Below are 144,179 nucleotides of genomic sequence, written 5' to 3' on the forward strand. Positions count from 1 at the left end.
TTTTTCTGATTTGGTCAAGTTTTTAGTTTTACTGCAAATGGCTCATTTGTCCAATTGCTTTTTCCAGTATAGCTGTTGTCCTAGAAAGGACTTTACATCGATGTTTCGTTTTCACTTACTGTTTTGAACTTTTGTTTTTTTCTATGTAGAATGTACGTTAATTGAAATAAGTGAGAGAGTGCTTTTTTCTGCTCCATTGTTCATGTACTATTTATCTTTTCATTATTTATGTATGTATGCATTTATTTTTAGCTGTGCTACGTCTTCATTTCTGCACACAGGCTTTCTCTAGTTGCGGCAAATGGGGGCTACTCTGTAGTTGCAGTGTGCAGGCATCTCATTGCGTTGGTTTCTCCTTGTGGTGGCTTCTCTCATAGCAGAGCACAGGCTCTAGGCACACTAGCTTCAGTAGTTGTGGCTCACAGCCTTAGTTGCTCCACAGCATGGGCTCTTCCTAGACCAGGGACCGAACCTGTGTCCACTGCATTGCAAGGCAGATTCTTAAACTCTGGGCCAGCAAGTACGCCCATATACTATTTCCCTTGTCATCTATTTATTACACTGGGCAGAGCTCAGTTGGTAAAGACTCCACCTGCAATGCAGGAGACCCCAGTTCAATTCCTGGTTCTGAAAGATCTGCTGGAGAAGGTATAGGGTACCCACCCCATTATTCTTACGCTTCCCCTGTGGTAAAGAATCCTCCTACAATGCCGGAGACCTGGGTTCGATCCCTGATTTGGGAAGATCTCCTGGAGAAGGGAAAGGCTACCCACTCCAGTATTCTGGCCTGGAGAATTCTGTGGACTATATAGTCCAAGGGGTCCCAAAGAGTCAGACATGACTGAGCAACTTTCACTATTTATTACACACTCCATTCTCATGTTTAAAAAATATATTTGTGGTAGGTCTTTCCTTTCTCCCTCCTTATTTGATTTTGGTCAGAATAAATAAAATATTTTAAAATTTTGTTTCACTAGGTTTCTAGTAGAAAATCTTTGTACTATTAAGATATATAACTTGCTTCTATTTTTAGCTAATGTAATAAATTTTATCTACAAACGTCGAATGTTTTACTACTTTTGGCATCTGATTGAGTTGCATCCGTTAATCTCGAAACTCTCAAAGTATTAGAATAGCTTAATACTTGCTGAAATTGAACTACCTCTGCCTTCCTAGAATAAAGCCTGTTTGGTGTGATAATCTCTTAATACACTTATAGATTTGTTGATTAGAAGTCTATTTTGATTTTTAATTCTGTTTATATCAGTGTCTTGCTTATACATTTGAGTTTTTTTACTACCAGTATATTGATTTGGCATCAGGTTATGATAAACATAAAGAACACAATTAGAGACTTTCATCATCTTCTATGATGTGTGACACTTTATAAAAGTTGAAGTATTATATGTTTAGGCATCCAGTTGGAAAACAGTGCATAATGTGTTATATTCAACTCAGGCATCAGGTTGAGCTTTGACTGAATGGATTATCTTAAAAGAAAAATACTTGATGTTATTATTATCTTCCATATTTGAGTTAAGGATAAAGGGAACCAGGGAGGCTATACTACTTTTACATAATGCCCTTGTTGGTGCATGAAGTAACAATGCTATGTTGCTATAACTTCCCTGGTGGTCCAGTAGTTAGGACATTAACTTCCACTGCAGTGGGCATGGGTTTCATCCCTGATTGAGAACTAAGATCCCTTATGCCATGCCTCATGGCCAAAGATAGAAGAAAACAATAAAAAAGAAAGAAATTTACATTGCTACCTGAAGCAATCTTGATTCCAATTTATAACTATCCAAAAGAGTAAGAACCTGTATGCTAAACAGTACAGGAAAAAAAGAAAAAAAGAACTGTGCAGAATAATAATATATAAGGAATATGTTTATTACATCTAGAGAGATGAAAACTATGTCTAGTGTGATTTTCTGTTTCTGGAGAAATGGCAGAATTAATTGTGATATGGTTCCATACTAGTTGTAGAGTTAGAGACGTGTTAGTAATATGATCCTAACTAAACAATGAGGAAGGCCCTATGCATATTGGCATATGATGATATAAGTTTGGAAAAACTAATAAATGGGCATACGCCAGCTTGTTGCCATTAAGTATAGGCAGAAGAGCCCATATGGGTGGAGGGGGAAGGTTAGACCCTCTTACAAAAAAATTAAAATAAGATCTCTTATTCATAAGTAATTATAAATGTGTCTACCTTGACAGTATCATACAGAATAGTGTCACTCACCTAAAAATTCCCCATGTTCCCACCTATTCATTTTCCCCCTATTCCCACCTTAAGTCTTAATAAGCACTCATTTTTAAATTGTCTCATGTTTTTACCTTTTCTAGAATGTCATTTAGTTGGAATCTTCCCAACACAGGGATTGAACCTGTGTCTCTTATGTCTCCTGAATTGGCAGGTGGGTTCTTTACCACCAGCACCATCTGGGAAGCCCTTTTAATAGTCTCATATATTTACCTTTTCCAGAAATGTCATTTAGTTGGAATCATACAGTATTTCGTGTTTCAGACCTTTGATTCATGTACTCACTTAAACCTATTCATTCACCTAGCATTACATATTGATGTTTCTTCTGTGTCTTTTCATGGCTTGGTACTGAGTTTATTATTGCCAAATAATATCCCATTGTATTGGTGTTTCCTGTTTGTTTATTGAGTCAGCTATAGAAGACATTTTGGCTACTTCCAATTTTTGGCAATTATAAATAAAGCTTCTCTAAAAATTCATATATAGGTTTGTGAACCAAGGGATAAAATACTCCTAGAGAGACAAGTTTGGGAGCATCTGCACCATAACTGGGTCCCCTGCCTTCATTTTATCCTGCTTCAGTGTAGCCAGTGTGATCCTTCAAAGGTAATATCTGCAGATATAGTACCAAGTAGAATTCTAAACACAGAAAGGATTCCTAAAATTCAGTAACAAAAGACCAGCAAACCAATGTAAAATATCACAAGAAGGTTTTCATAAACACCTTAAAAAAAACAAAAAGATTATTCAAATAGTCAAAAATAGAAAAAAAGGTTCTCAATTTTAATTTTTAAAAGGAAGACTTTAAATAAAAATGAGAAGATGCTATCACATATCTAGCAGAAAGTCTAAAATGAAAAACGTTGACAACACCAAGAATTTATGAGGAAATGGAACATCAGAACCCTTATGTACTACTAGCAGGATTGAAAAATATGTGCACCTACTTTAACCAATGTTTTGGCAATATCTATTAAATTTGGACACAATCAAACCCTGTGAGTCAGTGTTTCCGCATCCTCATCTATCCCTAGGAAATTTTATGTTCTGTGTATGCATCAAAATATCTATGAAAGAATACTGATAGTAGCAAAGTAGTACACTGACATGCATTCATTCTATAGAATACTATACAACAATGAGAAAGAATGGGCCAGTCAGATACAATAGCATGGATAGACATGTTCACTGTAATATTAAGCAAATGAATCTACAAACAACATAATATATTTGCTCTATTTCCATTGTTTGGATGTTCAAGAACAGGCAAAACTCATTTATGGGGTACTGATGGGAGACAGGAGAAACAAGGTAGAAATTGGAAGGAATATGGAGGAGGCTTCTGGGGTACCAGTCATGTTCTTGTTGTTCTTTGAGGTGATGGTTTGCTGCTGTGTTCATTTTTTGATAATGTGTCAATCTTTACAGTTATGATTTCATGTACTTTCCTGTAGATAGATATGGATGGATGGATGGATGGATTGATGGATCGATAGATAGATGGCTACATGGATAGAAGCCATTGGTATGGTCAGGCCCCTCCAGGTGGCTGTTTTCTTGCTCTCTGTAAACCCGCTGCCTGACAAGCACCCTCTTTACCCCTCCCTCCCCACCTGACTGACCCTGTTACACTCTTGCCCCTACCCCAGCTAAGTGATTGTTTTTATCAAGGGGGAGATGATGGGCGTGCTCCTCTTGGTTTCCCTGGTAGCCAGTGAGCCAACCTGAAGTGTTAATAATTCCCTTTATAACTGGTGACCTTCCCCAGCCCCCAAGAGACTGTTGCCCTGTCCTGCTGTTTGCTACACAGTGTGGGGTGTCTCTCCAGCACCTTGCTTCAGACATATAATACCTCCCTTCCATTAAACCACTGAGGTCTCTGTTGTTGACTCCAGGCTCTTACTTCAGGCTTGAAGCTGGGAAAATCCAGGGCTTGTAGGACTGCAGGGTACAGCCCAACAGCATTAAAAATACAAAATAATTAATTAGAAGGGCTTGCAGCCAAAGATGGAGAAGCTCTATACAGTCAACAAAAACAAGACCAGGAGCTGACTGTGGCTCAGATCATGAACTCCTTATTACCAAATTCACACTTAAATTGAAGAAAGTAGGGAAAACCGCTAGACCATTCAAGTATGACCTAAATCAAATCCCTTATGATTATACAGTGGAAGTGAGAAATAGATTTAACGGCCTAGATCTGACAGATAGAATGCCTGATGAACTATGAAATGAGGTTAGTGACATTGTATAGGAGACAGGGATCAAGACCATCCCCATGGAAAAGAAATGCAAAAAAGCAAAATGGCTGTCTGGGGAGGCCTTACAAATAGCTGTGAAAAGAAGAGAAACGAAAAGCGAAGGAGAAAAGAAAAGATATAAGCATCTGAATGCAGAGTTCCAAAGAATAGCAAGGAGAGATAAGAAAGCCTTCTTCAGCAATCAGTGCAAAGAAGTAGAGGAAAAGAACAGAATGGGAAAGACTAGAGATCTCTTCAAGAAAATTAGAGATACCAAGGGAATATTTCATGCAAAGATGGGCTCAATAAAGGACAGAAATGGTATGGACCTAACAGAAGCAGAAGATATTAAGAAGAGGCAAGAATACACAGAAGAACTGTACAAAAAAGATCTTCATGACCCGGATAATCACAATGGTGTGATCACTCATCTAGAGCCAGACATCCTGGAATGTGAAGTCAAGTGGGCCTTAGAAAGCATCACTATGAACAAAGCTAGTGGAGGTGATGGAATATCAGTTGAGTTGTTTCAAATCCTGAAAGAGGATGCTGTGAAAGTGCTGTACTCAGTATGCCAGCAAATTTGGAAAACTCAGCAGTGGCCACAGGACTGAGAAGGTCGGTTTTTATTCCAGTCCCAAAGAAGGGCAATGCCGAAGAATGCTCAAACTACCCCACAGTTGCACTCATCTCACATGCTAGTAAAGTAATGCTCAAAATTCTCCAAGCCAGGCTTCAGCAATACGTGAACCGAGAACTTCCTGATGTTCAAGCTGGTTTTAGAAAAGGCAGAGGAAGCAGAGATCAAATTGCCAACATCCGCTGGATCATCGAAAAAAGCAAGGGAGTTCCAGAAAAATATCTATTTCTGCTTTATTGACTATGCCAAAGCCTTTGAACAGTATGGATCCCAATAAACTGTGGAAAATTCTGAGAGAGATGGGAATACCAGACCACCTAACCTGCCTCTTGAGAAATCTGTATGTAGGTCAGGAAGCAACAGTTAGAACTGGACATGGAACCACAGACTGGTTCCAAATAGGAAAAGGAGTACATCAAGGCTGTATATTGTCACCCTGCCTATTTAACTTCTATGCAGAGTACATCATGAGGAACGCTGGACTGGAAGAAGCACAAGCTGAAATCAAGATTGCCGGGAGAAATCTCAATAACCTCAGATATGCAGATGACACCACCCTTATGGCAGAAAGTGAAGAGGAACTCAAAAGCCTCTTGATGAAAGTGAAAGAGGAGAGTGAAAAAGTTGGCTTAAAGCTCAACATTCAGAAAACGAAGATCATGGCATCTGGTCCCATCACTTCATGGGAAATAGATGGGGAAACAGTGGAAACAGTGTCAGACTTTATTTTTGGGGGGGCTCCAAAATCACTGCAGATGGTGACTGAAGCCATGAAATTAAGAGACAGTTACTCCTTGGAAGAAAAGTTATGACCAACCTAGATAGCATATTCAAAAGCAGAGACATTACTTTACCGACTAAGTCCATCTAGTCAAGGCTAAGGTTTTTCCAGTGGTCATGTATGGATGTGAGAGTTGGACTGTGAAGAAAGCTGAGCACTGAGGAATTGATGCTTTTGAACTGTGCTGTTGGAGAGGACTCTTGAGAGTCCTTTGGACTGCAAGGAGATCCAACCAGTCCATTCTGAAGGAGATCAGCCCTGGGTATTCTTTGGAAGGAATGATGCTAAAGCTGAAACTCCAATTCTTTGGCCACCTTATGTGAAGAGTTGACTCACTGGAAAAGACTCTGATGCTGGGAGGGATTAGCGGCAGGAGGAGAAGGGGACAACAGAGGATGAGACGGCTGGATGGCATCACTGACTCGATGGACGTGAGTCTGAGTGAAGTCCGGGAGTTGGTGATGGACAGGGAGGCCTGGCGTGCTGCGATTCATGGGGTCGCAAAGAGTTGGATACGACTGACTGTGCGACTGAACTGACTGAACTGAACTGTACCCATCTCCCAGAATATTGGAAATAAAAGCAAAAATAAACAAATAGGGCATAACTAAAATCAAAAGCTTCTGCACAGCAAAGGAAACTCTAAGCAAGGTGAAAAGACAGCCGTCAGAATGGGGGAATATAATAGCAAATGAAGCAACTGACAAAGAACTAATCTCAAAAATATACAAGCAACTCCTGCAGCTCAATTCCAGATAAATAAATGACCCAATCAAAAAATGGGCCAAAGAGCTAAACAGATATTTCTCCAGAGAAGACATACAGATGGCTAACAAACACATGAAAAATGCTCAACATCACTCATTATCAGAGAAACCTAAATCAAAACCACAATGAGGTACCATTTCACGCCAGTCAGAATGGCTGCAGTCCAAAAGTCTACAAGCAATAAATACTGGAGAGGGTGTGGAGAAAAGAGAACCCTCTTACACTGTTGTTGGGAAGGCAAACTAGTACAGCCATTATAGAGAACAGTGTGGAGATTCTTTAAAAAACTGGAAATAGAACTGCCTTATGACCCAGCAATCCCTCTGCTGGGCATACACACCGAGGAAACCAGAATTGAAAGAGACATGTGTACCCCAATGTTCATCGCAGCACTGTTTATAATAGCCAGGACATGGAAGCAACCTAGATGTCCTTCAGCAGACAAATGGATAAGAAAGCTGTGGTACATATACACAATGGAGTATTACTCAGCCATTAGAAAGAATACATCTGAATCAGTTCTAATGAGGTGGATGAAACTGGAGCCGATTATACAGAGTGAAGTAAGGCAGAAAGAAAAACACCAATACAGTATACTAACGCATATATATGGAATTTAGAAAGATGGTAACGATAACCCTGTATGTGAGACAGCAAAAGAGACACAGATGTATAGAACAGTCTTTTGGACTCTGTGGGAGAGGGAGAGGGTTGCATGATTTGGGAGAATGGCATTGAAACATGTATAATATCATATATGAAATGAACCTCCAGTCCAGGTTTGATGCATGATACAGGATGCTTGGGGCTGGTGGACTGGGATGACCCAGAGGGATGGTATGGGGAGGGAGGTGGGAGGAGGGTTCAGGATGGGGAACATGTGTACACCTGTGGCAGATTCATGTTGATGTATGGCAAAAACAATACAATATTGTAAAGTAATTATCTTCCAGTTAAAATAAATAAATTTATATTTTTTAAAAAGTTAAAAAAAAATTAGAAGAGAGTGATCACAGAGAGGTGTGCGTGAATTAGAGTTGGTAGACATTATTGCAATATCAACCACATAGTGCCCTTGCTTTGTTTCATGGATAATAAATTAAGATCTCAAATTCTACACCATTTGGAAGATATAGTTGCACAATACTTTGGCTATCTCTTTTCACCCCTGTCCTGGTTTGTTGCTCAGTCCCTGTACAGCTTTAAAAATCTTGTATTTCCTTTATAGCATTGTTTATATGTTTGCCTTCCCTATAAGACTCTTAGTTCATTGAGGAAAAGGATATTAATTAAGCACATAATAAGTTTAACATCAAGTAAATGAATAAATAGATGAATAAACAGATGAGCAATTAAGGAGCTAGTTGGTAGTCAATTTTCTCAAAGGGGTTTCTGTATGGTGAAAAGACAAATACATTATCACTCAGTTTGTAGAGCACCTGTGTAGTAAAGAATTAACCTTATTCCCTCCCATTTCTGGTTTTTGTCCTTGGCTCCTAGGAAGTCATGTTTAGATTTGTGCAATGTTCTACCTGATAAAAGGGGGCCTTGGGCCACTGGCAGCCAACTGTTTATAGTGGAATTTGCTCTACTTCTGGAAGAGTTGGAGACTTAGCCACTTGGAAGGTTAACTGAGTTTATATGATCAAGCTCCAGTAAAAATTCTGAATATCAAGATGAGAGTGAACTCCTTGGTCAACAATACCCCATGTATGCTGATCTGTATCTTTGTTGGGAGGAATCAGTGCTGTCTATAAGTCATGGAAAAGGAATAACTGGAATAACTCCATATTTGGAATGTCCCTGGACTCTGTCCTAGGCACTTTTCCTCCTGGCTGATTTTTTTTTCTTTCTTTTCTTTCTTTCTTTCTTTCTTTCTTTTTTTTTTTTTTTTTTTGCTGTACTGCAGGGCTTGAGGGATCTTAGTTCCCTGACCAGGGATCAAACCTGTGCCCCTGCAGTGGAAGCACAGAGTCCCCACCACTGGACTGCCAGGGAATATCCCTCTTGGCTGGTTTTAATCTGTATCTTTTCAATGAGACAAAGCATAACTGTTAGTATAACAGCTTTCAATGTGTTTTTCAAGTCCTTAGCAAACCATCTAATGTGAGGGTGGTCTTGGGGACCTCCGAATTCTATAGTGGATGATGGTGATTTTTTGGACTATGCCCTACATTTGCAGTTACATATCTTAAGCTGAAGCACTATTTTCCCAACAAAGATAGTCAACAATTCCCAAACTCTTTTCTAAAGGACGTATCTCCTGCAATCTGCTAATAAATGTACTTTGAAAATAAGGGTCTATGTCCAAGTTAAGCCTTAAAGGCATAGCAGAGAGATGAAGTTTCTGCTGTCACAGGAATTATATTGTAGTGAGATTGACAAGAATATAGAACATCAGAAAGGGTTACAAATGCTATAAACTTAATAAAACAGGATGATATGAAAAGATCAACTGCTCCTGGCTCTGACAGGAAAGAGTATTTAGAAGAGGAGTCAGGAAATGTGTGTCTGAAGATCTGATATTCTTCTTGCAATTTGAAGACAGGGACAAGCCATGCTGAGATTTCAGGAGGCAAGAGATTTCAGGAGGAAATGTTGCTGAAAGGTCACTATGGCTGGAGTCTAATGACAGGGGGGTAGACTTCAGGAGGCCAGGTCAGAGACGTGAAGAGGGACTTGATCACTAGGAAAAGCAGTTCTCAAAGTGTGGGCCTATGTCATCAGAATCACCAGGGAGCTTCCCAGAAACACAAATTCCCAGTCTGATATGGACCCAACAGGTGAGATACTCTGGTCATGCAGCCCAACTGAGGTAGGTTCTTGAAGTGCTAGTAAAAATATAGTTTTATCTGAAATACAAGCAATAGAACCACTGGATGGCTTTAAGCATGAACATAGAAAGATTTGATTTGTATTTTTAAATGGCACATTATTGGCTGTGTGATAGCAGGGGGCCTGGACAGAGTGGGGAAATCAGTGTTGGGGTTGCTGCCACCATCCAGGTGGAACGAGATACGAGGTAAAGTGCTGCTAGAAAATAGTGAAGGGGTATGGGATATAGTTTTGTGATTAAATAAAATTGACTAGCCTTTTTTTATTTGGCTGCACCAGGACTTATTTGCATTACATAGGATCTAGTTCCCTGACCAGGGATTGAACCCAGACTCTGTGCATTGAGAGTTGGAGTCTTAGCCAATGGACCACCAAGGAAGTCCCCTGATTAGCCTTTAAGTGAAGGACTTATCAGAGCTTCTTTAACCCTCAGTGCAATGTGAATCTCTAAAAGAATAGTGTAACATGGGATTGCTCACCATTTGTATTTCATTATGGGATGGTTTTTCTTCTAATCATGATACATTTATAGAAAATCTCCTAAGATGCTAGCTTCCATGGAAAAGAAACGAAGCATTTGGGAAGCAATGCATTAGAGCTAAGAGAGAAAAAAGTTAAATACCTTTTAACTAAGTAAGTCAGAGCTATATAAATTATCTTAAAAACAAATGTAGTTTTCAAGAATATTCATCCGCTACCATCAGGCTAACCACATGGTTGGGTTTTTTGTTTGTTTGTTTGTTTTGGTTTTGGTTTTTGTGTTGTTGTTGTTTTTTTTTCTGTTTTCTGGTGTCACTGTGCAGCATGTAGTATCTTAGTTCCCTGACCAGGAATTGAATCCGTGCCCCCTGCAGGGGAAGCGTGGTATCTTAACCACTGGATGGCCAGGGAAGTCCCACCAAGTGGTTTTCTAATTAAAGTCCCACTTTAGTGAATAGATAAGAGTTTAGCCTTTTAAAGACTGTCTCCAAGAGCGCTGCCCTCTCTGTAGGTCATAACTACAGTTATTCTCTGCCCAAGTGGTCATTTTAAAATACGTGTGCTTTTTATACAGTTCATGGGGTTCTCTCAGCCAGAATATTGGAGTGGTTTGCCATTTCCTCCTCCAGTGAACCACATTTTGTCAGAACTCTCTGCTGTGACCCATCTATCTTGGGAGGCTCTGCATGGCATGGCCCATAGCTTCATTGAGTTACACAAACCCCTATGCCATGACAAGGCAGTGATCCAGGAAGGGGATATGCAAAACCATTATAATCAAATTAGAAGGAGCTATATCTACTTTGCATATATATTTTCATAATTTATCTAGCAAATTCTTCAAAAAATAGGAGGTGGAATTTGGTGCAAATTATAATTTTTTATTTAATCAAGTATGGCTTTGAAAGTCTTTATTAAAGAAATGGTCAATCTACTCTGAGATTTTAAGGGATAAAGTCCCATTCTGATGAATGGTGTTAGCAAAGCAATACTCTGTATGCTCCAAAATTAGCTGGAACTCATTCTTTTTCAAATGGCAGTGAATATAATTCAGTAGTGTCAAATTCATAAAGTTCACACTCTCATGAAAGTTCCCTATGGAAAAAAAAGATACGTCCACTCAGGACTCTTCTGGCAGAAGGCCTGAGGCATCACCATTTTTATTACCTTGTATAAAAGTTTTTCTTTTTTTAATCTGTGAGTAACTTCCAGTATTGAGGTCTTTTCTGATGCTTACACTTTCACATTGTCAATAGTTTCATCTTTCCTCCATTCAACAGAATTTTCTTTTCTCTTTGTGAATTTCCTTTTGAAAATGCTGGACTATTATCAAGGTACAGTAAACAGACCTCTTCTATGAAGAATGCCTATCTCAAGTAGGCCCCTAGGCCTTCCAACAGGACAATGGGACAAAATCCATTAATTATCTTTTCTCAGACTGAATGGGGTGAACTTTGACAAAGCTCACTTGTGGAGAAGCTGTCTGCACCAAGCACTTCTCTCCACGGGTAGGGTATTTGACCCCTCGGAACAACACAAACACTGAAGGTATTTTTTCCTCTTTTGCTTATATTTAGAGAGTAATTTAAAAATAGACTACAGAAAGGTTGAACACTCTAGAGTGGCTGGCTTTCCTAGCTGAGCTCTTAAAAGCACTCCAGATTGTTAACAATTATAATTATGCCTTCACTCCTGGATACCAGAAATAATAGCACTGTTACTACAATGATATCCTTTTAGTTCAGATTGACACTTGTACAAAAATGTAGGAGGTTAAACTGGGACTTTAAAACACCCATGGCTGTTGTGTTGACATTAACATAGATAATATCGAACATGTGTATAAGAAGATATTGTTTTAATGCAGAAAAATTTAAGAATCAACTGCAGACAAGCTGACCACTCATGAATAGTTGTTTGATGATGCAGTTAATAACAAAATAAACTAAAATTTTGGGGAAACCTTAAAAAAATTCAGACATAAATGGTGATTTTTGTTACTTGACTGAGATAAGTATTTCAATTCCTCTTCACAAAAATCTCTGTGTACTCAAGATTTAAGTTTTAAAAGAAAAAAATCATGAATATTTAAGTTTCATTAGTTCAAAATGTATACTTGTCTTGGTATATAGATACCTGAAACTGAAAAAGACATGTTTTCAATGATAAAGATCCTTTGACCATGAATTAGACTTAGAAGTGGTTGTGGTATGTGTCTGCTAAAGTGAAGTGGAAGTCACTCAGTCATGTCCAACTCTTTGGGACTCCACAGGCTATACAGTCCATGGAATTCTCCAGGCCAGAATACTGGAGTAGGTAGCCGTTCCCTTCTCTAGGGTATCTTCCCAATCCAGGGATCAAACCCAGGTCTCCTGCATTGCAGATGGATCCTTTACCATCTAAGCCACCAGGGAAGCCCGTTGTGCGTCTGCTATCTGACCTTTAATTCCTCGCATTCTCTGTGTCCCTCCCACACATTCTTTCTTTGGATTTACTCTTACCTCTCAATGACTTGATGGACGTGAATCTGAGTGAACTCCGGGAGTAGGTGATGGACAGGGAGAGGCCTGGCATGCTGCGATTCATGGGGTCGCAAAGAGTCGGACACGACTGAGCAACTGAACTGAACAGAACTCCCATAATAGTTGCACCCATCTAATCCACCACTGTTGATTGGTACAAAAGAGGGTACAGGATCAAACAGGGTCATGGACTTCCCTGGTGGCCCAGTGCTTAAGATTCTGAGCTCCTAATACAGGTGGTGCCAGTTCGATCTCTGGTCAGGAAACCAGGACCCTCCTGCCACAACTTAAAACAAAACAAAACAAAACAAAATCTTACCTGCTGCAACTAAGACTGCCTGGCTCAGCCAAAATAAAAAAAAATTCAAGTGTAGTCAGAAATCTTCCCCAGAATGTTTTATTTCTCAGATTTGGACTGGAGCAAGAGATGCTATTCCTCTATAGTGATAAAGCCTGAGGCATGAGATTAATAAGTTGTTTTTATTTTCATTTGTAAGAAACAATTCCAATCTGTATAAGTGGGCCTGCAGAGAAGAGAAGAGATGAGAGAGAGAGAAGGAATGAGACCTCCCCACCCCGCACTGACTGCTTGTGGTTATAAAAAAAAAATCACAGTATGTTTTCAATAATTCCCAGTATTTGCTTATCCCAGCTAAATTTGGCTTTCTGTGTATTCCAACCCAAAGAGTGCTGGCTAATCCAGTAAAAAAGATACTTATTTCTGAATGGAGGGAAAAATCTATTTTGGCATCTGATGGACCTTAAATACCATCAGTATTGAATAATTTGATTGGCCGTATCTTTGGGGGAAAGCTACTATTCCCTTTGAACATCAGGTTGATCTTTTGATTAATGAAAAAAATAGATATAGTAGTACCTACCTCACTGTAAAGACTAATAATATCACAATGTATGAAAATTAGAAATGTGGCTACCTTTTCATTTCTTATCAAGGCATTTCTAAAACAAACTGTAGCAAAAAACAAAAGACATTTGTGGTATAAGAAAAATAGAAGTTATAATTTTACATCTATTTCTTATTGATTTTAATAATAGGGCATTTGCCTTATAAGTTGACAAGCACCTATTAGTAGACTTCCAATGATAACAGTATTGTTTACTTAAATTAAATGACACTGAGTGCAAGTTTCAATAAAAGTTTGTAAGTATCATATTTAGATAAACAGAAGGCTATGGAATGACTTGCCAAATGAATCACCAAAGGCGATGTAAGAAAATAACCCAGCAAAAAATACATATCTATCTTATTTTGGAAATGGAAAATCCCAAGGCTAAAATGAATGGCCATGCTTGGGAACTTTCTTTCACATTCAGCTCCAGCTTTCAAGCTTGTGCAGCAACCTCTCAGATTAGTATTTTCTGCAAGCTATGACTTGCAGGGTGACCTTGTGTATTTCACTAAATCTCTCCTTTACCTCCCCGGACTTTCTCTATAGAACAGAGGTAGAAAACTGGCCACTACCCAGAGAAGATGAATGAGCAGTGGGATTTGTGAAAAGATGGGGAAGAAAGCTAGAAGCAGGCACTTGACTTAATTGTGATGGGGAGTGGACTGTTAGAACTTTTTTTTTTTTTTGGTGACAGAAAAACCTTATTTTGAGACAATCAGACACCATCTGTGAGCGTGATGGAGAATGGGGACCTTGATAAACTGATACCTACTATAAACTGTAGTTGACATTGATATAATGTCAGATATATCAACTTACTCCAGCACTTTACCTTATAGTGTGTAAAATACTTTCTTATATATGAATTGAGTTCATCTCTAGTAGCCTGGGATAATAAGTAATCAAAAGTCAAGAATTAAAGCCTCAGTTGTCTCAGAGGGCTTGCATGTTTTGCCCAAAGTCATAGCCAGTGAGTGTTGGGGCGGGCTTCTTTGTTTGTTTTTAATTAATTTTACTGGAGAATTAGTTGCTTTACAATTGTTAGTTTCTACCATGCAGCTAAATGACTCAACTGTACATATACATATATCTCCTCCCTGTTGGGTTTTCTTCCCATTCAGGTCACCACAGTGGATGAAGTAGAATCTGGGGCAGGTTTTAAAGGCAGGCCTTTCAGATGCAGCCAGATTTTGTTGTCATCTCCCCATGCAGTTCATGCACTCGTGCACCTGTGAGTCAGGTCATCCAAGAAACCCTGGGGTGGAGAGCGGGAAAAGCTCTCTCTTCTTCCATGCTGTCTGTTTTCTCTCATAGTTTTCTGTCTTTCTTCCTCCCCCTCAATCCCCTGAATTCCTGTTTAATTTATATTCTTTCTCTGCCTTACTCCCCTTACATGCATTTTTCTCTACTTTCAAGGTATATTTTCAAAGTTTCTCTTAATAGCTATACTACCACTGGTTTTTGCAACAGTCCTGTAGTGGAAGAGCACACAGCTTTCAGCCTCATCTCTCTCTGAAAGAAGCTGATATGCAGAGATGTTCCGTGATCTTGCCTGGCACCAGGGCAGTGTCAGCACTGGGGTCCCAGATGCACTGGGACAGGCAGAGCCTTGATCCCTTTCACTGTTTAAAGCCTTGATAAGAAAACGAGTTTCACAGCCAGGAGGCAGGTTGTGAATGCGTTTATATGCATCGATCCACCCATCTATCACCATACATATCTATCTAAAAGAGATTATTACTCTTGACACTGAAACCAGAGAAGTGCAAAGATCTAACAGTCTTTGATATTGAGGAATTCACATGTTATGTGAGACACACTTTGGCAGGTCTTATGAATAAAGAAGCATGAGCTGCAAAGAAGTGCACCGCCTAGGGAGGAGGTGGGCAGATGCACTTAATGGAAGTCATTCAAGTTGAATTACCTAGACTTGAAACCAAAGGATTTGAAGTGTGTGTGACTTTGGCAAGTTATTTGCCTTGAGATTTTACGCAGAGGAAACAACATTTTGGGGAGGAGTGGTATTCGGGTCAACAACCACATTTAAGTTCTGTGAGAATTCTGGCTCTTCCATTCTTCTCTAAACAATGTTACATAATTTCTCTACCCCTACCCAGACTGCCCCAGAATATGGAAACAGACATATTTTATATTAAGTTTATATGCATGAATAATATCTGCAATAAAAGCTTTTGAGTGCCCTGAATTCAGTATTCCCAGATCATTTTTGTATTCCCCTTTCTGCTTAATTGGTACCCAAGAAAATGGATGTGACACAGAATCTGGAAAATATAGCACAAAACTAACTGCAGAAAAAAAAAATAGTGTAAACAAAAATTTAGTTACCTTACAGAGTCTTCTTCAGACATACTATACTTATTGAATTGCTAAATGAGGCCAAGATAAGTAAGAGAAATACTGATTAAGAGAACAGAACTGAATTTTAAATTCCAGTTTAAAGAAAAAAGGTAGTAAGAATTAGCAGTATAAATGGAATTGATAAGAGCTAGTAATCTATTTTTAAATAGTGTGAAATAATATGACTATGTATCAGATTGCTGTGAGAAGATAAATAGGAAATAATTTCTTGGATAATAATTTCCACATTTTCTTGGAAATTGTAAATCTTGACCGTGAATTTCAAAGAATACTTCATTTGCCAAAATGTCTTCATTTTACACTGCTATGTCCTATTGTTTGCCCTCCCTCCACCCCAAACACACCAGTCTATCCATTGTCATTTTGGTTTAGGTCATGATTAGCACCCAGATTATTTCATTTTCTAAATCCATTACAATGTAAACATTTTAACTGGGGCTTCCTGCAAGCATAAGAGGTTCTGCCTAGGCTTTTGGAACAAGTCGACTGGAGTGTGGCATATTTAGCTTGGAAAAGAGAAGAATTAGGGGAATATAGTAAGTATATTTTAAAAAGTGAAGGATTAGCCTGTGGAAGAAAGATGAGTTTTGTTATCCCAAGCATCAAAAGTAGAGTCAGCACCAGTAGTAAAGGTGGAAGAGAACAGTGTGGTTCATAAGAAGGAAGAACTGTCTAATAATTAATCCTGATTGAAGTTCAGTGGCATGGAGGTGGCCAGTTCCCTGTCCTTGGAGGCACAAATGCTCAGTATCTACTGAGTTGGGGAGTGTATGAGAAGAAATTTAGTAACAGATGGAAGGGCAAAATAAAGCAGCATTTTGAAAAGTGTGGGTCACACCTCCTTAAAGGACCTAAAATCAAATTAATGGATCTTGAACAGCATTTTTAAAGGAATGTGTTCATTGTTTTTACAAAAAGGAGTCATTCATATTTTCTGCAGAAAATACACAAATATAGATAAGTTTGTGAAATAATCCTGAAACAGTATCATAGAGAAAAATCATCTTAATCATCATGCTTTCTTTTCACACAGTTGTGTTTTATAGATATGTTTAAACATACTTATTACCTATCTATATATGTATGCGTGCATATTAAATGCATATTTGAATATATGCAGACATTTTTACTTACATGTTTTGTTTTGTTTTTTTGCTTTGGACTGCACTGTCTGGCTGTTGGAATCCTAGTCCTCCCACCAGGGATTGAATCCGAGCTCTGGCTGTGAAAACTTGGGAGTCCTAACCTGTGGACCGCCAGGGAATTTTCTGCACTTAAAATGTATTCATTTTCCTCACATGTTTGGAGGTCTAAAAAGCCCTGTAAGATGTTTTAAATTAATGCCATCCTGATAAAAATGTAGCAAGCCCTGTACTTTGTACTCTACATATATTATTTTGCAAAGTTCTTATATCCACAGTGAGGTCAATACTATTATGCCCAGTTTACAGATGAGGATAGTAAGGATTAGAAAGGTTCATTTTGTTATCTGGTCATGGTATCAAAGTCAAACCAAAAGTGTGTGGCCTGGAATTTTTTAAATTAGTTTTTACTTACTTTTGGCTGTGATAGGTCTTTGTTGCTGTGGGGTCCTTTTCTCTAATTGTGTTGAGTGGGGGCTACTCTCTAGTTGCAGTGTGGGGGCCTCTCTCTGCAGTGGCTTCTCTTATTGCTGAGCAAACGGCTTCAGGGCATACAGGCTTCAGTATTGGCCACGGGTGGGCTCAATCATTGCAGTTCCCAGGCTTTGGAGTACAGTCTCCATAATTGTGACTCACCAGCTTAGTTGCTCTGAGTCATGTGGGATTTTCCAACACCAGGGATCAAACCGGTGCCTTCTGCATTGGCAGGAGGATTCTTTACCACCAAGCCACCAGGGAAGCTCTGGCCTGGAATTTATTTAAGTGTGTTCTAGACCACTGGCGATAGTACCTGGGGTTTGCCAGAAGGAAACTGCAGTCTGCAGGCTGGAGCCTTCAGGATATATTTTGAGGCTTCAGGTCTGTGGGCCGATGGAGGGGGACGGTAAGTATAAGACCACAGGAAGGGCAGGAAGACGATGGGCTCGGATATGCTGAGCATCCAGGTGGCCCAGAAAGAGGCAGAATCAGGCCCAAAGGCTCCTCCCAAAACCCCACTTCCAGAGGAAGCCAAGACTCACAGGATTTCATTATTTTTTAGAATCCTGGAAAAAGAAACACCTGGGAGCCTCACTCAGCAAGGAGTTTGGCTCACGCTACCTCCCAAGCATACACCACTACCAGGGCTGCCTCCCCTCCTGCCATCCCCAGTGAGACTGTGCAGCGACCCGCTTGACCTGGCCGCTCCCCCAGCATTGCAGGACCAGGCTCTGGCCTGTGGCAGTGCAGAGAGGCAGGACCACCCGAGGCCCGAGTGGGAGAGTTAACTGCTAGTGCTTAGGCTGCAAGTCTATCGACTTCTGGGAGGCCAAAGGGCCGGGGCTGGAACCTGGGCTTCTGTTGTGGGCCACTGGAGCCCCCATCTAACGTCTGCCAGGTCCAAGGCTGCAACAACCTGAGCATGCCATGCCATTGCACCTGGCTTGTTTGTTCCTCTGTGCCATGCAGGGAAGCAGTGAGAGGCCTAGGAGTTGTCCTGGGAGACTGTTGCTGCCTGTTCCTGGAACCTGTCCCCTGAAGAACAGCCTCTGGCAATTGCTCTCTCTTCCTGGAAATGTAAATTCATTCAGTCCTTATGGAAAACAACACAGAGGTTTATTCAAAATTAAAAACTGAACGGCCATGTGATCCAGCAATTCCAATCCTGAGAAATGGAAGGACATGAAAACAGGATATTAAAGATACATGCATTCCCATGTTTACTGTGACATCATTCATAGCAGCCAGCATATGGTGACAGCTAAGCACCCATCAGTTCAGTACAGTCATTCAGTCATGTCCAATTCTTTGTGACCCCATCTACTGCAGCACACCAGTCTTTCTTGTCCATCATCAGCTCTCGGAACTTGCTCAAACTCATGTTCATCGAGTCAGTGATGCCATCCAACCATCTCATCCTCTGTCATCCACTTCTCTTCCTGCCCTCAATCTATCACAGCATCAGGGTTTTTCCAATGAGTCAGTTCTTCACATCAGGTGGCCAAAGTATTGGAGTTTCAGCTTCAGCATCGGTCCTTCCAATGAATATTCAGAACTGATCCCCCTTCGGATGGACTGATTCAATCTCCATATAGTCCAACGGACTCTCAAGAGTCTTCTCCAACACCACAGTTCAAAAGCATCAATTTTTCCACGCTCAGCTTTCTTTATGGTCCAACTCTCACATCCATACATGACTACTGGAAAAATCATAACCTTGACTAGATGGACGTTTGCAGGCACAGTAATGTCTCTGTTTTTTAATATGCTGTCTAGGTTGGTCATCGCTTTTCTTCCAAGGAGCAAGCGACTTTTAATTTCATATCTGCAGTGATTTTGGAGCCCCCCAAAATAAAGTCAGCCACAGTTTCCACTGTTTCCCCATCTATCTGCCATGAAGTGATGGGATCAGATGCCATGATCTTCATTTTCTGAATGTTGAGTTTTAAGCCTCCTTTTTCTCTCTTCTCTTTCATTTTAATCAAGAGGCTATTTAGTTCTTCTTTGCTTTCTGCCAAAAGGTGGTGTCATCTGCATATCTGAGGTTATTGATATTTCTCCTGGCAATCTTGATTCCAACTTGTGCTTCATCCAGCCTGGCATTTTGCATGAATGTACTCTGCATATATAAATAAGCAGAGTGACAGTATACAGCCTTGACATACTCCTTTCGCAAATTGTAATCAGTCTGTTGTTCCATGTCCAGTTCTAACTATTGCTTCTTGACCTGCATACAGATTTCTCAGGAGGCCAGTAAGATAGTCTGGTATTCCCATCTCTTGAAGAATTTTCCACAGTTTGTTATGATCCACACAGTCAAAGGCTTTGGCATAGTCAATAAAGCAGAAGTAGTTTTTCTGGAACTCTCTTGCTTGTCAGATAATCCAACAAATGTTGGCAATTTGATCTCTGGTTCCTCTGCCTTTTCTAAATCCAGCTTGAACATCTGGAAGTTCATGGTTCACGTACTGTTAAGCCTGGCTTGGAGGATTTTGAGCATTACTTTGCTAGTATTGTGAGATGAGTGCAATTGTGCAGTAGTTTGAACATTCTTTGGCACTGCCTTTCTTTGGGATTAGAATGAAAACTGACCTTTTCCTGTGGCACTGCTGAGTTTTCCAAATTTGTGGCATAGTGAGTGCAACAGTTTCACAGCATCATCTTTTAGGATTTGAAATATCTCAACTGGTATTCCATCACCTCCACTAGCTTTGTTCATGGCAATACTTCCTAAGGTCCACTTGACTTCACATTCCAGGATGTCTGGCTCTAGGTGAGTGATCATACCACTGTGGTTATCTGGGTCATGAAGATCTTTTTTGTATAGTTCTTCTCTGTATTCTTGCCACCCCTTCTTAACTTTTTCTGCTTCTGTTAGATCCATACCATTTCTGTCTTTTATTGTGCCCATCGTTGCATGAAATTTTCCCTTGGTATCTCTGATTTCCTTGAAGAGATCTCTAGTCTTTCCCATTCTATGGTTTTCCTCTATTTCTTTGCATGGATCATTGAGGAAAGCTTTGTTACCTCTCCTGGCTATTCTTTGGAGCTCTTCATTCAAGTGGTTATATCTTTCCTTTCTCCTTTCCCTTTAGCTTCTCTTCTTTTCACAGCTATTTGTAATGCCTCATCAGACAACCATTTTGCCTTTTTTTTTTTTCTTGGGGATGGTCTTGATCCCTGCCTTCTGTACAGTGTCACAAACATCCATCCATAGTTCTTCAGGCATTCTGTCTATCAGATCTAATCCCTTGAATCTATTTGTCACTTCTACTCTGTAATCATAAGGGATTTGATTTAGGTCGTACCTGGATGGTCTAGTGGTTTTCCCTACATTCTTCAATTTAAGTCTAAACTTGGCAATAAAGTGTTCTTGATCTGAGCCACAGTCAGCTCCCAGTCTTGTTTTAGTGGATGAAAAAAGAATATATATATGTATACATATAATGGAATATTATTAAGCCACAATAATGAAATAAATTCTGTCATTTGCAACAATATGAATGGACCTTTGGATTTTGATTCAAATACTTCTGGAAACCCCCTCACAGATATCCCCTGAAACAATGTTTTACCAGCCATCTAGGCATCCCTTAGCACAGGCAAGCTGATACATAAAATTAACCATCAAAGGGTTTTTTTTTGTTTTTAGATATAATATCTAATCCAGTAAAATACACCCTTTCTAGCTAGTGTGCCATGTGATATTGACAAATGTAAATAGCTGTGTGACCACCAGCATAATTAAGATGCAGAAAAGTTAACCTACCAGATTCTTACAACTGCATTTGTAGTCAACTCTTCCCCCATCCCCAGTCCCTGGAAACTGTTGAACTATTTTCTGTCCCTATAGTTCTACTTTTGCAACAATCTCATATAAATATTATACAGAATCATACTGTCAGTAATCATTTGTGTCTGGTTTCTTTCACTTAGCCTACCGCTTTGGGAATCCTCAATATTGTCTAATCTATGAATAGTTAGTTCTGTTTTACTGCTGACTGGTATTCCATTGTGCAGGTGGACCATGGTGGGTTTATCCATTGTATGCCTGAGGAACACTAGGATTAATTCCTTATGATTATACAGTGAAAGTGAGAAATAGATTTAAGGGACTAGATCTGATAGAGTGCCTGATGGACGGAGGTTCGTGACATTGTACAGGAGACAGGGATCAAGACCATCCCCATGGAAAAGAAATGCAAAAAGGCAAAATGGCTGTCTGAAGAGGCCTTTCAAATAGCTGTGAAAAGAAGAGAAGCAAAAAGCAAAGGAGAAAAGGAAAGATAAAAGCATTTGAATGCAGAGTTCCAAAGAACAGCAAGGAGAGATAAGAAAGCCTGCCTGAGTGATCAATGCAAAGAAATAGAGGAAAACAACAGAGTAGGAAAGACTAGAGATCTCGTCAAGAAAATTAGAGATACCAAGGGAATATTTCATGCAAAGATGTGCTTGATAAAGGACAGAAACGGTATGGACCTAACAGAAGCAGAAGATACTAAGAAGAGGTGGCAAGAATACACAGAAGAACTGTATGCAAAAGAACTTCATGACCCAGATAATCACAATGGTGTGATCACTCACCTAGAGCCAGACATCCTGGAATGTGAAGTCAAGTGGGCCTTAGGAAGCATCACTATGAACAAAGCTAGTGGAGGTGATGGAATTCCAGTTGAGCTCTTTCAAATCCTGAAAGATGATGCTGTCAAAGCGCCACACTCAATATGCCAGCAAATTTGGAAAACTCAGAAGTGGCCACAGGACTGCAAAAGGTCAGTTTTCATTCCAATCCCAAAGAAAGGCAATGCCAAAGAATGCTCAAACTACCGCACAATTGCACTCATCTCACATGCTAGCAAAGTAATGCTCAAAATTCTCCAAGCCAGGCTTCAGCAATACGTGAACCGTGAACTTCCTGATGTTCAAGCTGGCTTTAGAAAAGGCAGAGGAACCAGAGATCAAATTACCAACATCCACTGGATCATGGAAAAAGCAAGAGAGTTCCAGAAAAACATCTATTTCTGCTTTATCGACTATGTCAAAGCCTTTGACAGTGTGGATCACAATAAACTGTGGAAAATTCTTCAAGAGATGGGAATACCAGACCACCTGACCTGCCTCTTAGAAACCTGTATGCAGGTCAGGAAGCAACAGTTAGAACTGGACATGGAACAAAAGACTGGTTCCAAATAGGAAAAGGAGTACGTCAAGGCTGTATATTGTCACCCTGCTTATTTAACTGCTATGCAGAGTATATCATGAGAAACGCTGGGCTGGAAGAAGCACAAGCTGGAATCAAGATTGCCAAGAGAAATATCAAGAACCTGAGATATGCAGATGACACCACCCTTATGGCAGAAAGTGAAGAGAAACTAAAAAGCCTCCTGATGAAAGTGAAAGAAGAGAGTGAAAAAGTTGACTTAAAGCTCAACGTTCAGAAAAATAAGATCATGGCATCCGGTCCTGTCTTTCATGGGAAATAGATGGCGAAACAGTGGAAACAGTGTCAGACTTTATTTTGGGGGGCTCCAAAACCACTGCAGATGGTGATTGCAGCCATGAAATTAAAAGACACTTACTCCTTGGAAGAAAAGTTATGACCACCGAGATAGCATATTGAAAAGCAGAGATATTACTTTGCCAACAAAGGTCCGTCTAGTCAAGGCTATGGTTTTTCCAGTGTCATGTAAAAGTGAGTTGGACTATGAAGAAAGCTGAGCTGTGAAGAATTGATGCTTTTGACCTGTGGTGTTGGAGAAGATTCTTGAGAGTCCCTTGGACTGCAAGGAAATCCAACCAGTCCATCCTAAAGGAGATCAGTCCTAGGTGTTCATTGGAAGGACTGATGTTGAAGCTGAAACTCCAATACTTTGGCCACCTCATGTGAAGAGTTGACTCATTGGAAAAGACCCTGATGCTGGGAGGGATTGGGGTCAGGAGGAGAAGGGGACGACAGAGGATGAGATGGCTGGATTGCGTCATCAACTTGATAGACATGAGTTTGGGTGAACTCAGGGAACAGGTGATGGACATGGAGGCCTGGCATGCTGTGATTCATGGGGTCACAAATAGTTGGACACGACTGAGTGACTGAACTGAACTGAACTGCTGACTAGCATTCCATTGTACAGATGGACCATGTTTGGTTTATCCATTCTATGCTTGAGGAACACTCAAGTTGTTTCCAGTCTTTTGCATGGATAGATACCATATCTGCATTCGAATCAGGGAAATTTGAGAGTTCCTATTGCTGTGCAATTTTACCATCAGTTGGGATTATCAGTTTACTTTTTTTATCCTTTTATTTTAGTCATTCTAATAGATGTGTGGAAGTGGCTTATTCTGATTTTAATTTACATTCTCTAATGACTAATGATGTGGAACCCTTTTTCATATCCCTGTTTGTCATTCACATGTCTGCTTTCCTATGTTTTTGTATATATATTTTGCTCATCTAAAAAAATGTGTTATATTTTCTTATTGTTGTGTTTTCACAGGTCTTTATATATTAGATACAAGTCCTTTTCAGATATATTATTTGCAAACATTTTCTCCTGGTTTGTGGCCTGTTTTAATTATCTTAGCAGTGTTTTGAAGAGCAGCTCCTCTTACTTTTACTGAAATTCAGTGTATTTTGAGCACCTCTTTTTTGTACTGTATCTTAGAAGTCTTTGTTCAACTCAAGGTTAAAAAGATTTTCTCCTATGTTTTCTTCAGGAAGTTATATAGTTTCAGGTTTTATGTTTAGGTTTATGATCCACTTGGAATTAATTTTTGTATAAAGAGTGATACATGAATTGTGATTCATTCATTTGGCTTATGAATATTCATTTCTCCCAGCACCACTTGTTGAAAAGACTGTCATTTCTCCATTGAATTACCTTTGCCCTATTGCAGAAAATGAATTGATTATATATGTGGCTATATATATATCATATCACATTTCTGGACTCCTTTATTCCATTGGTCTATATGTTTACCATTTTAATGGAATAAATTTACTGGAAAAGTTAAAAAAAAAGGGAAATGAAGGAAAGGAAATAAGAAAGTGAAAGGAAAGAGATGAAGAGGAAAGGAAAGGAAAAATACAAGCATGTATCTCTCCTGATAAAGACAAATACTATTTAATGCAACTTCTTGTTCAGTTAAATATGTTTGCAAGTGTGTGTGTGTGTGTGTGTGTGTTTATTGAGTCATCATGTATAGTGCTTGTGAGGTTTCACCTCAAAACAAACACAGATTTGGGAATATTGAATTAGATGTCTTTTTCTGCCCTCATCTAAGATCTTTAAGGTTGATATCTGAGTTGTATGAACTTATTTTGGCTCTTCCCTCTCATCTATAAATACAGTACATGAAAGAAAAAAAATAGCTGAGATGATAGACTTTTAAGAGTTGGATTTATTTGAGAGAATGGAAATGGGTAATGTGCTCAGTAAGGACTGTACCCTCATTTAGAAAATACTACCCATGTTTTACATATGCCCTTAAGAAAAGTAACCCCATCCCTTTTGTTTGCTTTCTGCAATTGATTGATTGATAGACTGATCAATAGATAGATAGGTACGATAGGTAGGTAGATAATCTCCCGGGTCTAATGTTGTTCTCTGCAGTGGTTCATGAAGTTTGCAGTTCCCTCTGCCTTCCTCTTCTACAATAACTGACTTCACGGTTAGGCATATACCCATTTAGAAATATATACATATGTTATTTGTATATATACATATCTATCTATCTATCAATATGTTCTTGCGGGTCTTGCATTTGTATATGTCAATGTGATTATATTCTCACCGATGATATATCAGGTGAAGTATCACGTGACAAATTCAGAGAACTTTTTAATTTATTTTTCCCTGAATGAAGTACTGTCATGAACACTATGTTCTATTTCATTCTTTCCTTTTTAATCTTTTCTAGTGACTGGATTGAGTATGCATATTTGCAAACTTGAAGATGAAGCTCATACCCACCCGTGCTAAAAGGAGCCTGAGTTGCTGAGAATTTCATAGAGTGAAGCCATCATTCCAACCACAGGCAGCATAACATGGTTCATGTAGGTAAAGAGCACTTAAATCCTGTTTTTTTAAAAAAATTATTTTATTGAAATACAATTGGTTTTGATGTTGTATTAGTTTCTGGTATACAGCAAAGTGATTCAGTTGTTCATGTCTATATGATATATAGATATATGTATATTATTTTTCATATTCTTTCCCATTATTGTTTATTTTAGGATATTGTGTAAGTTCCCTGTGCTATGCAGTAGGATCTTGTTGTTTATCTACTCTGTACATAACAGTATGCATCTACTAATCCCAGGCTCCAGTCTATCACTCACCCCCATCCCCTCCACAGCCACAAGTTGATGCTCTATGTCTCTGAGTCTGTTTCTGTTCATAGATAAGTTCATTTGTTTCATATTCTCGACTCCACATATCAATGATGTTGTGTAGTATTTCTTTCTCTTTCTGACTTACTTCCCTTAGTATGATAATCTTTAGGTCCATCCACATAGCTGCAAATGGCATTATTTCATTTTTATGACTGAGTAATATTTCACTGTGTTCATACATATATGTATATGTATACATACATGTATGTGTGTATATATGTGTGAATATGTATGTATATATACACACATGTATATACACTATCTATATATCGCATCTTTATTCATCTGTTGATGAATATTTAGGGTGTTTCTGTGTCTTGGCTATTTTAAACAGTATTGCCATGAACACAGGGGTGCATGTATCTTTTCAAATTATAGTTTTGTCAAGATATATGTCCAGGAGTGGGATTACCAAATCAAATGGCAACTGTATTTACAGATTTTTGAAGAACCTCCATAACTGTTTTCCATGGTGGCTGTACCAATTTACATTCCCACCAGCAGTGTAGGAGGATTCTCTTTTCTCCGCATCTTCTGCAGCATTTGTTGTTACTTGTAGACATTTTAACAATGGCCATTCTGACCAGTGTGAGGTGGTACCTCGTTGTAGTTTTTATTTGCATTTCTCTAGCAATCAGCAGTGTTAAGCATCTTTTCTTGTGCTTATTGGCCATCCATGTTACTCCTTTGGAAAAATATCTATTTATGATCTTATGCCCAATTTTTGATGGATTGTTTGTTTTTTATGTTACTGAATTGCATGAGTTGTTTGCATATTTTGGAAATTAAGTCCTTGTTGGTCACATCATTTGCAAATATTTTCTCCCATTCTGTAGGTTGTCATTTAATTTCATTAATGGTTTCTTTGCTTACAAGTTTGGCAAGGTCCCCTTTATTTCTTTTTGCTTTCTTTTTTTTTTTTTTTTTGTATTGGTAGACTGACCTAAGAAAACATTGGTATGATTTATGTCAGAGAAAGTTTCCCCTAGTAAGTTAATTGAGATTTTTTTATTACTTATAATGATAGGGCCATAATCCCTTTGACAGTATCCTGATGTCCTCTCATCACTGTACATGATTCCACTGTTTTCCCCATCTTTATAAATCATCAAACCAGACAGTTCTCGGTTTAGATCAGTTTAGAACTTAGAGTCAATTTTGATTCTTGCTTTTCTCTCTCCTCATTCAATCCATTTGCAGTATCGTCTCTATTCAACCTTCATGGCGTGTCTAGAAATGACCTCTTCTCATCCTTCGCAGCTGGCGTGCACGCGTGCTCAGTTGTGTCCGACTCTGTGTGACCCCACTGACTGTAGCCCACCGCAGTCCTCTGTCCGTGGGATTTCCCAGGCAAGCCTGCTGGAGCAGGTCGCCATTTGCTCCTCAGGGCTGGCCTGAGCATTGGGTCTTCTGTGGATGACTACAGTTACTCTACAGTGGTCTCTCCTTTCATTTCTACTCCCGTGATTCAGTTCTCATCAAGACAGCCAGAGGGAGGCTGCCTGAAATATGTCATCCATCACTGTACCCTCTGCGCCAACCCCCCAAGGGCTCCGGTCCCTCTCAGGAAATCCAGAGCCCTTAGAATGGCTTATAAGATGCCAGCGTCCCCGACCCCCTTATCTCTCTACGTTTGCTCCTCTGCTTCCTGTTATTCTCTGATTTCCTCCCACCCTGGCCTGCCTTTTCTCTGCCACATACCCACTTTCCCCAGTGGGTTCATAGTTCACTCCTTTCTTCCTTTCAGGTCTCCGCTTACACGTAAACTCCTCTGAGAGTTTTTTTCACTTACATAAAATATTACCCCTTCCAACAGTTTACCTCTCGTACGTTTTTCATGTTCTTCACAACTCTTAACCTCACAGACACTATCTTTTTAAATGTATCTATCTTTTAAAATTCACCTGTTGACTCTCACAGACAGCAGGGCTTCATTTTATTCATTGGTATATCTCCAGCACTTAGAACAAGGCTTGGAATGTATGATTCGCACTCAAAACAAAACAAAACAAAACAAAAACAGCAACAACTGAACATTTGTTCACTGAATGAATAAATGGGTTATATACTTCTGAATCAAGACTACCTGAGTCATAATCATGAGTCGTTTCTACATAGAAGATCCTACATAGTCGTTTCTACCTAGAAGAGGCAAGGAATTAACTTACCTCTGACCCTCACATTCCTCCTCTCTCAAGTGGGCATAGTGATACTCCATGAGGCTATTGTGAGAATTAAGTAAGATTATCCAAGTGAAAAATGTTCAGCACAAAGCTCTTCACAAAGAGAGATTCAATAAAAATTTGATAAGTCACTGAATGTTGAAAAAAATAAAACAAAAGGCATCAAATGATTTTGAGGGGAAGTATCTTGCAAGATTTTCCAGGCTAATGACATGAGTAAATTCAGATAATCTCCAAGCATTAAATAGAATTTACAGTGTCTTAATTCAGTTCTCTATAATATTAAACATTCATGATTAAGAAGTATCTGTGTGTTTTTTTAACTTACCAAATGAACCGTATTTCTGACCAATCTAAAGCATTTGACAGGAGGCTTGGGAGCCTTTGTGGCTTTTGGCTAACCCCCTGAGAGCAGTCCTGGTAGAGAGATTGACACTTTTCAATGATTACCTTGTCCCCAGGAAAGGCTGTTATAGTTTAACATGCAGAGAGGGCCCTTTTATGGCTCTAGTCACATGGAAGGTGCCTCCCCTGGGAGGGCTCTCAGTTTAGATCTGAGCCCTTTACATCACAATAATCCTGAGATAAATTAATTTGGGCACATCCTATCATCCTCGACATCCTTGTCAGTCTTTCTGTCCTCTGCTGGGCTCTTTCCTCCCTCACCTCCTGGCCCAAACTCTTCTAAGTCTTTGTGTCTTGTGTCCCTAGCTCCTACATTCCCAAGACTTTAAATGGAGCCCAAACACACCCGCTTTTCCCCTCCGTAACAGCTTGAGATTTCTCTCCTCCTGGTATTAACATCTATGTCTTTCTCTAATGAGGGCGTTTGCCTCCTGAAGATATCCCAGGCTTGTGCTGCTCATGCATTTGTACTTCATCTTCCCCGGCTCTGGAGGCCGATTGGAATTTTTCATTGGTGTTTTCGCTGGAGGGCTTTGTGCTATGATGGACATGTTGTCTGTATTGCCATGCTGCCCACCGTGATGTGTGCACAGGCTCTCAGTTGCATCTGACTCTTTGTGACCCCATGGACTATAGCTCGCCAGGCTCCTCTGCCCATGGAACTTTCCAGGCGAGAATACTGGAGTGGGTTGCCATTTCCTACTCCATGGTCCAACATGGTAGCCACAAGCTAAATGTGACTGTGGAACACTTGTTTGGCGTAACTTAAGAAGTAATTTTTAAGTTTTACTTTATTAATAAAAATTGAATGGCCCAAAATGGCTAGTGTCCACAGTATTATACATCACAGTTCTAGATCTTTTCTCCTCCACCTTCAAGTAAAAGGATACATTGGATTCTAAAGATACCACCCTCTACCCTTTAACCTCTGACTCATTTAACCTCAGGTCATCAGCTGGATTGATCAATTCTTAGTCTCCTGGATTGCTGTCATGGATTCCATTTCAGGTCTGCCATGACTCTGGGTAATTCAACTTTTACTCATGCAACATCTGTTCAATGTCTGATGCCCCAGTTCTTAATATTCTTACATTTAATTTACTCTGCTCCTTAAGTGACTCACACCTGAAATATTAAATCCAAAACCATGCCATCTTCTGACAACCATGCTACATAACTGAGAGGAGAAAGGTTAGATAATGACCTTATTCACCTCTTAGATGGCCCCTCTAATAGAAAATGTTCCCTGATGCTTCAGCTTATATTTAAGAAATCTTCTCTGCTAAGTACCACCACCGAGCTGGTCCATAACATTGTAGCTCTTAATACTATTCAACATAATATCAGTATATTATAGCACTTAACAGCATGTGACTGTAGCTATCTCTCAGTTTCTGTATTTTCCCACTAGAACACAAAAACAACTTTTGTATTCACGTACTACTTACAGAACTATCACATGGAAGGTTCTCAATCAATGAGTGAAGTTAGGTGTTCATGAATCCATGAATGAACTTGTTTTGTTTGCTGAAGGGCTGAGACACAATAACTTATGAACAGATCCCTGAAAACCTGAGAATCAGAGGAATTACGGATGGTGATCTGAATAAAGAAATTGGGTTGTATTCTATCTCCTAGTAATCAGAGAGATCCAGGATGGATCACAGATTAATTAGGGTGGTCTCTTCCTGATGAGGAGTTTCATTTATAGCTAGAACTTTATCTACCAGATCTGTTTTTGCGTTTTGTAGGTTATCGCTAGTAATTTCATCAGATTTGGAGTTACACAGTGTTCTAAACAACTCAAGTTTCACAGCTTTTATTAGAACTTAGACTTTTGGATTTTCTTGGTTGATACTTTGTTTGATTGGTTATTTTTTAAGACCACTTTATTGAGATATCATTGACATATGAAAAGTTCGTATTTAATGTATACAGTTTTATGAGTTTGGAGGTAAGCATAGGCTGTGAAACCATCACCACAATCAAGATCATAAGCATCCACTTACTACCAGAATTTCTTCTGTCTTTATTTTTATTTGTATATGATAAGAACATAACATACTTTGCTCTATCCTTTTGGCAAATTTTACTTATACAATACTGTTTGTTAACTATAGGCGCCATGCTATGCAGAAGACCTCTAGGACTCCTTTATCTTGCATGACTGAAATTTTGTTCTGTTCGACCAGTACCTCCTCATTCCACTCCCCCATAACCACCATTCTACTCTCCACTTCCAAGAGTTTCACTTTTTAGATTCCTTGTTTAAGTGGTATCATGTAGTATTTCATCTTCTGTGACAGAATTATTTTACTTAGCATAATGTCTTCTTGTTGTTTAGTCTCTAAGTTATGTCCCACTCTTCTGTGACCGCATGCACTGTAGCCCTCCAGGATAATCCAATGGACAGAGGAGCCAGGCTCTGGTAGAGTATATGGATAACCCATATACCCTTAACCAGCTTCTCTTAATGTGAACTTCTTGCATATTCCAGGTACAATGATAGGAACTAGGAAATCTTTTGTCTGCACAAATATTGTCAACTAAAGACTTTATTTGGATTTCACCCATTATTAAGATCTGTTTTTCTGTTCCAGGATCCTGAATCGGCATTTAGTTTCTCCTTCCAATCTGTGATACTTACTTTCCATTATCTTTTATAAATTTGACATTTTTGAAGAGAACTGGACAGTACTGTTGTAAGCTATCCCTCAATTAAAGTGAACTTGGACATTTCTCATGAGTAAATGAAAATTATATCTTTAAAAAATAATACCACAGAAGCACATGTCCTTTTAAGTATATTAAATCAGGTAACACGTTGTCAATATGTTTCATTACTGGTTATATTACTACTATCACTTGGTAAAAGTGGTGCTTATTGAGTTTCTCCACTGTAAATTTTTTATTTTCCCCTTTGCAATTAATAAATATATTGAGGATATACTTTGAGACTAGCAAATATCATGTTTCTCCTCAGACTTTCACCCACTAATTTTATCATCCATCATTAAATCATGCCCCTAGCTATCATTAACATGGAGTTCTACTTATAATTTTTTATTCCATTATTCCTTCTACTTTTGGAATTCTTCTTTAAGGAAGAACTTTCTCTCTCCCCTACGTATGTATGTATTTATTCAAATACTTATTTATATCCATTGGACTCCTGATATTAATTTTATGTATGGCTTTCAATCCACTACTATTATTTATTTTCTTGGTTTCCTCATTATTGAAATAGTTTTAATAATATTCAGCCCCAAAGGTACAAATTAAGTCAGGTACTCTAACCCATCAGCACAGTGCCAGGCATGGATAAACTGCTGTGTTATTGGTGGGAATAATTGCAGGCCTTATCATCATCATGAACATTGCTGTCATTACTCATATTATTATTAATTACAGCTCCCAATGTATATGCCTGTCTCTAGTCTCAAATTTGATCTCTCTTTCCTTTGCAAAGAATATTTAGCCGAGCAGGTGCAGCTAGCCTAGAGATGCCTACAAATGCTTTGCTAAGACTTCAGCTTGGTAACTCCGGTGCTGGTCATGATTGAAGAAAGGACAAGAGCCCACTTCATTCAGCAGCATTTTATAATGCAGTTTTAGGACAGTTTCCTACCCATGACAGTTTTATTATTACATCTTTCACCTCAACAGGCAGAATAAATACAACCTTCATAAGAAGTGCATCAGATAGGCCAGAAAGTATCACACTGACTTCTGACACAGGAAACATTGCTCTTATGAATATAATATTGTCATCTTTGTTTTGCACTTTGGAAAACCAGCTTAAACATTGAATATAAAGCTGGTTTATAGAAATATTAATCATCTGTTAAACTATATTAATATGAAGCAACTCTATCTTTCCGTTCTCCAGATCTTGTTCTCTTTTCCATACAAACATTCAGATTGTGGATTATTAATAATTATTCTTTATACTAATGTACATGTGACTTCTGCATAAGATTAGAAAACATGCTGAAGTCTGCCTTAAAATATTCACCTAAAAACATTTCATTTTGAAACACTAAGGTTAGCTTTACATTGAAGAAAACATTAAAACTGGAAAAAAAAAATCAATATTGTTCTTATCCTAGCCAAGTTTGCCCATATCTTTAATTCCATACTGAGGATATAATTAAAGTTGCTGATTTTAGGGATGTGCATTATTGAAACAGATTTAACATAATGCTTATTTGGTTTATCTTTGAGCTCTGAGTTAGGGTTACTGGGTTAATATCCTGCCTTCTTACCAACCACAGGATGTAGAGGAATTATTGAGCTTCTCTGTGCTCCATTCATCCAACAGATATTCACTGAGCTTCAACTGTAGGACAGGCTCCATTCTAAGTTCTGGGTGCTCTGAGTATTATATGGAGACCTGTCAGTACTTCACACCTTGCTTTTGACCCATATGTTTATCTTGACCCAGAGAGTGTCTTGATGCTGAAAAAAAGGAATTGCATAGCATCAGAGGCCCTAGATGTCTCCCTGCCTTCCCTCTTCTTTTAAACTATTTGTATTCTTGGAATTAGTAGTACAATTTGATACTGGCTTGTTCATTTTATGTGGCAGTCTGATCCCTTGTATGATCCTAAATCCAAAAATTAATTTGGGAGAGTAAAAGGAGGGGAATAACCCATGGATTTTTTGCTTTAGAATAATTGGGGGTATTGACTATCTATGCCAGTATGAATAGAGTTTTAAATTCATTGTATGAAAATTGATAATACTGAATGAAACAAATTCAACAGAGCCAAAATTGGTATTTTAGACTACATAAAATTCAGTAACTCATGATCATAATAAATACCACTCAGAGAGCAAAAGGTCAGCCTCAGAAGGGGAGAACATATCTGCAGGACAGCATATTTTATGTGCTTGTGCTTACTGAGAAAATTAATCACTTTGGAGATTTTATTATCAAGTTTATTTTTAGTCAATGTCATATTTGATTGTATACATTTGTATGGTACACATTTATAAATCATCTTTTAAACACCAAATTAAAGAGTTACATTGAATGTATTAAGCACATTTGAAAAACATCAAATGAATTTCTTAAATAATATATGATCTTTCATTTAAAATATTTTTGATAAATCATTCACAATTGCTAAAATAACTCATGGCTATGCAGTTAAAATCTTAAAAGAAGATTTTCATTTCCCACTAGCAGCATTGAGTGTCTGTGTATTCTTTAAGGTATACTTGGTTTAACACTTCCATGCGTGTTTAGATGGTTTCCATGGAGACAATTTCTCCCTAAGCTTAGGTGAGAATGTTAATTTTTTATTTTTTAGAAAAATTTAAAATTTTCATTTTATATTGAAATTTAGTTAAACACCAATTTCGTGTTCATTTCAGGTGGACAGCAAATTGTTTGACATATATATGCATTATATATTCTTTTTCAAATTCTTTTCTCATTTAGGTTATTCAAGAGTATTGAGCAGAGTTCTTTGCACTATATAGTAGTCGTTTTTGGTTATCTGTTTTGTATATTTGTTATTGTTTAGTCATTCAGTCATATCTGACTCTTTGTGACCCCATCAATTGTAACCCACCAGGCTCCTCTGTCCATGGGATTCTTCAGGCAAGAATACTGGAGTGGTTGTCATTTCCTTCTCCAGGGGCTCTTCCCAATCCAGGGACCAAACCCACATGTCCCACACTGGCAGGCGGATTATTTACTGCTGAGCCACCTGGGAATAATAGGGTACATATGTCAATCCCAGATTCCCAACCCACCCTCCCAAACCTTTCTCCTCTTGTAGCCATAAGTTCTTTCTCCAAGCGGTTGAGTCTGTTTCTCTTTTGTAAGTTCAGTTGCATTGTGTTTTTAGGTTATTTCTGTACATTCAGTTCAGTTCAGTCACTAGGTCGTGTCCGACTCTTTGCGACCCCATGAATCGCAGCACGCCAGGACTCCCTGTCCATCACCAACTCCCTGAGTTCACCCAAACTCACGTCCATCAAGTCAGTGATGCCATCCAGCCATCTCATCCTCTGAGTCCCCTTCTCCTCCTGCCCCCAATCCCTACCAGAATCAGGGTCTTTTCCAGTGAGTCAGCTCTTTGCATCATGTGGCCAAAGTATTGGAGTTTCAGCTTCAACATTAGTCCTTCCAAAGAACACCCAGGACTGATCTCCTTTAGGATGGACTGGTTGGCTCTCCTTGCAGTCCAAGGGACTCTCAAGAGTCCTCTCCAACACCACAATTCAAAAGCATCAATTCTTTGGCGCTCAGCCTTCTTCACAGTCCAACTCTCACATCCATACATGACCACAGGAAAAACCATAGCCTTGACTAGACGGACCTTTGTTGCCAAAGTAATGTCTTTGCTTTTTAGTATGTTGGTCATAACTTTGCTTCCAAGGAATAAGCGTCTTTTAATTTAATTGCTGCAATCACCATCTGCAGGGATTTGGGGGCCCAGAAAAATAAAGTCAGCCACTGTTTCCCCATATATTTCCCATGAAATTATGGAACCAGATGCCATGATTTAGTTTTTTGAATGTTAAGCTTCAAGCCAACTTATTCACTCTCCTCTTTCACCTTCATCAAGAGGCTCTTTACTTCTTCCTCACTTTCTGCCATAAGGGTGGTGTCATCTGCATATCTGAGGTTATTGATATTTCTCCCAGAAATCTTGATTCCAGCTTGTGCTTCCTCCAGCTCAGTGTTTCTCATGATATCCTCTGCATATAAGTTTAATAAGCAGCATGAGAATATACAGCCTTAACGTACTCCTTTTCCTATTTGGAACCAGTCTGTTGTCCCACGTCCAGTTCTAACTGTTGCTTCCTGATCTGCATACAGGTTTCTCAAGAGGCAGGTCAGGTGGTCTGGTATTCCCATCTCTTTCAGAATTTTCCAGTTTGTTGTGTTCCACACAGTCAAAGGTTTTGGCATAGTCAATAAAGCAGAAATAGATGTTTTTCTGGAACTCTCTTGCTTTTTCCGTGATCCAGCAGATGTTGGCAATTTGATCTCTGGTTCCTCTGCCTTTCCTAAAACCAACTTGAACATCTGGAAATTAATGGTTCATGTACTGCTGAAGCCTGGCTTGGAGAATTTTGAGCATTACTTTACTAGCGTGTGAGATGAGTGCAATTATGCGGTAGTTTGAGCATTCTTTGGCATTGCCTTTCTTTGGGATTGGAATGAAAACTGACCTTTTCCAGTCCTGTGGCCACTGCTAAGTTTTCCAATTTTGCTAGCGTATTGAGTGCATATAAATGATATCATATATTTGTCTTTCTCTAACTTAGGTTGTGCACTTAGTATGATAATTTTCAGGTTCATTCATGTTGCTGAAAATGGCATTATTTCACTCATTTTGATGACTGAGTAATATTCCATCGTGTGTGTGTGTGTGTGTGTGTGTGTGTGTGTGTTTGTGTATACACGACATCTTCTTTACCCATTCATCTGTTAATAGCCAGTTTGCTTGCTTCCACATCTTGGCTATTGTAAAAAAAATGCTACAGTGAATGTTGGAGTGCATGTATGCTTTTGAACCATGTTTTCCTCTGGATTGCTGGCTTATATGGTAGCTCTATTGTACTATTTTAAGGAACCTACATACTGTTCTCCATAGTATCTGTACCAGTTTACATTTCCATCAACAGGGTAAGAGGGTTCCCTTTTCTCCACACCCTCTCTAGTATTTGTTATTTGTAGACTTTTTAATGACTGTTACAACCCATGTGAAGTGATACCTCATTGTAATTTTGATTTGCATTTCTCTAATAATTAGCAATATTGAACATCTTTTCATGTGCTTATTGGCCATCTGTATGTCTTCTTTGGAGAAATGTCTCTTGGGTCCTCTGTCCAATTATTTATTTTTAGTTTTTATATTGAGCTTCACAAATTGTAAGTTTTGGAAATTAATCCCTTGTTCATCTCATTGTTTGAATATATTTTCTCCCATCCTATGGGTTCTCTTTTTGTTTATGGTTTCCTTTGGTGCAAAAGCTTAATATTTTCATTTTTATTTCCTTTACTCTAGGAGATGGGTCAAAGAAGATCTTGATGCAATTTATTTCACAAAGTGCTCTGCCTGTATTTTCCTCTTAAGGGTTTTATAATATCCAGTCTCACATTTAGGTCCTTAATCCATTTTGAATTTATTTTTGTGTATGGTATTAAAAATATCCTAACTTCATTCTTTTACTGTCCAGCTTCCCCAGCACCATCTATTGAAGAAACTGTCTTTTCTCAATTGTGTAGTGTTCCCTCCTTTGTCATAGATTAACTGACCATAGGTATGTGGATTTATTTCTGGGATTTCTGTCCTGTTTCATTGATCTATATTTCTGTTTTTGTGCCTATTTCAATGACTGAAGTTTTGTAGTATAGACTGAAGTAAGGGATCCTCATTCCTCCAGGTCCATTTTTCTTAAGATTGGTTTGGCTATTTGTGGTCTTCCATGTCTCCATACTAATTTAAAGATTTTTTTAGTTTAGTTCTGTGAAAAATGTGATTGGTGATTTGATAGGGATTGCATTGAATCTGTAGATTGCCTTGGGTAGTATAGCCATCTTGATAATGTTGATTGTTTCCATCCAAGAATGTGGCTTATGTTTCCATTTGTTTATGTCATCTTCAGTTTGTTTTGTCAGTGTCTTATAGTTTTCTGGTAGAAGTCTTTTGCCTCCTTTGATAGGTTTATCCCTAGGTATTTTATTCTTCTTGATGTGATGTTAAATGAGATTGTTTCTTTAATTCTCTTTCTGATCTTTTATTACTGGTGTATATTAAGTTGATGTAAATGTAATTATGGTATTTGACTGTGAATTTTAAATTATAACTAGGCTCAAACACATCTTTATAAGTCAAAATAGAAACCATTACAATCATCACATTTTGGGCAATGAGAAATAAGTTTGATTATTGCTGTAGCATAAAAATCTGTGTTTCAAGATACAGTGAACTTTTGGAAAGCATTTTCAATATCCTGCTGGCTGTGGAAGCATTTTCCTTGCAAAAAGTTGTTGAAATGCTTGAACAAGTGGTAGTTGGTTGAGTGAATATGGCAGGTGAAGCAAAACTTTATAGCCCAATTCTTTCATCTTTTGAAGTATTAATTGTGTGACCTGCAGTCAGATGTTGTCGTGCAGAACAATTGGGCCCTTTCTGTTGACTCGTACAGGCTACAGGTGTTGCAGTTTTTGGAGCATCTCATCTGCTTGCTGAGCATACTTCTCAGATGTTATGGTATCACTGGGATTCAGAAAGCTATAGGGGATCAGATGGGCAGCAGACCACCAAACAGTGACCGTGACTTTTCTTTTGGTACAAGTTTGGATTTACAAAGTGCTTTGGAGCTTCTTCTCAGTTCAACCACTGAGCTGGTCATCACTGGTTGTTACATCACTTGTCATTGTATGTAACAATCCAATCAAAAATTGTTCGTTGGTGTTGCATAAATAAGAGAAGACGACACTTCAAAACAAGTGTTTTTGATTGACAGCCAGCTCATGAGGCACGCACTTATTAAGCTTTTTCACCTTTCTAATTTGCTTCAAATTCCAAACCACTATAGAGTATTAGACGCTGAGTTTTTTGGAAACTTCTTGTATACATGTAAGAAGTTTGGCTTCGATGATGGCTCTCAGTCATCAACTTCTGATGGCTGGTCACTCTGCTCCTTATCTTCAAGGCTCTCATACAGAACTTCTTGAACCACCACTGCACTTTTGTTAGTAGTTCCTGGGTCAAATGCATTGTTGGTGTTGTGAGTTGTCTCTGCTGCTTTACAACTCATTTTGAACAAAAATAAGAAAACTGTTTGAATTTGCTTTTTGTCTAACATAATTTCTATAGTCTAAAATAAGTATCAACAGCAAATAATGTCATTAGCAAAAAGTAATGCAAGAATTGCAGATTAAAATGTTGTATAGCATAACCTTATTTATTTAGAATGTTTTCCAATATCAAATGGCAGATTTCAACAGTGTAAAATTTGCACCAACCTGATAGAAATGCTACAGATTTCTGTGTATTTATTTTGCATCTTGCAGATTTACCAAATTCATTGATGACCTCTGACTGTTTTCTGATAGCATCTTTAGGATTTTCTATATAAAGCATCATGTCATCTTCAAACAGTGGCATTTTTACTTCTTTTCCAATTTGAATTTATTTATTTACTTATTTCCTTTTCTTCCCTGGTTGCTGTGGCTATGACTTCCAAAGCTATGTTAAAAGTGGCAAAAGTGGGCATCCTTGTCTTATCCCGATCTTAAAGAAAATGCTTTCAGCTTTTCACCATTAAGTATGATGTTAGCTGTAGGTTTATCATATATGTCCTTTATTATGTTGATGAATGTTCCCTCTGTGTCCACTTTCTGGAGAGTTTTTATAAATGGGTGTTAAATTTTTTCCTGCATCTGTTAAGATGATCATGTGGTTTTTATTCTCCAGTTTCTTGATGTGGTGTATCATACTGATTGATGGGTGAATATTGAAAAATCCTTTCATCTCTAGGGTAAATTCCACTTGATCATGGTGTATGGTTCTGTTAATGTATTACTGGATGTTAGTATTTAGTTGAGAATGTTTGCATTTATGTTCATCAGTGATATTGGCCTATAATTTTCTTTTTTGTGGTATCTTTTTCTAATTTTTGTAAAAGGCGATGATGGCCTTCTGGAATGAGTTTGGTAGTGTTCCTTCCTCTGTGATTTTTTGGGATAGTTTCAGAAGAATAGATGTTAGCTCTTCTCTAAATGTTTGGTAGAATTTGCCTGTTAAGCCATCTTGTCCTTGACTTTTCTTTGTTGGGAGTTTTTAAATCAGTTTCTATTCCAGTACTTGTGATTGATCTACTCATATTTTCTATTTCTTCCTATTTGACTCTAATGAGATTGTACCTTTCTAAGAATTTTTCCATTTCTTCGAAATATAGTAAGTAGGCTTCCCAGGTGGTGGGTAAAGAATCCACCTGCCAGTGTGGGAGATGCAAGAGATTTCGATTGAGTCTCTGGGTCAGGAAGATCCCCTGGAGTAAGAAATGGCAACCAACTCCAGAATTCCTTTCTTGGGAACTTCCATTGACAGAGGAGCCTAGTGGCTACAGTCCATGGGGTTGCAAAGAGCATGGAATGACTAAGTGACTGAGCATGTACACATGTACAAGTTACTTGTAGTAGTCTGTTATGATCCTTTGTATTTCTGTGACATCAGTTGTAACTTCTCATTTTTGATTTTATTGATTTGAGTGAGCATTTTCTTTCTTTTTCTTGATAAGTCTGGCTAAAGGTTTCTTAATTTAATCTTTTCAAAGATCCAGCCTTCAGTAGTTTCACTGATCTTTTCTATTGTTTTCTTCATCTATTTAATTTATTTCTGCTCTCATCTTTTTAATTTCTTTCCCCCTATTTTTATTATATTTTTATTTTTACTTTATTTTACTTTACAATACTGTATTGGTTTTGCCATACATTGACATGATTCCGCCACATGAGTTCCCAATCATGAACCCCTCTCCCATCTCCCACCCCATATCATCTCTCTGGATCATCCCTGTGCACCAGCGCCAAGCATCCTGTATCCTGTACTGAACATAGACAGGCAATTCGTTTCTTACATGATAGTATACATGTTTCAATGCCATTCTGCCAAATCATCCCACCCTCTCCCTCTCCCTCAGAGTCCAAAAGTCCATTCTACACATCTGTGTCTCTTTTGCTGTCTTGCATACAGGGTCATCATTACCATCTTTCTAAATTCCATATATATGTGTTGCTGCTGCTGCTACTGCTGCTGCTAAGTCGCTTCAGTCGTGTCTGACTCTGTGTGACCCCATAGACGGCAACCCACCAGGCTCCCCTGTCCCTGGGATTCTCCAGGCAAGAACACTGGAGTGGGTTGCCATTTCCTTCTCCAATGCATGAAAGTGAAAATTGAAAGAGAAGTTGCTCAGTCATGTCCGACTCTAAGCGACCCCATGGACTGCAGCCCACCAGGCTCTTCCGTCCATGGGATTTTCCAGGCAAGAGTACTGGAGTGGGGTGCCATTGCCTTCTCCATATATGTGTTAGTATACTGTATTGGTGTTTTTCTTTCTGGTTTACTTCACTCTGTATAATCGGCTCCAGTTTCATCCATCTCATTAGAACTGATTCAAATGTATTATTTTTAATGGCTGAGTAATACTCCATTGTGTATATGTACCACAGCTTTCTTATCCATTCATCTGCTGATGGACATCTAGGTTGCTGCCATGTCCTGGCTATTATAAACAGTGCTGCGATGAACATTGGGGTACACATGTCTCTTTCAATTCTGGTTTCCTCGGTATGTATGCCCAGCAGTGGGATTGCTGGGTCATAAGGCAGTTTTATTTGCAAATTTTTAAGGAATATTCACACTGTTCTCCAAAGTGGCTGTACTAGTTTGCAGTCCCACCAACAGTGTAAGAGGGTTCCCTTTTCTCCACACCCTCTCCAGCATTTATTGCTTGTGGACTTTTGGATCGCAGCCATTCTGACTGGTGTGAAATGGTACCTCATTGTGGTTTTGATTTGCATTTCTCTGATAATGAGTGATGTTGAGCATCTTTTCATGTGTTTGTTAGCCATCCATATGTCTTCTTTGGAGAAAAGTCTGTTTAGTTCTTTGGCCCATTTGTTTGTTCTTTGCTAGTTGTTTTAGCTGTAAGGTTAGGCTGTTTATTTGACATTTTTCTCTTTCCTGAGACCTGCTTTTGCTGCATCCCACAGGTGTTAGATCACCATGCTTTCATTTTCATTTGTCTCTAGGTAATTTTTTAAAATTTCCTCTTTGTTTTCTTCAGTGATCCATCTGTTGTTAAGTTGCATATTGTTTAGCCTCCCTGTGTTTGTCTGTTTTACAATTTTTTTTCTTGTGTTTGATTTCTAACCTCAAAGCATAGCATTATGTTCAGAAAAGATGCTTGATATGACTTCGGTTTTATTATATTTACCAGGGATTGCTTTGTGGTCAGCATGTGATCAGTCCTGGAGAATGTTCCATGTGCAATTAAGAAGAATGTGTATTCTGCTGTTTTGGATAGAATACTCTATAAATATCGATTAAGTCTATCTGATCTAATGTGTCATTGAAGGCCTATGTTTCCTTATCAATTTTCTCTCTGGATGATCTGTTTATTGATGAAAGTGGAGTGTTAAAGTCTACCACCATTATTGTGTTACTGTTGATTGCTCTTTTTATGGTTGTCAGTATTGGGCTTGGTCAAAGTTTTTCACATTTTCTTGTAACATCTTGGACATGGGGTAGCTCCTCTCAGCCGCGCTTCTGCGCTGCAGTCACAGCTGCCACGTTTCTGCACCGCCATCGCAGGAAACCTAAAGGAACTTTTTGGCCAACCCAATATTTACCTCATATATTGAGGTACTCCTATGTTGGATTCATATATATTTACAGTTGTATCTTCTTCTTGGATTGATCTTTTCATTACTATATAGTGACCTTCTTTGTCTCTTGTACTAGTCTTTATCTTAAGTCTATTTGTATGATATGAGTATGCTGTTCCAACTTTCTTTTGATTTACATTTGCACAGAATACCTCTTTCCATCCCATCACTTTCAGTCTTTATGTGTCCCTAAATCTGAAGTAGATCTCTTGTAGGCAGCATATACATGGGTCTTACATTTGTATCAGTTCAGCCAGTCTATGTGTTTTGATTGGAGCATTTAATCCATTTGTGTTTGAGGTAATTATTGATATGCATGTTCTTATTCCTGTTCCATTAATTGTTTTGGATTTGTTTTTGTAGTTTTCTTTTCTTTGCTTTCTTATTATTCTCTTCTTTTGTGATTTGATAACCAATTTTAAAGTTGTGGTTGGATTCCTTTTTCTTTTTGTTTATGTATTTATTGTAGGGTTTTGGTTGGTGATTACCATGAAGTTTTGATATAATAGTCTATAGGTAAATAAGATTGTTTTAAGTTTCTGGTCTTTTAGTTTGAAATGCATTTCCAATATCCTGCATTTATGCTCTTTTCTTGTCTTGCCCTTTTTTTTTTTAATGTGGATGATTTTAAAAGTTTTTATTGAATTTATTACAGTATTGCTTCTGCTGCTTATGTTTTGTGTTTGTTTTTTTTTTGGCCATTTGGTTTGTGGGATCCCAACCAGAAACTGAATGCACAACCCTTGTGTTGACAGGTGAAGTTTAAACCTCTAGACTGCCGGGGAAGCCCCACACTGCCAGTTTTGATGCCCTATTTGTGTGCAGATGATTTCCTCCCTTTACTGTATGTGTGTCTTTACCAGTGAGCTTTTTCATTTATAATGTTCTTGTTTCTAGTTGTGGCCTTCTGTTTTTTATCTAGAGAAGTTCCTCTATCATTTGTTGCAAAGCTGGTCTGGTGGTGTTGAATTCTCTTATCTTTTGCTTATCTGTGAAGCTTTTGATTGCTCTGTTAAATCTGAATGAGAGCCTTGCTGGCTAGAGTATTCTTGGTTGTAGTTTCTTCCCTTTTATTACTTCAATTACATTGTGCCACCCACTTCTGGCCTGCAAATTTTGTGCTGGAAAATTAGCTAAAATCTTATGGGAATTCCATTGTATGTTATTTGTTGCTTTTTCTTTGTTGCTTTCAATATTTTTTCTTTATCTTTAATTTTTGTCAGTTTGATTACTACGTTCCTCCTTGGGTTTATCCCTCCTGGTATTCTCTGCACTTCCTGAGTTTGGGTGACTATTTCCTTTTACATGTTAGGGAAATTTTCAGCAGTCAATATTATTTCTTCAAATATTTCTCAGGCTCTTTATCTGTTTCTTCTTCTTCTGGAACCCCTATAATGCAGATATTGGTGCATTTAATAGTCTCAAAGTTCTCTGAGACTACTTCATTTCTTTTTATTCTGTTCTATGGCAGTGATTTCCACCATTCTTTTTTCCAGCTCATTTATCCATTCTTCTGCCTCAGTTACTCTAATGATTACTTCTAGTATATTTTTCAATTCAATTATTGTATTGTTCATCTGTTTGTTCTTTAGTTCTTCTAGGTCACTGTTAAATATTTCTTGTATCTTCTTCATCTCTGCCTCTGTTCTTTTTCCAGAATCTTGGATCATCTTTAATATCATTACTCTGAATCTTTTTTCAGGTAGATTGCTCATCTCTACTTCACTGACTTGCTCTGTTGAAGTTGTCTCTTGTTCCTTTGTCTGGGACATATTCCTTTGCTGTATAGTTTTGTCTGCCTTTCTGTGATTGTGGTTTCTGTTTCACTAGCTGCTGGATTGTAGTTCTTCCTACTGCTGCTTTGTGCCCTGTGGTGGGTGAGAGTGTCTAGGAGACTTGTGCAGGCTGCCATGGCGGGAGAGGCTGGTAATTTCCCAGAGGTGGGTAGGACTAGCTCTTGTTTCTCTGGTGGGCAGGGCGGTGTCAGGGAGTGTGTTTATTGGGCAGCTATTTACTCAGGAAGACTTTAAGCTGCCTGTCTGCTGATGGATGGGGCTATGTTCCCACCCTGTTGGTTGTTTGGCTTAAGGAGTCACAGCACTGGAGCCTACAGACTGTCGGGCAGGGCCAGGACTTGATGAGAAAATTGTGACCTCAAGGAGGGCATACCCAGTGAGCACTTGCCAAGATCACCACTGCCAATACCCCCATTCCCACAGCAATCCACTTTCCAACTTTGCAGGAGACCCTCCAACACTAGCAGGTAAGTCTGGCCCAGGCTTTTATGAGGTCACTGCTTTTTTCTCTGGTTTCTGGTGTGCATGAGACCCTGTGTTTGCCCTCTAAGAGTGGCGTTTCTGTTTCCCTATGAAATTGCTGCGATAAAACACCATTGGCCTTCAAAACCACATTCTCTGCGTGCTCTTCTTCCTCCTGTTGCCAGACTCTCAGGCTGGGAAGCCTGACATGGGGCTTAGAACTTTCATTCTTGTGGGGGAACTTCTGTGGTATAATTATTTTCCAGTTTGTGGGTCACCTATCTGGCAAGTATGGGATTTGATTTTTTCATGATTGTGCCCCTCCTATCACCTCACTGTGGCTTTTCTTTTTCCTTGGACATAGAGTATCTTTTCTGGTATGTTATAGCATTTTTTATTGATGGTTTTTAAGCCATTAGCTGTAATTTTTGTGTTTCTGTAAGAAGAGGTAAGCTCATAGCCCTCTATTCTGCCATCTTGCCTCCTCTGTTAGTTAATTTTAAATGGGTTGAATAAATAGATAATTCATAAAGTAAAGGAAGCCATATCTGTCTAGCTAATCAGTTTTAAAACTTCCATTAGTGAAATCTTTTAACATTTTTTTTCCTTTTTGTGCTATGCCTATTTCCTCCCACACCATCCCTTCTCTCTTCCTATTTTTTTCTTTACTACTTTCCATTTCCTTACCTATTATCCTTTTAGCTTAACCTGCTGCTTCTTCCTTTACTTATTAATGAAAATCATTTTTAAAATTAGTAAAAGTTATAGAAAATTGCTGGAAAATTACTGTTTCTAAATTTAATATACTCTTGTATTGATTACTTGGTTGTCTGTTGCATTTTACAATGACTAATAAATACAGATGGTTATTGGGATTATGTTTTTGAGTGGGATTGTTTTCTTCTTACCTCAGCCTAGAAAGAGAGGCAACAGAGATCTACATTGTGACCTTGATACAAGTTTGTTAGGACTAGAGGTACCCAGAAGAGTCAGACTTACACCCCAGTAAGAGGAAGTTATGAGGCTGCATAGTAATAGTTTGTGTCAGTGGAGGTAAGGTCTGCCATTTGGGAAACCATTCACTTGCACCAGTGGCAGAATAAAAGTCCAAGCTTCCTATGGAGAAAAAAGCCTTGTCAAAAGGTAAAGAAATAAATAAGCTTTTGTGGACAGTAGAACCGCAAGTAAGAGAGCCTGTGAGGAGATGACACTGTAGCTTGAAAGGTGAGATTTGGGTGTACCACCAAAGAATCCCCACACTAGAGAAAGGGGGACTCTTCCAAGAATCTATAAAATCACCCTGCAGGAAACAGACTCAACTTTGAACATGAAAGCAAGAGAGATACTTTTCAAAGGGGACTAATTAAGATATTTTGTCTCCTTTATTCCCACCACCCCACCCACCTCCCCCTCTCCTGACTTCCCAGTTCAACAGTGGAGGGATCTGGAACCAAGGCTGAGTTGGGAATTTGGAGGAAGTAAAAATAGTAGTGAAAAGGTCAAACTTGTCCTCTATTCTCATCAGGTTTTCCACCATCCTTGAGCTGGAGCTGGTTGAAAAGAGAAGCTTTAATTTATTTTGGAGAACTGGACATCTGAATTATTAAATTTAGACTATTCTAATGGATAGAAGTGACCAATGCCCTTCTTCTTTAATCACTTAAGAGTAAATAGAGAAGTGATGTTTCTTGGCTAGTCACTTGGAGACAAAAAACAAACAAACAAACAAAAACTAATCTCAGAGAAAAGTTCAGAAGGAACAGTGGAGTCTGAGAGGATCAGTGAGCTACAGTTATTTCAGCATGGTATCCTACTTGTTCTGATTTTTTTTTTTAATTCACCAGGACCACTGAAGAAACATTCCACTTTAAGCTGTCAGTTTTTCAGCCACCTCTGGAAAAGTATTTATCTGTTGTTGTAGTACCCAAAGATTTATTCACTCCCTAAATTTGCAGTACAAGTAACTGTCAAGCATTATTTTTTAGCACCTCTTAAAGTTTATTTATGGTAAAAGTTGTTTGCACTTTTCAGATGGTGAAGTATCAAGTGCTACTAAAATGATAATTATCCTCACCTACTATTTCCATATATATGGGTTTCTGGATAATATTTCTTTTAAGTGTTAATTTGCTGACAGAGCAGACATGCAATCAATATAGCAGCCTGTTATGTTATACTGACAAAGTGAAATGCAATACTGGCGAAAATTCTAAATAAAATCTCTAGTCTACATAAGAAAGGCCATGTTTCCAGACTAATACTTCTAAATTAAGTGCTTGCATTATAAAAGGATTTTGCTGTTCATAAACAAACAGCAAATCATTCAGAAGTGTCTAGTAAATGTGGATACATGTCATTTTTCTAGACTATATCTAGTGAATAAATCAAGCTTTAGCTTAACAGGAAAGCAAGCAATTTGGTAAATAACAGTGGATCATCTCAGTGTTTACTAAACCCTATTGGTATGACAAATTTTCATTTATTTTAGATGGAGAATAAAAAAGAAACTAAAACTTTTAAATGTGCAAATAATGTAGGTCTTCTCCTATATTTCTGCATTTGATCTTTCCAAAACATGTCTCTAAGGGAGTTGTTATTAGTTGCCTTTGACAAATAAAGAATAATTGATCACAACAAATTCTTCAAGTCTCGTTTTGCTTAAAAACCCTACAGATCTCAAGGAGTATATAACCAGGCTCTTAAAATCCCCTTCTAACTTGGCTTTGGAAATACTGCTCTCTCCTGGTAATTCCACCTGTCAAGGGCTTCTTATTCCTTGTCTCAGTCAGCCCACTGTTAAGTACATAGTTGAAAACTTTCCTGGAGAGATAGGGAGCAAGAACAGAACAGCTATTATCACCTCTTCAACTGTTACTTTACTCAATGCTTCAGCTAGTGCAATATGGCAAGAAAAAAGTAAAAATCCATAGTAATTGATAAATAACTTGCATTTGTTCTTCTTGTTGATGGCATTTTTGTGAATATTAAGTATTGACAAGCTATTGGAATTAGTAAGTAAATGTAGCAAGTTTACTGTGTGTAACTTACTATAAAATTATAATTCCACCAGCAAAAAGAAGTCACTTAAAATAGTGTTATAATAACATCAAACAGTTCAAATAAAAGAATAAATATCATAGAAGGTGTGCAAGCCTCTGCCCTTGAAGCTACAACCATATTTTGGAAAATGAAAGAACATTTAAATAAGTAGATGGTCTTACCATGCTCGGTGTTGGACAACTCAATACTGTTTTGACGCAACACTCTTCAGATTGATGTGTGAATTTAATCAAATCTCAATCAGCATTCTAGAACTGACAAATCAATTCTCCAATGCAAAATGTAATGCAAAAGGTAAAGAACATCAAGCCAACTTGAAAGATAGCAAATTTAGGGTGATTACACTACAGTATATTACACATTAGTTTTAAGCAATGATCTTTACACTCTTTTTTGTCCAATTAATTCTGACTCAACTTTTAAATCTGACCTTAGATTCTGTTTTTTTCAGAACCCCCAAATAATTTGGTACCATTATTCAGTATTTTTCATTATGCCATTAATCACCCTTCTTATATATTCATAAATTAATGTAATATTTTAAAAAGTTATAAATATTTCAATGTCAATATGCATGCCAGAGCTCATTAATAAGACAAAACACATATTAATATATATTAATTAAACTTAATTTTTTTTTTATTTATTGACTGCTTTATTGACTATGCCATAGCCTTTGACTGTGTGGATCACAATAAACTGTGGAAAATTCTGAAAGAGATGGGAATACCAGACCACCTGACCTGCCTCTTGAGAAACCTATATGCAGGTCAGGAAGCAACAGTTAGAACTGGACATGGAACAACAGACTGTTTTCAAATAGGAAAAGGAGTACGTCAAGGCTGTATATTGTCACCCTGAATATTTAACTTATATGCAGAGTATATCATGAGAAACGCTGGGCTGGAAGAAACACAAGCTGGAATCAAGACTGCCAGGAGAAATCTCAATAACCTCAGATATGCAGATGACACCACTCTTATGACAGAAAGTGAAGAGGAACTCAAAAGCCTCTTGATGAAAGTGAAAGAGGAGAGTGAAAAAGTTGGCTTAAAGCTCAACATTCAGAAAATGAAGATCATGGCATCTAGTCCCATCACTTCATGGGAAATTGATGGGGAGACAGTGGAAACAGTGTCAGACTTTATTTTGGGGGGCTCCAAAATCACTGCAGATGGTGACTGCAGCCATGAAATTAAAAGACACTTACTCCTTGGAAGGGAAGTTATGACCCACCTTGATAGCATATTGAAAAGCAGAGACATTACTTTGCCAACAAAGGTCCATCTAGTCAAGGCTATGGTTTTTCCAGTAGTCATGTATGAATGTGAGAGTGGGACCATAAAGAAAGCTGAGTGCCAAAAAATGGATGCTTTTGAACTGTGGGTTGGAGAAGACTCTTGAGAGTCCCTTGGGCTGCAAGGAGATCCAACCAATCCATTCTAAAGGAGAATAGTCCCGGGTGTTCTTTGGAAGGAATGATGCTAAAGCTGAAACTCCAATACTTTGGCTACCTCATGCGAAGAGTTGACTCATTGGAAAAGACTCCGATGCTGGGAGGGATTGGTGACAGGAGGAGAAGGGGACGACAGAGGATGAGATGGCTGAATGGCATCACCGACTTGATGGATGAAAGTTTGAGTGAACTCCGGGAGTTAGTGATGGACAGGGAGGTCTGGCGTGCTGTGATTCATGGGGTCGCAAAGAGTCGGACACGACTGAGCGACTGAACTGAACTTGACTGAATATTAATATATTCATTCTAATACATTACATTAATGCAAGACATTCTAATAATGATTTACATGTAGTCATTTACATGTATATGTTTGTGTCTGTATATATCTAATCTCATCTAGTGAGCAGAGCCTAAAGATGATGTTAAACATTCTACAATGCACATGACTGTCCACCACACAAAGAATTATCTAACTCCAAAATTCAGTAGTGCCCTTGAGAAATCTTCACAATACACACAGAGACACATAGACACAGACACAGACACAGACACAGACACACACACACACACACACACACACACACACACACAGAGTAAACTTGATAGATTTACTTACCTGTATATGTGTGTGTATGTATGTGTATACATGTACATGTATCCTCCAGTCTTTTTCCTCCTTCCCTTACTGGACAAAAATAGCCATGTTCCTGAAGTTAATATGTTCATTTACCTATTTACAATACTTATATTCTGTGCTGAATCATTAGCCCCTAGAGGTCTGAGATTACACCTATCTTGTCTTTGGTGTACCCCAGCATCTAACATAGTCATGCATCATGCCAGTAGATAAATTAAAATGGAATACTTAAAATATTTTAAGTATACAGTCAATTAGATAACAAAATATATGAAGTATATGGGCCTGGAACTCACTATGTTAGATGCTGGGGTAGAGCAAAGACATGATAGGTATAATCTCAAACCTCTAGGGACCTATGATACAGCAAATGCCCCCTCTAGGGAAATGAACTATACATGACCTTTCACCATCTACTTAGAGCTAACACTGTAGCACTTCAAAGTAGAGAAGCCTTTTGTATTAATGGAACCACCTACATTCCTTTTGCCGTCCTCACTATAATGTAGTTTTTCATGTACATTGTATCTACGTATACCGTATCTGCATTAGATGTCGTATTCTTTACTTGATATATAGTAAGGCATAACTATTGGGAAGCAGAATTTGGGATTGACTGCCTGGTCTTGGATCTTAGTTTTATCACTTATTAGATGGATGAGCTTGCATACAGCACTTACTGCAGACAATAGGAATAATACAACTTCATGGAATGGCTGAAAAATAAAATGAATTAAAATATATAAACCACCTGGCAGGACTCAATAAATGTTAACTCTTACTATTGATCAGGCAATTTTTATTAGTTTTCGCTTAGATTGTTCCATTTTCCTCCAAAATAATATTCTGCCCTCCAGAGTTACCTACATCAATTATTCTACAGCATTTAGTTTATAAAGTTCCCATGAAATCGATCATACCCTTCTATACATTATGGTTGTCTGAATTTTCATTGTTACTATCCAATGAGAAAGTAAGCTTTTGATGAAAGACACTACATTTTAAATAACTGTTTCAAGAATTATTGCACCAAGGAGAATGTCAATACATATTTGATGAATGAACTGATATATACAAGTAGAAGCTATATTATCCTTTTAATTACACAGACATCAACTTAATATTGATTGCATCTCTCCCTAAGTAGTTTCTCTATTAATATATAAAATTGGAATAATGATACAGAAATTATATGAAAATTAAATTATGTGTGTGAACAGACAAATCACGGTACCTGGTAGATGTAGATGGTGAATACGTGTACATGTTCTCACATGTTGTTTAAATATTGGATGAATACATATAGCTTGTAAGAAGCTTTTGAACTTGGGGAATCAACTCATATATTGATACTCTGTTGTTTTTCTAGTGGTTTTTTTTTTTTTTTTTTAATTTTATTTTCTACTTTTTCTGCGCTAAGTCTTTGGTGCTGGGCCTGGGCTTTGTCTGCGGTAAGCAAGGGCTACTCTTTGTTGCTGTGTGCAGGCTTCTCATAGAAGTGTCTTCTCACAGCCTCTATGTGTGGTTTTCAGTAGTTGCAGCACATGGACTCAGTAACTGTGGCTCACAGGCTTAGTTGCCCTGCAGCATGTGGAATCTTCCAGGACCAGAGGTCAAACCTGTGTCCCCTGCATTGGCAGGGAGATTCTTAACCATGGGGCCACCAGGGAAGTCCTAGTGTGTACCGTACTGCACAATTCGCATGCTTGAAATTGTTGGTTTTTCAAAGAATTCAGGATGGCTGACAAATGTCCAAATGACTGTAATGAAGACAGAATTAGAATATGCCACCACATAGCATTAATGACCTTCAGTGAGAAAGCAGGAAATGTTCAGTGTGTTCTCAGATCTTACTAACAATTTGATAGTATCTAGATTCTTTTTCAGTTGCTTAGTTACCAGTTTCAGTAAATCTTTATATGTTGTTTGTAAGATTTTTTTGTTTTAAATAGAGTGTCCACAGTTTTCCACTTTTTCTTAAAAATAACACACACATACAGATGGAAAGAAAAAAAAATCTTTTCATAGGGAAGGCATGATTGGAGTAAAGGAATTGTAGATGATTGAAGGGAAGAACATCATCCAGGTAAAATTCTAGGGAAGGAGAAGCTGATAGTTACAGAGTATGTTGGAAGAGAGATGAAACAAAACCAAAGTGGGCATTAAACATGGATTGACACATGCTGTTATCACTGTGAACAAAACAAGTGCCCATGTATTAACAATAGAGATAAACTTCCATCTTAAAGCATCTTATTTGGACTGTGATTGTTTATTTGATGACTTTCTTTTTTTCTCATTGGCTTGTCTGGAAAATTACCAAGATTTCTATTTCCTGAGCATGAATTAAGTCACATTTGATCCAAGAGCTTTGCAAAAATACTGATTAATATATCTTACTTCATATCTTTATTCATATAAAACTGAGATTTAAATTAAATGATATTTTTATTGTGATAAAGTACACATAAAATGTTATTATCTTAACCATTTTTAAGGGCACAGGGCAGTGGTGTTGACTCCATTCATATTGGTGTGCAGCCATCACCCCACTTCATCTCCAGAACTCTTCTCATCTAGTGAAAATGAGTCTCTGTACAAATTAAATAGCAATTTTCTTCCTCCTTCCCCACCCAAGTCCCTCTACTCAACTTGTGTCTCTACGTCCTGTCTCTGTAATTTTGACAGTTCTGAATCCATCATATAAATGAAATAATGCAATATTTGCCTTTTTTATGGTTGGTATATTTCACTTAGCAGTAAGTCCTCAAAGCGCATCCATGTTGTAGCATATGTCATAATTTTATTCCTTTTTTAGCACTGAATAAACATTCCTTTGTATGCACGTACCATGTTTTTCTTACCCTTTCATCTTTGGTGGACACTTGGGTTACTTCTGCATTACCTACTGTGAATAATGCTGCTATGAACGTGAGTGTACAAATTACTATTTGAGAACCTGTTTTCAGTTCTGTGGGGTATGCATTCAGAAGTAGAGATGCTGACTTACATCAGTATTTTAGCTTTTGTGTGTTGAGGAACTATAGAGGCTGTACCATATTGCATTCCCATCAGCGGTGCATATCTCACCAACACATGTTGTTTCCTTCCTTCCTCCCTCCCTCCCCGCCGCCCCCCCACCCTGTTTGCCTTCAAATGTGTGTGAGGTGGCATCTCACTGTAGTTTTTATTTGCATCCACTGATCATTAGTGATATTGGATGTTTTTCATGTGATTGTTGGCCATGTATGTAATCTTCGGTGGACAAGTGTCTATTCAGATTCTTTGCACACTTTTGAATCATTCGCTGTTGCTGTTGTCATCGTTGAGTTTCCTCTGTATTAATATTATCAATCCCTTATCAGATATGTGATTTGAAAATATTTTCTCCCATTTGGTAGATTGCCTTTTTACTCTGTTGATAGTATCTTTTGATGCACGAAAGACACAAACTCATGTCTCCTACACCTCCTGCATTGGCAGATAGGTTCTTTACCACTAGCACCAAGAAATTACTGCCATATCCCTGTCATGAGGCTTTTCCTTATGGTTTTGTTCTAAGAGGTTATTACTTTTAGGTCCTACATTTAGGTCTTTGATTCATTTTGAGTTAATTTTTGTATATGGCATTGGGTGAAGCTTCAACTTCATTCTTTTGCATGTGGATATCCAGTTTTACCAGCACCAATTGTTGAAAAGACTGTCATTGAATTGAATCATCTTGCCCTTCTTGTTAAAAATTATTTGATCATATGCATTAGAGTTGGAGAAGGCAATGGCAACCCACTCCAGTACTCTTGCCTGGAAAACCCCATGGATGGATGAGCCTGGTAGGCTGCAGTCCATGGAGTCGTGAAGAGTCAGACACGACTGAGCATCTTCACTTTCACTTTTCACTTTCCTGCACTGGAGAAGGAAATGGCAACCCACTCCAGTGTTCTTGCCTGGAGAATCCCAGGGATGGCGGAGCCTGGTGGGCTGCCGTCTATGGGGTCGCAGAGTTGGACACGACTGAGCGTCTTCACTTTCACTTTTCACTTTCCTGCATTGGAGAAGGAAATGGCAACCCACTCCAGTGTTCTTGCCTGGAGAACCCCAGGGACGAGGGAGCCTGGTGGGCTGCCGTCTATGGGGTCGCAGAGTCGGACATGACTGAAGCGACTCAGCAGCAGCAGCAGCATGAGGGTTTAGTTATGGGCTCTTTATTCCACGTGTCTGTCTTTATGCCAGGACCCAACTATTTTGATTACTGAAACTCTGGAGTGAGTTTTGAAATCAGGACACAATGTGAGTCCTCCAGTGTTGGTTTTTCTTTGCCAAGATTGTTTGCATCATTTAGGGTTCCTCGAGATTCCATGTGAATTTTAGGATGAATTTTCCTATTGCTGCAAGACATCATGGGGATTTTGAGAGGAACTATATTGAATATGTAGCTTGTTCTGGGTAATACTGTCATCTTAACAATATTGTCATTCAGTCTATGAACAGGGAATGTCTTTTCAGTTGTTTATATAATTTCTTTCAGCAGTGTTTGGTAGTTTTATTTATACTATAAGAAATCTTTTATCTCCTTGATTAAGTTAGTTTCTAAGTGTTTTATTCTTTTTGATGCTATTATCAATGTAATTGTTATTGAATTTTCTCTTCAGATTGTCATGGTGTAGAAACGCAACTTATTTTTGCTTATTGCCTTTGTATCCTATTTGATGAATTCACTTATTCTAAAAAATGTTGCAGAATTTTTATGTTTTTCTGTATATAAGATCATATAATTTGTGAACAGAAATGATTTTACTTTTTTTCCATATATTTTTGGTGCTTTTTATTTCTTTTTCTTTCCTAATTGTTCTGGTGATTCCAGTACTGTGTTGACTAGAAGTGGTGAAAACCAGTAACCTTGCCTTGATCTTGATATTAAGGACATTTAGTAATTCACCATTGAATATGATGTTATCTGAGGGTTTTTCATATTTGCCATTTATTATGCTGAGGGAAAAGAGAAATGAAAGTCAGTCATGATTTCTTTCCAAGAATTAGATATAAGGGTATAGAGAGAAATAATACCATATTGGAGGGTAAAGAGATCTGTGTTTATTTGTTTGAGGGCTTGTTCAAATGGAGAAATAAGAATTTATTTTAATGCTGATAGGAATAACCTAATAGGGAGGAAAATCATTGCCATAGTGAACAAATAGATGTGCTGACCTTCAGTGGGAGCATGGATGGGTCATCCTGGAACGGCAGAGAAAGTAAAGCATGTGAGCCCAGATGTAGGTGGCTGGGTTTATATGATGGGACTTACAGATATGTTCCTATGATTGCTTCTGTTCCTTCAGTGCAGTATAAACAAGGGTATCAGTTGATAGCAAGATAGAGAGGAAGTAACGGTGATTTAATTTTCTTAGAATTTTGTCTTAGATTTTATTTTAAATATATTCTATATTAGAAAAGATACCAAAAGAATGCATGTAAGAATTAAAGATTTTAAAATTAAAAAATTTTTTTAAAAAATCAAATTTGTGAGATGAGACTGACACTTTTCAGGAGAGCGTCTATACTTTTCTAAAAGTCTCCTTCAGGTTCCACTATTCTTAGATTAGATTGGGAGGATGAGGACATGCCAGATTGGGAAAGTTTTCTCCTAGTACTAATGACAAAGACTGAGCATCCTGGACATTTAAGCCCAACAGTGTGTTTACCAACATACATACATCCCCTCATGTTTATAGAGGCAAAAGAAAAAATAGCAAGTCACATAGTATTTAAGAGCAGTGAACAAGAATGAGACTTTCCAGGACATAGAGTTTCCCAACTAATAACGGCATCATTCAATTTGTCAGGGATGGCTGCTCCATCTATCTCAGATAATAAAAGATTACAGAAAGATTTCCCAGCAGAGAAAGGTTTCCGTTTAAACAATAAACTCTAGACACTCTTTCTAGGTAAATGACCTAAAATCTATTCTATAATTATGACAAATAAGAGACCGCAGCACCACACATGGAGCTCATCAGCACTCCGCATCTCCACTGGAGACAGAATTCAAATGTTCATTTATCATTTCACTGTATTAGCCACCATTTGTCTGCATTATTTTAGCATGAACCTTTCTCACCTAATGTCTTTCAACAGAATTTAAATAGCTCAGAGGGGAGATGGCTAAGTTCTTTCAACTTACACATTAGGTGTGGGGTTCGAAGTACATCTCAAGTGGTACAAATTATGAAGATTATCATTGAAGCTGAAAGATAACCAAGACATACCTGAGGATAGCTTGTATCTGATTGATTTGTTTTAGGAGGGGGTAAAGGAGACAATAGTATCACATGCTGTATGTGACACTTGTATGTATGTGTATCTATGACATGACTTCCCTGGTGGCTCAGATGGTAAAGCATCTGCCTACGATGCAGGAGACCTGGGTTCAATCCCTGGGTCGGGAAGATCTCCTGGAGAAGGAAATGGCAACACACTCCAGTATTCTTGCCTGGAAAATCCCATGAATGGAGAAGCCTGGTAGACTACAGTCCATGGGGTCGCAGAGTTGGACACAACTGAGCGACTCTGGACTGGAAGATACACAAGCTGGAATCAAGATTGCCAGGAGAAATCTCAATAACCTCAGATATGCAGATGACACCACCCTTATGGCAGAAAGTGAAGAGGAACTCAAAAGCCTCTTGATGAAAGTGAAAGAGGAGAGTGAAAAAGTTGGCTTAAAGCTCAACATTCAGAAAACGAAGATCATGGCATCTGGTCCCATCACTTCATGGGAAATTGATGGGGAAACAGTGAAAACAGTGTCAGACTTTATTTTGGGGGGCTCCAAAATCACTGCAGATGGTGACTGCAGCCATGAAATTAAAAGACGCTTACTCCTTGGAAGAAAAGTTATGACCAACCTAGATAGTATATTCAAAAGCAGAGATATTATTTTGCCAACTATGGTCCATCTAGTCAAGGCTATGGTTTTTCCAGTGGTCATGTATGGATGTGAGAGTTGGACTATAAAGAAGGCTGAGCGCCAAAGAATTGATGCTTTTGAACTGTGGTGTTGGAGAAGACTCTTGAGAGTCCTTTGGACTGCAAGGAGATCCAACCAGTCCATTCTGAAGCAGATCAGCCCTGGGATTTCTTTGGAGGGAAGGATGCTGAAGCTGAAGCTCCAGTACTTTGGCCACCTGATGCGAAGAGTTGACTCATTGGAAAAGACTCTGATGTTGGGAGGGATTTGGGGCAGGAGAAGAAGGGGACGACAGAGGATGACATGGCTGGATGACATCACTGACTCGATGGACGTGAGTCTGAGTGAACTCCGGGAGTTGGTGATGGACAGGGAGGCCTGGTGTGCTGCGATTCATGGGGTCACAAAGAGTCGGACACGACTGAGTGACTTCACTTTCACTTTCATGACATACACATTGCAGTGCATAGTATAGTAAGTCCCCTACATATGAATCTTCAAGTTGTGAACTTTCAAAGATGCAAATGTGCATTCCATTTATGTCAGGAATGAGTGAAATTGCAGCCTGACGATCCTTCAGCTCTACCATCTCCCACCTCTTCTCCTTCCTCCAGCCAGTAATCCTTCTTGCCTGCTCACTTGATGCCAGCCCCTGTATGCCAGCTGTTGTACTGTCCTACTGTACTTTTCAACGTACTATACTATAAGGTTAGAAATGTTTTGTTTTTTGTGCTTGTTTTTTGTATATTGTTTGTGTGAAAAGTATTATAAACCTATTTCAGTACAATGCTACATAGCTGATCAGTTGGGTACCTAGGCCAACTTTGTTGGACTTATGAACAAGTTGGTCTTAAAAACTTGCTTTTGAAATGGAATGTATTTGAATGTTGGGGACTTGCTGTATAAAGCAGGCAAAATCATCACAAATGTGGATGCAAGGACTGGAATTAAGTTATCAATTATTTTTTTTCCCAATTGAAGATCAAATCAACTTCTTTTGCCAAAATAGGAAATTTTTAAATCCTTTACTTTTCCTTATTTGGTTAAAGAAGAAGTAACAGTGGTTGATGGAAGCATTTTCTATCTCTTAATATACTTTTAGGAAGATAGGAGTTACTGATTACACAGGTAACCAACTGATGCCTTACTCTGGGGTGGAGAACTGTCAAGAGAAATAGAAACTCTAATTGTAGTTTTTAAAGACCTAGGATTCAATCTCAGGGGTTGGCACATTTTTTTCTAAAAGGAGAAATAGTACATATTCTATGTCATTTCTAATTCAGTTCTCTGGACCATACTGTCTGTCACAACTTCTCAACTATGCCATTGTAGCTCCAAAGAAGTCATGGATGATATGTAAATGAATGAATGTGACTATGTTCCAATAAAACTTTATTTATAGAAATAGAGACTGGGCAGAATTGTGACCTATGGGTCATAGTTTGATAACCCCTGTTCTATCTTATGGCATATCACCTCTTCTCTATTTAAAAATAGTTTGTTTTATACCCCTGGAGACAAGAAACAAGGATTAAGATACATCTGGTTGGAAATACAGAGGAGCTTTATTGACACAGTTGTAGTGGTTGTCTCAGTAAAAAATATGCCCGTTACATTGACCTTAATTAATAAAATGAGTATTTGTATGAAAATATGGTTCCTTTATCAGCACCATATACAGTGTATGTCAGTGTGGCAGTGGGGAGCCTGGTAGGCTGCTGTCTATGGGGTTGCGCAGAGTCGGACAAGACTGAAGTGACTTAGCAGCGGCAGCAGTGTGGCAGAGAAGATATCGGAGAACCAAACATTGAGCATAACCCTCATCCCCTACTAAACTGACACTTACCCAGAGATTTGTGGTGGGCCTTAAGGCAGGACATACGGGACTTTAATTTTCTAGTGGACTCGTGCCTTGAAGAGAACAGGGTCCAAAGGAGAAGGTAAGTGTATAGCGTCCCCACTCTGCTGTTATTTGTGAGTTGTGAGAATGGAAAGGGTCAGAATATATGTGTCTCTGCTATAATGCCATATATGTGTGCATGAGTGTGAGTGTATACCTATATCTTTGTCTGTATGTGTACATCTCTGTCTATATTTGTGTCGTGTATATCTGTCAGTGTGCATGTTTGTGTGTATCTGTTTCTTGAAGTTGACCTTTGACCAACACAGGGTTAGGGGAGCTAGCCCCTTGCACAACAAAATATTTCAGTATAAATTTCTCAGTGTATAAAGTTCCTCAATATCCACTGTTCTGCATCTGCAGATTCAACCAACCCTGGGTCCTGTAGTACTAGGGTGTTTACTGTTGAAAAAGTGCAGTTCAAACTGTGTTGTTTAAAGGCTAACTGTATGTGTGTACATGCATACCCCACACTAAAATTTATAGAGCTTATGGGAAAGATAGAGAAAAGACAAAAAACATTAAAAAGTTATGAAACTCTGTTTCCATAACACTGGAAGAAATTTAAACATCAAAACAAAGCCTAGCAGTTTAATCTTCACTGTCATCAATATCATTGTCACAACCATCTCAACCACCTGATTCTTTGCAGCCTAAAACTGAGCTGCTTCCTTCAAAATGAGGAACTCGAGGTCATTTGCTTGGAAGAAAGTTTCTTTAAAACTAAAAATCTAATCTAGAGTGTCGATGTCAATTATTCTAATCCTGAGGGAAATATCTTTGCAGCTTCTTCATCCATATTCCCCAGTTCCTCATATAATTTAACATGATGGAAAGTATGGCAGTTTTTCAAGCCACTAAAACAATTGTGCTTGTTTTCTATTGCTGTGTAATAAATTATCACCAGCTTAGGGACTTAAGACAGGGAACATTCATTAGCTCACAATTTCTTTGGATCACACTCTGACTGGTTAAGCTGGGTCCTCTGCTCAGGGTCTCTCAAGGAGGCAACCCAGGTGTCTCCCAGGCTATTTTTCTCTGGGGATCTTGGGGTCCCCTTCCCAGCTTCCATAGTTGTTGGGAGAATCCAGTTCCTTGCTATTGCAGGACTGAGGTCTTCCTCTTCTTGCTCGCAGTGGGTGAGGGCTGCTCTCAGCCTCTCGGGCTGCCTATGTGACCCTGTCTCATGTCCTTCTTACAGACTCTCACTCACCCCCCTCTTGCAACATTGTAGCTACTTCTAGGCTAGAAGGTGACTCTCTATTCCAGTCTTCTTACCTGACATAACTTCATCACTGGAACTGCTATCCCTTCACCTTCAAGATACTCTGTTTAAAGTAGCAGGTTCCAACCATATTCAAGAGGAAGGGATTATTTAAGTGTCTGAGTCATTGGGGACCCCCTGAAAGTGTATTGGCCATATTGCCAGCTATTGCTTTCACTAAAAGTAGGCATTAATACTCTTTAGGAGTTCCACTTTTGCACATTCGTTTGTATATATTGCTTAGTCTTTCTTTTTCCATGTGAGGAAACTTACCCTTGAATGTTTCAAGTCACTACTGTGTTGAGGAAACTCTTGTAAGACCAAAGATTTTTTTTCATATTACAATCATATCCATCCTCAATTTACCAATTGGATGTTGGATCACCTGGATTAAAAAAAAAAAAATGGATTGCACATGGACAGAGGAGACAAGTGGGCTAAAGTTCATGGGGTCACAAAAAGTTGGCATTGACTTAGTGACTAAGCAACGTAGGAGTCACCTAATTAGGCAGCACTAAACACCACCAGATGGTCAACACTGAAATCAGATTGATTATATTCTTTGCAGCCAAAAATGGAGAAGCTCTATACAGTCAACAAAAACAAGACCAGGAGCTGACGGTGGCTCAGATCATGAACTCCTTATTGCCAAATTCAGACTCAAATTGAAGAAAGTAGGAAAAACCACTAGACCATTCAGGTATGACCTAAATCAAATCCCTATGATTATACAATGGAAGTGAGAAATAGATTTAAGGGCCTAGATCTGATAGATAGAGTGCCTGATGAATATGGAATGAGGTTCATGACATTGTACAAGAGACAGGGATCAAGACCATCCCCGTGGAAAAGAAATGCAAAAAAGCCAAATGGCTATCTGGGGAGGCCTTACTAATAGCTGAGAAAAGAAGAGAAGCAAAAAGCGAAGGAGAAAGGAAAGATATAAGCATCTTAATGCAGAGTTCCAAAGAATGGCAAGAAGAGATAAGAAAGCCTTCTTCAGCAATCAATGCAAAGAAATAGAGGAAAGGAACAGAATGGGAAAGAGTAGAGATCTCTTCAAGAAAATTAGGGATACCAAGGGAACATTTCATGCAAAGATGGGCTTGATAAAGGACAGAAATGGTATGGACCTAACAGAAGCAGAAGATATTAAGAGGAGGTGGCAAGAATACACAGAAAAACTGTACAAAAATCACGATGGTGTGATCACTCATCTAGAGCCAGACATCCTGGAATGTGAAATCAAGTGGGCCTTAGGAAGCATCACTACGAACAAAGCTAGTGGAGGTGATGGAATTCCAGTTGAGCTGTTTCAAATCCTAAAAGATGATGCTGTGAAAGTGTTGCACTCAATATGCCAGCAAATTTGGAAAACTCAGCAGTGGCCACAGGACTGGAAAAGGTCAGTTTTCATTCCAATCCCAAAGAAAGGCAATGCCAAAGAATGCTCAAACTACCACACAGTTGTACTCATCTCACATGCTAGTAAAGTAATGCTCAAAATTCTCCAAGCCACGCTTCAGCAATATGTGAACCGTGAACTTCCTGCTGTTCAAGCTGGTTTTAGAAAAGGCAGAGGAACCAGAGATCAAATTGCCAACATCCGCTGGATCATGGAAAAAGCAAGAGAGTTCCAGAAAAACATCTATTTCTACTTGCTTGACTATGCCAAAGCCTTTGACAATGTGGATCACAATAAACTGTGAAAAATTCTTCAAGAGATGGGAATACCAGACCACCTGACCTGCCTCTTAGAAATCTGTATGCAGGTCAGGAAGCAACAGTTAGAACTGGACATGGAACAACAGACTGGTTCCAAATAGGAAAAGGAGTACGTCAAGGCTGTATATTGTCACCCTGCTTATTTAACTTCTATGCAGAGTATATCATGAGAAACGCTGGGCTGGAAGAAACACAAGCTGGAATCAAGATTGCCAGGAGAAATCTCAATAACCTCAGATATGCAGATGACACCACCTTATGGCAGAAAGTGAAGAGGAAGTCAAAAGCCTCTTGATGAAAGTGAAAGAGGAGAGTGAAAAAGTTGGCTTAAAGCTCAACATTCAGAAAACGAAGATCATGGCACCCTGTTCCATCACTTCATGGGAAATAGATGGGGAAACAGTGTCAGACTTTATTTTGGGGGGCTCCAAAATCACTGCAGATGGTGACTGCAGCCATGAAATTAAAAGACGCTTACTCCTTGGAAGGAAGATCATGACCAACCTAGATAGCATATTCAAAAGCAGAAACATTACTTTGCTGACTAGTCAAGTCCGTCTAGTCAAGGCTATGGTTTTTCCAGTAGTCATGTATGGATGTGAGAGTTAGACTGTGAAGAAGGCTGAGTGTCAAAGAATTGATGCTTTTGAACTGTGGTGTTGGAGAAGACTCTTGAGAGTCCCTTGGACTGCAAGGAGATCCAACCAGTCCATTCTGAAGGAGATCAACCCTGGGTGTTCTTTGGAAGGAATGATGCTAAAGCTGAAACTCCAGTACTTTGGCCACCTCATGCGAAGAGTTGACTCATTGGAAAAGACTCTGATGCTGGGAGAGATTGGGGGCAGGAGGAGAAGGGGATGACAGGATGAGATGTCTAGATGGCATCACTGACTCGATGGGCGTGAGTCTGAGTGAACTCCGGGAGTTGGTGATGGACAGCGAGGCCTGGCGTGCTGCGATTCATGGGGTCGCAAAGAGTCGGAGACGACTGAGCAACTGAACTGAACTGAACTGTATAATTATAAGGGATTTGATTTAGATCATACCTGAATGGTCTAGTGGTTTTCCCTACTTTCTTCAGTTTAAGTCTGAATTTGGCAATAAGGAGTTCATGATCTCAGCCACAGTCTGCTCCCAGTCTTGTTTTTGCTGACTGTATAGATCTTCTCCATCTTTAGCTGCAACAATATAATCAATCTAATTTTGGTATTGACCATCTGGTGATGGCCATGTGTCGAGTCTTCTCTTGTGTTGTTGGAAGAGGGTGTTTGCTATGACCAGTACATTCTCTTGGCAAAACTCTATTAGCCTTTTCCCTGCTTCTTTCTGTACTCCAAGGCCAAATCTGCCTGTTATTCCAGGTATTTCTTAACTTCTGACTTTTGCATTTTGTCTTAATGGAGTCAGACTTACATTGGCCTATAGATTTGTAAAGTGCCTCTAGATTTGGAAACAGGACATTTCACTAAATAGGAAATATACTACCCAGTAAACTGCACGTAAATGCTCAAGATTAAAACAATAGAATCGTTTTGCTCTTGAATCAATTATTCAGTTCAGTTCAGTTCAGTCACTCAGTCGTGTCCGACTCTTTGTGACCCCATGAATCGCAGCACGCCAGGCCTCCCTATCCATCACCAACTCCCGGAGTTCACTCAGACTCACGTCAATCGAGTCAGTGATGCCATCCAGACATCTCATCCTCTGTCCTCCCCTTCTCCTCCTGCCCCCAATCCCTCCCAGCATCAGAGTCTTTTCCAATGAGTCAACACTTCGCATGAGGTGGCCAAAGTACTGGAGTTTCAGCTTTAGCATCATTCCTTCCGAAGAACACCCAGGGCTGATCTTCTTCAGAATGGACTGGTTGGCTCTCCTTGCAGTCCAAGGGACTCTCAAGAGTCTTCTCCAACACCACAGTTCAAAAGCATCAATTCTTCGGCGCTCAGCCTTCTTTATAGTCCAGCTCTCACATCCATACATGACCACTGGAAAAACCATAGCCTTGACTCGAGGACCTTAGTTGGCAAAGTAATGTGTCTGCTTTTGAATATTATTCAATATTTATTGATTATTCAATATTTATCAATTATTAGCATAAATTATTTTGAATTATTAATATAAAAAATAATGACTGGATTTCAGTGAAAGAGATGTATTTGCCTGCTTTATACTACAAACTGACTCTGAATCCTAATGTTATTACAATGTTACTACCCTATTGGAGAGGGTAGGTGAGAGAGACTGAATGTTTATCAGGCAATTGATATCACTGGTTTGGATGGGATGTGGTAGGATCTGTTTCAGGGGTCACATGTTTGCCGTTTTTTCCATCTCCCTTTATTGTGAATCTCCCCATAAATATGGGTGGAGTTTTGGGGGCCAAGAAGTTATGTGGCAGGTCATGTAATAGATAAAGTGCAAGAAAATTTTAGGCATAATTTGTCACTTTTCAAAATGACTATTTCTAATGCATGGCTATTGAAACTGAGGAAACAAATACATTTTATATTAATTTCTGTATTTCTGGTTCAGTTCAGTCACTCAGTCATGTCCGACTCTTTGCAGCCCCATGGACTGCAGCACACCAGGTTTCCTTGTCCATCACCAGCTCCCGGAGGGTGCTCAAATTCTTGTCCATCAAGTCCGTGATGCCATCCAACCATCTCATCCTCTGTCGTCCCCTTCTCCTCCTGCCTTCAATCTTTCCCAGCATCAGGGTCTTTTCTAATGAGTCAGTTCTTTACATCAGGTGGCCAAACTATTGGAACTTCAGCATCAGTCCTTCCAATGAGTATTCAGGACTGATCTCCTTTAGGATGGACTGGTGGGATCTGCTTGCTGTCCAAGGGACTCTCAACAGTCTTCTCCAATACCACATTTCAAAAGCATCAATTCTTTGGCTCTCAGCTTTCTTTATAGTTCAAGTCTCACATCCAAACGTGACTACTAGAAAAACCATAGCTTTGACTAGACAGACCTTTGTCAGTAAAGTGATGTCTCTGCTTCTTAATATGCTATCTAGGTTTTTCATAGCTTTTCTTCCAAGAAGCAAGCATCTTTTAATTTCATGGCTGTGGTCACCATCTGCAGTGATTTTGGAGATCACTGCAAATGATCTCCCCATCTGTCTATGGGAAAAATGATATTCCCCATCTATTTGCCATGAAGTGATGAGATCAGATGCCATGACCTTCATTTTTTGAATGTTGGGTTTTAAGTCAGCTTTTTCACTCTCCTCTTTCACTTTCGTCAAGAGGCTCTTTAGTTACTCTTCACTTTCTGCCATAAGGATAGTGTCATCTGCATATCTGAGGTTATTATTATTTTTCCTGGCAATCTTATTCCAGTTTGTGCTTCATCCAGCCTGGCATTTTGCATGATGTATTCTGCATATAAGTTAAGTAAGCAGGATGACAATATATAGCCTTGACATACTCCTTTCCTGATTTTGAACCAGGCTGTTGTTCCATGTCTGGTTCTGTTGTTTCTTGATCTGCACATAGATTAAGTAATAAATAGTTTAAGAAAATACCAGTTCTTTTAACTTTCCTTCTGTAATTCTCCATGGTATATGGTTTACTATAGAACAGACATTTCTTTCTTTCTGTTTTTAACTCTATTTTTTGATACACTGGGTCTTCATTGCTGCGTGGGCTTTCCCTAGTTACAGCGAGCAGGGGCTAATCTCTAGTTTCAGTATGCAGGCTGCTCACTGTGCTGGCATCTGTCGTTGCATAGCATGGACTCTAGGGCGCCACGGGCTTCAGTAGTTACAGTGCATGTGCTCAGTACTTGCTCACAGGCTCAGTAGTTATAGCTCACAAGCTTAGTTGCTCTGAGGCTTGCAGGATCTTCTTGGTTCAGGGCTATAACCCTTGTATCCTGTATTGGCTGATGGATTCTTTACCACTAAGCCACCAGGGAAACCCTTTATTTCTTATTTAATCTATAATTTTTATTTTATAAATTATGTTTAATTCTTTAATATTACTGAGAATTCTTGATAAATTTGCATTCATTTACACCATGTTAGGTGTTTTTCTTTTTTTCCATTTGTTTACCAGGCTTCCTATTTATTTGGTTTGCTCATTTTTTACAGGTCTCTGTTTTACTCTATTGAAAAGTTTGTGACCATTTTCATTATTATTCCTTTGAAGTAGTCTTTTCTTTTTGTCTGCTATTGAAATCATTTTTCTCTATATTTGTATGCAAGTCAGACAGTTGTAGATTTATTATTTGCCATGCTTGAGACTCATGTTTATGTCTCTTAAACACAACTTCCTCCCATTAACTTTCAAAACCCCTTCCCATTGTCTCTTGGACTATTGCCACAGCATCGTAGCTTCTCTACCCATAATCCATGTATCTTAATCTTTCTTCCATACTTTTGTCCTCTTATTTCAGTTTTAATTTTTTTCTAAAGAAATTTTATGTAATCTTCTTTAAATAAATCTGCTTCTTCCCTTTTGTCATGATGTCTTTTCATGTCATTAGTTTCAGTTATTCCTTTTATTTCTGCAGTCATTTAAAACAGTAATTTACGATGTTCCCATACAGATCCCTCCCTCAGGGTTGGATATCTCAGGAGCAACCTTTTAATCAGTTCCGCAAGAGAAATAGAGAAGACTCCATGATCCACCTGTGCTAGTAAGTTACCATTTTTTCTAGCTCCTGTGGTCCTTTCTAGTTTCCAGCTTTGTACAGTCACCTTTATTCCAACATCACACCCCAAGTAAGCCCTTTTTACCTGTCTATAAAAAGGTGCCAAAACCCAAACCCAAATGTGACAGAGGCGTGCACCCACCTGGCTTTCTTTCCCTCTCTTCAGCCTCTGGGGTAGTAATAATAAACAGATGCTTAGAATTTTGATTTTTCTTCATTTCAACAACTGGTGGTTTACTTTTTATTTGCAAGTGTGCTTTTATGCCTTTGAACTATTCTTTTGTTATATTTTACCCAGGCTTCCTAGGTTTTTGTAGGAAGAGTACTTTCAGATCAGTGTAGAGGAAACATTCTTTGTTACTTTTCTATTTAAAATATACTAAATTAAAATTATTTTTCCAATTGCTCTATTATCTGGGTTCCTGGGAGGCAGCCCTCCCATTTCTTTGTCCACTAACTTTAATATCATGGTATTTCTTCAAGTGCTTTTTATGTTTCTGCAACCTCCCCTTCAGCTGCCATTGTTTTTAGGGGTCTTATTCTGAGCCATGGGAATATTCTTAGGGCTTTGATATGAACTTTCTTCTACAGAAGCCCTATTTTACAGGAGTGATTTCAGTTAATTTCTTGGCTTAATAAACTATGAGTTTAGTAATTGAGATTAACCCTCCACATCTAGGGCTACTGCAGGTTTGTGTTCCTAGCCTTGGCCTAATGATGGTATCTCTAGACACATAACTATCTAAAGGTTTCATTGTAGTTGCTGCTGATGTTTTTGTTCTCTTTCCTGGCATTTATGGGAGAAAAGGATGATTAATAGTCTCTAATGTGTATGAGTTTCTCCTGGGATGTTCCATCACACCCAGTGAATAATCTGTTTCCAATAAACTCTCTCCCTTTTGGCTTCATCTCCCACTTAGACCTGTGTGGTAGAAGTTCATTGCTACTACTGGTACTTTGAGTTTTCCACTTGCTCCTAAGATTGTGTGTGTAGTGTAGTTCTGTTCTCAGATGCTCATATGCAAACCCATGAACTGTAGCCCACCAGGCTCCTCTGTCCATAGGATTCCCCAGGCAAGAACACTGGAGTGGGTTGCCATTTCCTTCTTAAGGGGATCTTCCCGACCAAGGCCTTGAACCTGCATGTCTTAACCTCTTTTGCATTGGCAGGTGGATTTTAACTACTAGTGCCACCTGGGAAGTCTGTATATCTTACATTTCTTGTTGTATTTTACCTGACATCTGTATGTGTGAGAAGTGCCAAGGAGGCAAAGCTTCCTATTCAACTCAGTTTGCATACTAACAAAAAGTAGATCAAAGTAGTGAAAAAGGAAAAACAAATATAGGAAGTCACAAAGGGGACCCCTGCTTCCAATAAGCTTGTTCTAGGTACTGGCAGCTCACCCATCCTCCAACAACATCTAAAAAAACCCCAGAGCTCAACACCTGAATGTATCACATTATTAAAGAAATCAAAAAAAGATGGAGAAGCAAAGCTAGGGAAACCCTTTCTGGGTGAGCTGAGACAGTTAACCATTTGCCAGCTCTGGAGATGAGTGGAGACTCTGGTTTGTCCTAGTTAGCATGTCTTTACTAGGAAAACAATAAATTGCAGATTTTGACAGCTGCACGGGCTGGTGTGGCATATTGAAATCTAAAAGATGGTTAGTTATCTCCAGAAAGTCTTGCTGGGATCAGAGGCAGAAGAGGGTGTTGGAGGCCTGGAAGAGAAATACAGTACAGAGTCTTCCTCAGGCTCCTAATGTGAACAGCACAAATCCTCAACAGAGGAGAGTCTAAACAGACATATCACAGGTATTTCTCTGAAGAGATAAAACCAGAAGTGAAACGAGTCCAAATAAACCTGCAAGCTAACCTCCATCGGTTCCATTATGGAATGAATAGAGGAGATTCATCGCTAGTCCTCTCTTGCTAATGGAGGAAAGAGTAAATCTTGTGTGTGTGTGTGTTGGGGTGGGGGTGTCATATTGAGTGTTTTTTCTGACCGCAGTGAAATGAAACTAGAAATCAGTAACTAAAAGTAAGTTTGGAAAATAAGAAACACATTTCTAAAAAAGCCTCTTTGATCAAAGAAAAAAAAATCAGAGAATTATTTTTTCTTCAGAGAATTTTTTGAAATTTTGAATGAGAAACTTTTTAAATTTATGTACCAAACTTGAGGGATGTCACCAACTATATAACAATAAATGCATATATTAGGAAAGTGGAAAACCAATTACTAAAATTCATCTTAGAAAGCTGGAAAAATAAGAGCAAACTCAATCCCAAATTTTGAAAGAAAAAAATAAGAAAGATGAGAGCAGAAAAAAAGAAAACAAATATACAATTTAGTGAGCCAAGATTAAAGTATTTAAGTAATAAAACTGAAAAGCACATGGCAAAACTAATCAGGAAAAAAGAAAGGTAACACAGATCTCCAATATCAGGAATGAAAAAGAAGCATCATACTGCAGAACATCTAAACATTAAAAATTTAGTGAAATGTATTATGCTTATTACTCAAAATTTTAATGAATTAAAAAAAAAACTTTGAAAAACTAAACTTACCATTATGGATCAGAAGTCATAGAAAATATGGCTATTCCTAAATGTCTTTACCAAAGAAATGATTTAGTATCTTCTCTGTGAAGGAATTTTCAAGGTAGGATAGCTACTCATGTAAATTTTTCTAAACATTTAAAAAAGAAATTGTACCAAATTTTTTACAAAATCTTTTAGGAAAGAGAGAACATCCTTCTCAGCTTTCTTGTAAAGCCAGACTAATGCAGAAATGAGAATTTGACAAGAATATTACAACCAAAGAAAATTGCAAGCTGATATATCAGGAAAATATGCAAAACTCCAAAATATTATCTAATTATAATGAAATTTAACCAGAAAGTAATCTATAAAAATATATCATGACTCAGTAGTTATTTCAGGAATTCCAAGATTAGCATTTGAAAAGTTATCAGTGGGATTCACTACATTAACAGAATAAAGAAAAAAGAACCATCTTAATAGAGGCAGAAAAATTATTTGATGTAATTCAAAACCAATAAATGACAGAACTCCCAGGAAGGTAGTGAAATTTAAATTGCAAAATGAAAACCTTATTCAGGTAACATTCAGACACTTAAAAATTCTCTTTGTCCTGGTGAAGTTGAAACTTGGACCTTGTGACCTTTGATCTTTACTCAGCACTTTGATAACCTCAGACCTCATTGGCTTCAGTTATCTCACAGGATCCTCATAGCAACCAAGAAGATTTGTCCAGTTCAGTTCAATTCAGTTTTATGGGCAGTCACTTATGACCAAGTTGCCAGCACTGAACTTTTAAGATAATTGTCATCAGTATAGGGAAGGAGGCAAGAAAAAAGCCAAAGAGATTAATACTTTTAAATCAAAATTTAAAATGTTATGCTTTAAAGGACAGTAAAAAGAAAATGAAAACACAGCATGCAGAAGATATTTGTAAATTATGTGTCTGATTAAGACGTATCTGGAATATACATATAAACACAACTCAGTAATAAAAAGACAAATAACTCAATTTAAAAATGAGTGAAGGATTTGAATCAACATTTCTCTAAGTAAGATATATGCATGGCCAATAAGTACATGAGAAGATGTGCACCATATTAGTCATCGGGGAAATGTAAATCAAAATCTCAGTGAGAGATATATCACTTGATACACACTAGGGTGGCTAAGATCAAAAAGTTAAATAATAACGAGTGTTGACAATGATGTGGAGAAACTGGACTTTCATATGTTGCTAGTGTGGGGGAAAAAAAAACAGTGCATTTAATTTAGAAAACAGTCTGGCAGTTCTTCAGATGATTGAACAAAGAGCTCCCTTATGACCCAATAATTCCATTCCTCACTATATACCAAAATAAATGAAAACATATGTCTACACAGAAACTTGTATATGAATGTTTATAGCATAATTACTCACAAAGTAATATCCAAAAAGTGGAAACAATCCAGATGTCTATCAACTGATAGATGTATAAACAAGATGTGTTCTACAGATAAAATAGAGTAATATTCAGCCATAAAAAGAAATGAAGTACTGATTCATGCTACAACTTGGATGGACCTTAAAAAACATTATGCTAGTGATAGAAAGCAGTTACATGCATCCACATATAAAATACGAGTTCATTCCTGTGAATGTCCAAAATTTGAAAATCTAGGACTTCCCTGGTGGCTCAGACGGTAAAGCGTCTGTCTACAATGCGGGAGAGCCGGGTTTGATCCCTGGGTTGGGAAGATCCCCTGGAGAAGGAAATGGCAACCCACTCCAGTACTATTGCCTGGAAAATCCAATGGACAGAGGAGCCTGGTAGGCTAGAGTCCATGAGGTCGCAAAGAGTCAGGCATGACTGAACCACTTCACTTTCACTTTCACTTTCATAGAGACAGAAAGTATGTTGGTGGTTACTTAGAGTTAGGAGTGGATTGGTAGGGGGCTGATAACTAAAGGGTGATAGCCAAAGTTTCTTTTAGAAATGATGAAATGTTCTAAAACTGACTTTTTTTTTTAAACATATGATGTTGATTTTCTTTCTTTCTTTCTTTTTTTTTTGGCTGACTGTGTTTTCATTGCTTCTTGCAGGCTGTCTCTAGTTGCAGTGAGTGGGGGCTACTCTTTATTGTGTCCATGAGCTTCTCATTGTGGTGGCTTCTTTTGTTGCAAAGAATGGGCTCTGGAACAAACAGGCTCAGTAGTTGTGCCCTACAGGCTTCGATGCCCCATGGCATGTGGAATCTTCCTGGACTAGCGATCTAACATGTGTCCTGGGCATTGGGGGACAATTCTTAACCACTGGCCCACCAGAGAAGTCCTGACTATGGTTTTAATTGCTCATATTTGTGAATGATTAAAAACCATTGAACCACTTAACTGAACTGTATATTATGTGAATTATACTTCACGATTAAACAGTTAAAAAGAATGCCATATAAATGGAATCTTCAGGAAAAAAAAAACACAAGGGTAATATATAGTATACTGCTAAGTCACTTCAGTTGTGTTCGACTCTGTGCAACCCCATAAACAGCAGCCCACTAGGCTCCCCCGTCCCTGGGATTCTCCAGGCAAGAACACTGGAGTGGGTTGCCATTTCCTTCTCCAATGCATGAAGGTGAAAAGTGAAAGTGAAGTCGCTCAGTCATGTCCAATTCTTCGCGACCCCATGGACTGCAGCCCTCCAGGCTCCTCCATCCATAGGATTTTCCAGGCAAGAGTACTGGAGTGGGTTGCCATTGCCTTCTCCAAATATATAATATAAAGTAAAATAATAAAGCAATACAGTGAGTGCTACTTAGCATAAAGAATACAAACCCCAGCATCATCTGAAATGGGCTCTTGTGTGAGCTCCCTGTTCCCCAGCTCTATGACTTTAACCACCAGAGGCTCTTTTCTCACTTGAGTAACAGAGATATCATCACCTCCTTTAAAAGTTGTTTTCAAAATTAACTGAGAATGTGTGACTCTCCTTTGCACAGTGCCTGGCACACAGAAAGTTCTCCAAAAGTGTGTTAATTTCCCATTCCACCTCCCTGTTCTATTATAGTAGAGTGGCATGAGATGTGTCATGGTATCGCACACAGGGAGTAACAACTTCTGTCAAAAAGAAGACAGTAATATTTCCAAGGGGAATGAATTTAGAGATGGGTTGCAAAATTCTAACAATGTTACCAGCAGAGATTGGTGGGGATGAGGAGTGGGATGAAGACAAAGCAAAAGGGCATATTTCCTCTGCAGCAACATGGTGGAAAAGCCTGTGATCGAGAATTGTTGTACTCTTCAGTTTCAAAGGCAAGGACACTGGGGCTTAGGAGGGTAAGTGACAGTTCCAAGTGCCACAATTGGTATATGACAGAAGTGTGAGGCATGATCACAGATATTTTTTACTTCAACCCAAAGCATCTTTATAGTGAAAAATGGAAATGGGTTTTACTTTTACAGTTCTCCTAGGTAGAAACAGTTGTCATTTATGACCCAGAGACTCATGATATCCGTATATTGAAGTTATCCCATTTGAATCAGGACAAGCGGTACTCACTCCACATCCTCTCCCTAACCTGCTGCCATATTCTCAGAGATATTGTGAGCCTCAGAGCTGGAACTGTGTCTAATTCAAGCTTCCCTGGTGGTTCAGACAGGAAAGAATTTGACTGCAATGCAGGAGACCTGGGTTCGATCCCTGGGTTGGGAAGATCCCCTGGAGAAGGCTACCTACTTCAGTGTTCTTGCCTAGAGAATTACATGGACAGAGGAGCCTGGCAGGCTGCAGTCCATGGGGTCGCAAAGAGTTGGACATGACTGTGCGACTAACACACTCAAGACAAAAATATTCATGATCAGGATAAAATCTGTTATTTAAATAAAATGTATTCAGTTGTCAAAGGTGCAGTAATAAATCCTGAATGTTCTTAAACTGTAAACATCCTGAAAATGTCTTAAAGAACAAGTCATTTAAAAAACATGGCTAGCTTGAGACTCTAAAAAATCAGGGTTATTTCCAAATGTTTTGGACAAAAAAGAATGTAGTTTCTGATGTATTTAGAGAGGCAAGGAATGAAAAATAAGTCTGGGAATCAAATATTCATCATGATGTGTAATGCAAAGATTTCTTTTGCAGCAGCATAATATTGTAATTCCCCTCCTGTGACTACTCAAAATATAAAATTCTGCAGCAATTTCAATAGAAGCTCCTTTATAATAAGTAGATGATACCTGTGCTTGCCTTTGTAAGAGCGCCTAATGGTAGTACTTCAGTTTTTATCCCTCTCAGCTGTCATGAAAGCATATTTCAAACATTTTGGGGCTGAAATGTTCAAAGACACCTGACATCTTGATGCTAGCATATTTAAAAATTATTCCCAATAATAATGAAATCCCAAGAACAAGGTCAAAAAAATGGTAAAAGTTTTCTGCAAGTTTATTTCACGGCTTCCATGCACATCCACAGATGAACAGAAGCTATGATTGCACCCAAGTGGAATATTCAAAGTACATTATCCTTTACACGTTTCAAACCTACCACTTCAGAGTTGCTATCTATACATATTCTTAAGAAGGTTCTGTATACACAATATAGAATGTACTTTAGGGCACCATGTATAATATAAAATTAGTGAAAATCACCTAAATATCCTTCAGTAGAAAACTAGATAAATAAATTACATTATCTGCATATTGCACAATATTCTGCAAGCTTTCATAGAAAGCCAATCTATATGAACTGTCATAAAATGGGGTTTATGGTATGTTTTAAATTAAAAACATAAGTGGCTGGAAAATGTTCAGTATACATTGTATTTACTTATAAAACTATACAATATATAATATATACATGCCCAGTAGATCTCACTAGATGCTCATAAATGATATGCTGAAAGAAAATGAAAGAAGAATAGTTTCTATACTATACATTTTGATAATTTGAGTCTTTAAAACTTATGCACATATAGTATTTTGTAAACTTGAAAGCAATAAATAATGAGGAAAGGCTGTGTTAAATAATTTAAATTTGAAGTAAAATTATTCTTTTGAGTCTCTGAAGTATCCTTATGTATGCTCTTTGGGTGCATCAACCACCCTTGATCCAAATTTTATTTTTCTCCTCTTTATGTTTTCCAAGTCTTATGTTACTCATTACAAAATTATTTTCTCTGAATAGATAGTTGGTGATATAGGAGAAAAGTTGGACGGTACGTATGCTTTTATGAACAGATTTGGGAAACGAATACTCAGAACTGCAGTTCCCCAGTTCATTTTTATTTCAAGTTAATGAGATTATACACCTGATAATTACTTTCATTCAAATCTCTCTTCACCATTACTCAAAGCTAATTTAAACATATGAATTACTTTTCCTTTCTATCTGAGGCAGTAAGAAAGGAAAGTTATGACCAACCTAGATAGCATATTCAAAAGCAGAGACATTACTTTGCCAACAAAGTTCTGTCTAGTCAAGGCTATGGATTTTCCAGTGGTCACGTATGGATGTGAGAGTTGAACTGTGAAGAAGGCTGAGCACCGAAGAATTGATGCTTTTGAACTGTGGTGTTAGAGAAGACTCTTGAGAGTCCCTTGGACTGCAAGAAGATCCAACCAGTCCATTCTAAAGGAGATCAGTCCTGGGTGTTCTTTGGAAGGAATGACGCTAAAGCTGAAACTCCAGTACTTTGGCCACCTGATGTGAAGAGTTGACTCATTGGAAAAGACTCTGATGCTGGGAGGGATTGGGGGCAGGAGGAGAAAGGGAGGACAGAGGATGAGATGGCTGGATGGCAATACCAACTCGATGGACGTGAGTCTGAGTGAACTCCGGGAGTTGGTGATGGACAGGGAGGCTTGGCGTGCTGTGATTCATGGGGTCGCAAAGAGTTGGACATGACTGAGCGACTGAAGTGAACTGAATTGAAGAAAGGTGGACCCTGTTCTTTAAAAATCACTTGAAATTTTCCTTCTAAAAGCATTTCAATTTATCTACACATGTGTTGGTGAAATTTTAATTGTTCCCATCTGCTTTGTGAAAGTGGAAAGATCACCTTTTTATTTTGTAGAATATATTTCTTAAGAGTTATTATGTGACTACCTTTTGGACGGTAGGGTAGAGTGATGAGGCTGGTGGACCTGCAACATATACTGTATGTATTTGGGAATTAAATTAACCAATAGAAACTATTACAAATAACTTTATTGGCATTTTATAAGTTGATATATACATAAAGAATAGCTTTTGCCAAAGAAACGTGTAGCTATGCTGTGAAAGTTGGCCAGTAATGTTAAATCCAGCCATCAGACTCAACATTTTGAAAATTTTAAATTTCCAAATTGTTGACTGGGTAAAACATTTTCACAGATGTCTTCACTGACTTCTTCTTCAGCCATAATGATTTGACGAATAATTTTCTTATGATCGTGGAATATATGTATTGCAACCATCCCCTCATCAATTCATATATATGTGAATGATGATTTTTAAGGTAGGACAATTAACAAACAATCAAATCAGACATTGATCAAATGTTAAACTGTGATTATTTTTTTAAATGTCTGTTTATAGCAACTGTTATGAATTATTTATGCTATCATTCCCCAAAGTAATTTACTAGGTTTTATGAAAAATTAATTATGAAAAGGAGCTTCAAAAGTCAAATTACTTTGACAAGCTCTTGGATTAATAAAGTTAAACAAGGCAAAAAGGGTCCTTGAATGCAGGAATGCACAGTCTCTAAATATTGCGATACTTTCAGTATAATTAAAGAAGGAGTTGTGCAACATTTACATTTGCCAAACTCTGTAAATGATGACATCTTCCCCTGGAGCAGCACCTGGATGCAGAATTTAGTAATCCTAAATATATAAATAGATAGATAAAAAGAGATAAGTTGGACTTGTGAATGAGGTTAAATAATACTCTATCAAACCTTTATTTTAAAGGCTTGATATAAATCAGGCAAAAATAAATAAGTAAATCAATAAAGTAAAACTGAAAAATATCTTTATTTTTAAGCATTTCACAAAATGTTATTAATCAATAGTTACTTTAAAAATTCCATATTATAGTCTTACTTTGAAATTTTGTACCAAGGGGAAGATAACTCCCTGATTGGTTACTTCACATACTCTTTCAAAAGAAAATTAAGTTTCTTTCTTTACAGTGTCTTCGAGAAGAGTTAGAACTAGCTCTCATATTCAATCATGTTAACCAGATTTGCTTAGGAGGTGACTGTATTTGACTTGTAGCATTTGAATTAGACTGTGTATGTGTGTGTGTAAAACACACTCATCACATACAGTTACATTGTAAGACACTTCAAATTCATTTTCCCCATCAATGAATATTAAAATATAAATCAGTAGTTCAAGAAGAAGGAATCTGAAATTCTGTCTCCATTGTCATGGCAGAGTTATTTTAGTCATATGTCTTTTAAGAGCTGCCACACTTCTTGGCAGCAGAAACAGTTTCTTCAAGGAGCAATCTTGGGGTAACATGTTGGGAATCCCAGCTTTAGAGATATTCAGCTGTCTATAGGGGAATGTCACCTGCAGGCAGCTGAGGGAAGAAACTGGACTAGTAGCATTATTCTCTCACCAGCCATTTCATAGAGAAGGAGAAGAAAGGAAATAACTACATTTGCACTCACTCATACCTTTGGAATTCACTGGCTTTCCATAGACCTGATCATCCCAAAGCAGCTATGCAGATTGACTGGTGGAATGGAATATTGAACTGGCTGACAGCACTTTGCAGACTGGAGATCTGTCCAATTCAGTGACATTCATTCTCAGAGGTTCTTATTAGTTTATGATTCTCCCATATTTAGAAAACAAAGGTCTTGGAATCAAAAGAGTGGATAAAAGAGAAAAAAAGCCCTGAGTCTTGGATGGTCAGAGTCTCAACTTATGCTTAGTGTAGATCAGTTACCAGCTGTTAATTATTTTAGACCTCTCTCACACAAAATTGTTACATCTGGACAATAAATATGGCCTCTACTCTCACTTTGAGAGAGTATTTGCTTACGTTTCATTCAAAGATAGTATTTACCGGACTAAATAGGATGTTCAATTTGCTTACCATGTTAATTGGTTTATTTTTACTTTTCCTGTTAAAGTAATTTTTTAAAACTGTATTGGGACTCTTCAAAATGAAGACACGTGTTGACTTTTGACATCTTATTCATTGTAAAATATTATTTGAAATGCCAATAGCATACATAGAATAAAGGAAGACAGTGGAGGCAATTAGAAAAACAAGGCTTTTTATTTTTATTTTTCCAGTAACTCTAAATGCAGATAGAAGAAAACTGAACCAGAACAGAAATAATGGTAGCTCACAGTCCATGCAGTAGAAGATGGAAATGGATTTACAAATTGGTGCATGTAATGAAACATCAAGGCCACTATCCCATGATAGGAACAGTAGACTAGTTAAAAGAAAGACAGAAAAGTTAAAAGGACATAAAGATTACACTTAAATGATGTATCCAAAAGAGTCAACTCATAGAAGCATATAGTAGTGGTTGCCTCCAACTAGGGGTTGGGAGAAACAAAGGCCTGTTGTTACATGAGTATGAAGTTTTAATTGTACTAGACAAATCAATCTAGAGATCCACCATACAACATGGTGCCCAGAGTTAAAAACACAGTCGTGTACACTTCAGAATGTATTACGGTCACGAAAACAATGGGTCACAAGGAAACTTTGGGAATTATTGGATAGATCTATACATTTGATTGTAGTAATGGCATCAGAGATGTTCACTTGTGTTCAAGCTTATCAAATTGTACCCATTAAATATGTGCATTTCTTTTCTTATCGAGTATCTATCAAGAAAGCTGTTTTAAAAATATTAAGAACTTTGCCTTTTGATGGTATGGGTTGACATCACCCTATCTGCTCCTTTGCCTCCAGCACCCTCTTGTTCAGCATCAGTGCTTGCACACAAGCTGAAACAGAATTTCCATATTAGGAATTAAAGGTTCAGAGTCAGTACCTTTAACATTTTGGTATTCAGAGAGGAGAAACTGAATAAAACAGACCCACTAATTTTAACATAAAATAAATGTTAGAGACAATAAGATAAGAATATTTTTAAATTTCTAATTTGTATTCTCAGAAAGTTAGAGAAGATATTTAGTCATTAAACAAAAAACAGGCTGCTATGGAAAGTAAACTATTGTAAAATTACAAAGAGTTCATGAGGCAGAGGTTGTCTTTAAAGTCTGGTGGTGTAATCACTTCCTAGAGAACAACCCTGCTGGTGACAGCATCTACACTTCTGGACAGAATAAAAAAAGATAGATACTTAGTAATTCTAAAAAATTTAAAAAAAATTTTTTTAATTGACAGATTTTGGAGGAGACTCAATAATCAGACAAGAAATTCCCATTCGTTTGTATTGTTACTTCAAGTGTAGGCTGTAGTTGTAGAGTGACAAGGTGGTCAGAGAGAAGGAAGGAGTCTAGTCTGTGCTAGCTGTCCACTGAGAATTGAGAAAACTAATCTAGAAGGGAGTGCTACATGAACACTGCACAGGGCTCATGCTTCTTAGTGAATCACTTATATGAGAAACAGACTAAAGCAGTGTAGAAAAGCCTTATCTAGTTACCCTGAGATTTGAACCACAAATATAGAGCTCTCAGTGTAAGTTTAAGCATATCAACTGGTTTGGGGGGGGGGGGGAATCAGAGGAATTTAATAGAATTCATATCATAACTTCCCATACAATTTTGGATCTAATCCAAAATTATTAATCATATAAAGAACAAGGACAGTGTGACCCATATTCAGGAGAAAAAGCAAGAAAGGTTGCTAACCATGAAATGAGGGGTATGTTGGAACTGGCAGACAAAACATTTAAAAAGCTATTATACATATACTCAATGATATAGAGAAAACATGCTCAAAATAATAAAACAGTACATATCAGCTTATAAATAGAAATGATAAAATTTAGAAATTAAAATTATCAGAATGAAAAATTATCCAGTGGTTTAACAGAAAAAATGTGGAGATTACAGATGAAAACATTGAGAATTTACAGATTAATCAATATAATTTATCAAATCAGAACAAAGAAAAATGAAGTTGAATAAATGTGAACAGAATCACATGGACCTATGAGACTATATCAAGAAATCTAACATAGATGTATTTAGACTTCCAAAAGGAGAAGAGGATGAAAGTAAGAAATAGAAAACATTTCCCTAATTTGGTTAAAAACAGAAATTTATCAACTCAAGGAACACAATGGACAGAACACAGGATAATGTAAAAATGCATTAGCATATAACACTCAAATTGCTGAATACAAATGATATAGAGGTCTTAAAGCAGCCAGAGAAAACCAAAATGTTATATATGTCAAATAATTATTTGAATGAATGTTGACTTGTTAGAAGAATCATGGGAATCAAAAGATGGGAAAGCAGCAGGTTTATAATGCGGAAAGAAAGAAAATAACGCAGCCAACTCCATTTAGTAAAAATATTCAAGAATGAAAATGAAACGAAAACATTTTCAAGTAAAATAAACTTAGAATTCATCACTTGCAGACCTAAAATCCAAAAATGCTGAAGGATGGTCTTAAGTTTGAAGGAACATGCTATCAGATGACAGTCGATTCTTGAAGAAGCAATGAAAAATACCATATATGATTTTAAAAACTGAGTAAATATTTTTTAAAACTACCTTTTTCTCTTAGACCCTTCTTAGTTCTAAAGCAAAATTTTATCTTGTGTGATTTATATTACGTGCTTATGTAGTACATATCACCACTCTATTCTAACAACTTCTGTTTCTTGGTAAGATGACAAAGCTTAGAGAGAACAAGTATTTCTATCGCAACAACTGGCAAAAGCTGGATACATTATCAAAAAACAAAAACATTTTCAGATCTTGTATTTTGGCTAAGGTTCTGTGTGAAGTTTATCCCTCACACAGAACCTCTTCTGGGTAAAGGAGCAAAGGCATTTGGCCAACATTAGAGCTGGCATAAAAATCTAGAAACTTGAAAGGTTTGCATGCATGACTGGTTTTCCCCAGTGAACATCTGTTACGTCAGATGACATTGGGGGAGCCTGGGGAAGTCGCCTGTAAGTTTCTAGAAGACAGAATAGATTCTCATTTAGTCCCACAGTATTTAGGAGAGCCTTGGTAGGGCTAAGGGCTTGACTCAAGCACATGTCATCTTATCCATTTAAGATTCTATACACGGGAAGGGGAGTGAGCTGCAGGTATGTTCTTGGCTGTGGTCAACTTCAGCCTCATCTCACAGGAGCACTGGACTAGGAATTGTACCAGAATTGTCCCTCCTTGAGGTGGGGTGTCTTTTTTGCCCCTTGCATCAGTCATTTGTTGGTTGCTATCTATCCCCCTGCAGAAGTGAAGGAGAGCACCTTCCGTCTTCCATTCCTCAGGGAAATCTTTAAAATGGAGGATGGCTCTGAGGCAGCACATAGGAGTCAGTACTCTCCACAGCAGGGGGATGAATGTGATACTCACCAGGGTTCTTGGCCTTTCCCAGTCAATAGACATTGACTACAGGCCAGACAGGAAGTCCAGGTGAGGCTTTACTGGGACCCCGGTTGCAGCAGTAGGGAGCAAGAACAAACAGCAGGTTCCCTTGCTTGCTTGCTCCCTGGGTGGCGGCAAGCTTATCCCCTTCTCATTTGGCACGCGGGCAGGAGTGTGTCCAGGGATTGGGCTCAAGGGGTGGCTTGGGTAGCTCCGCCCACCCCTCTGGTGATGCTGACTGCAGAGGGGCATGTGCAGTACCCAGCTTTTACTGCCAACACCCAGTTTTTGCTCCAGGCTCTTCAAAAGCAGCAGTTGGGCTTTTTCGGTCTTTTTGTATCTTTCGCTTCAGGGTTTGCCCCAACTGCAGCATACAGTGTTACTTTCAGTCCCATATAGTTTCTTTGTATTTTGTTACTCGGGGAGATGTTTGTCTAGCTACAAGCAGTGCAGCAAAGGGTCCTAGACCCCAGCCTGTATCGGATGCCCCAGTCTTGTAGAGGGCATCTGTATGGGGCACAGTGTGGGCCATGGTAGCATCCACTAGAAATAATCATTAGCTTTTCTATGTGTGCCCTTCTCTGTGAAGATAATTCTCTGTGTAAACACTCTGTTTCCTTGTTCTAAACCGTAGGTGACCTTGCAGAAGCACTCAGACTATCAGTGCACCTTCTAAATATCAAACACCATCAAGGAGATTGAACGGATGATTATGAAATGATAGCCACTGAAGTGGAGGAAGAGTTTATATTCCAGGCTAATTCCATGTGAAACTGCTCTCCTTTCTTGAGAATGTGTGTGGGGGTGGGGGGAGGGAGGGGAGTGGATATATACAAAATCACAAGTGAACTACGTTTTGTAGTGAATTAATCACAATCACACCCAGTTTTCAACACATCAGAGAGTATAAACATTCTGATTATATGAGACAGTTGACTGGGTGTATGTATTTCTGTGAGCAACTGAAAAGAAAAGGTTTTACTCACTTGTTTCACTGCTCTTAGTTTTCAATAATATCTTGATTTTGCTGACAGAAGTTGATTGCTGAATTGATTGAAGTGTCATGGTTTACACATTTTTATGGACATGTAAAATTGTTTCATACCCTTTTCAACCCTATAATCCCATTATGAATTACTTTATATTTTTCTGCTATGTAATGTATTTTTCTAAGCATTCTTCAACAGCCACTTCCTCCCCCATGTAACCTTCTGGTGGTATAGCTTCAGAAGAATTGTGTTTAAATAGTGATTTATGAATATAAAGAGTTGATAAGCATATTTGAATCCTCACAGTGTAGAAATGTCTATATGTTCATTTTAGTATAAGAAGATTGCTAATTTTCACGGTGATCCTGAGGAGAAAAAGGGGACCAAGTTCAGCTCTTAGGGGCAAATACATTTTTTTCTTTCCTCTTCTTTAAAAATTGGCCTCAACACAACAGCAGGATTTTATGTCATTCTTGCATTTATGTATTCTGTTTTAGCTCTCCAAAGTTCAACAAATATAATTCTGCTTGCATTCTAATTACTATTTAATATCTTAGAGCCTCTGAATTATGCTTTTTGCTTAATAACTGTTTAACTCAATTTGTTTTCCATAATGACTCAAAGAATTTGCCACTGGAGTTTGCCATGTATGGAGTCTGTTCTCTCCATTTTGGAATTGTTTCATTTAGTAAAACATGGTGATATTTGTGTCTAACAAAACTGCTAAATTAATCTTTTGTTTATAGAGTTATGTTTCCATTTTATATTTATTAACAGCAGAATTAAAGCTTCCATTCTCATTAGAATTTTACCTAGAACTGCTAGGAGTACCAGCCTCTGATTGGATGAGATATCTTTTGACTGAAATTTGTAGTCCCAACTCTGAGACTTTCAGAAAACTCCTTATATGGTCTGACCATCATTCTCTGTATAAAGGACTGTTGGACTGGATGAAAATTATTGTCTATAATAGTTTTAATACTATTTGTCAGTGTTCTTCACAGACTAGAATGAACCTAGTTTTTTTAATGGATATGTTTAAATGCAATGAACCTTGTTTTTTTTAATGGACAATTATTAATTTTTTAATATATTAATTTATCTGGCTGTGCCAGTTCCTAGTTGTGGCATGTGGGATCTTTGATCTTAGTTGAGGCATATAGGATCTAGTTCCCTGAGCAGGGAGTGCACCCAGCCCCCTGCATTGGGAGCACAGAGTCTTAGCCACTGGACCACCAGGGAAGTCCCTGAACTTTGTGTTAGTGAATAAAATAGATACATCCACATATAAAGCTGGGAATTTAAACTCCCTTGGAGTGACTCAGTGTATCAGTCAATGATATTTTTTCATTTGTCTCTCTTCTCTGCCCAAACTTCTGGGTTAATATATTTCTAATCTTTGTCTCGGCCTTAGGTTTCCTAAGTGCAAGGGCTTTGTTTTATTTATATCTATATTCCCGTCTACCCAACCTAATTTATACAAAAAGTTCATTTAGCTTTCAAGATGATGATGTCTATGATTAGTTTAACCTAAAAAAAAAATCACAGTAAATTTGCTTTCTTATGAAGTTGTCCACTCTGAACTTGGGAACACAATCATATTAAAAGTGACTTTGAGTTAGCTTTACTAGCATTAGAAAAGGAAAATACACAACAGGAAGGAATCTAACCACTGGGAAAAATCCGAAAAACCAATGAAAGAAAGCAGAGTAAATTGATATTGGTATGAATAGTTTCACTCTGACACTTGAGAGGGAGATTAGGCAGCTGATTAGCCTCTGATATGATGGCAGTATTTCTTATGTATTCACAATATGTCCTATATTTTACTAAATGCTTACACTTACAAATTGCCAGATTGTTTTTCGTTTGAAGTACTTGAGTTTTTAAATTACTTAGATAAGGATTCTCAAAGAAAAGTGGCATAAGGAGAAAAAAATAGGTCTGATATTCTAATATTTTTGTTCATAAATTAAAATGTTTATACCCTTTATAATGGATATTGCTTTCCCTTATTTCAGCCTTTTCAGGTACAGTTCTCTAGTTTTGTTGGTTAATGCTATAAAATGGTATTCTAACAATTACGGCCAGAGGACTTCTCTGGCTTAAATATATTTCATGCTTTCTCTTTCTTCCATGTCTTATTAGTTTGGGCAAAGGTGAAATCCAAAATATGACGCCTAGAATTAGTCATATTTGTATGACCATAGGGAGCTTATGTTGAAACATGGTGATTGCTCACCAAAATATTACACAGCATAAACAAAAATATATTGTCTGGGCAGATGTGATTTTGGCTGAGCATGGTCAGGCTTGTGACCTAAAGATACATGGGAGTCTAATGGAAACAGGTTAGGGTGGATCAAGAGGAGCCAGAAAACAAGAGGCAGAGTAGGGAGAAAACCCAGTTGGGTGGTGGGAAAGTAGGAACAAGGTTCCAATCTAAGGGCCAGCAGTAGAGAACAGACAAAAGGGAGAAGGTTCAAGAGGTTTACCCTGGATGCAGGAAGAGGGAGATGCTTACATAGGACCTTACGGCAGTAGGGAAGGTTTCAGTTACACACAGGATCTCCTTCTTGAGTAGCAAGGGGTGGTAATATCCCCCTTTTTTACTTCTACTCTGTGGACTTTCTGGAGGTTGAAGGAAAACGCTCCCACATACTTCTTCAGGGTGTGTCACTGAACAGATATGAATATTTTTCATGTGCCAGGTTCACTAATCATCATCGTATCAGCAAGAGTTTAGCCATTCCCTCGAAACTTTCTCAGCTGCACAGCCCAAGTTACCCAAGTCTGTATTAAGGAGGTATATGCAAGCCACTAAGCTGTTGCTGGAAATAGAACTGTGAAGGATGTCTCAAACAGCACAAGGTTTACTTGGGTATCAAGTTCAAGCATTATGTCTTGGTCCATATTGAGTCTGTTCATTAAGTACTGACCATGATGAAAAGATGTTGTTGTCATTCCCTATCTCTGGGGTGACTACATATGTGAGATAGCATGGACAAGTCCAGCTTTACAACCGGTCCTGGTATCTTTATTAGGGATATCCATTTTGTTTTGGAAAGTGTCCTGCTTTCCATAATAAACTGTGCGGTCATCCTACCTACTCCAAGCGTCACTCTGCTTACTCTCTTCACATAAACACATACATCGTTTTAATGACTATCATGTGATATTGAAGTATACTTCTTTTCTGTCTTCCCATCAGTGATATTTCATCTTTGTTAACCTACTCTGTGTTCAGCTGAGTATTGACTGAATGGATATGTGACTCATTGATAAAAAATCATTTTTTTTTCCTGTACTTTGGTGAAGTGTGAAGGAAGCACGGACAACCGTAAAGGAGAAGGATTGCCTCGAAACACCATGAAGCTGACTGGGGAGAGCAAAGTAGGAGAGTAGTCCAAAGGTGCAAAACACAGATGACCACCATGAACATTCAGAAGAAGCGTTCATTAGCTAAATACCATTCTCATTCAGTTCAGTTCAGTTCAGTTCAGTTCAGTCACTCAGTCATGTCCAGCTCTGTGACCCCATGAGTCGCAGCACGCCAGGCCTCCCTGTTCATCACCATCTCCCGCAGTTCACTCAGACTCACGTCCATCGAGTCGGTGATGCCATCCAGCCCTCTCATCCTCGGTCGTTCCCTTCTCCTCCTGCCCCCAATCCCTCGCAGCATCAGAGTCTTTTCCAATGAGTCAACTCTTCGCATCAGGTGGCCAAAGTACTGGGGTTTCAGCTTTAGCATCATTCCTTCCAAAGAAATCCCAGGGCTGATCTCCTTCAGAATGGACTGGTTGGATCTCCTTGCAGTCCAAGGGACTCTCAAGAGCCTTCTCCAACAGCACAGTTCAAAAGCATCAATTCTTCAGCGCTCAGCCTTCTTCACAGTCCAACTCTCACATCCATACATGACCACTGGAAAAACCTTAGCCTTGACTAGACGGACCTTAGTCGGCAAAGTAATATCTCTGCTTTTGAATATACTATCTAGGTTGGTCATAACTTATCTTCCAAGGAGTAAGCGTCTTTTAATTTCATGGCTGCAGTCACCATCTGCAGTGATTTTGGAGCCCAAGAAAATAAAGTCTGACGCTGTTTCCACTGTTTCCCCATCTATTTCCCATGAAGTGATGTGACCGGATGCCATGATCTTCGTTTTCTGAATGTTGAGTAGGAAGTTAAATCTCTCTTGGATACTTCAGGTTATGCTGAGTGAAATTAGTGACCCATTTGTAGCCATTCATCTATCTCTTTTCAAAAACAGCTAGTTATATCATCCAATTCAGGTCAAATAGCTTGTTAAGTAGAGTTTATCTTGGATGGAAGTATTGAAAAGGGGGAAATTACCCATCGCTTAAATCTATATTAAGAAAGTCAGGCCCTTACTGCAAGTGGTGCTTCATCAGCATGACTGCATACTTTTCTTACCATTTTTAGCTTCACAGACTCTTTTAATTGAAACCCAATATGTATTTTTTGCTGACACATGGTAAAAATCTTGCTTATACTGTACATAGATCTGTCTCTAAAGCCAATAGTCTTACATCGTTTGTTTCCTAATTAGCACAGATACTATATGAAAAATGCAAGAGACATCTGTTCGGTGGAGATGCCTATCATTTCTAATTGATTTTTTTTTATTGCCTGGATAACCCAGAGATATTGGTGGTTTTGACGTGTCTTGGAGATTCCTTTAATGAGCACAATGTCTTTGTGCATTTAACACTAATTTAGAAGTATTTTTAGTAAGTTCTCCATTCACCTCACATAGAGCATGGTGGCAGGACTGAGTAGCAGCAATCATATGTTTTTGTCTGTCATGATCTAGAGTTTGAAATTATCATGGGTGTCAGGATATCAGAAGTGTGTAAGCTACCTGGTACAGAGAACTAGTTGCAAAATATATAACTGACTGTGAAGTCTTTTAAAAAATCATTAACTGTTCTATAGCAGAGCTTAAAGAGTAGACTTCAGATCATGTACAGAATCTTGTTAAAAGTAAGATACATTGTTTCTGTGTTTTAGCCACAAAAGTTACTGGCCTATGCACTGTATTTGTAGTTCTGTGCAATGCCCTCCCTAGCATCTCCCCTGTACAGGCAAGCTTTACGTACACTGGCCTTACATCCATAATGAACTTTATGGCCCTGTGCTAGCATCACACGCTAACTAGTCATTTGCTTTCTCTTTGACCTACCGGGAAGTCTACCCTCTGAAATCAAGGCTTTCCTGAATTCATCTTTGTATTTCTAATGCTTGGTGTATTATCTGGCATATCAAAGGAGCTCACTCAGTAATTTACAAATGAATAAAATCCTGGGCAAGCTATGATAAGGTTGTATCCTCATCTATAAAATGAAGCTAACAGTATCTAACCCACATTGCTTTTGTGAAACAAATACTTCACACAAAATATTTAGCTCCATATCTAAAATACAGTAAGAACATCAGAGAATTAAGAGCTGTCTTTTTAGCATGAATCTGCATAATTTTCTTTTTTGGTACTTGTATATACCTATCCCTGGATTTAGCCATTGGCTTCCCTTGTGGCTTAGCAGTAAAGAATCCGCCTGCCAATGCAGGAGACCCAGGTTCAATTCCTGGGTCAGAAAAATCCCTTGGAGAAAGAAATGGCAACCCATTCCAGTATTCTTGCCTGGGAAATCCCATAGATAGAGGGCCCTGGTGGGCTACAGTTGATGGGGTTCCAAAGAGTTGGGCATGACTTAGTGACTGAACAACAAACAAAACAACAGCCTACGGCCTCAGAAAGGATTAGTGTTATTTTAACAGGAAAGCAAAGAGGAAGGATTTGATTCTCTATGACTGCTGTCAATTAGAGGGAGATGCTGATATGTGTATTCAGAGTCAACTCTGTTCCACGTGCAACATCCTTTGATTTACAGACAACTTGTCAACTAGTCATCACAACATACTCTGAATTCAGAATTATCTGCATTTTTTTTCTGCTTTTTATTTTATTTTATTTTATTTTATTTTAAAATCTTTAATTCTTACATGTGTTCCCAAACATGAACCCCCCTCCCACCTCCCTCCCACATCTCTGTGGGTCATCCCCATGCACCAGCCCCAAGCATGCTGTATCCTGCGTCAGACATGGACTGGCGATTCAATTCTTACATGATAGTATACATGATAGAACGCCATTCTCCCAAATCATCCCACCCTCTCCCTCTCCCTCTGAGTCCAAAAGTCTGTTATACACCACTGTGTCTTTTTTCCTGTCTTGCATACAGGGTCGTCATTGCCATCTTTCTAAATTCCATATATATGTGTTAGTATACTGTATTGGTGTTTTTCTTTCTGGCTTACTTCACTCTGTATAATCGGCTCCAGTTTCATCCATCTCATCAGAACTGATTCAAATGAATTCTTTCTAACGGCTGAGTAATACTCCATTGTGTACATGTACCAAAGCTTTCTTATCCATTCCTCTGCTGATGGACATCTAGGTTGTTTCCATGTCCTGGCTATTATAAACAGTGCTGCAATGAACATTGGGGTACATGTGTCTCTTTCAATTCTGGTTTCCTCAGTGTGTATGCCCAGCAGTGGGATTGCTGGGTCATAAGGCAGTTCTATTTGCAATTTTTAAAGGAATCTCCACACTGTTCTCCATAGTGGCTGTACTAGTTTGCATTCCCACCAACAGTGTAGGAGGGTTCCCTTTTCTCCACACCCTCTCCAGCATTTATTGCTTGCAGATTTTTGGATCGCAGCCATTCTGACTGGTGTGAAGTGGTACCTCATTGTGGTTTTGATTTGCATTTCTCTGATAATGAGTGATGTTGAGCATCTTTTCATGTGTTTGTTAGCCATCCGTATGTCTTCTTTAGACAAATGTCTATTTAGTTCTTTGGCCCACTTTTTGATTGGGTTGTTTATTTTTCTGGAATTGAGCTGCATAAGTTGCTTGTATATTTTTGAGATTAGTTGTTTGTCAGTTGCTTCATTTGCTATTATTTTCTCCCATTCAGAAGGCTGTCTTTTCACCTTGCTTATATTTTCCTTTGTTGTGCAGAAGCTTTTAATTTTAATTAGATCCCATTTGTTTATTTTTGCTTTTATTTCCAGAATTCTGGGAGGTGGATCATAGAGGATCCTGCTGTGATTTATGTCGGAAAGTGTTTTGCCTATGTTCTCCTCTAGGAGTTTTATAGTTTCTGGTCTTACATTTAGATCTTTAATCCATTTTGAGTTTATTTTCGTGTGCGGTGTTAGAAAGTGATCTAGTTTCATTCTTTTACAAGTGGTTGACCAGTTTTCCCAGCACCACTTGTTAAAGAGATTGTCTTTACTCCATTGTATATTCTTGCCTCCTTTGTCGAAGATAAGGTGTCCATATGTGTGTGGATTTATCTCTGGGCTTTCTATTTTGTTCCATTGATCTATATGTCTGTCTTTGTGCCAGTACCATACTGTTTTGATGACTGTGGCTTTGTAGTAGAGCCTGAAGTCAGGCAAGTTGATTCCTCCAGTTCCATTCTTCTTTCTCAAGATTGCTTTGGCAATTCGAGGTTTTTTGTATTTCCATACAAATTATTTGCATTTGACAAAGCAGGATACCATCCGAGAGATGAGCTCAAGTGTTGATGAGAGATTGATACCTGAAAACCACTTTTCCCAGAATCATGTTCCTTAGGGTCCAGCCAGAAGAAATACTGTGTTCCAGGCAAGGAGAAGACCTGAGAGAGGCCACTGTGACTCCAAAGAAATATCTTTTTGAGTTTATGTTCTATATAATCTTGAAATCAAACCTAAAGAGAATTAGATGGGATTTTGTTAAATTTAATCTAATTCCCTGACCTCATTCATGTCAATGATGAACTGTTCAGTGTAAATTTCTTTTATCTTTTCTTTTAATTTCTCCTCTTTCCTCACCAAGAAAACTTGCAGATTTCTTAATTCAAAGCCAAATAATAACAATAGCTACCATTTGCTTGGCACTTTTATCTAGTAGCAGCCATTTTTTCTGAATGCCAAGCCTGTAAGGTAACTGTCATCTTTATTTCACACATAAGTAAACTGAAGCCTGGAAGCAGGAGGTAGTTTATCCAAGATCTCCATTTTATAGGGGGCAGCCTCTTCCCTGTGACTTGGAAATTTCTTTGCATTACATCATGCTTCATCTATGTCAGAATCTTTCCACGTAGTATAGTCAGAAATCTAGCCAAAGCAATTAACAAGCAAGCAAAAGTGAGACTGGAACGTCTTATATCAGAAAGTAAGGATGTGTTCACCAGTAGATGGAGGTGTCTCAGAAAAACATGGGAGGTTGAGAAGGTCCTGCTCACTTCTCATTTCACTTCCTCCTCCTGCTGCTCCTTGTCATTATCACCACATATAATGCATTGCTTCTAGTCTCTACATACATTTGTTTTGCATTCATTGTCTCTGCTATTTATTTTTATCTTTAACGTGCTTTACACCTCTGTGCTGGAATTCATTGTCTGGTTCTGACATTCATCTGCCTACTGACTACCTATTCAAACTCTAGATCAACACTAGAAGCCTCTCTCCTCCTAAAGGATCCTCCTTGGCTACTCCATGTGGAGTAAGGGGCTTCTCTTCAGTCTTCACAGAGCACATTCCAAGCATTTACCTTCCAGATACAATCAACCTTTGTCAATTCACCCTCATCTTGGACTCAGAGTTCCTTAAGAGCTATGATGGTTAGTTCTACGTGTCAATTTGGCAAGGCCATGGCACTCAGATATTTGGTCAAATGTTATTCTAGATGTTTCTGTGAAATAACTTTTAGATGAGATTAACATTAAATCACCAGATTATGAGTAAAGCTGGGCTTCCTTGGGACTCAGCTGGTAAAGAATCTACCCACAATGCAAGAGACCTGGGTTCAATCCCTGGGTTGGAAAGATCCCCTGGAAAAGGGAAAGGCTACCCATTCCAGTATTCTGGCCCAGAGAATTCCAAGACTGTATAGTCCATGGGGTTGCAAAGAGTCATACACAACTGAATGACTTTCACTTTTGCTTTGACTGAAGCAGATGATATTCCATATTGTGGGTGGGCCTCATCTAATCAGTGGAAGGCCTTAATAGAAAAAGACTGATTTTCCTAGATGAAGAGGAAATTCTACTAGCAGTCAACTTTTGGATTTGAACTGCAGCATCAAATCTTCTTTAGCATGCTAGAGTATCCGGCATATTTTGGACTTTGCATGAGCCCATTTCTTAAAATAAATCTCTTTAGATAGACAGATAAAGAGAGAGATGGATAGGGATATTTCCTTTTTGTTCAGTTTTTCTGAAGATCCTGATTGTTAAAGAAAATCTCTATCTTATCATCTTTGTATTCTTAGATATGAGATAAAGCCTGACACACAGCAGTTTCTCAATAAATAATCAAAAAATGAAAGAATGAGAGATTTTCACAAGAAAGTAAAAAAAAAAAGGTGATGAGTACTGAGTGATGTAGAAAAATCATGTATATAATATGTGATTTTATATTTTTTATGTGACCAATCATACATAGATATGATAATATATGTATTATAACAAGGGCAAGTAATTAGATTTGTCCAGGGTATATGAAAATAGTTTTAATATGAAACACCTTAAAAATCCTGTTCTACAATATGTTAATGTGTAACAGTCATGTCCAACTCTTTGTAACCCTGTGGACTGTAGCCCACGAGGCTCCTTTGTCCATGAGATTCTCCAAGCAAGTATACTGGAGTGGATTGCCATTCCCTTCTCCAGGTTATCTTCCCAACCTGGGGATCAAACCCTGGTCTTCTGCATTACAGGAAGATTTTTTACCCTCTGAGATACAGGGAAGCCCTAAGAGATAACCATGTGCAGGCAAAAAAAAAAAAAGGTATTTTTTGTTCATATATGGAAAAGATGGATGCAGTCTCTAAATGACTACTCAAGGTAATGTGAAGAAGAAGAAGGAATCACAGAAATCCTGAAGGCCTTAGACGTGTGGAATAATTCATTATTTCTCTATGTGGAAATCAGGCTGCAATAGGCAGTTGGAATCTTGGCCTGGCTAAACACCTGGAAAGCACTGTGACATTGTCTATTGGCCCTGCCTGTATACATTATGCTATATTTGCATAAAGGGTGTAAATCATTATTCCCGAAGGGGAGTAGGGAGGGAGGGGGACAGAAAGAGGGGATTTACTTGCATTTATAGGGTTCTAACTAATATACTGAAAGATACTGCTCTGGGGCAAATGTTAAAGTTTCTTAACTAAGCCTTTAATTTCACTTAATGTCAATAGAATTTATTGATATATTTTATTTATTATGAGTCATGATTGAATTCAATCTTGTCAACAGTGTATTGCCCAAGGAGCCAGCTAACTGAAGACTTTGAGCTCTTCATTTCTACCTCTGTGATGGAAATCCTTATCTGTTTCAGGTTTTTCAGATACTATACAGAGAAATCCTTCTTTTGATTCCTAATGTTGTTTTGGTCTACAGACAACCACAATTGCTCAACAAAGCAATCCATGTTATTCACTTGGCTACTTTGGAAAACAAAAAGGATATCTCTTTTGTTTTTGATCATGTTCCTTGTTAATGGACCAAATACAGTTTTAAGAGATAAGGAAGGAGGCTGTTACATTAGCATCCTTTTAAAGCCACATCTCTACAGAGCTAGGTTTCTAACTGAAAGAAATGTGCCATGTAAAGAAATTTAAGTTTTCTGGTTGCCTTTCTTTGAAAAGCTATCTTCTATACTTTGAAAGAAAGTGAAAAAAAAATATGCTCTGTTTCTCCCTCCCTCACTCTCTTATACACACACACACACAGACACATGTACCTTACCTCATTACACAAGGCTTTTTTATATTTAATAAGTTTTCCTGATTTTATTTACATCAGAATATACATTCCAAGTTCAATTCCAATAAGAGTGAAGCAAGGTATGCGTAGAACATAAGATGGCAAATTTTGCAGTGATCTTTTCATTAATAGAATCCAATCCCCACCCATGTTGTCTTAGAAATAAAGCTGGTATGACAGCAAAAGAGAAAACAACTCATTTCTTTTCAGCCTAATCGACTTAGGGAAAGCAATAATCCTTTGCTAATTTCTTCCATCAGAGCAAGCATATGTTGTAAAGAATCACATTTAGAACAAAACTAAGCTACATTAAATGCAAGAAGTAATGCAGAGAATAGTTTGCTTTCTGAGTATATTAGATTTTCAGGGTTCAGAAAGAAGGCCTTTTTGTAAGACATATGAACACGTTCTAAACAGAGGCCACAGATTCTTGACAGATTCCAACCATGCCATTTCAGAGTATTTCAGTGTGATACTGACTCTTCCTTCATGGACTGTGTAGTTTCAATGTGGCAACTTGGGTTGCAAGAAAATAAAATTGTGGAAAATTTGTTTAAAGTGATAGAAGTATCTCATATTGTGTCAGCTGGTTTCTCCTATAGAGCAAACCATCCCCAAACCTAGCACGTTTGTCTCCGTCTGTTCAGGCTGCTCTGTCAAAGCATACCCTAGACTGGGAAGCTTAAGCAAGAAACATTTAATTTTCATAGGTCTGGAAGCTAAAAAGTACAAGATTAAGATGCTAGCAGATTCAGTGTTTGGTGAGAACCTAGTTCCTGTTCATAGACCTCCTTCTTCTTACTTCATCCTCACGTAGCGGGAGGACCAAGGAGCTCTCTGGGGTCTCTTATATAAAGGCACTACCCATTTATGAGGGCTCCACCCTGATAAACTAATCACCTCCCAAGACTCCATCTCCAAATATTCTCACATCGGAGATTAAGTTTAGATGTATGAATTTCAGGGGAACACTAGCACTCAGTCTCAGTTCAGCTTAGTTCAGTCGCTAAGTTGTGTCTGACTCTTTGCAACCCCATGGACTGCAGCATGTTAGGCCTTCCTGTCGATCACCAACTCCTGGAGTTGACACAAACTCATGTTCATTGAGTTGGTGATGCCATCCAACAATTTCATCTTCTGTCGTCCCCTTTTCCTCTCACCTTCAATCTTTCCCAGCATCAAGGTCTTTTCCAATGAGTCAGTTCCTCACGTCAGGTGGCCAAAGTATTGGAGTTTCAGTTTCAGCATCAGTCCTTCCAATGAATATTCAGGACTGATTTCCTTTAGGATGGACTGGTTGGATCTCCTTGCAGTCCAAGGGACTCTTAAGAGTCTTCTCCAACACCACAGTCCAAAAGCATCAATTCTTTGGCGCTCAGTTTTCTTTATAGTCCAACTCTCAGATCTATACATGACTACTGGAAAAACCAAAGCTTTGATTAGATGGACCTTTGTTGGCAAAGCAATGTCTCTGCTTTTAATATGCTGTCTAGCTTGGTCCTAAGTTTTCTTCCAAGGAGCAAGGGTCTTTTAATTTCATGGCTGCAGTCACAATCTGCAGTGATTTTGGAGCTCCTCAAAAATAAAGTCTGTCATTGTTTCCACTGTTTCCCCATCTATTTGCCATGAAGTGAATGGGACCAGATGCCATGATCTTCATTTTCTGAATGTTGAGCTTTAAGCCACCTTTTACCCTTAGTCCATAGTAGCCTTTTTAAAAATTATTTATTTATTTCTTTGGCTATTCTTGGCTTAGTTGCAACACACGTGGTCTTCCGTTGTTGTTGCAGCATGCAGAATTTTTAGTTGGGTCATATGGGATCTAATTCCCCAATCAGGGATCAAATCTGGGTCCTCTGCTTTGGGAGTGCAGCATTTTAGCCACTGGACTACTAGGGAATCCTGATAGTAGTCTTTAAGGAAGAAACACGTATAGATATCAGAGGCCAGCCAATTAGGACTCATGGGCCACATCTGACCAGGAGACAGTTTTAGTACAAATCAAGAGCTCAGAATGGTTTTCCCATTTTTTAAGCAATATATACAAACAGTGAAGAATAGGAGATATATGGCTCACAAAGCGTAAATGATTATCTGGCCCTTTCCAGCAAAACTATGCCCACTTCTGATTTGGAGCATGCCTTTCTTGTCAGAAGCTTGCACTGCTCTCAGCAGTGGGGTTCTTTCGGTCTCTGCTAGGCTCTAGCCACACGTCCGTGATGGTGGCCTGGCAGCCACATGGCTCTGCTTCTGAGGGTTAGTGGCTGTTGACTGGGGTTGGGTTTGAGAGTCACTTGGCTGCATGCCTGTTACCATCACAAAAGTAACCTGGACCAGTTCTGGTGGTGGCTGGCAGAGCTCCAAGGAGTAGAGAAGTACACTCAGACTCTTGAGGCTGCACTTGGAGGTGTCACAGTGGAACTTCCTTCACATCCTACAGGCCAAAGCATTACTGAGCCACACTCAAATCTGCTTGTTCACATATAGTTAAGTCAATCTACTGACACCAGACTGTGGTAAAGGAAAGCACAGCATTTATCCCCAGGTAACAAGCAAAGAGTCCAAGTAGCTAGTGCTTAGAAGGCCTGAACTCCATGAAAGCTTTCAGGGAAAGGTTTTAAAGATGGAATGAGGGCAGGGATGTGTGGAATGTATGATGAGCTCTAGTGGATGTTTCCTGATTGGGAGTCAACATCATCAACCTTCTGGTTCCAAGCAATCTGGGGTCTATGTGCCTATGGGCAGCCTACAGTTCACTTCTTCCACCTGTTGGGGGTTCCATATCTGCAAAAGCAGCTCAAAGGAGACTCGGGATACTGCCTATTTCCCTTGAGGAGTAACTAGAGGTGCCTCACTTTGTTTAATGGCTAAACTAGTATTATTTCATCTTGCTTGACTGTTTTACTTGCTTTCTGCATTGTTTCTCTTCTCTAATTAAATTTACTCTTTGGAAATGCGGGAAGACCTTGGAGGCTAAAGTTTGTTTTACAGGCAAGAGGCAGGTGGAGGACATGGGATGGGGTGGTCTATCCTAGAAGGCCCCATAGGATCCTGCCTGGTTATAGAAGTAGATTAACAGACCAGAGAGAAGGAGGATCATAATTCCTTTTAGGTTTTTGTTTTTTGGCCATGCTGCATCACATGTGGGATCCCAGACCAGGGATTGAACTTGTACCCTCTGCATTGAAAGTGCAGTCTTAACCACTGAACCACCAGGGAAGTCCCATGTGTAGCTGTGTTTGCAGATGACCACAAACAAAAACCAAGAGCAAAAATCTCAAGAGCAGCAGACCTTTACCTGGAACTGTATTGAAATAGAAGAAAGCTCTCAGCTACCTACAGTGCGGCTCAGCCCCATGGCTCTCTTGCTTGCTGATTTACCCTTTCTTGCTTCCTTGTCTCTGCACCTCTTGGTCCCTGATCTCTTCTGTGGTCTACGTGCCTGTCTCACTCTAGCCTTCTGCAGTCCATATTCTTGGCATCTCTTAACAGAGTTAGTAAACCTGCCTATCCCAGCCTGGAAGCCATGAGTTCACATAGTGCCGCTGCGAGAATTAGGGAGAGGTGTTCTTTGTCTGTTAAACACACTTAGTAAGTGAAATTGTTGTTGTTTCTTCGCTCAGTTGTGTCTGACTCTTGCAACCTCATGGACTGTAGCTCCTCTATCCGTGGGATTTCGCAGGCAGGTATACTGGAGTGGGCTGCCATTTCCTTCTCCATGGAAAGTGAAATACAGGCTGGATTTCAGACAGACTCACTGTATAGAGGAAAATCTGCAAACATTTTCAGAAGCCTGTGTCCAAGCCTGTTTCCAGATCTCTATGTGCTCACTTTGAGAATCACCTGGGACTGACTCTGCAGAGAGTCTTATTGTGTCCTGTTTCAAGTAGCTATTCCTAGTCCAGTGATGTGGAGCTCATGGGATGACAGGTAACAAGCATTCAGTGTCCCAGAGGAACAGGGTATCAGCACAAACTCTGAGAAACAGAAGCAGTGAGATTTTTAAGAGAGTAAAGGATGAAAAACAAATGGCTTGGACTCTTGAGCATAGTTTGTGCTGAAAATTGGCAGAAAGCTCAGTTTTATTTTATATTTACTGAGGGATTGTAAATGAAACAATAACACATTCCTATCTCTGCTATATATGCTATGTGTTATCACATCAAAATAACATAAGCCATACTTAGTCTAGAACAAGCTTGGTTTAAAAAAAAGGCTTTGCTTCCATAACTTTCTCACCAGTACACCTGAATATTGATATAAATTTTAAAATAGCGTCCTCTCAATTCATGTGTCATTACACCGATATCTGAAGGAATTTAACACCTGAGAAATTTAATGAAAAAACACAGAGATGAGATAAATGGTACTAGGCACATGACTTTGCAATGAAAACAATGTAAAATTTCCTAGACAGTTTACTCACGCATAATTGCATGTAATTAAAATGTCTGTAAGATGTGCTATGAATTTTCAACTAATGGAAACATTTCATTAGTCCTAAGTAAGAAAACAGGCTAGCTAACTAGTATAACTTTCCCTGATTTGTCCAAGTTCCACTGGTACTCTTCTGAGTGATCCAGGCTCTGTTCATCCTCTTCCTGTTGGTGCTGAGAAATCAGTATTTGCTCTTATGCTGTCCTATTCCCATGGTCATTTACCGCTATCTTTAGTTTCTAAATGCCTTGTTCAACCACAATATGTAACTTTAAAGTACAAGTATTTCTTTAGGGAATCTTGTTCCTGTAAGATACTGGGAATGGCTTCTCATTCGGTTGTTGCATGAGGGCAGAGGAAGAATCTGCTTATGATTAACTCTGTAGCCAAAAAATCAATAGCTACTCAGTGTCGGTTTCTATAGTTTTGCAGTGTTACATCTTTGGTAGCAAAAACTCATACTCTCAGAGGACTCCATGTCCCTTGTTGCAAAAGCTGGGTCCATTTTCATTCTTCTGTGTCCTTGATAAGTTTTTCAAGTTACTTTAAGGATACACTGAGAAGTGTGATTTTTGGCCAACAGAGCTGACTTTGGATCCAGGTTCCATGACTTGTAGCACTGAGTAAAGTTTAAATAAAACAGTTATGTCCTCTAAATCTCCATTTCCTCACCTGCAAAATGGAAGTGAAATATGTATCTCCTAAGGCTGTTGGGACAATCAGAAAGGAATTTATATTAATCACCCTATGTCTGGAACAATTTTACTGGGAAGTATTTCACTTCATATTTTAAAGTCTATGTGGGGAAAACTCTTGTACTTTCTCCCCGTAATATTTTCATAGAGGTCAACCAGAGACTGTGCTGCTAGCAGACTTAATGAATGAGCATCTTAATTCTTCCACCTCTTGTTCAGTGCTTCATCTTTATGATTCAGCCACATGTTGAAGAAACCAAACACATCCAACTCAACCATTTATTTGTTTTCTCAGATTGCAAAGCATCCAAAGGTAGGCAGTCCAGGGTTAGTGCTGTGGCTTCCAGAATACTCCTTTTGCCTTTTTGCTCTGCCATCCTTGGTCCTTGGACACAGAATGGCTGCAGAGCTTCTGGGCATTGTGTCTCCCTTCCAGGCTGGAAAAAAGGATGCCAACCAAACTTGTCAATATATATCTGTGCAAAATAGCCTCCTTCCCTGTCCAGGCCAGTCATCTTCTGCTCAAGTCACATGGTGATACCTATAAAATTTTTCGTTTGTTGTCTTTTTGAAGGTGAGCATATATTTTTACCAAATACCATTGGCATTCTTGCTAGCAGGACAGAAATGGAAAGTAGTTATTCATAGATAACTAGCAGTTTTTTGACATACATGCCTACAGACACTTTAAAGCCAGTTTCTCCAGAAAAAAATGTATATACTTCTTATCTTCTGAGGAAACTGAATTTGTGATATTCTCCAACTAGAATAATTCAGACTTTGGGAAATACAGTGATGAATCAAGCCCTGCCCATGTGCTGAGTTGTAAGAGAAAGAAAAGGATTGTCGTCTCTGTGGAAGAGTTGGAGTTCCCTTAAACATGGTAGGACTATTCGCACACTGTAGGTATAAAATTAGGCAGTATGGCAGGGTATCAAGACTAAGAATGAAAATAAATCTACAAAGAAAACCACGTGAGATGGTCTTACATTTTAGAGCATGTTTACCCTCTTGAACTGTGTGGAAAGTCAGAGTAGTTTTTCTACTTAAAGTATCATTAAAGTATTAAGTAGTGGCAGTCTGATATGATGGGGTAGGGAATAAAGTTTTGAGATACTTAAAAAACACTCTGGTCCATTACAAGTTTTCTTCCCTGCCTGACACTTGAGATGGATTATCAGCAGTCTCTTAAAGGAGCTGTTCATAGTAACTTTAAGAAGTTCCTAGTGGTGCAGTATGAGATGATTCAGAGGACAAAATGATTGTGGGGAGCTTACAGGGGTAGGCTGCTGCCAGGTCGGTGGTTCAGGAACTGTGACAAGCTCCATCTCTCCTGAGACATACTAGAGGAAGGCATTTCTTGATAAGATGGAAGCCAGTGTGGGGGTACAGCAGTATAAGGAGCAAGGTCTTAGAAAGAGTCAAGAACTGGGCATCAGATCCTGCACTGGCATCACTAGGAAGGTGTCCCTGTTTTTCCTGGCCACAGGTTCTACTTAATCAATGCATGAAACCAGATCAGCCCCAAATTCCTTACCTGAAGGGTTACCTCCCCCCACCCCACACCTCGGGATTCTAATGTTTAATGTATTGGTTGGCCAAAAGTACATTCATATTTTTCCATAACATTTGTGATGACTTTTAAAAGGGTCCAGAGTACTATAGACCATTTGTTCCAGTTTGCTCCTCAGCCTGGGTTGGAATTGGCTTGTCTGGCAGCAGGAGAAAGCTCTGTGTCTTTGTGTGCATGTCCTGTGGATGACGGTACCAAAAATGTCATCATCCGGTTCTCCCCTTTCTACTTCTTGATGGAGATACCATTTCACTCATTCTGTTGATACAACTATTTGTCAGGATATGTTCTAGACCAGGGGTCCCCACCCCCAGGGCCAAGGACCAGTACCAGCCCATGGCCTGTTAGGAACCTGGCTGCACAACAGGAAGTGAGCAGCAGGTGAAACCAAAATCACACACCCACCCCACCCGCCCAGCCTCGGTCTATAGGAAAGTTGTCTTCCATGAAACTGCGCCCTGGTAACATAAAGTTTGCAGAATGCTGCTCTAGACAAAATGGTATAGAAAGACTACCAGAGCAAAGCTGACTGGGTAATCATTAGCTGTAGTATAAATTCTAGAAAAATTGCTACTAACATTTTCTTAAAGTACAGATGAAGGGAGGTTATGTTTATCTGGCCACTTAAGACTTCATTAGGAAGGTGGTCTTTGAACTGAGTTTCAGAATATGTGTAGAAGTTTAGCGGGTACATAAGGTTGATGGTGTATTCCAGGTTGAGAGAAAAATGATAGAAAAACATGGAGTTAGGAATTAAAAGATTAAAACAGGACACTGCAGGGACAGATCCATAGTGTTAACTGGGAAAAGACTTAGAGGTAACTGCTTTAGTTTTTTCCCTCCCTTCCTTCCCCCTTTCCATCCTCATTTTGTCCTTCCCTCCCTGCCTTCCTCCTCCCTTCCTTTGGTTTTCTTTTTAAGCAATAGGTAAGCTGACTTAAGGAAGGAGAAGGAATTTATCAAAGGTCACATTGTTCATTCCCAGCAGCTAGAAATCGTGCTGATTCTACTGACTTCCAGCTGCCGCTAAAAATGAGAAGGAGTCAGAGCAGGAAGCACCTTGAATTCTACAGCAAACAATTAGACTTAGTCCTGGGAGCAGTCAGAAGCCAAAGGAATAGCGCAGCCTGGCTTGCAGTTTAAAAAGATAATCCTAGAACTAGCGGGAAGAATATGAGGGTGTTGAGGTTAGTGAAAAAACGATGGTCATTTTCCAGGCAAGATCTAAGGAATATCACTGAGAAGGGATGGGAGTTTGATGCCAATGCAGTGAAGAGAGTTGTCTAAGTGCTATCATATTTCACATATGGAATCTGAAAACCTTTGCTACAATACTCCATTCTCTGTAGGTCCAGTCTTTTAAGAAATTCTACAATCAAATAGTAGTGACTGTTTATAAAATCCTGACAGTATAGGAGACTGAATGTGTTTCCTTTTCCGTGTTCATTTATGGAAGAGAACGTTAGCACACTGAGAGGGTGGACTTGTCAAATACTGTCTTTCCTTGTTCTGTTGGTAGAATGCTGGCTGAACCCAGAACTATTGAAATTGAAACATTACTGAAACACATTATCAAATATCCATCCCCAGCCTGTGTGCTAGATGATTTAATATTCCCTACCTTCTCTCCCTACTGTCAGACCTATCAACCTTCCTGATTCTACTGTCATCCCTATCAACCCAAATCATTTTTCATTTCTCCTGTCATTTCAGAAAACAAATATATGTATTAAGACAACAAAAGAAACAATTGGATCATATATCTAAAGAGTCCTAGTGACTGTGCTAATTGCTCAGCTAAGTCCTGCACCATTTTATTGCCCGTCTAGCATGTTACCACAAGTCACTTCCCCAAACATGTTTTCTATCCTTCAACAGCGAGCTGCGTACTTCTAAGCTTCTGTTCTCTAATTTGGATGAATGAGTGAACTTGGCCAAAGGGATGCACTGTCAGAGCTGATTGATGTTGTTGTCAATCCAAACTGCTTAGCTCTGCAGCTGACAGTATCTTTACATGCGCATTGTTCCGAGTTCAGAAAAACACTGTCTGTTCTCTTGTGCAGACAGACTCAGGATCCAGATTGCCTGGGCTGCGTGGTTCTTTCCCCTGTGCATCCAGCTTTCCTACAATAATGAGTGACTCCACTGCAGAGGTTTTTGGAAGCCTCACAGAAAAGGACAAAGCAGTTTTTACAAATGCGCGTCAATAAGCTAGAGGAAGACGATCTGAAGGTTTAAATACCCACCAGCCATTTTTATTTCCATAGAATAAACTCGAGCACTAATGAGAGACATTGGTTTATTTCTTCCTTTTTAGCATAAACCATGAAAACCATAGATCTCCTCTCTCAGACAAGACAGAACGAGCAGCAAGTCGGGAATGTACATAATGCGTGCTCCATGATTATCTGTGTGAAGCCTTGAGTGATATATTCAAAGGTGACGACTTTTCCTGTATATATGTTTCCTGCATCAGTCAGAACGCAGACAGAAAACAAAAACTGTGCTCAAATTAGAACAATTTTTAGCACAAATATTTACTTATAAATGAATTGCCAAAGAATTTTTTTCTTAAAAAAAAAAAGGCGAGTGCACTGATCTTGGGAAAATTTGATGCTCCTAACACCCCAGGTCCTGGATTCTAGAACCAGAGGACTATGCAGAGGAGACTGTCTTCAGAAACAGAGTGACTTTTATCCTAGGACACAGCTAGCCCTAGCTGTGTTTTACGGAAGGAGCCAGAGGAATACCTAACGCCATAGTCTCCTTTCTTCTTCACGTTTACTGGGGCCTCATCAACTGCAGAGAATGCAGAATCCCAGTGCTGCAGCTATAAATTGTTATGCCTCTACCTCTGAGACAGATGCGTAACGGAATATGGAGAGAGTCCATCTGAAGACGCAAGCGAAAGAGATGTAGTATATTATCTATTAATATTTCCATTCCTTATTTCCCCCAGAGGTCATCTTTTCTGGCATTTTTGCTCTGGGTTCCACATTCTTGGTCCTGGGTCTATGAGCGCTCCTTGGGTCTGGGGAAGCAGTTATCAGATGCTGTCTCTAATGTATCCTACAGTATAGAAAGATGTCATAGTGTCTTTTTTAAATCGTGTAGATCTTGCTTAGGTATACCAAGTTTTTCCTCTTACAGCCAGCTCTAATCTTGAAAAGTGTAGAAGAGGCAGGAGACTTCCCTGGTGGTCCAGTGATTAAGAATCCATTTGCTAATGCAGGGGACATAGGTTCAATCCCTGGTCAGGGAAGATTCCAATTGCCACAGGGCAACTAAACCCATGCACCCTACAGCCTGTGCTCTGCAATAGAAATATGACAGTGAGAAGCCCATGCCCGCCTCAGCTAGAGAAGGCCAGTATGCAGCTGTAAATAGATATGTATATACTTTTAAGAAAGAAGCAGCAAGAGCTGGAGTAGTAGCAACTAGGTTGTATAGAGTTAGAATAACAGCTTCTGGACTGAATGGTTGATCTTTAACCTCAGCATTATTCAGAGAGTTCATATTACACTGGAGCTAAACTCTCCACTGAATGGTTTTGGATGAATTTACCCACAATTCTGCAGCACATACCTTTAAGTCTAAGAGCTGTTCTAGAAGCACTCTGTCCTTCCTCTGCTAAAGAAAAGAAGGACTCTTTCTCCAAGTGAGTTCAGCTTTTCCTAATATCATCTTTTTGGCTATGTCTGTGTTCAGACACTTTAGTTTTGTCCAACTCCTGGCAGTTCCATGGACGGTAGCCTACCAGGCTCCTCTGCCCATGGAATTCTCCGGGTGAGAATACTGGAGTGGGCTACCATTCCCTTCTCCATGGGATCTTCCCATACTAACCCTCTAATGGGAGCTTAAAATCCCATTGTCCCATAGATAATTGCTAGCACTGCATATATAGCTTATCATGTGTTTTGCAGATCTCTTTGGTTGATGACTGTATAGACTCCCTAGACCTAAAGAGGGCGGTCTGACTTCCTTGCTGGTTTTGGTAACAGCTTCAATCACTTTTGCTTTTATGATATCAATGCTTGTATTTCTGAAGTACAATCCTGTGTTTCCCCATTGTGTATGGAAAAGTTCAAGGTGGACATTTTGTTAGCCTTACTTTAAGCATGTTGAAAAATATCAAATATAAGTATCTATCAGGAGCTGCAAGATCTCCTAGAAGAATTATCTTTTTCTTTCCATTTTATCATTTAAATCAAACTATATAAATTCATTGACTTTTCCCTCTTGCAGTTGGCTTTAAAAAGTGTTTTAGAAAATGCTTTTCAGAAAAAAAAGTCACTGAAGTCATCTTTGTACTCTTTTCTTCCCACACGTGCGAATGAACAAGAAACAATTAGAGCAATGAATTAATTGCTCTAATAGCATCTCTCAATCACATTCAAGAAAAAGATTCTTTTTCCTTCTTAGACTGAGGAACAGCCAATCAAAATATAGAGATAATCGTTCTAAAAACTTCTTGCTCTTCGTTTTAATATAATTATTTTAAATATCTAGGGAGACAAACCAAGACATGATCAGAGGAGGAATTAATTACTCTATTAACTCCGCTTTTACTCAGTTTCATTTATTCACAGTTCTGGAAGGGGCCCTCCCGAGGTCATCATTTCATGTATCTGCCACCTGTCAAAGATGCTTCTGAACCATCCAGACAGATGGATAGCCTCCTAATGGCTTTGTTCCACCATTTAAATTTCCTTTTTCTTTCTTTCTCTCTCTCTCTTTCATTATTCCTTGTTCTGTGCATTGGGAGCCATTATAATCCAGAAGAATAAAAATATATATAGTTTTTCAATTTTATTCTTCTCCAGTTCTTCTGACTTCTTAAAGATATAATACAGTATGTCAAAAGTCCATTAAATCTAGAACTTATTTTCAGGAAAGTCACATATCTTTAAAAATCTGTTTCCATTTTGAAGATGTGAGCTGAAATACTGCAGGCTATATAATGATAGCACTCAGGAAACACTCCAGGGAGTAGAAAAAGGATAAAGAAACATGTTGGGAATACCACATCATTCCTACTGCTGGCTGTAAATTACATTTTGAACAATGACATTTATTGTTGAGATTATCTTTAGTTCTCTGCATGGTTATCACCTTTTAAACATTCCCTGTAAACATTTTAAGGGGAATAAAAATAAATTGTTGTTCAAAATAAAAGTGACAGGTTTCTTCTTTAATCCATTGCAGTAATAATGATCTTTTCAGGAAAATTGTGGACTAAGCAAAAGTGTCTGATTTTGAAAATATTTTAGGAAAAACTCCTCTAAACCTTCTCTCATAAAATGAATGACCATTACAATTACTCCCATATACATTTTCTCATACTTTCTCCTTCTCAATATTCAGAAGCCTAGAGTTTGGATTAAAAACTGAATAGATGTAAGTTGCAACCTTGAGTCAACCTCTGCTGCTGCTGCTGCTGCTGCTAAGTTGCTTCAGTCGTGTCGAACTCTGTGCAACCCCATAGACGGCAGCCCACCAGGCTCCCCTGTCCCTGGGATTCTCCAGCCAAGAGTACTGGAGTGGGGTGGGTTGCCATTTCCTTCTCCAATGCATGAAAGTGAAAAGTGAAAGTGAAGTTGCTCAGTTGTGTCTGACTCTTCGTGACCCCATGGACTGCAGCCCACCAGGCTCCTCCACCCATGGGATTTTCCAGGCAAGAGTACTGGAGTGGGGTGCTATTGCTTTCTCCTGAGTCAACCTCTAGTACCATAATAATTCTGATCTTTGAGGAGTTTTGAGGCAGAGACCAAGTAATGACTCTCTCTCCAGGAACACTGTGTAATCAGGAGCTTCCATGGAACTAAATTCAAGGACTATGTATTTCATATGTCAATCTAGATTCATGTTCAAAGATCTATAATAATCTTAGGTGTTGCCCTCCACCTGCCTTTTGCCTTTGTTTGTGACTCCTCCAGGGTTAATTACCAATATTATGGTATCTTCAGGGCTTCCCTAGTGGCTCAGGTGGTAAAGAATCTGTCTGTAATGAGGGAAATCTGGGTTCAGTTCCTGGGTCATGAAGATGCCCTGGAGAAGGGAATGAACTTTCCAGTATTCTTTCCTGGAGAATTCCATGAATAGAGGAACCTGGTGGTCTACAGTCCATGGGCTCACAGATTCAGACATGACTGAGCGACTAATACAAGCTGGTGTTGCCCTCCACCTACCTTTTTGCCTTTGTGAGTGACTCTTCTGAAGGGTTAATTACCAACATTACAGTATCTTCAGCACCAGCTTTTATTACATTCACTTCTCTATCTGAGAAATCACAAAGGGAAACAGACTGGAGTAGTGTTCTGTCTATTGGTTTAAGTTGATTTGATAGCAAACCTGCTCCAGAGGTAATGAAAATAGCCCCATCAGCTTTTGCTATGAACACGCACCTCAAAACATAGTGGTTTAAAACAATTGTCTTCAGCTCAGTTATGTGAGCTGTCCTTTTAAGAAGGGGGAGAGGACAAACAGATACACACACAGAGGAGAAGGCCATGTTGAGTTGGTGGGGAGCCAGCAGTGATGCAGCTACATGCCAACCTAAGTCAGAGATTCCTGGGAGACACCAGAAGTTCAGGGGAAAGCATGGAGTAGATTTTTCTTTATAACTCTCAGAAGGAACCAACCCCAGTGACACCGTCATCTCAGACTTCTAGCCTCCAGAAATGTAAGTGGACAAATGTCTCTTGTTGCAGGCTACCCATTTGTGGTACTTTGTTATGGAGGCCCCAGGAAACTAAAACAAGGTGGTTTCAGGATTCTAAAGAGGAGAAAAAAGTGAGTGAGCCCCACGTTCAAGCAATTTTCAAGTCTTTGTCTGAATCACATTTGCTCTTGTCCCATAGGCAAAAAGAAAGTCACATATGGTCAACCAGAGTCAAAGAATAAAAACTAGTCTCCACTCATTGATGGGAGGAGCTGTGAGTTAGTTGCCTTGGGAAGAGGCCTGGACACCTATGGGCAGAACATGTGGCTGGTTTTATCATTTCAGCTCTGCACACTTGAGACGCAGCCCCTACCCTACAATGTGTGGGTAGCACAATCTAGCATATGGATCAAGTCTGCTCCAAGGTGAGTGTTCTTTTCGAAATGCTAGGAAGGACATGATTAGATGAACTAATTAAAAGATCACTTGGATTGACTGTCCATTTTTTTTCTTTTTATTGAAGTACAGTGATTTACAATGTTGTAATACTTTCAGCTATATAACATACTGCTGTGATATTCTTATAGATTGTATTCAATTTAAAGGCATTATAACGATAACCCTGTACGCGAGACAGCAAAAGACACACAGATGTATAGAACAGTATTTAGACTTTGTGGGAGAGGGAGAGGGTGGGATGATTTGGGAGAATGGCATTGAAACATATATAATATCATATAAGAAATGAATCTCCAGTCCAGGTTCAATGCAGGATACAGGATGCTTGGGGCTGGTGCACTGGGATGACCCAGAGGGATGGTATGGGGAGGGAGGAAGGAGGGGGGTTCAGGATGGGGAACACGTGTACACCTGTGGCGGATTCATGTGGATGTATGGCAAAACCAATACAACATTGTAAAGTAATTAGCCTCCAATTAAAATAAATAATAAATAAATTTTAAAATGAAAAAAAATAAAGGCATTATAAAATATTGGCTACATTATATCCTTGCATCTTATGAAGTGTACCACTTCACTCCCTTCCCCCAACCATCTCCCTACTGGTAGTTACCAGTTTGTGCTGTGTATCTATGAACCTGTTTCTGTTTTGTAATATTCATTCCTTTGCTTTAAATTTTAGACCCCACATGTAAGTGAAAAGATACAGCATTTGTCTTTCTCCGTCTTCATTAAGCATAATGGCTTCCAGATTCACCCATGTTGTTGCAGATGGTAAACTTTCATTCTGTGTTATGACTGAGTAATGTTCCATGCCATGTCTGCTTTATCCGCTCATGTTAGTGGACACAGGTGGGTTCCATATCTTGGCTATCGTAGATAGGGCTGCTATACATATTGGGGTGCTTGTATCCTTCCAAATTATTGTTTCCATTTTCCCAGGAGTGGAATTGCTGAATCATGTCATAATTCTATTTTAAAATTTTGAGAACCCTCCTCTGTTTTCCATAATGGCTGCACCAACCTCCTTTCCCACCAACAATGCACCAGAGCTCCCTCTCCTCCACATACTCAACAACATGTTTCATTTGTTGTCTTTTTGATGATACCCATTCTGACAAGTGTGAAATGATATCTCACTGATTTGCATTTCCCTGATTATCAGTCATCTAAGCAGTTGGATTCACAGACCAGAAATACACTCTTTTGGTAATGAATTGCAATTTAGGTTCCAGTTGAACATATTGAGTGAATAATTACAACCAAACTCTCATAGTTACCTTAGGAACATCTTTTAGAAGATGGATTAGACCAGGAAGTTTCCTAAGGTCATATTCCTCTTTGATTTTTTTGTCTTCTTCTTACATAACTATATCAGTTTCATGAAAAGACCTGAGTAGCAGAGCATCTTTTTCCAATTTCTTCTGGCACAGTGGGACATTATGAATGTATTCCGTACAGTTTCTTATATTTGCTTGCTCAGATGATGTATTCCTTACCAAGTTTAAATTTCAGAGGACTTTGTTCTTTGGAAAATGCTATAAAGGATGTTATTAAATCAACAGATAAATTTGTTATAGTGTGTGATAGTTTAGGAAAAAGTACTTTGTCAATATACATTTATGAATTTATCAACTCTACTAGTGGTGTGCAAGAAAATACGTCCATTCTTGGGAAATACTCATTGAAGTATTAGACATAAAGGGGGCATGATATATACAGCTTATTTTCACATGGCTCAGGAAAAGAATAATAGAGAAACATACACATAGGGGGTGTGGTAAAATACTAAGGATAGGTAAATAGAAGTAAAAGACAGGTGTTCTATTTACTATTTTTACTGTTTATTTTTTGCAACATTTAACATTTTTAAAATGACTTCAGAATGTGAAATTTAAGATTAAAAATGTTATTTTTTCAGAAATCAAATGGCAACCAAGTCTCATCAACTCTTAATTTCTTCTTGTTTCATCTCTGATGTTGTACAGGTGTCAATTATTTTGAATTTTGTTTGTTTGTTTCTGTATTTTTTTCCCCCAGGAAGGAGGTGATATTTATCAGGTCAGCTCCACTTTGGAAAGACCAAGTTCTTATGGTTTTTTTTTAAAGCATGTAGAGGGTCTAAGTAGGCAGGCAATCCATCAGGCTCCACCAGATGTCCCCATTATTAAGTTGATCTACTATCAATGCCTACGCTCTCTCTCAAAGGCAGGGTAATGGGGAAGAAAAGCAGGTAAGAGAAATGTCAAGGAGAATAGCAGTAGAAGCTGGGGATTGTATCCTAGTCTACTTTGTAAACAGGAAGACAGAAAGTAGAAGCGTTGTGTTCAATGGCCCTCACTGAAAATGAAAAATAACTTTTTTTCTGTATTAGTCAATGGCATTAGGCATATCATACACCTGTTTTATCACAGTCAACACCGTCTTATGGTCACAAACCCGATGATAAAGAAGAAAAACAGTTCGTGTGTTAAATATCTTCTATTCAGTAAACAGTTTGTCAAGAAGTCTCAACTTTGTGGGGTAGAAATGTGAAAGAACTTTATTTTTTTCCATCACTGCTTTGTTGAATTTCACTTTGCAATCCACTAATGATACCATGTGAATTCCACAGCTTTCCATTCACTGGCAGTTATTAAAATGTGGATCATGTTACAGCTTGAAAACCCAAACCCAGTTATTAAAATTTGGTCCATTTTAAAGCTTCAGAGTCAAATTCAATTTAAAATTCATTTCCTCATCATACTCTGCATAATCCCCCATCCCTCTGCCACCAGTCACTGCTGCCCGTGCAAGATTGAGCCAAGATGCTGACCAGGGAGCAAGAGAGGAAGAAGATTTCTACCTCTGAGACCTGTAGGAGTCCAGTTCATCAGGGAAGCTACAGTTGGAAGGTGGAAGAGGGATAAGCGAAATTTCTCCTGATGCTGAAGCTGAAACTCCAGTACTTTGGCCACCTCATGCGAAGAGTTAACTCATTGGAAAAGATTCTGATGCTGGGAAGGATTGGGGGCAGAAGGAAAAGGGGACAACAGAGGATGAGATGGCTGGATGGCATCACCAACTTGATGGACATGGGTTTGAGTAGACTCTGGGAGTTGGTGATGGACAGGGAAGCCTGGCGTGCTGCAGTCCATGGGGTCACAAAGAGTTGGACATGACTGAGTGATTGAACTGAACTGAACTGAACAAGACAAGATTTTTATGCTGTTGTTATGGATCACTCCTGTTGTTTTTGCCAGTGCTAACTGACTTTTCACCTCCTCCAAATGGCAGACTTGTAAACTCTGCCTCTCTCATGGGATGCGTGTTTGTTTGTTTTGTGTTTTGTTTTAATATTTATTTTATTTTTGGTTGCATCAGATCTTAGTTGGGGAATGCAGGATCTTTCACTGTGGTATGTGGGCTTAGGTGGCATGCAGGCTTAGGTGTCCTACAGCATGTGACATCTTAGCTCCCCATCAGGTATGGAACCTGAGTCCCCTGCATTGGAAGTGCAGAGTCTTAACTCTGGGACTACCAGGGAAGTCCCATAGGAATGCACGTTTAAGTTATTACATTGCAGGGTTTTTCCCTGATCTTGAGTTGGGAGTTCTAAATGAACCAGGGGACTGAAACTCAGCTACCATTTGACTTATGGGAAACTCCCATGTTCCTCCCAAACTGCCTACTGCCTGTGTGCCAGCTCACTCCAATTCTCTTCTTGTATATCCAGGTAGAGCCAGCAAGTGTCCAGCCAAACACTGGAAAGCCAATCCCCTCCCCATCTTGCAGCCACCCCCAGTCACTTGGAGTCACCTTTCATTTTATTTAGGAAGGAAGAGCTCAATTTTTTTCTACCCAGAAACTTTGAAAGACTTCATATCTAAATCAAATATGACATGGTTTTATATACATTATGAATTTCAGATAGAATAAATTTTTTTCTTCCATATTCTAGTCCAGAATTCCCCTGAATAGTCCTCATAGGGAACCTAGAAAGCCACCACTGTTAGGTTATAATAAGACACTCCGTCCCTACCTCCATTCTGCAAGGGTGATAATGAATTAGGGGTAAGTGGGGAGCCTGGATTTTTGTCCTTGCTGGGCAATGATGATCCCTGCTAACCATCCCACCCCTTCCACTTCTCTTTTCCCCCACTTCCGTGTCAGTGGAGACTTCTGTCCCCAGTAGGTGGTCATGAGCTGCTTCTTCCTTTCCCTCACGACTTGACATCAGAAGAATTCTAGTAGAGACTTAGAGTCTAACAACCACCTTCCAGTAACGAGAACACCCACCCAATGATTGTCACTGTGGGACCCAAGAACTCCTAAACTTACTCAGCAGAGTAAAGAAGCCCCTTTCCCTGGTTATTAACAAAGCCTACATGGGAAGACTAGAGTTCCACCCACAGCTGGCAGTAATGAAGTACCGGTGCTTTATTCCCAGTGGAGCACGGTAAGAGGGTTCCTGCTAAAACAAGGAATTTCAAGGGCATTCAGGCAGTGCTCCCAAGTTTCCAGGTTTAAATTTAAAACAATTAACTCTCATACCAAGAACTCTAACAATAATTTGATTGGGAAAAGAAAATTAGCAGACACCAATAAAAAGGTAATGTTCAGCTCAGTTCAGTCGCTCAGTTGTATCCGACTCTGCGACCCCATGGACTACAGCATGCCAAGCTTCCTGTCCATCACCAACTCCTGGAGCTTACTCAAACTCATGTCCATCGTGTCGGTGATGCGATCCAACCATCTCATCCTCTGTGGTCCCCTTCTCCTCCCACCTTTAATCTTTCCCAGCATCAGGGTCTTTTGCAATGAGTTGGTTCTTTGCATCAGGTGGCCAAAATATTGGAGTTTCAGCTTCAGTATCAGTCCTTCCAATGAATATTCAGGACTGATTTCCTTTAGGATGGACTGGTTGGATCTCCTTGCAGTCCAAGAGACTCTCAAGAGTCTTCTCCAACACCACAGTTCAAAAGCACCAGTTCTTTGATGCTCAGCTTTCTTTATAATCCAGCTCTCACATCCACACATGACTACTGGAAGATCCATAGCTTTGACCAGACAGACTTTTGTTAGTAAAGTAATGTCTCTGCTTTTCAATATGCTGTCTAGGTTGGTCATAGCTTTTCTTCCAAGGACCAAGCGTGTTTTGATTTCATGGCTGCAGTCATCATCTGTGGTGATTTTGGAGCCCCCCAAAATAAGGCCAGCCACTCTTTCCACTGTTTCCCCATTTATTTGCCATGAAGTGATGGGACCAAATGCAGATGCCATGATCTTAGTTTTCTGAACGTTGAGTTTTAAGCCAACTTTTTCACTTTCCTCTTTCACTTTTATCAAGAGGCTCTTTAGTTACTCTTCACTTTCTGCCATAAAAGTGATGTCATCTGCGTATCTGAGGTTATTGATATTTCTCCCAGCAATCTTGATTCCAGCTTGTGCTTCAACCAGCCTGGCATTTTGCATGATATATTCTGCATATTAGTTAAATAAGCAGGGTGACAATATACAGCATTGACACACACCTTTCTGATTTGAAACCAGTCTTTGTTCCATGTCCATTTCCAACTTGCTTCTTGACCTGCATATAGATTTCTCAGGAGGCAGGTAAAGTGGTCTGGTATTCCCATCTCTTTCAGAATTTTCCAGAGTTTGTTGTGATCAACACAGTCAAAGGATTTCGTGTAGTCTGTAAAGCAAAAGTAGATGTTTTTCTGGAACTCTTTTGCTTTTTCGATGATCCATTGGATGTTGGTAATTTGATCTCTGGTTCCTCTGCCTTTTCTAAATCCAGCTTGAACATCTGGAAGTTTACGGTTCACATATTGTTGAAGCCTGGCTTGGAGAATTTTAAGCGTTACTTTGCTAGTGTCTTAGATGTGTGCAATTGTGCAGTAGTTTGAACATTCTTTGGCATTGACTTTCTTTGGGATTGGAATGAAAACTGACCTTTTCCAGTCCTGTGGCCATTGCTGAGTTTTCCAAATTTGCTGGCATATTGAGTGCAGCACTTTCACAGCATCATCTTTTAGGACTTAAAATAGCTCAACTGGAATTCAATCACCACCACTAGCTTTGTTCATAGTGATTCTTCCTAAGGCCCACTTCACATTTCAGGATGTCTGGCTTTAGGTGAGTGATTACACCATCATAGTTATCTGGGTCATAAAGATCTTTTTGTATGTTTTCTGTGTATTCTTGCTACCTCTTCTTAATATCTTCTGCTTCCGTTAGGTCCATACCATTTCTGTCCTTTATTGTGCTCATCTTTGTATGAAATGTTCCCTTGGTATCTCTAATTTTCTTGAAGAGATCTCTAGTCTTTCCCATTCTACTGTTTTCCTCTATTTCTTTGCATTGATCACTGAGGAAGGCTTTCGTATCTCTTCTTGCTATTCTTTGGAGCTCTGCATTCAAATGGGTAAATCTTTCCTTTTCTCCTTTGCCTTTATCATCTCTTCTTTCCTCAGCTATTTGTAAGGCTTCATCAGACAACCATTTTGCCTTTCTTTTTCTTGGGGATGGTCTTGTTCACTGCCTCTTATACAATGTCACGAATCTCCGTCCATAGTTCTTCAGGCACTCTGTTGTTAGATCTAATCCCTTGAATCTATTTTTGACTTCCACTGTATAATCGTAAGGGATTTGATTTAGGTCATACCTAAATGGTCTATTGGTTTTCCCAACTTTCTTCAATAAGTCTGAATTTGGCAATAAGGAGTTCATGATCTGAGCCATAGTCAACTACCGGTCTTATTTTTGCTGACTGTATAAAGCTTCTCCATCTTTGGCTGCAAAGAATATAATCAGTCTGATTTTGGTACTGACCATCTGTTGAAATCCATGTGTGGAGTCTTCTCTTGTATTGTTGGAAGAGGGTGTTTGGTATGACCAGTGTGTTCTCTTGGCAAACCATAATCACAGAAAATTAACCAAACTGATTACATGGACCACAGCCTTGTCTAGCTCAATGAAACTATGAGCCATGCTGTGTAAGGCCACCCAAGACTGACAGAGCATGGCGGAGAGTTCTGACAAAACGTGGTCTACAGGAAAGGTGATGTACATATTAGAATTCTCTGACATGTATTTTTTTTTAAGAGGACTCTATGTTTGGTAGTACTCTTTGATTTATAGAAAAATTGAATGTAGTACAGGGAATATCAACACCCCCACACCTAGTTTCCCCTGATATTGCCATCTGACATTAGTAGGGTACATTTGCCACAATAGATTGACCATAACCATTGCCCTATTATTAGCTAAAATCCATATGTTAATCAGATGTTCTTATTCTTCATTTTTAAGTTTTTTAATTTTGGCTGGGCTGGGTCTTTGCTGTGGTGCATTGGTTTTCTCTAGTTGTGGTATAAGAGGTTCTCATGCTGTGGCTCTGGAGTGTGCAGACTTGTTAGTTGTGGCGTGAGGGCTCTCTAGTGGTGATACATGGGGGCCATGACATGCAGGATCTTATCTCCCCAACTAGGGATCAAACTCACATGCCCTGCATTGGAAGGCAGATTCTTAACCACTGGACCACCAGGAACGTCCCTGATATCTTATTGTCCACCTGATGTCTTTGTCTTTTCTAGTATCCTTTCTAGGACATCATATTACATTTGGATTCTGTGTCTTTGGGGGCACCTCTCCATTGTGACACTTTTTCAGACTTCCTGTGATGGCTTTGACAGTTTTGAGAAATTCTGAAGAAGGATGCCCCTCTATTGGAGTCTGTCTCGTGTTTTACTCAGACATCCACCAGTGATGTGTTTTTGAGAGGAAGCTGCTGCTGCTGCTGCTGCTAAGTCACTTCAGTCATGTCCAACTCTGTGCGACCCCATAGACGGCAGCCCACCAGGCTCCCCCGTCCCTGGGATTCTCCAGGCAAGAACAATGGAGTGGGTTGCCATTTCCTTCTCCAATGCATGAAAGTAAAAAGTGAAAGTGAAGTCACTCAGTCGTGTCCAACTCTGTGCGACCCCATAGATGGCAGCCCACCAGGCTCCCCCGTCCCTGGGATTCTCCAGGCAAGAACACTGGAGTGGGTTGCCATTTCCTTCTCCAATGCATGAAAGTGAAAAGTGAAAGTGAAGTCACTCAGTCGTGTCCGACTCAGTGACCCCATAAACTGCAGCCCACCAGGCTCCTCCATCCGTGGGATTTTCCAGGCAAGAGGACTGGAGTGGGGTGCCATTGCCTTCTCCATTTGAGAGGAAGACCATAGAGGTAAAATGTCATCACAGAAATACCTACTGCTGACATGACTTTTTGCTGGTGGTTTTGACCTTGATCATTTGGCTGAGATGTGTTTGGTATCTCCACTGTAAGATTACCCTTTATTACTCCATTCCCATACTCTTATCTTTGGGGAAATTTCTGTTTGCAAAACTCAGACACAAAGAGTGGAAACACAGTTGCCTGCTTGAAACAGTGTATCCATGTAAATTATTTTGAGTTCATCTGCAAGAAAGATTTGTGTCTTTTATCAAAGTATTTATTCAATCATTTATTCATATGAATACAAATACTAACTTTTTAAAATTTGGATTATACCCATGGTAGATTCATGTTGCTATATGGCAAAACCGATACAATACTGTAAAGTAATTAGCCTCCAATTAAAATAAATAAATTTTAAAAATCATAATAAAATTTGGATTATAATCCAGTACTTTATTTTGTTTCTTGCATCCTTTGAGTTTTGGCCATTGGAATCTCTTGCCATGGTAGCTTCAGTGCCTTTTAGACTCTACGATTAGGGGCAGGAAGAGAAGGGGATGACAGAGGATGAGATGGCTGAATGGCATCAATGACTCAATGAACGTGAGTCTGAGTTAACTCCGGGAATTGGTGATGGATAGGGAGGCCTGGCGTGCTGTGATTCATGGGGTCGCAGAGAGTCGGACACGACTGAGCGACTGAACTGAACTGAACTGAACTGAACTGAAGTAGGTGGCAGAGCAAAGAAACATATGTGCTTATGCCAACCTGTGTATATACGAATATTTATAAATATTTCTGTGTTTAACTATAGCTATATTAAACTAAACATAAGTCCTTACTGATGTCTTTAAACCATTAACATATGAATCCTCTGGGCTTCCTCTCTTTTCTCAAATATGAACTACTTCTCCAATGATAGGAAACCCAGCTACCACTCTCCACCATCCATTTAGGTGTGTGTATGTGTGGGCTTAGCTGCTCAGTTTTGTCTGACTCTTTGAAACCCCACAGGCTGAACCCTGCCAGGCTCCTGTGTCCATGGAATTCTCTAGGCAAAAACACTGAAGTGGGTTGCCATTTCCTCCTCCAGGGGATTGTCCATTTACTTAACTGTTCAGTTTTCCATGTAGAGTGACTTCTGGACCTATAGAGTAGTATGTTTAGTGAAATAGAGACAAATACTGTATGACATCACTTATATGTGGAATCTAAAAAAATAATGCAAATGAATCTATATAACAAAACAGGAACAGACTCACGGTTATAGAAATCAAGCTGGAGGTTACCTGTGGGGAGAGGGAAGAGGAGAGAGGCATGTAAAAGGTACGACATTAAGAGATACAAACTTCTGTCTATAAAATAGGTAAGCAACAAGGATATATTGTGTAGCCCAGGGAATCATAGCCATTATTTTGTAATAACTTTTAAAGAAGCTTAAGCTATAAGATACTGAGTCACTCTGCTGTACATCTAAAACTAATGTAACATTATAAATCAACTATACTTCAATTTAAAATAAGACAAGAAAAGGAAATAAAATGCAAAGATCAAAGAAAGGAAGAAATAAAACTTTCTCTGTTTGTAGATAACATGATAATCTTCACAGAACTCTCAGAAATCTCAAAAGTTTTAGAATCAATAATTTAGTTCAGCAAGGAAATAGAATATAAGATCAACACGTAAAACTCAACTGTATTTCTGTATAATAGCAATGAACATGTAGAAATGGGAATAAAAGATACAGTATAACTTATTATAGCTCAAATAATGAAATGCTTAGTTGTAAATCTAACAAAAAGTATATGGGGCTTGTAGTTTGAAAATTAACCCGGTATTGTTAAACATACAATTTTAGTTGTTTATGCATCTGTCATTCCTACACTATGGTTCTTAAGCAAAACTTGTGTTTAGACATTTTCTATGTCAATATTAAACATGCTTCCTTTTTAAATGTTGCAAGTGTTTCACAAAGAGATCGATAATTAGAGGAAATAGTGACATTCATGCACTTGGAGGTTTGGAATGTAGGACTTAGTTTGGTAGTTGCACAGTACCATTTGGTAGTTTTAATTATGAAAGAAACCAGTTCAGACAATGGAAGCTAACACTGTCTCATATGTTGTGTGTCACTATGAAGATAAGACGTCATTGTGATTAGCATCTTCTAATTGCCACATCGATTTCTCTATAATACTTCCACATTTGCTACTAACCATGCTTGAACTTCAGCTCTACAAGGAAAAGAGAGAGAAAAAAAGGGAACCTACGTAAGGCGATAAGAAAAAAATAATTTGGATGTGTAGGAAGCCTGTGGGAGAGAAGTTGCTCAGATACAGAGATGTGTCTGCTGACGACTCATTACTTGCCTTTTTCCAAAAGAACTACTTGCTTACCCTAAGGACAAAGAGCAGTTAGGACAAATCAGTGTCCTTGAAATCTCTCATAGAAAGTATCCTAGCTTTCATTTTACTTCAAGTTCTTGATCTCTCCCTCTTCTGTGACTTCAATTTTTGCTTTGTTTTAGGACAGTTTATGTAACTGAAGCCTCTAAATCGTATGATCCTTAAAGGCAAGAATGTGGCATTATATATCTTTATGTCCCTGGAGGGCTCAGCGCAGCCATGAAGCTTTGCTCATAGTAAGTGCCCAAAAGTATTCAAGGAAAGAAAGAACACCTCTTTGTTGCCTGTGTGCAAAGGATTGTGTTACATCCTGGGAACACACCAGTTGTTTAAGTGTAAAAAGCATATAGCAAAATAAATCATCATACATATAACTGTAATCACACAAAGTATTATAACAGTATTAAGAGGAATAATTGATTAATTTGAGGTAGAAGTGGGAATTATGCTGAGAATCAGAGACAATCATCTCTGAGTAATATTTCAGTTGAAATCTGGGCTGAGGAGTTCTCCAGATAGAAAGCAAAGCAAAAAGCATTCTAGCAAGAAGGAAACACTTTTATAGAAGATAGTCAGGGCCTTGAAGCACTGAAGTAAGTTAAAATTGAGAGTTTCTCTCCCTCTCCCTCCACCTCCATAACTCTCTCCGTTTCCTCTTTGTAAGAAGTTAGCTGATGCCCGTCTCCCTCCAAAGAAATGAGCTAGATCAATAGGTTACATCTGAGATCTACAGCAGCTGGGAACGTCTACATACAGTGAAAAACACAAACATGTTTCCCCTGGCTGTCTGAAGAAATATTTCTTTCTGTTGTAAAAAAAAAAAAAATAAGAAAGGCTTATTAGTCCAAAAAGATTGCGAGACTTAAATAGCCAGGTAACTTTGATGTAAAAACTATTGAAGTGTCTTCTTTATTTTAATGATATTTTTTTCTTTGGTAGGTGTTTGCTAACTTTTACTGCCCTAAGCTATAGCCACAATACTATTTCATGTCATTTTGAGAGTTTAATTTTTCTCATTTGACATTTTTAAATCAAGTGCATTAAAACACTTGTTAGATGTCTTCAAAGCAGAGATAGAGTTAATGAATACACTGCACCAAGTTTTAGGAGACTAAAATCCATGTGGAAGATTTGCTATGACTGAACTTTATGTAATTTGAAACTAGTTATTGATGAGTATACAATACATTGCAATATTTCCACATTCATGATATTATTGAAACTGTTTTGTCTTTTAAATGATATTTGAAAAGCTTTATCATTAAGAAAAATAAAAATTCGCCAAAAACTTAATCAGCCTTGATATATACTATAATGACCATACCTGCCATTATTATTAGCTACTGATGTTCCAAATAATTTGAAAGCATAGAGAAGACAGTTTTGTCACCCTGGAGGTTGGGCCAAGTAGAATAAACATTAGGCTAAAAAGCTAGTATGTTGTAGAGAATTGTGATGAGTGATAATTTGTCCATTTTTCTTTTTTCTCTTTGTTTTCTTTTTCAACTTGGGAAATTATCTAGATCACTCTTTTATGTTTGTGTTTCCAGTAATTGTCAAACAAAGCCCATTGCGTAGTATCCTCAGAAACAGCAGATTAACAGAGTGAAGTAAGTCAGAAAGAAAAACACCAATACAGTATATTAACACATATATGTGGAATTTAGAAAGATGGTAACGATGACCCTATATGCGAGACAGCAAAAGAGACACAGATATAAAGAACAGACTTTTGGACTCTGTGGGAAAAGGCGAGGGTGGGGTGATTTGAGAGAACAGCATTGAAACATGCATATTACCATATGTGAAATAGCTCACCAGTCCAAGTTCAAGGCATGAAACTGGGCACTTAAAGCCAGTGCACTGGGCAGCCCCTGAGGAAGGGGGTGGGGAGGGAGGCGGGAGGGGTTCAGGATGGGGGACACATGTACACGCATGGCTGAGTCATGTCGCTGTATGGCAGAAACCACCACAATATTGTACAGCAATTGGCCTCCAATTTAAATACATTAATTAATTTAATAAAAAAATAAAATGCATTCAGAAAAGAAAAAAAAAGAAACAGCAGATTTTATTAACTGTCTCTTGTTCCTTTAATTATGGCTTACTGGGATGAATAAAGAATAGAATATTCTGAAATACTGAAATTCTGAATACTGAAAAAATAGAGATGAAAATTGGAGAGGGGTACGCTAGCAGAAGTATCTGTGTATATTAGCCTGAGACATCATGTCCATTTGAAATCATTCTATTCCACATCCAAAACCCGACAGGAAGTTGCATAAGATAGAAGGCTAATCGACATTTGACACTGTTTTAATAAATAATGGATTTTGATATATTTAAGTTTGGAATAATTTAACGATCCCTCACACAGGAATAATATGCTAAATAGATAAGGGTGCTTTGTAAATAATAAGTGTATCTATTTGAACCTCAATATTTAACTAATTTCTACTTCTGCCTTATTTCTATACCTATACCTCTAATACACTGGTGAACTCCTCTTTCCTTTTACAACTAAAAGAAATTAAGCAGAGATAAGTCAGATAAATAATTTCACCCAGAAAATTCCTACTGCCACTGTGAGCATTCAATTTTCAAATAAAGGGCATGGAAAGCATAACTGGGCCCATACTTGAAAATATCATGTTTCTCATGGAAGAATAGGAAAATAGCTACCATTATAATCTGTACTCTTCAACACTTAGGGTGTGAAAAAATCATCATATATTTTGAATTTTTGTTTCACTTTTTCTTCTTCAAAATTTTAGGCTATAAATTATGTTAAAATATAATTGGTTATTAATAATATATTTTTGAACTGTGCCTTAAAAAATTTCATGACAGTGAGAAATTCTAAGCCTTCCTAAGTGATCACTGCCAAGAAATAGAGGAAAACAGTAGAATGGGAAATACTAGAGTTCTCTTCAAGAAAATTAGAGCTACCAAGGGAACATTTCATGCAAAGATGGGCACAACAAAGGACAGAAATGGTATGGACCTAACAGAAGCAGAAGATATTAAGAAGAGGTGGCAAGAAAACACAGAAGAAACTGTACAAAAAAGATTTTAATGACCCTTATAACCACAATGGTGTGATCACACACCTAGGGCCAGACATCCTGAGGCGTGAAGTCAAATGGGCCTTAGGAAGCATCACTATGAAGAAACTTAATGGAGGTGAGAGAATTCCATCTTAGCTATTTCAAGTCCAAAAACTTGTTGCTGTTAAAGTGCTGTACTCAATATGCCAGCAAATATGGAAAACTCAACAGTGTCCACAGGACTGGAAAAGGTCAGTTTCATTCCAATCCCAAAGAAAGTCAATGCCAAAGATGTTCAAACTACTGCACAGTTGCACTCATTTCACATGCTAGCAAAGTAATGTTGAAAATTCTCCAACTAGGCTTCAATAGTAGGTGAACTGAAAATCTCCAGATGTTCAAGCTGGATTTAGAAAAGGCCAAGGAACCAGAGATCAACTTGCCAACATCCGTTGGATCATAGAAAAAGTGAAAGAATATCATAAAAACATCTACTTCTGCTTCATTGATTATGCTAAAGCCTTTGACTATGTAGATTACAACAAACTGGAAAGTTCTTCAAGAGATGTGAATACCAGGGTTCCTGAGTAGCTCAAACAGTAAAGAATCAGCCTGTAGTATGGGAGACCTGGGTTTGATCTCTTGGTCAAGAAGATCCCTTGGAGAAAGGCATGCCAACCCACTCCAGTATTCTTGCTTGGAGAATTCCAGGGACAGAAGAGCCTGGTGGGCTACTATTCATTGGCTCACAAACAGCTGGACACGACTGAGTGACTAACGCTTTCACTTTCACTTTACCTGCCTCCTGAGAAATCTGATTCAGGTCAAGAAGCAACAGTTAAAACCAACAACAAACTGGTTCAAAATTGGGAAAGGAGTACTTCGAGTCTGTATATCGCCACCCTGCTTGTTTAACTTATATGCAGAGTATGTCATGTGAAATTGTAGGCTGGATGATGCACAAGCTGGAATCAAGATTGCTGGGAGAAATATCAATAACCCCAGATACGCAGATGACACCACCCTTATGGCAGAAAGCAAAGAGGAACTAAAGAGCCTCTTGATGAAAGTGAAAAAGGAGAGTGAAAAAGCTGGCTTAAAACTCAACATTAAATTAAAATCATGGCACCTGGCCCCATCACTTCATGGCAAACAAATGGGAAAACAATGGAAACAGTGAAAGAGTATTTTCTTGGGCTCCAATATCACTTCTGGTGGTGACTGCAGATATGAAATTAAAAGACGCTTGCTCCTAGACAAAACCTAGACAGCATATTAAAAAGCAAAGACATTACTTTGCCAACAAAAGTCTGCTGAGTTAAAGCTATGGTTTTTCCAGTAGCCGTGTATGGATGTGAGAGTTGGACCATAAAGAAAGCTGAGTGCCAAAGAATTGCTGCGTTTGAACTGTGCTGTTGGAGAAGACTCTTGAGAGTCCCTTAGACTGCAAGGAGATCCAACCAGTGAATTCTAAAGGAAATCAGTCCAGAATATTCATTGGAAGGACTGATGCTGAAGCTGAAGCTCCAAAACTTTGGCCACCTGATGTGAAGAACTGACTCACTGGAAAAAACCCTGATGCTGGGAAAGAGTAAAGGCAGGAGAAGGGGATGACAGAGGATGAGATGGTTGCATGGCATCACTGACTTAATGGACATGAATTTGAGCAAGCTCTGGGAGTTGGTGATGGACAGGGAAGTCTGATGTGCTGCCGTCCGTGGGATCACAAAGAGTCGGACACAGCTGAGCTGAACTGAACTCTGAGACACTGGGTAAAACAATTTAGGATTTTTCTACCTAGGTTTTCTTAGCAATTAAATGGTTTAATATTAATCAGTTAAAATAATAAAAGTTGAATGTCATAACTTCAAAATAATATACTTCAATAAAGTTGCAATATATGAAATTAATATACAGAAATGTGTTGCATTTCTAGACACTAAAAAAGAACTATCAGAAAGAGAGATTAAGAAAACAGTCTTATTTACAATTGCATCAAACCTAGGAATAAGTCTACCTAAGGAAGTAAAAGACCTTACTTGGAAAACTATAAGACATTGATGAAAGAAATTAAAAATAACACAAACAGATGGAAAGATATACTGTGCTCACGGATTAGAGAAATATTGTTAACTGTTGTTGTTGGGGTCGCACAGAGTCGGACATGACTGAAGTGACTTAGCAGCAGCAGCAGCAGTCTCTTCTCTTGCTGTCCCATGGACTGTTCCCAAGAGGCTTCTCTCTCCAAGGGATATCCAGGCAAAAATACTGGAGTGGGTTGTCATTTCCTTCTCCAAGAGATCTTCCCTACCCAGGGATTGAACCTGCATTTCCTGCATTGGCAGGTGGATTCTTTACTGCTGAGCCACCTAGAATGCCCTTGTTAAATATTACTCAATGGTGTAGTTCCAAAGGCATTCTACAGACCCAGCACAACCCCCTATCAAAATAGCAAAGACATTTTTCACAGAAAGTACAATCAGTATTTCAAGAGTCTCGAGAAAGAACAAAACTAGAGGTATCAGGTTTTCTGATTTCAATGTGTGTGACATGTATGTATGCTCAGTCGAGTCTGACTGTTTGTGACCCCATGGACTATAGCATACCAGGCTCCTCTGCCCATGGAATTTTCAAAGCAAGAGTACTGCAGTGTGTTGCCATTTCCTTTTCCAGGGGATCATCCTGTCCTAGGGATGGAACCCATGTCTCCTGCATCTCCGGCATTGGCAGGCAGATTCTTTACAACTGTGCCACCTGGGAAGCCTGTCCCTGATTTCAAACTATACTACAAAGCTACAGTCATCAAAACAGAATGGTACTAGCACAAAATAGACACATAAAGCAATGATACAGAATAGCGAGCTCAGAAGTGAACTCATACTCATATGGTCAATTCATCTATGACAAAAAGAGGCAAGAGGCAAGGATATACAGTAGGCATGCAGGGCAGCAAAAGAGACACAGACATAAAGAACAGACTTTTGGACTCACTGGGAGAAGGTGAGAGTGCAATGATTTGAGAGAATGTCACAGAAACATGTACATTACCATATGAAAATAGATGACCAACTTGAGTTCAATGCAGGAAGCAGGGCACCCAAGGCCCATGCTCTGGGGTAACCCAGAGGGATAGGGCAGGGAGGGAAGTTGGAGGGGGGTTCAGGATGGGGGTAACACATGTATACCTGTGGCTGATCCATGATGATGTATGGCAAAAACCATCACAATATTGTAAAGTAATTATCTTCCAATTAAAAGAAATTAATTAACTTAAAAAAATAATATACAGTTGGAAAAAGACCTCCTCTTATGGAATATTACTCAGCCATAAAAAATTAAATCTTATCATTTTTGACAACATGGGTGGACCTGGAGGCTATTATGCTAAGTGAAATGTCAGATACAGAAGGAAAAATATCATATGATTTAACTAATATATGTAATCTGAAAAAAATCTAAATAAATGAACTAACAAAACAAAAACAATCATAGATATAGAGAACAAATAGGTTGTTGCCAGATGTGAGGGCAGAGGAGGGTTTAGCTTCCTTATGCTACATACCATAAACTTACACAGTGCTATATATTAGTTGCATCTCAATAAAACTAGAGGAAAAAATAAGCTGTATTTTTCTCTCCAACTTCTTTCAAAACTTTATCTTTGTCATTGCTCAGTTTAGTTCAGTTCAGTTACTCAGTTGTGTCTGACTCTTGCGACCCCATGGACTCTAGCATGCCAGGCTTCCCTGTCCTGCTGCTGCTGCTGCTGCTAAGTCGCTTCAGTCATGTCTGACTCTGTGCGACCCCATAGATGGTAGCCTACCAGGCTCCTCCATCCCTGGGATTCTCCAGGCAAGAACACTGAAGTGGGGTGCCATTGCCTTCTCCTAGTTGCAGTTAAATTACAATGGATTTAGTTATGATTTTTCTTTTATTTCATCTTATTTGGGATTTGTTGCCCTTATAAAATCTTTCTTTTGGTATTTTCATCTGTTTTGGAAAGTTCTTTGACTTTTCTGTTAAAATGCTGCTTTGGTCACGATTCATTTCTTTCTTCTTTAGGAATTCATTTGGAGTTATTCTGTCTCAGCTGTCTATCATGATTGTCCTTTACCCATGTTTTCGTGGTCTCCCTGCATATAATTCTGCTGACTTTCTTTTTTATTTTATTATATAAAAAACTTCATTGAAATATAATTCATATGCCTTACAGTTTGCTAATTTAAAATGTGTAGTTCAGTGACTTTTAGTGTATTTACCAAGTTTTGCAAATTTAACCTCAGTTTTTGAGAATTTCATGTCCTGCCCCCCTAAAAAGAAACCTTGTAACCATTAATAATCACTGATTTAATTTCAGCCTCCCCTCTTGCTGATGCTTATACTCTATTTTTTTAATTTTGTTTTATTCTTTTGTTGTTTTTTTATTTTTAATTGGAGAATAATTGCTTTACAATGTTGTGTTGGTTTCTTCCACACAACTATATGAAATGTTGGTGTAATTTAATCTGCTATATTATCAGTAACGAGAGTTACATCTTTTAATTTTTTCTCATCTCTGGTATTTTAAAAGCAGATTCTTTAAAACCTTATATTAAAATGAATATTGCAACTACTGAACCAGTATTCCATGTCTTCTAACCCTTTTGTAATTACATATCTCATATTTTCATTCATTGCTGGGTTTTTAGGGCAATATCTAAGTTCAGGTTTTTAATTACTAATTTGTTGCTTACCTAATATCATATATATATATATATATATAAATATCTTCTTTACAGTTAATGTTATATATTAAAATATCAAATATTTTTCTTTCATATCCTACTATAAAAAATTTGGATAATCCAGTATTATCATCAGTCCCCATACATACTCAAAAGTCCTTTTCTCCCTGTTACCTCAATGCTGTGGTCTTAACTGTAAATGCTTTATGTCATTAAGTTCGTTATCTATTCCTTTCGTGGAATGACTCTTCTTGAACACAGGTTGATTCTTGTTTGAGCACTCACATGTGCTTTGGATTGTCAGTCAGTGCTTACAATTGCTGCTCATGCTCAGCCATTGGAGAGCAGTAGGTCGTGCTAGTGATCTGTTTTCCATGGTATTGGAAAAGGGAAAGTTATACCTGGAAATCCTTTGACAGATCTTATTTGCATGCATGTACATCCAGTTTATCCAGCACTGGGAAACTGACCCAAATGCTCCCACTTATTGATCTTTCTTCTAAAGACATCTTAACTCTACTCTCAGTACCCACGAGGCAAGAGGGAGTCTATGCAAGGGATTAATTCACCTCTAAGGGAACCCAAACTAAAAACCATGCAAAGAACCCCCTATTGCCAATACCTATATCTTTAAGTAGAAAGCAAACACTGGTATGTATTAATCAAATTCTATCTCCTTTCTATCTTTTAGGAATTTTGCACAATTTCTGAAACAGAGAGAAGTCTGCTTTTTGCTTTCCAGCAAAATGGTAATAAGTTAATTTATTTTAATAGCTTTTAGAAAATAAGAATAAAATATGGCATGAATCTAGTCTCATATCTTTAAATCAATATATAGCATGTTGAAATCAGTATAAGATGAATTAATATATATGAAGTATGATTTTGCAAATCGGTGAATTTAAGATAAATTTTCTTGGTACAATCATTTAACTGCTTGAAAAACTGGGAGAAAAAAATGTCACATTATCATGTTTAAAAGGCCCCTTTCACCATAAAACAAATAGGAAAAAATGATAGATTTGACAATGTAAAAATTGAGTTCTTGATACATCAAAAATACCATAAATAAGTGCAAAATACACATGAATTGGGAAAATAGATGTAGAACTTATATTTTCACATTGGAAATGCCTGATAAGCAAATAAGTATAATGAAAGAGCCAAATATCATCATGTTTGAGAATAATTATGAATTTCACAAAACATAGTTGGAAATGGTGATATTTTATAGAGGTGTGAACTGATAAAATAGTTGAAATAATAACAATAATTCAATGACAAGTCTAAAAATATTACAGTTTAAAAAATTAATTTCCTGTCTATGAGTCACTATAAACATATCATCAAATGAAAGAGTCCCTTTGACCTAACATCAAAATTTGTCCTCCAATAAAAGTATTAAAAAGAAATTTGCAGGACTCATATAAAAATAACTTTAATATATTTGAAAGAATTAAAGAAACAATGATAAAATTAAAACTTTATTTTGGATGAATAAGAATATAATAAACTTGTCAGTTTTCTTCATAAAATAAAAACGTCGATAATGTTGTTTCTATAATTATGATAACAACAGGGTGAGAGGAGACATTGAAAGAAGAGACTGAAAAACACTGCTAAAGATTATCGAAAAGGATATAAAATCCTATAAAACAGGAGTAATGGAATAAATCTAGTTGTATAACATATTTAAACAGTGGTATTAAATGCAATTTAGTGGTATTGGTATTAAATACAATTAAAGCAGAGTAATGAATCGAACTAGAGAGTCTAAAAATAAATATGCAGGAACTTAGAATATGCACTTCAAAATCACTATGGAAAGGAAATTTATTCAGTTCATAATTTTGGGACAGGAATCTAGCACTTTAGTGGAAGCTTATGAAGTGGGATACTTTGACTAAAATCAGATACAGATGGCTCCATATTTTTAATTGAATAAATATGAAATAATCAGTGATCATTAAACATTCTTAATCTTCAAACTGTACAAGCCTCACCCCTTTGATCATGGTAAGAAACTCAGAAGATGTAAAAGTATATAGCTCCATCGAAATACACATGATAAAAATCATCTTCCTGGCCAAAATAAAACCATCATCAAAACCAAATGCAAGTAGAAAAAAAAAAATAAAGTCAATTTAAACACATATAATAGAAAATTAGCAATGTCTTAGTATCTAATAATGCTTACAAATCATAAAATAAGGCTGAATTTATCAATAACACATTTGAAAAAACTAAATTTCAGAAAATTCACAGGGCCAATGTCAATAGCACTTACAAGAAAAATTGTCAACTTTATTAAAACTCCAAAAATGATCAAAGTTAATACAAGTTAAAAATATGTAATTTTTCAGTGAAAATGGTTAAAATTATAATACCCACTGAAGCAAAAATTTGGGGAAAAGGGTATTTCCCCTTGTACATGGTAAACATGTAAACTGGAACAAATTCTGGGAATGGCAGTATATCATCACATATCAACAGCCTTAAGATACTGAACTCAATTTGACCTACCTATTTCATGTTAGTTAATTCATCCACTATAGGAAGCATTTGAGTTCTTTATTGAACCACATTTATTGAGTAGGTTCCACTTGACCACCACTCACTGTGAGAAGCCCATTACAAACATCACTTTACCCAACACATGCTATGTATTACCAAGTAGGAAGGTCTTGGTATCCTGATTCCCACACGCAAACACTTAAACACAGGAGAGAAGATGATTTCGCAAATGGTGCACAGTTACTTGAATTAAGCAGCAGCTGTTTAAAATTTATATGCACACTTATACTTTTTTATTTATAAATACATATATGTATATATTAGCTATTTATATATATAATCATCTGAAATTTTATAGTCCCTTAAAAGACAGAAAATGACTCTAAGCAATGAGAAACTTCCAAGATTTTGAGTAGATGAGTGACAGGGCTAAAGTGTATGTATCTGTGTGTGTCATGGTTAAAACAGTGGAAGAATGGGCTTCCCTAACGGCCCACTGGTTAAGACTTTGCCCTCCAATACCAGGGATAGAGGTTCAGTCCCTGGTCAGGAGGCTAAGATCCCACATGCCTCACAGCCCAAACCCAAAACATAAAAAAGAAGGAATACTGTGATAAATTCAGTAAAGATTTTTAAAACGGTGCACATAAAAAAAATGACAATGGTGGTAGAACACAATAAGGGTTTGATGCATTACAAGCTGTATGTGAGGAGAAGTGCTTAGAACTAGGCATGTAACCAGTATGAGAACAGACTTGGTAATTTATTATTCTCATATTAAAGGAACCAGAGGAGTGAGAAAGGAGTCAGTACTGTTCATCCCTGGAGCAAAGTTTTCTGAAAAGTGTTCTGGAATATTCCTGACTTTCTCCTTTGATAAGTGGTGCTGCTGACACCAGAGAACCACTTCCTCCCGAAGACACACGTTTAGGCAAGAGCAAGAAACAGGTAGGAACTCTTGCCATGTTTCTTTTATCTTTATGTGATTCTAATATTTTCTTGCAAGAATTACAGTGATTAGCTCAATGTAAAACAAAATGAGGGCTTCATTGAATTAGCAATTTAAACTTGTGCTATATTAGCATCATGTTGAATTATTACTCATCCTTGCTAATATAGCATTTAACAGGAAATTACACTGTCATGCCAGACTGGTACAAAAAAAATCTGAAACCTAATGGGGCATGATGTAAAAAGCTATTATAATAGATACTCACTATTAGGAGTGTGTACAATCTTTCTGATATTTTAATTTTGGATTTTCCCATGGGTATCTATACCAGAGTGGGGGTGGGGGGGCAGTCAGAGAAAATTCAGAAGGAAGGACAGAATTTGAGTGACTAAGTACTGTTTTGAATAGGATTTCAGTGGAAGAAGTAAATTATTTTTGTCCTCCTTCCTTGGGAGATTTCAAGATGTGTTTTGAAATTTGGGGCTTCTATTAGCCTATTGACAGCATTTTTTTTCATTTTCTCATTTTAATGCAGTATGTTTAGATTCTAGTAGCAGGTTTGTTAATGAACTATCCTTAAACTCCTTGGATGTCCCTAAATGTGTCATAAATTCTTAATCTAAATGAAGAGTTTATAATGAGTCAACTGGGTTCAGTGATCTAGCAATGTGGAACTTAGTTTGCTCTGTAGAGTATGGATGGTCCTTGTGTTGTTTTCATCTGTGCAGGGGAATTGATTAATGTAATGGCGTGGGGTATCTGCTGATGCTGGGGAAAAAGACTATGGGTTCTTTCCAGGGTCCAACGATAAAGATAGTCAATGTTTGGTTTATCTAGGCATCATTTAGTTTGGTGATCTGTATGAATGAGAAAACTTAAATATTTCACTGTATTTTTTTAAAAAGTCTTAATATCTCAAGACTCAACTTTATCATCATATCCTTAGTGTTATTTCCTTTGTTGTCCTTCACATAGCACTGAAAAACACTGTTCCTGGGCTTCTGAATTACTTCTTGTGTTCCTCATCTGAGCTCCCCATTCTTATTGTCCTTAGACACCTGGTAACACTTCAGTCCATTTGTTCTTACTGTTGCCGACACCGGGCTCTCCCTGAGATAGAGTCAGCCTTTTGTAAGTTAATTTTTAGTTTTTTATGACCGAAGCATAGTTGATTTGCAATTTTGTGTTTCACATATACAACAAAGTGATTCAGTTATACATACATACAAATATATATATGTATATATTTATGGTTTTTCAGATTCTTTTCTGTTACAGGTTATCACAAAATACTGAGTACAATTCCCTCTGCTATACAGTAGGTCCTTGTAGGTTATCTATTTTATATATAATAATGTGTATAAATTAATCCCAAATTCCTAATGTATTCCTCCCCACCTTTTTCCCTCTGGTAACAATAGTTAGTTTTCTATATCTGTGGGTATATTTCTGTTTTGTAAAGAAGTTCATTTGTATCTGTTTTTTTTTAATTTCATATGTAAGTGATCTCATATATCTGTCTTTTTTCTGGCTTCCTTTACTTAGTTTGATAATTCCTAGGTCCATCCAGGTGCAAAAGGCATCATTTTATTTTTCATGACTGAGTAACATTCTGTTGTGTACATGTACCACATATTATTTATCCATCCATCTGTTGATGGACATCTAGGTTGCTTCCATGCCTTGGCTATTGTGAATAGTGCTGCTGTAAACACTGAGGTGCATGGAAAATTCAGCTTTAATGGTGCCAGTTGATGTGATTTGAGGGATGGCTCCTTAGGAGAGAGAATACAAAACTGTGAATAAAGCATTATATATGAAATTAAACCTTTATTTAGAATGAGAAAATATATCATAGCAAATATATGCTTTAGAAGGTGACAGGTAACACAAACATTTTAAGTGCAAAATAGTGTTGTTATTAATTAATTATTATATCTGTGAAATGCTTTTCCATGCATTTTTGGCTGTGTATTGATTCCTTGATTGCCTCTTCATATAGGAGTTTTTTGTGCTATCATTTATAAAGAGAATAGAGAGGTAATTCAGTGTTTTCTCTCATATGATCGCTTAAAATCTATTGTTATTAGTAATCATATAGTAGATGGAGAAGTTTAAGGAATTTTCCTTCTGCTTTATAGTGCATAATGTAATATGTCATGCTTTATAAATGTTGTAAAAAACTTTATCGAACTTCTTTTATATATATGGTGAAAGCATCCTGAGCATTTCCAGTTTTCTGATGCAATGACTTAAATATGTTTTGAAATATACACAGATAACCAATTTGTCGCCAATGTCCTCAGTTCAGTGGCATGTGAAAATGTTGTTATCTGCATTGATTTCAATATTTGAATCAGATCAGCAAGAAATTTAATGTTTTTCAATGTCTTTTCATGTTTCGTGCCTCTTCATTAAGGAGAATTCTCAAACAATTAAAGAGTCTGTTCATTACTTCTGCTTTAAAGGGAGCAACTGCTACTTTTATGTGATCTAATCATTAGGGGGTCACATTGGCTTCTCTATTTGAAGATGTTTAAAATTCCATTGCTTTGGTGCCTTTTTTTAATAATCCATTTTTGTCTGAATCTTGTCGTTTGTTTATTAACTAAACATGAGAAAAGAAGCTGCCATTCATAAGTCCAGGTGAGAATCTGTCATTTCTCAGGTTTTCCCTTTTATTGGAATCTTCATTATCATACCATATTACAGTTAACATAATGTAATTCCAAATAAACTTTTTCTGATGGATCCCTACAATGTCCAGTTTTAGTCCAACAATATCCAACATGTGGCAAAGTATGATAATAGATAGTGATCTAAACCAATTCAAGTAAAATACCTTAATAAAGAAATTTTTACAAAAGCCTGTGAACACTTATGAGACCATATTTTTTAGGCTCCTACCAGAGCCTTAAAAGGGTTTTATATAAGTGAGAGGTATGGAAGCATAAGTTGTTGTGTTTTTTTTTCCATTTTAAAGAAACTATTGTTTCAATTGTTTGTGTGTGCTTAGTTGCTCAGTCATGTCCGACTCTTTGCCAACCCCGTGGACTATAACGCACCAGGCTCCTCTGTCCATAGGGATTGCCCAGGCAAGAGTACTGGAGAGGGTTGCCATGCCCTCCTCCAGGGGATCTTCCCAACCCAGGGACTGAACACAGGTCTCCCACATTATAGTCAGATTCTTTACTAGCTGATCCGCCAGGGAAGCCCTTTAATTGTTTAATAACACGATAGAGTATTAGATTAATTAAATATTAGTTGTGGTGTATGGGCTCACTAGTCACAGCATAGGGGTATAGTTACTCATGTAACTATATGTGTGATTGTGGGATTTTAGTTCCCGTATTAGGGACTGAACCTGCATCCTCTGCACTGCAAGGTGAATTCTTAATCACTGGACCCCAGGGGAGTCCCTATTTTTTTTTTTTTATGGCTCTTTTCCTCTTTATCTATTCATCTTTCAATAGGCACTTAGGTTGTTTTCATATCTTGGCTTTTACAAATAATGCTGTGATGAACATAGCGAGTGCATATATCGTTTCAAATGACCACTTTTACTTTCTTCAAGTGTATAGCCCAAAGCGGAATAGCTGGATCATATGCTGATTCTCCTTTTAGTGTTTTGAAGAATTCCCATGTTGCTCTCTTTAGAGGAAGCATGAGTTTTCTAGCATTATCACAAATCATCAGCCTCTGGTTCCTCCCCTTTCATATGACATGAACTTTTAGTCTGAAATAGAGAGCATAGAGGTTAAGTAGGCTTAGAGAAATTTAACAAGGTTCATTTATCTTATCACAAATGCATCAAAAAGTGTATGTATAATGGACAAGTATAAAAGTGAATGTGTCATTAGGTGAGAGCATGAATTTGTGAGAGTAAGTTGGTAAAGGACTGAATAAACAAAAAGGTAAAAACATGAGAATGTTTATGTGATACACTCAAAATACTTTGTGAAGGTCTTAGAATGTGACTGGGAAAATTTGAGAAGTCTGGGTGTTCATGAAAGTGGGAATTCATAAGAATTTGAAAGAGTGAGGATGTCACTGTGCAAAAGAATGGTGAGTGTGGCAGAAGATTGCTTTGGAATAGGGTGTGATCAAGTAAAACAATGATAAGTAAAATCAAGTAACAAATAAACCCCAACCTCTCATTACTGTACTGATTTCAGATCCTCTATCACCAATGATAATTTATAATACATGAAAAAAATAAATAAATAAAACAGCCAGGACATTATCAGGAAAGATGGGAAGTACAAGCCACCAATGCAGATATTTCCTGCCATTTAAAAATGTAAATCATCAGATTTTACATTTTCTTTTGCTTCAAAATCTTTACTTTTCATTTTACTCATTTTATTATCCATGAAAACATCATTCTCTCAGATTAACATAGTGATTCTTGGTAGTTTTTCACTAAGGATGTTTAACATGAAGAGCAGATGAATTCCAAAATTATGTTAACTCTTACATATCAACTAGAAGGAAGTTGCAGGTGAGATAGTCTAAGATAAAATGGAATATTTGCTATCACAGGATACATTACGATAGAAGTCTTCGGGAAGCCCTGGAAGACAAAGGTTGCAAGTACTAAGGAGATCACCGTGATTTTGGTCTGTTACTGAAAAATTCTTATTGAAGTTCCCAGAATCAGTTTCTGCACATAAAACAGAAATTAAAAATGGACATTTATTTCACTGTAACATGAAATAAACTCACATGTAAGCAACATTGGGCAGGTTTAGAAACTTTATGTCAGGGACCCAGACTCCTCCAGCTCCTCTTTCCCATCCTTTGGTCATCTGTGGCAAATTGAAGATGGCACAGATTCTTTGCCCATCTCCCTTGGAGGGGTGATTTCTGTGTCCCTACTGCTTGAATCTGAGCAGAATATGTGACTATTTTAAGTAATAGAATATGGCAGAAGTGACACCATGACAATTTCTAGGCCCATGCCTCAAGTTACTGTCACTTTCTACTTTCTCCTTCTTGAAACATTTGCTCTTAGAGCCCTGAGCTGTCAGGTAACAAATCCAACTAGCCTATTGGAGAGATTACCCAGACAGGCTCTGAGACTACATGAAGAAGGAGAGGGCTCCAGCTGGGTCTGGCCTTTCAGTCTCTCTTATCAAAATGCCAGATGTGAGAAAGGCTGGCCATAGTTCTTGCAGACCAGCCCTGCGGCTCAGCTGAGTTTCAGTTTGAGGCCTCAGCTGATCCTCTGTGGATCAGAGGAATCATCCACAGAATTAGAATATTTAGTTAAATGTGTGTTTTCTAAGTTTCTATGTTTCAGGGTAGTTCATAACATAGCAATAGACTAGTTTTATCTTATGGTGCAGGATGGCTTATGTCGCAGGAAGCTGTGAAGCAGAAAGAAGGTACATGGCTTCCACATTTAGGAAGACTTCCCAGAATAAAATTTTTTTAAATAATATAGATGACTAGAATTTGGTCACATGGTCACATGTGGCTGAAAGAAAGACTTGGTGATATAGTCTTATGGATAAGCATATTACCAGGTTAAACAGATTCATTTATCTATCCATGGGAGAAGATGTTCTACATTCCTTCAACTCTCTCTTGAACAAAATATTTTCTTTCTTATTGAAGTTTTTTTTTAAAGAGTTTATTTCTTTAGAGTAGATTTAATTCACAGCAAAACTGAGGAGAATGTACAAGAGATTTTCCATATAGGCATGCCCCCACATGTGCATAGCCTACACCACTGCAAAGTTCCCTTGCCAGAGTGGTACCTTTGTCACCGCAGATGAACCTGCAAGCATGCATCATCACTCAGAGTCCACAGTTTATGTTATGGCTCACTCTTGGTATTGTGCTTTCAGTGGGTTTGGACAAGTGTATTCATCACTGTGGTCTCAGATCCTCTGTGTTCTTCCTGTTCTTTCCCTTCTCTGACACCAAACGCTGGCAATTATTTTTGGAAACCATTGGAAACCTTTTTACTGTCTCCATAGTTTTTCCTTTTCTGGAATGTCGCATAATTGACCTCATACAGTCAGTAACGTTTTCACATTGGCTTCTCTCACCTAATAATGCACATTTAAGGTTTCTCCATGTCTTTTGATGGCTTGACAATCATTTCTTTTCAGTGCGTAATAATATATCATTGCATAAGTGTACTACATTTTGCCTACTAAGTCACCTACTGAACGATTACTTCCAAGTTTTGGTAATTGTGAATAAAGTTGTTAACATCTATGTACAGGTTTTTGAGTGTGTGTAAATTTTTAACTACCCTGGGTAAAATAACATGGGGCACAATTGCTGGATCATATGATAAGAGTAGGTTTAGTTTTGTAAGAAAACTAAAAACTGGCTTTCAAAGTGACTGTTCCATGGTGGCTCAGAGGTTAAAGCATCTGCCTGGAATGCAGGAGACCCAGGTTCGATCCCTGGGTTGAGAAGATCCCCTGGAGAAGGAAATGGCAACCCACTCCAGTACTCTTGCCTGGAGAATCCCATGGAGGGAGGAGCCTGCCAGGCTACAGTCCATGGGGTCGCAAAGAGTCGGACACGACTGAGTGACTTCACTTTCACTTTCAGCAATGTATGAGAGTTCCTGTTGCTTCACGTCTTTATTAGCATTTGGTGTTGTCATTGTTTGATATTTTGGCCATTCAGCTTGGTATGTAGTGGTAGCTCTTTATTTTAACTTGCCTTTCCATGATGACCTGTGATGACATCTGTATTTCTTGCTTTTTTTAAGAGTTGGTTGTTTTTTTAGTGTTGAGGCTGTAAAAATTCTTTGAATATATATGTGGATATATTAAAGTGTGTCCTGGAAAATATTTTCTTCCCATCTGTGGCTGCATTCTCATTCTCTGATATTACCTTTCACAGAAGAGAAGTTTTTTTTTTTTTTCATGAATTCCAGATTATCAATTATTTCTATAATGAATCATGTGTTTAATATTTGTTGTATCTAAAGTGTCATTACCCTACACAAGGTCATCTAGTTTTTGCTTTATGTTATCATTTAGTTTTATACTTTTAATTTTACATTTAGGTCTAAGATCTATTTTTAGTTAGTTCTTGTACAGAGTGTGAGATATGTATCTAGATTCTTTTTTTCTGTGCGTGGCTGTCCACTTGTTCCAGCACCATTTGTTGAAAAGACTATCTTTGGTCCATTGTCATGTTTTGTTCCTCTGTCAAATATCTGCTGACTATACTTATGGAGGTCAATTTGGGAACTTTAAATGCTATTCCATTGAGCTATCTGTCCTTTTACCAATAACAAACTGTCTTGATTACTGTACTTTATAGTAAATATTGAAATCTGATAGTGTCAGCCATCCAACTTTGTTCTTCTGCTTAATATTATATTGACTATTCTGGGTCTTTTGTCTCTTCATATAAACTTTAGAATGTTTGCCAATTGCCTCAGAATAACTTGCTGGGATTTTTATTGGAATTACACTGAATCTATAGATCAATATAGGAAGAACTATAATCCTGACAGTATTAAATCTTCCTATTCATGAGCCTGAAATATCTCTTTATTTATTTATTTTATTTAATTAACCAAAGTTTTATATTTTTATTCAAATTTGTCTTGTACATATTTTGGTAAATTTATACATAAACATTTCATTTTTGGGGTGCTAATGTAAATGGTACTGTGGTTTTAATTTCAAATTCCACTTGTTCATTTCTGGTATAAAAGGAAGTGACTGACTTTTATATATTAAACTAGTATCCTGCAACCTTGTTATAATCACCTATTAATTCTAGGAATTTTTGACCAATTCTTTTGAATTCTTTAAACAATGATTATGTCATGTCATCTGTGAATAAAAGGAGTTGTTTGTTTTTACTCTTTTTTTAAAATTTTTATTTCTACTTTATTTTGCTTTACAATACTGTATTGGTTTTGCCATACATTGATATGAATCCGCCATGGGTGTACATGAGTTTCCAAACATGAACCCCCCTCCCACCTCCCACCCCATATCATCTCTCTGGATCATCCCCGTGCACCAGCCCCAAGCATCCTGTATCCTGCATCAAACACAGACTGGCAATTCGTTTCTTACATGATAGTATACATGTTTCAATGCCATTCTCCCAAATCATCCCACCCTCTCCCTCTCCCTCTGAGTCCAAAAGTCCACTCTACACATCTGCGTCTCTTTTGCTGTCTCACATACAGGGTCATCACTGCCATTTTTCTAAATTCCATATATATGTGTTAGTATACTGTATTGGTGTTTTTCTTTCTGGTTTATTTCACTCTGTATAATCAGCTCCAGTTTCATCCATCTCATTAGAACTGATTCAAATGTATTCTTTTTAATGTCTGAGTAATACTCCATTGTGTATATGTACCACAGCTTTCTTATCCATTCATCTGCTGATGGACATCTAGGTTGTTTCCATGTCCTGGCTATTATAAACAGTGCTGCGATGAACATTGGGGTACACATGTCTCTTTCAATTCTGGTTTCCTTGGTGTGTATGCCCAGCAGTGAGATTGCTGGGTCATAAGGCAGTTCTATTTGCAATTTTTTAAGGAATCTCCACACTGTTCTCCATAATGGCTGTACTAGTTTGCATTCCCACCAACAGTGTAAGAGGGTTCCCTTTTCTCCAATAAAAGGAGTTTTATTTATTCCTTTCCAGTCTGTATAATTTTTATTCCCTTTGCTCATCTTCCTGCATTAGTTAGAACTTCTAGTACAATGTTGAAAACAATAACGAGAGGGGACATTCTTGCCTTTGTATGATTTTAGTGAAAAAGTACAGAGTTGTTCACTATTAATAAATATGATATATGTAGATTTTTGTGTACTGTCTTTATTGAGTTGAGGAAATTCACCTCAGTTCCTAGTTTACTGAGAGTTTTTATTATTAATGAGTATTGTCTTTTATCAGATACTATTTCTACTTCTTATTGGTGTAATTATGTGATGTTTCTTTTCTGCCTGTTGATATGATGGATTGCAGTAATTGATTTTTGACTTGAATTGGTCTCACATACCTGGGCCAAATAACATTTGGTGTGGTGTATAATTCTTTTTGTACATTCTTGGATTCAATTTAATAATATTTTATTGAGGATTTTCATTTATGTTTATGATAATTATTGGTCTATATTTTCCTTCTTATATCTTTGCCTGATTTTGGTATTATGGTAATATTGGTATCACAGAATAAATAAGAATGTATTCCCTCTGCTTCTATCATCTAAGAGTATAAATAATTGATATAATTTTTAAAAAAATATTTAGTGGAATCCACCAGTAAACTCAAGTGGGCCTGGCACTCTCTCTTTTATATGATTTTTAATTATTGAGTCAATTTCTATAATAGATAAAGGCTTATTCAGATTTTACAGTTTTTCTTGAGTGAGTTTTGGCAGCTTGTGTCTTTCAAGGAATTGTCTCACTTCAGGTTATCAAATATGTGGACATAGAGTTTTTCATATTTCTTTATTATTCTTTTAATATCCATGGGGTCTGTAGTGATGTTCCCTTTTCATTTCTGATATTAGCAATTTGTTGTCCTCTCTGTTTTTTCTTGATTAGCCTAATCAGCAGTTTTTGAACATTTAATGTATTCTAAAATTCTCATCTGATAAAACTTTTAAGATAATAAAGCAATAAATCTGTGTAACTGTTTAATTTTGTTGTTGTTGTTTAGTCACTAAGCCATGTCCTACTCTTTGTGACCTCATGGACTCTATAGCCTGCCATGCTCCTCTATCCATGGGATTTCCCATGCAAGAATACTGTAGTGGGTTGCTATTTCCTTCTCCAGGGACTCTTCCTAACCCAGGGATCAAACCTGCAACTCCTGCATTGGCAGACATTGGCAGGTAGATTCTTTACTGCTGAGCCACCACGGAAGCCCTTATAACTGTTTAATATGTCATATTAAACTACCAAAACTTAATGGAATTAAAAACAATACTTATTTATTAAGTCACAGTCCTGGAGACCAGAATCCAGGTGGGCTTGACTGGACCTCTGTGTCGGATTTCACAGAGCTGAAATTAAGGTTTTGTGTGGGCTGGTCTCTAATCAGAATGATCTGGTGAATACTTTACTCCCATGCTTCCACTCAGGTTGATGTCTGAATTTAGTTCATTGTGGTTGGAGGACTAAGGTCCTTATTACTTAGCTAGAGGATTCTCTCAGTAATTTAGGCCACCTGTATTCCATCTCACACAGTTCCTCTATCTTTAATCTAGCAACAATGAGTCAAGCCCTTCTTACACCTTGAATCTCTGGCATCTTCTACCATCAGCCAGAAAAAAAGCTCTGTGCTTTAAGGGATGTGTGTGTGTGTGTGTGTGTGTGTGTGTGTGTGTGTGTATGTATATATGAGAGAAACTCAGAGGTCATTAGGGAAACAGACAAAAAAATAATTGAAACTAATGTTATTAGTGTTGATTTGGTAATGAGCATCCCAGGGACAACTATCTTGAGAGACAGAAGTTGTATCTCTGACCTTACCAAAAAGTGAGGGAAACATTTCCATGGAAGGTGATAGCATGAGAAGTCTTGAAAGAGTAGCATAAGCCATTAAGTAAAGGGCTGGTGGGGAAGAGAATTTTGAGCAGGCTTTCCCTACCTCCAATGAATGGGGTAGAAAGTTTTCTGTTTGGAATTTAATGGGAGGGAGCAAATACAGGCAACTATTACATCCCTTGCAGTTATTGTAATTGAATATGCACCCAGATGACAAGATTATCACACAGAGTACATTGGAAATGTTTGTAAATAACAGAGAACTCTGTACTTGCTTTTTAATTCTAGACCTATCTTTTATTTCTTAAAAGTGACTGCTAAATATTATCCTGTATTACATTTTAATTTTTTTCAATTAAATAGTTGATCATGTACTTTAATTACAAAGGGAAATTTCAAGGAGAACGTTATTAAATAGAAATGGCATATTACTTACCTATAATAAAAAAAACTCAGCAGACTGAATAATAGGACTTCCACAGGCTTAGACAACAATGGGTAGATGTGGCCAGAGTTTTGAATTGCTGCACATAATAAACTTTTCCGTGAGTCAGCTCAGAAAATATTTTTCTCCCCTGAATGCACCTGAAGAGTTCTAAGTTTGTCCTCCCTTTGACTTTGAATCTCTGTGTGTAGCGGTTTTCAGAAATTAGCTTTTATGTGATCAAACTACTCATTTTTGATTCTGGATTCAAAGCTTTTGTAATTATGTTCAGAGCACTTTAAAAAAAATGTATAAATGCATCTTTAATGTATGGAGATTGGAAGATCAGCAGCCAAGTGAAACTCGGCAGCACAGGGAAGGGTGTACAGGAGGTCAGTGAAGCTGTTGAAAAGAATAGAAATTAGATCCTCTCAGAAAGAGGTAAAAAATTTGGATTCATCCTAAAAAAGAACCGTCAGAGAGGAATTTAATAACATATCCCTTTATTTATGGAGGCAGAATATTAGCCACTTACAAGAATGCAGACAGTTTGAAACCTGGTAATACCTACCACCTACCTCCCCACCTACCAACTCATGAGAAGCCCAATTGTTGGGTATTTTAAAGTTCCTAGTGCATACACAGCATTTGCCAGGAATTAGTAGAAATGTACAGCAGTTCACATTATATTTATGAAATATCCATGACTGAAAAGGAAGAGGCAAGTACACGGTTAGATTATGAGAGATTTTTACAACTCCAAAAAATTTTTTTAAAGCTCCAGAATTTAAAAACTCCTCCAATTAATATAGTGTGAAAATCAACGTGGATCTTGGAGAAGAGATTTTGAAACAACTGTGTTTCATATTTGATGTATTTTTTAGATTTCTATAAAATGTACCTTTAGGCAAGAAGCCCCTTGGCACATGCTCGTTACCAAGGAAAATAAAACAGTTATATGACTAATTAGACTTCACCTTCTCAGTTCAGGAAAAGCCTGACAACCCACCCCTTGTTATCATAAACTAATGATGCCTCCCCACATTACATGAAACAATCAGTGGTGAGGTTCATTACAGCTGCATCGGCTTGTTCCATAAATGTCAAGAGATTAAAGGTGAAAGCTTTGGCTTCCCATTTTTTTTGTAGGTGGGTTTTTAAAAGTTCAGTGTGGTCAGATTATTTTAAGATGACAGTTACCGTTTCTTCATGTTACCAAAATGCCTAGTAGAAAAGTCTAGAAACCCATTCAAAATCTTCTATTTGCTCTTGTTTGTATTCATGTCAAATACTGTTTCATTGACTTTTTTTTTTTTTTACAGTAATCATCTATTGACAGGCTAAAGCAGTCTGTTCTGAGTTGTGCAGACAAAAAGACACTTTGTGTTTCTCAAACAGTTTTTGGTTAATTAACTTTGTGCACAACATCGTAGTATAATACCCCCAGCACACCCACCCTCACATACACACACACACACACACACACACACACACACACACACACACAGAGGCACACTTCTTTTTAGATGTTTAGAGTTTTCAGAAAGTACACTGAGAACAGACTTGTTTGATTAAGCTGAGTTCAGCATCTCCAAAATGTTAAGGTAATCTCTCTGTATGCAGCTTCTTATAGAACTATTGTTTCCTGAAACAAGCTATGGGGAAACCTGTTTTAGATTATGCTTACAGACTATCTGTGATTCATCCAACTATCCATGGAAATTATTGATGTCTCACTAAAATAGATTTTGAAAATCTAATGATTTGAAAAGTCTAGTAAAGTTTCTCACCAATTTAAGGCATTTTCTGGTATTGAAACCCCTTTTCTAGCCCCCTGATGGTTCTTTCTGAGATTCAGTAGGAAGTTAGAGATGATTGTTAGGCTGAGTGAGTTTGGGGTTCTGGAAGTTTTTCCTCTTTTAAAAAATGTGGGAGTTGAATTGATCTATTTCTAAGATCTTTTGGAGCGTGAAACTTGTCTTAGTGACCTAACTCAGTGACTGACACATTAATGACAAAGAAAAATCATACTTTCTATATGCTTTGTTGTTCTTGTTTAGCCACTGGGTCCTGTCTGACTCTTTTGCACCCCCATAGACTGGAGCCTATCAGGCTCCTCTGTTCATGGCATTTCCCAGGCAAGAATGCTGATGTAGTTTGCCATTTCCTTCTCCAGGAATCTTCCTGACCCAGGGATCAAACCTGTGTCTCCTGCATTGGCAGGCAGATTCTTTACCACTGAGCCACCTGGGAAGCCCCCTATATGCTTTACTTACTTCATTATCATTTCAGTATTCAACTAGCTAAAAAATAAATCATAGATTAAAGCAGTTGAAACACATAAAACCACTGGACAAGGTAAGAACCACAACAAGAAATAATCTGTTGCTTATTTTGCTTGAGTTTTACAATCCCCTTATCATGGCTGTTACCAGTAACTCCCATATTACAGATAAGACTGAATCTCAAAACTTTATGTAAGGTGTCCTATAGCTTACACCTAGAAATGGAACAGTTGAGATATAAATCCAGGAGGGGTGATTTTCAGTTTCATTCCTGAAATTGAAATGAATTCAGTTTCATTTCAATACTATGCTGATATTAGCCTAGAAACAACAAATTTTAAGTTGAGTGAGAGGAAGGATATGGAAGAAAATGACATTTTGAAACAATAAAAGCTACTCAAGATAACCTGCCTGCAGGTGCTCACCTTGCTGACCCCTTAGGTAAGACCATGGTAAATATAAAATCATTTGGACATATTTTCAGAAAGTAAAAATTATGGGTAAAAATTTTGAGCTGAGCATCTAATTTGTATTCCAACAATAAAACTGTATGAGCACATTTTTAATTTTCTTTTTTCATGTTCCTATTTTCATTTGTTATAAACTATCTTAATATCTTGGAAACCACACATGTCACAGAAGAATAAAAATAGTGCTATGACTTTTACTGACTTCTGGAGAAGTGTGGACTGCTAATCAAAGATCGCTTTGAAGATGAGAGGTTTGTTGAGGTACAAACATTTAATGTATGATAAAATGAACACAATTTTACCCCCCAAAAAATGTTTTTAGGCATTTAGATGATCTTTTTTTTCAAAATTTTAATTCTAAGATGTGAATGCTGCCTTACTGTAGAAGACACTGTGAGCACTTTTTAGCATTCCTTTAAAGAAATTGCCTATACATTTCCTCTGAATAAGAAGATTTTAAAAATTCTATCACTAATGGTGTAACTTTTCAGCACAAAAAAATAAAAGAGCACTTAACTGCAGGGGTGATGAGGAACTAGAGGAGCAAATACGTTTTTCACCGAAATGTGATTTTGTGTTGCTAAGGAAGACATAAAGGTCATGGTGGAGTGTGATAAAAGGGTTAAAATAAATGAGAAGAATTTTTTTTATACCCAGAGGGAGAAGAAAGCCACAAGAAAATAGGTCCACTAATGAATGAGGAAGGGCATGAAATTAATGATGACTCTAAAACGGCTGAGTTATTGAACTCATTTTTTAAAATCTGCCTTTAACAAGAGAAATGAAGCAAAGAAATACAGACAATTAGGGAGTAATGAAGACATTGCAAAAATGGCTATAGCCAACATCAGGATAGGGGAATTCCTTACTTGGCAGTCCTTAGAAGATCCATATCTCCCTGAGTTATTTAAGGGTTTGGCCAGCATATTTACTGATCCATGCATATTTTTTCTTAGAAAATGAGAGAATGTTAGCATATTGGGAAATGTGGATAAAAGAGACTCTTGAGGGTATTAGAAACTTCTGCCTAGAAAGGTAACCATCAGTAAAGTGTATCATTGAATATCTCCCAAAATATTAAGAATGGGAAACTGGCAGTGTACCTTCAATATGAATAAAGCAGGCCATAGGAATCCACAATTTTGCCATCACACACCCACAAAAGTTATTGGAAGACAAATAACAAAAGTCAAACATTTGAACCCTGGGGTCATTTCTGATTTGGTGAGTCACCCAGTTGTGCATGAAAAATTAATCTCACAAAGGAAGTTATTGAATCATGGTTTTGAAAATAAGTTAAAGTTCATCATGAGTGATGAAACTACATGGGAAATTACATAAATGACTCAGGGGGCTCAATATGGGCTAATATTGGTTCTATTTTGTTCAAAGAATTTATTATTTATGATTATCAAAGTGATTAATGAATTGTTTAAAAGATTTTAAAATGATATTATTCTCTGAAAGTCAGAGAAAACTTATAAAAACCACAAAGAGGCAAAAGGATCAAAACAGAGCTATAAATATTGAAGTGGAGATTTAGGCTAAAAGGAATGATGGGTGGGGTGAGATGAGAGTTCTCGAGAACTCAAAGGCCTTAGCTCGAGGACTTATGCAGTATCTTGCAGTTGAGATGAGACGGAAATCCAACAACGTGACAGCAGTCCTAATGAAGGAGATCTCTGCTCTTTTTCTTTCTCTTGTTCTTAATTGTCCCCAAATGTTCTCAAATACTGCAAAGATTTCCTGGTGTGTTTTCTCATCTACTCAATTAGCAGCATGAAGAACATTGCATCCTAAAAGCCGTAGGTTCATAGCCAGGCCATGGGAAAGAAAAAGCAGAAATGAATATAGAAGGGCCTGAAATGAGTGAGAAGACTTCAAATGACCATGAGAATCTAAGTTAACTCTGGGCTGTAGGCTTTTTTTTTTATTTTTATTTTTTTTTTGAGGAAATTTAAAAGAAATGCCCACATTAGAAAGTGGTAAGATCAGGAAGAGGGGATGAAAAGTCTTTTGTGGAGTTGGTACCAATATACACTGATTTAACAGAAAAATATAAAATCAGAAATTTGGAAATGGAGCAAAAGCATAGAACAAGCAGCGATAATGTAATATTGCAGAGGAACTCATCAGGCGTATCATGAATACTTGCTTTTCCATGGGAGAACTAGGGTGGGGTTGCAACATTTACCGCAACACAGTGACTTGGTGACCCTTCTGATGCTGCTTCTGTTTCACTCATGAGAAAACCGGGTATTCTGAATGCCCAGTTCAAGTGTTTTAAGCCTCTGCTATTGATGAAAACTCACTGCTTCTCAAAGAGAATGCACTTTGTATTTTCCAAAGCACTTCTTCAGTGTTAATGAGAGCTCTGTGCTGTCAGACACTTCCAATGTCTGACACACTGACCGTTATTACCACCACTTACATCACCCCTCTAGGGCAGGCATTGTTATCCAGACATCACAACTAGGAAGAGTGACAGCCCCTTAAGTAGCATCCCTCGTGTCGTGCAGCACTGTGACGGTGAGGCTGGACAGCACACCCAGGTAATAGCCTCCCCAGGCCTCCCTCCTTCTCCACCTGCTGCTCCACACCAAGACCAACAGAGTGCCGGATATTCTCTCCCTCTCACTCTCTATAAGATCTCTGGTTTCATCATTCTGACGCTGTCCTCAATTCAAAGGAACTGAAATGGGTTCTTGTCAGAGTCAATGATATCAATCACAAGAGTCCAGAGGGATGGCCCGTAATGAAGACATTCCACTCTCCTGAAAGGTCTGTGTCATACTGGTCCAGTGGTCACAGTTCTCACCCTGGCCTTTGATGACCTGCCCTTGGTCCGAGGCATTTTCAGTAGTTCTATACACAGAGCCACTATCTGCATCTCCCAAGGCATGATGGTTGCAGTTTCTATGCAGAGCAGCTATGTTTCCCTGAATGAAACCCAGCAGGAGAGACAGGGGAGTTTTTGCTCATATCCTTTGCATGGTAGGTCTGTATACACATTGTAATACACAGGTACCTCATCTTCACAACCCTGCCGAAAGAAATAGCAACCACTCCAGTATTCTAGCCTGGGAAATCCCACAGAGGAGCCTGGCAGGCTACAGTCCATGGGGTCACGAAGATTTGGACACAATTGAGCCACTAAACA

The sequence above is a fragment of the Capricornis sumatraensis genome, chromosome 10 (assembly GCF_032405125.1).
Source record: "Capricornis sumatraensis isolate serow.1 chromosome 10, serow.2, whole genome shotgun sequence".
NCBI lineage: Eukaryota > Metazoa > Chordata > Mammalia > Artiodactyla > Bovidae > Capricornis > Capricornis sumatraensis.